This window comes from Ananas comosus, linkage group 11 (assembly GCF_001540865.1).
Source record: "Ananas comosus cultivar F153 linkage group 11, ASM154086v1, whole genome shotgun sequence".
Classification (NCBI taxonomy): domain Eukaryota; kingdom Viridiplantae; phylum Streptophyta; class Magnoliopsida; order Poales; family Bromeliaceae; genus Ananas; species Ananas comosus.
In genome coordinates, this window is record NC_033631.1 from 14381 (window position 1) to 143216 (window position 128836).

The following is a 128836-nucleotide window of genomic DNA, read 5'->3' on the forward strand; positions in this document are numbered from 1 at the left end:
GATACACATCATATGCATATAATATTTCCCTACTCTCATTTCCAAGCAAAGCACCAAAAAGGGCTACCCTTTGATCAAAAGGAAAGAGAACCATTACGTATATACGAGACCGCCCCATTCCTCTTCTCTTTCTCCATCTCGAACCCCAAGCCTAACCCTAACTCCTTCACGAAGACGAGATCGTGGCCTCTGCATGGGCGGCGGAGCTCTCTAGGGAATCGGCGGCGGCGGAGGCGAGAGTAGGGTTCGGCTCCGGCGACTACGAGGCGGCGGCGGCGGCGGAGGAGGAGGAGAGGCGGCGGACGCGGGGATCCTCGGCACCACCATGTCTGCCCTAGTTTGTGGGAAGAGGTCGTCTTCTTCTTCGTCCATCTTCGAGGAGCTCCTCCACGCCCCTCTCCCGTCCTCTAAGAGGCCGCGCCGCTCCGCCTCCGCCGTCGCCGCCGCCTCCGCCGTCGCCGCCGCCGCCGCCGGAGGCGGCGCCCCATCACCCACCGCCGCCCTCCGCCTCTCCCCGGGCCGGCCCTCCGATCGGTGCGGCGGCAATTTGGCTCATCTCAGGGCGCTCTTCCCAGAAATGGACCAGCAGGTGAATGAGTCATATATCTTTTTTTTTCTCGTCTTGTTGATGTAATTTTGTGTGTGGAATGGTAACAGTTGTGTTTTTTATGGTTCTTGATGAGGTCCGAAATCAATCTGGTGCTGGTTTGATCTGCATGTGATTAAATTATTGATACCAATGTGTAGGAATAACATGATTGTGTTATAAAAATAGTTTTGAGTAAAAAAAATCTTTTCTTGAAGGAATTACGAGCATGACCTTCTGATTATGTTTGTTTATAATCTGTATATGAACGTGGAATATTTGAAAAGGATGCTTGTGCTTTGACTGGTATACGGATTCATTTACAATGCGTAGGCAACAGAAAAGTTTAAAGTTCTTCGAATAGTTTCAAACGTGTTATATAACCTGCTGTGTAGTATCATTTCCTTTTCTCTTGTTGCCATTCGAGATGGTCGTGGGACTCTACCTATTTATCTCTCCGATATATATATCTTGCATGGAGATTACCCCATTCGAGATGGTCGTGGGACTCTACCTATTTATCTCTCCGATATATATATCTTGCATGGAGATTACCCCATTCGAGATGGTCGTGGGACTCTACCTATTTATCTCTCCGATATATATCTTGCATGGAGATTACACAACTCGCAACCCCCTGCGGGCAGAAGGTGTCATCTTCTGTCTGGACACTTTCCAGAAATTTGCTAAGTTGGGAGAGCTTCTGCTTGAGTGTACGCACTTTAAGTTATGACATTTAAATAGGATTCTTTATGAGAGAGTCTGCCATCTGGATTTCAATCTGTGCTTCCTCGTCACAGACTCACATTAGTGTACTTTGTCATGAATATATTATTCACGGGTTTAGATCGTAGCCTTTTATTACATGTGGTTGATATCCCGATATGGCCTTTCCTTCTGTGAGTTTTTGCATGTGGTAAACCCCTTTGTGTGGGTTATTTTGATCGGTGCTGCCATGTGGTTTGGATCCGGACTAATTTGTTAAGGGCTTATGCATGTTCAATCATCTCATGATTGTAAGCTGGTCGACTCTTGTCGGAGTAATTGTAATCATCAAGAATGCTGAAAGTGGCTGTTCTTTAATTTACTATAACCTCGCTAGTTGTAAACATTGCGATTAATCAGAAGAGACTTGAAATATACTGATTTGTTAGTGCCGGTGGTGATGGGGGCTCTCATTCTCGCTTGTTTGAAGGCTGCATTTTTAATTAGCTATGCCAATTAATGAAGCTGAGCGGTTGAATTAATAATATTTCAAATGGCTAAAATGATAATTCAGTTAGGATTACTGCAGGAAGGATAATATTTTTCTCTATTAATGATCTACTTCTGCATGAATAAATGGACCTAAATTTATTGTTGGCAAAAGTGTCTCTGCCAAGCCAGCTGGACATGTTAGATTTACTCCAACAATTTGCACCACCTAATATCTCAATTTGGAACATTTTGTATATTATTTTCCTCTATGCCCCTATTTGGCTTCTAATTCGGCTCTTCTAGTTGACTGGTAAAATTTAGGCCTTTGTTCATGTTTTTCTCCATTTTACTGAGTTACTTTCCATAAATTTTGAGATTGTTTGCTGTAATTTCTTACGTGGTGCATTTCTGTCCTTTTGTGCTGTCCATTGTGACGGTTTCCTCTTAAAGTAGTTCATTTTGTCGTGAAGTTACAGAAGTGTAACTCCTGGTTAGCAAGCATGTAAAGTTGTTTGGTGCGCCTTCAACAGGTGTAAGCTTGCATGGAAAGGGCAGACATGTAGCGCTTAAGTGCATTCACTTTCCTAAATGAGTCTCTGAGAGGTTTTTAGCTAATTGAAGATCCAGTTCTCTTATTTGTTGGTCTCTCCTTTGAAATATTCATCTCCTAGGTGTTTTATGATGAGCCTCAGCAGATCCATTTGAAAAGGGTGTTCTTGTGAGTAGATAGTTAGGATCGCTTCTGATTACTCTGTAGCTTTCTTTCAAGGGAAATGTTCAAGTATGAGATGCGGTAATGCAGATTGTGGAACTAGTCTATTTAGACTTTGAAATTCCTTTGAAAGTGATTCTACAAAATAACTCGCAGTTTTTTTTTTAAATAATTTTTTCAGTCCATTCATTTAATTTGTACCGATTGATTAGGGAAACATTCTTGGATTGCATGTTTTGATTTTTATATGCTTGAAGCTTCTTCTTTTTGATAGTTACATACTGGACTGTTAATATTGTATAAATCCAATAATTCTATTAGTTAAGGAAAGGTCTGATAGATAAAATTTTTCTTGTAATTCATTGGTAAAACTTTTCTTGTATGTCACATAGCTCATAATTGTTGTGGAAATGGTTTCAGTTTCTGGAAAGAGCCCTTGAAGCATCTGGAAATGATTTGGATTCTACAATAAAGAGTTTGAACAATCTGCATTTGGAGTCTGCTGAAACTAACTTATCTTCTGCTTTTATTGAATCTGGAAGTGGAATATCACCGAATATTCAGCTAGTAACTGAAGGTATGACACATTTGGATTGGTATTAACCTTCGGTCAATTTTTGTCTTGATACAGCAACATGGTAATTTTGGTTTTCTCTACTTATCCACTGTTTCCATCTTTTCGTTGGATGTGAACTTTTTTCGAGAGGTAATTTTCAAGAATGTTGCTGCCTTTTTTTAAATTGCTCATAAGTGATGATGTAAACTGTGCTCTTCTGTTCATTTGTTAATTTATAATCACCATTTCTTTATAGATGCAGTAGGACTAATCCTTCCTTTTGGTATGTTCTTTTGTTCTAGCTATGAGATGATCAGAACTTCAAGATGGATCAACTTTTTATGATGTCCTTTAATCCTTGTCTGTTCTTTTCCTTTTCCTCTTTATATGGGTATTGGAGAGGCTTAATGATATCAGATAGTTGAGTGCTTCTTTTAAATTTTGATTTTAAGCTACTTGCTAGAATTTGAATGGGAAGAGCTACTGATTTGAAGCTCCAAACTGGAGCCTCTATATATGGGCATCAAAAATTTTATTTTTGATTTTTGCCACAGTCATTTTCAGTGCTTGATCTGGGTTATCTTCTTCTGTTCATCTTGCAAACAGTAAAACTATGAGAAAACAGTATACATGGATCATTTTGATGCATTTGACTCAAATTGCTTTTTTTTTTGGGGCAACTTGCAGCAGATGGTGTGAATAATGGTGGGGCGGAGGCAGTTGCTGAGAATCCACCGGCTGTAGAAAATCTTCCAACAGATGGGTCTGGATGGGTTGAGTTGTTTGTGAGTGAAATGATGAACGCATCTAACATGGATGATGCAAGGGCTCGTGCCTCAAGAACACTGGAGGTCTTGGAGAGGTCCATTATTACGCGCGCTGGTGCTGAAGCCCTGGAGAGTTTTCATAAGGTATTTTCACAATTCTTTGTTGGCAGTAGTTGGTTGTTGAACAGTCATATAACAGGTTTTGATTTGTTAAAACTTAAAATTCCTGCCTTGAGATGACAAAACAAGAAATGTGAATTGTGATGCTTAGAAGGGGCTTGTAGTTGGTCCTTCAACTGTTTGATTGTTAGAATTTGGTCCCTAATTTTTCGATTCCACTACAATTTATGTTTTCATCAAGTTTCTCGGTTGAATTAACTGTAGATGGCCATGAAATAGTCTGGTGAGAAGTCCGTTTAAGTTGTTAGTGTGGCCGTTTCAGATGTCAATTACGTAGGTATTTTTGTTCATTCTTGTGTTGGGAACTATGCCAACCGAGCATGATAGTAACGGAATGCAAGGCTAGAGACCCAATTGTTCCTTTGAAATGGCTGATGAAGTTTTTCTTATATGTTGGATAGGAAAATTTGTTGCTGAAGGAACATGCGGAAGCCATGCTTCGAGAGAATACTGTTCTGAAAAGAGCGGTGGCGATCCAACATGAGCGCCAAAAGGAGTATGATCAGATGAATCAAGAGCTGCAGCATTTGAAGCAGTTGGTGTCTCAGTACCAGGAGCAAGTCAAAACCCTAGAGGTAACTTGATTTTTCCTTCCCCCCTTTTTAAAGCGAAAAAGCTCGGCCTAATCATCTAATGATTTTCTTTTGTAATTTTTTTGATGGACAACAGATCAACAACTATGCGCTGAGTATGCACCTCAGACAGGCTCAGCAGAGCGGCTCAATTCCCGGGCGATTCCATCCTGATGTCTTCTAGAATAATCGAGGAGAATACCTATAATCTCTCTCTCTCTCTCCTGAATTATAGTTATTTGTAGGTTTCTGTTGTTCTTCCTGTGGAGAATGATGAACTGGGACAGCTTGTTGTGCATAGTTTTGGTAAATTCAGCACCTTTAGAACAAAAGCTGCATCTTATTACTATCCTATCTATTCACAGTGTTTTAAACTTGTAAAAGTTATGTTGTGTGTTTCAATAGATTATCATAAAACGCTGGAAAATCATGTGAAAGCTATCTATGCTCGTTTTGGAATTGGTTCATTAAGGTTTATGTGAATATCTATAATATGACCTTAAATGCTCCAGATATGAATTAGCCAGTAGACTTATACTAGGAACTTGATACTACTTTTTGTTGTGTTTGATTGGAGTAATTGTTAGCCTACATTAATTTGGAAAAATGAAGAAAAAATTCCTCGTATGTGGTGTAACGCATTCGCAACTTGATGTGGTTTCAAAATGTACACCTCTATAACCTTGTGATTTGTACTTGAGCACTTTAATGGTTTATATTATATAAATTATAACAATTTGCTTGCTATCTTTTGTGGTTCTTATAATAGAAAACTAGATAGAAATCGTAGTGGGGCAAAATGTTAGACGTGGAGCTGCAAAGTAGCAGCAAGCTGCTAATGTGTCGTTGATATATATTAGCAAATTCATATAGCATCTTGAATTATACATATGATCTAATTAAAGCATAACCACTGTATATATAGTGATATATTAATAATGTATAAAAGTTTTTTATTTTTAAAAATTATTTCTTTGATAGTAATTTTTTTTTTTTTTTGCTGTATGTGATGGTACTTCTCTCTTCTTCNCCCACAAACTGAGTAAGATAAAAGGGGTCCGCCTACCTAACTCAACTCGATTAATAAGAAATGCTTGCAGCTCTCGCCGCACTATCTGTTGCCCGCTGCTTGGCTTGCTTGGCGGCTTTCTCCGCTTTCTAATACGAGAGTGAATCTGTCCTTACTTGACTTCAGGCTTAGATCGAGTTAGGAGCGAATACCAGAATTTGGTGTATTGAACCCAGATTGGGGATTGTTACTCCTAATTCCATTCAGTAATTCCGTTCAGAATCTCTCCTCCTTGCTCGGAAGCAGGAAATCTTCTTCTTCTCTTAAGGCATACTACTTATGCGCCACAAAGAGTGTGATAAAGAAGACCAAGGGTGAAAGCTATGAATGTAGAGGAAGGAGGCTTTGGGAAAGCTCCCATAAAAGGAAAAGAGTTCATCTGGACTTACTATTCAGGTACTAAGAGCATCTTTGAGCTTCTTTCCCTGCCTGTCTGCTGCTTTGTCTGACTATTAGTCCTAGTCCTACTCTCTTTCCAACCGTACCTTCCTTATTTCTTTCCCGAAAGCCGTTAAGCAATAAAGATTCTTTCTAAGTGAAGGAAAAGTAGTTCCGGTGAACAATTCAGTAAGGAAAGTACTCGATGAGGGAACATAAATTCATCCCTTCAAACAGACTTTAAAGAAAGGCCTTTTAGGGGAGTTCGCTCTTCGTGTGTGCGAAAGTTAATTCCTCTGTCCTGTGCGCGGAAGGCATAGGCTAAGGTTGAAGTACAGTAGTAAAGGTAAAGTAGTAAAGTAAGGATAAAAGTAAGGTTTATAAAGAACCTTCTCCTCGCTACTCTCTCTGGACTAAGGAGGGATCTTACAACTCGGAAATTACCAGAGATTTATTGATGAAGTACTGCCTTACCCTACCCCCTATCAACAGTAGACCGTCTTAAAGATATGCAAAAGAGTCATATTCTATAACCAACCCCGAAATCCCCGATCTACGAGTGGATATTGCCTTTTCATCGGTGGTAATTCTTCTTTCAGACTGGCCTAAGAGTTCGGTCCCTGGTACTGTGCCTATTCACTCTTCCTAAGGCTATCCAGAAGGGGTAGTAGCATTCTCTTTCTAGTCTTTCTTTCTTAGCTCTTAGGGATAGATCTTCCTCCCCCTTCTATGACCTTAGGCACAATAAGGCTCACTAAGAAGCCCAACCCTGCGTATAATGCTTTTCCAGCAAAGGAAAGGATTAGTCCCTTGAATCCGAGGAGTCTTTTTTACTTAACTAACGGGCTTGCTCTTTAAAAAAGTTTATTAACCTCTGCTTCCCCAGGGGTATGATTCCCTTGTTCAGAAGTGGTGACGATTCTCGGTGAACTGAATCAGGTGGTTTTCTCTTCCCGAGCGAAGGGCTTACTAGGAAGCCTTTCGCTCGTCCCTTCGCACGTGAATCTTGATATCCCCTTTGCCGGGCGTTAGAGCATTGATTTCTTCTTTCCCCGACCCTCACTTAATCCTACAGGGGACGTACCATAGCACCCCAGTACCCTTCATGCGGACGTCACTTTGGATTCAATCAAGCCTCGCATGCCCAGAAGCTCATAGCCAGATCGTCTATCATACTAAGGGTCGAGACTGAAAAACAATCCCCGTAGGATAGGCAATCGCTTATTAAAGGGAACGGTTGGCGAGGCCCTTTGGATAGGTTCGGCTATCCCCTCCTCTTGGCCCGATTACGGAATTCGACGCTCTCGATACCCTGAAAAAGTTCTCAATCTCGACTAGAATCGTAGTTTTCAGTCTCTATATTTTAGGTAGTAAGCAAGGCTATGCTATGAAGATGCCATGATCTAAACGCGTTTGTGGCCTAGTCGTGACGGAAGACTTTTTTCTCTTTCTCTACGTTAGGAATCCCGGTTTAATTGAATAAGAATTTGCCGAATAAGGTAAGGTAAGGTAAGGTAAGGTAAGGTAAGGTAAGGTAAAGGAAGGTAAGGTAAGGTAGTAAGGTAAGGTAAGGTAAGGTAAGGTAAGGTCAGGGCGCAGCTTTTAAGTCTGAAAGCCCATTTTCCTATAGAAAGGTAGCCCACTACAGCTAGAGCTTGAAGTGCACACTCAAATGGACCATCACCAAAGAAGCAACAAGACCTCTTTATTCCGAATCAGATATGAGCCAAGGATATTGTAAGGGGTTGGCTTGGAAGGTAGAAGTAGTTGAGAGGGAGAGCGCTTTACTCTTACCTTTTCTTGCTCTACCCACAGCCCGGCATCAGGAAGTAGCCGGCTGAGGTTTTCATCTTACTCTCAACTCATACTAAATAGGATGGTATTCTCAGTCGGCGAAGCCTAGCCTCACTCAATTGAAATAACACAGGAATAAAACCAAAGGGAGGGCTGTGAGTGGGGAAGGTTTAAGCAACCACCCGGTTTGTACATCTACAATATCCTAATCACGTATGCTAAGTCAGTTTTGTACGGATTAAAGCTCTCAGAGCCCAGTTTAAGAAATTCCATAAAACTCTTATAGAGTTAGAGTTTGGCCTAAGATTACATAAGTCCGACTCATCACTTACTACTCGTCATCATGGGTCCATTTGATAAGATCGAGTGACATTGCTTCTTCGGATGCAAGGAAGGAGATAGAGATGGAAAAAAGAGATTCACCACATGCAAGGGGCTTTTCCGGAAACACATCAGACCTCAGTTCAAAAGAAGTGCGATGATCGGTCTACTCGTCCAAGAAAGGATCTCCCTCAATGGAAGAGGGGAAGAGGAAAAAGCGAAAAAGCCTATCGTCCCAATGCTTCCTTCATTGGAGAGGTGAACCTCTGAAGTCCGTAGAAAGATCGTTTCTTTTGGACCACAAGAAAGCAAACACCAGTCTCTGGTCAATAGTAGGAGAAAGAGGTCTTTTGAACCCCTCCTTCGTGGTTTTGATAGAGCTCTATCCCTCATTGTCGAACAGAGCTCGCACTTCCCTTATTGCATTGCCCTGAGTGGGCTACTCTTCTTATCCGGCTCAACGGGGGGAACTCGCTTAGAAAGCAAACTTTCTGGATGCCGGGAAAGATGGATTCTCAGTCAATAGCTCCCACACAGTGAACAATAGAGGAAAAGGTTTGATGCCTTATGCTCTAAAAAAGATTGGGTTCCCGACAAATATGGAATGGAATAGGATGTCTTGCTTTCGGGAAAGGGGGATCGTCGACAAAAGCGTGTTCCCAGCTCTGTAAACCTTTCAGATCTATGGAATCAGTACCAGACAGAGAGAAGAAAGTTGACCAATGACTGAGCCTAGGCGGATCATCGAATCTATCCTACGATAGGATAGCCTTTTCCCACTCGATTAGCAGTCTTCGAACTTTTTTCTAGTCTCTTGTAGCAAGCAGCATCTTCTTTCTCTTCCTTGGCATGTGCACGTGAAGGAGGAAATCGAAGAGTAAAGGTAAAGGGCTGATTCGCCCAAGCAAGAGCCCGTGGTCCTGCGGCATTCTATGTTAATAATAGTGCCGGAGCAAGTGCCGGGGTATGCCAAGGTTGTAATCAAATCAAACCACAGAACGAGCTCTCCAATGGATCAGGTACCCGGTACCCAACCGCCAAACACTAATCCTAAGGATTTCGGCAGCAAGAATCTTCAGTCAGTTTGACCAAATGTTCAAAACCGCACTTTTGAGACTTTTCCGAAATGCTTCGTCATGCTTGAAGTGGGCACTTACGTCACGTACGAATTCTAACGTACGTTAAGTACGTTACGTTTCAAAGATCAGGACATCGTCTATATAAGCTATAGCGAAAAAGTCATAGGGTTTTACTATCTCGTCCATAATTCTTTACCTAGCTCTTACCTGTCGCATGCCGATACCGCTCGCAACGGGAAGAGCTCGATTACTACGCTTGCCAATCATGACGATTCCAATGAATTCCCTGGTTGATTTGACGCTTGCCTCCTTGCTATTTGAAATAGTGTTTTTGCCTTGGCAAAGACTCCTTACCTGCTGAATGGATCTTGCCACATAAAGTAAATCAATATTCAGCCCTGAACATGGATTCCCGATAACTAGCTTGCCCTGGAAAAGAAACTCCAATGGAATATAAGAAAACTTGGATGGCAGGGAAGATTCTTTCAAAAAGTGCCGGGTTGCCTACTCAAAAAAGGGGAACTAGCACTTGCTGTCTGGAAGGGCTGCTTACGATTGGTTGGGTTGAATACTAGAAAGATAAATGTAACTGGCTTGCTCATATGATTGATAACCTTTCTTGCACTTACTTCGAATACTAAGGCTGAAAATGAAAAAAGGATTGCTTACTCCGGTCCGGCATATAAAATATCAATTCACTAGCTTCCTTACTGCTTATCTAACTAGCTTTAGAGGACGGACTACTAATGACTTCACTCATCAAACGGAAGAAAGATGATTTTATGTGCAAAGGATAGGATGCCCACTTGCCCTAGAATCTGGTGCTTGAGAATCGGCAAGAACCTGACACTCATTACTAGTAAGATGCAAATATGGGTAAAGGGAACTCCCCATGGCTCGAATAGGGAAGGACAAGATTAGGATGAATGGAAGCTAGCCCTTCAAGGATATGGGTGGCAACTAGCCTTTCAAATATATATATATATATGGGTAAGCAAAGACTGGATCTCGCTCGACCTATGATATCAGAGAATAGGCTAGTTTAAGATATGGCCAGGGACTATATCTATGAACTATAAAAAAATCCTACTTTCCTAATAAGGGTACTGGCTCGCGAGGAGAAAAGAATGGCCCTAGAAAATGACTCTCCTAAAATCAATGTCTGGAAGTCCTAAAAGGATAGGTGAAAATAGATATGCTTAACACTTAGGCTTAGCAAGAGGGACTGGCACGTAGGACCGAGATCGCCATAGATTGATTGTGCAGGCAGGTAATACTCATTTTAACTGGAAAGAGGATATTCTACATGAGTACGGTTATAGTCACACTCCCAAACTCCCGAGAAGTCTTTTTTACTTAACTAACGGGCTTGCTATAAGGATGGATTGCTTTTACCCGCAAACCCTCTATCCCGATCCCGTTAGCTGGCTTTCAATTGAAACAACTCCGCAGTACTATTCAACTGCTTAACTAGCAATATGTTATGCTTTTACATAAAATAGTACTTTATAAGTCTTTTAAGATATTATAGAGAGAGCATAGGCTATCGCTTTTTCTTCTCGATAATCATCCGCATTCTTACCTCTTCTGGCATGATCAAAGAAGCTATGGGATTCCTTCAGTGTTCGTTGGATTACGTTCAGGAAATCAAAGAGGGCAGGGAGAAGAGTCTCTCGGCTAACGAACTGGAACCAGGGAAGTTAGCCTTTCTTCTTTCTTTGCCGAAGCAGGGCCCACCGTTATCATGTTGCATGATGACACCTCTTGGTCTTCATCTGAGGAGTGGTTTTGTTGCTCCTTGGATTGAAGTGCAATGAACTCCGCAAGGGTGACCGGAACCTTCATTTTGCTTTGGGGAGTCCTCGGGCACTTTTTCCTTCTTTTCTTCTAGGCTGCTTCTTCCTTCTCTTTTTATTTCACTTTTATTACGTCCGGCACATTTGAGTTTCGGCTTATGGGTTTTCTTTCTTGTTGTTGGTAACCACTTCCAATCGTCATCCTCATTGAGATCTGGGTCTACCCACTCCATCTGGGCTATTGACGGCTTCCAATCCCCGCTGTATCTCTTTTGAGTAATCAGGGATGACCCGCACTTCGGTGTCCAGAGGATCCATCTCTTCTACGGGTATAGAGACTGGTTGCAGTGTCAAAACTTATAGACAGAAGGTAGTCGCTTTCTTTTCTGCCTCTCCAAGTGTGAATGCCTTTGTCCGGAGGCCTTCTTGCACCAGCTCTTTAAAGTATGAGTGTATGTCCACGACCTGTGGTACCGGCAGTAGTTGGAATCATCCACTTTTCGGGTCGCTTACACGGAGGTAGAGTCAGCTGACCGTTAGCGATCAACATGTCAAAGATGGCGTCTACCATGCTTTCATCGAAATATCCGAATAGAGTCGTTCTTTAAAAGAGATTTTCTTTGCCTGCTTCTTCTCATCCCCGTTTTCGTTCTTTTTCGCAGGGGCGTGGCTTTTCCTGTACAGCGACTTGTATCGTCATTGATTCTTTCTTTTATTATCCCTTTAAAATAAAGGTAGGAGCTCTCGTAGGAGTCCACTTTATACTGTGTAGCGGGCAACTTTTCTAGTTCCGAGTCATTCATTTCTAAGCGAGCGATTGGGCTAGACATCGAGTAAGCCAGTTCAATCCGTTTTCTTTTCTCCAGTCTAATAGGAGGAGGGAGGGCTATATAGGTAGATTGATTCACCTGGGAGTTCTATTCCAACCAGTAAGCCAGCCATTTTGAGTGCCTTTGTAAACTCAAAAAATTGCATTTCTAGGCCTTAAACAAGCTCATCGCCTTCCATCCTACTTGCATCTATTAGGATAAAAGCTTACTTAATCGAGTGGGATTTCATCCCGTGAGAGTTTCCTGCCAGCGAGTTAAGTTCTATTAAATAGTAAGTTCAAGCAAAGTTAAGAGAGTTATCCTTCTGTTGAAAGCATTATAGGGCAATCCATCTTGTCAGCCTGTGATAACACCTGTGAGATATGTATTGACAGTTCAAAAAGATCCGGTTGGAGTTGTCTTTCCTGGGTCAGAACCCTTTATTTAGCTTTAGCTATTGAGTATTGAGTTCCCTTTCCCTGGTCACTCCCTTTGAGCTGGGTATATTAGACAAGAGTAAAAAGCGCTTAGCCCTCGTCAGAGGTACGGAGTTACTCTTCTTAATGAAGAGGGACTAGGTTCCATCTCGAAAATAGGTTGTTGTATTTTTATCCAGGTCTCTTTCCTTCCAGCCAAAAAGCCAGCTGGATCATAAGAAATCTCCTGCATTTCGAGTGCTAAACCATTTTAGGCGGTATTACTGAAGCCCTGCTAAACTGAAACCAGTTATCCTTCCCCCCTTTCTAAAGAGAGAATCCCTTTAGGAATTGAATGCCTTCCTAAGCCCTTCCATTTCAATTCCTTTCATTTTCCTTCTCGTTACCAGTGCGCTAATCCTTGCTTGTGTAATCTAATCTCTTTGTTCAGGACTCTTCCTTATTTGAAGTTCTCTTCCGATGTCGGTCCAGTGGCAGTTGCCAGTCATATAGTTGGAGTCCTCTTCCTGCGAGACAATTTCAAAGCAAAGGCCAATTGAAGTGCTTCTGTCTTCTAGGCATTCTCATTCCATTCTCTTCGTTCTCTCCCCCTGCCGAGCTTGTTGGAGTGCCATTGCCAAGATCTAGTGTAATTCCTTTTCCCTGGAGCCTGCCCCAGTCCCACTAGTGCTAGTATAATAGGAACACTTTCTTGCTTAGGATAATTGATTCCCTGTAGTGTAAAAGTATTTGGCATAAAGAGCCCTCAATAACTGGCTTGTCCTGGACGCAATAACTGAGGATATAGGGAGTTATCAACTCCCGGGCCTTCCACTAAGAGTGTTGCAAATTCCTTTCTTATCCTTTCTAGTTGAAGCCTTTCCTGCCTATGGTAGGATGCCCCTTCTTTCGTGCTAAGCCTAATCTAAATGCTTCCATGTCGATATCCTCCAGCGAGGGATGACAGAAAGAAAAGCAAAAACTAAACCGGGATTGACTGACTTCTATTTAGTCGATGGTTGCTGTTTCCATGTGAGAGATTTCTCCTTTGGATTACGCATATTGGGATCCCCCTTCCTTCTCTAGAATCAATGTTTCCATTTATTCTTAAGCCGATCCAATTGCAGTCTTAAGGCCAGTTGCCCACCATGTCCATGTCGGTTCAGGCGAGTTTGCTTCCATTCACCTTCGGTTCGGCATTCTTATCCTACTGTAGCTGCTACAATTCAATTGCTTTAGCGCGAGCAGCAGTTAGAAAGTGAGTGTGGAACTTGAGTCTTTTCTTTTATGTTAGGCCTCCATCCCAATTCAAATGGTACTTTGCTAGTAAGACTTGAAATACCAGCCTTAGGGAGTGGGATAGATTCAATTCACTATTCATATGCCTCTCGAAATATCCATTCTTAATGGACATCTTCAATGAGAAGGAATTGGCCGCCTTTAAGGTCAGTTTCATTTCATTTTTTGGTCTTTCATAAGAAAAAGTAGCTTCACATTCATGCCCAGAGTAGGCAGCTATTGAATCAGATATTCTCCTAGCTGGTCTTTCTGGTCTTGTTTTTTTGGTGTGATCGTCTCCAGTGCTTGATGCAATGCAATAGAATCTGCTCTCGTAACCGCTCTTTCCTGTTGATGCGACGGTAACTCGAGATAGAATATCTTAATATAATAAAGCTCTTTGCCTAGTTTCGGATCGTAAAAGCACTCCTTCCGACTTGAATCATCTAGAAAGTCTACTTCTCTTTATCAACTTCGAATATCGAGATCTTGATAGAAATCTACAATCATTAGCTTTTCAATCAAAGAATTAGTTCTGGTTCACTTTCTTTCTGAAAAAGGAATTGTCGGTTCGGCGCCCAAAGGAGCTTGTTCAAACCTTCCTATCCCCCTTTTGCCTAAATTCAAATCCTTGAAAGAAAATGAAGCAAGACAGAATTCCTACATTGGATAGAGAGAATGAGTTTCACTATAATCACTCCTAGTGGAAGTAGGCAGAGGAGCAGTCTCGGATGCGAAACGAAAGACCTAGCTCTCTCTTTTCTTTAGTCTTTAGTGAGTGGGGAGAGCTAAGCGAGTTATACCGTCAATGACTAGAAGCAGAAGAATAAGAGAAGAAAGTGGCTGAGCCATTGCACTCTTTTAAGGTGCATCGAGAACGAACTCTTACTTTGACTTTTGCTTACAAGACAAAAGACGCTCTTAACAGGATTCAGTAACTGTTAAAGAATCTAATCTTAGCTCATAAACATGCCTCTATATTATGCCTGAGTCCATTCTGAATCCCTCTAGAAAGCAGATTGAAGAGTAGCTTTGAACCGGCAAATAGATAGATTCTTTCCTTAGGAATAGCAAATCCTACTTCTTAGAAAAAGAAGGTCAGCTAACCCTTTTCCTGGCGCTATCGCATTAGTTATTCAATAGAGTGAATCAGCTATGTTCTATCTACGCAATTATGAAAGAATCTTTACCCTGCCACAAATGCAGGAAATTGGGACGGCCGATTTATTTCACCTTAAATATCTAGTTGAATTGTGCCAAAATATATGATTTATGTCACCGCAATTATGTAGTTGAATTGGCACAATACAACAAACTGTGACCGCTTCGCACTCCAAAGCATAGGTGTTATGGCTTGAATTAGACCACAGGCTAAATCTAGACTTGATTCAAAAAAAGATTCAAGTTGCTTATAAAATATATAGAAAGTGAGACCTAAGTCAACTTAGGTTAGGTTCAGTGAAAATTTCTCACCAAACAAAGGCAAAATTAGTATATGTTATTACCATTTTGTTGTCATATGCAATTAATAAAATTAAGGCAAACCCACTAACCTAAACCTTAGTTGAGAGAATTAGTTAAGAGGGAGAATCTAAAAATCTGAGCCAATCTATACCTCCAGTTGAGAAAAGAGAAGAGCCAATCTATATCTCCAGTTGAGAGAAGAAAAGAGGGAAGAAAAGTACGAAATAAGAAAGCGATCCACAATCGGTTTCAAAATTTTATATCTATTGTGTTTATGGCAAAAATATCATAAATCAACTTCTATTGTTTAAGTTATTGTAGTTTCATTTTAATAGTGCCAATTACATTCAACCAAGTATACAATATGTAGGAGAACAAACTCTTCTTTTTCCCAAAAAATCCTTTTTCCCAAAAAATATAAAATATATTTTTGTACCAAAACTTTTTTCTTGAAAAAACTTACATATTCTAACTTTTAAGAAGAGCACACNTGTTATTACCATTTTGTTGTCATATGCAATTAATAAAATTAAGGCAAACCCACTAACCTAAACCTTAGTTGAGAGAATTAGTTAAGAGGGAGAATCTAAAAATCTGAGCCAATCTATACCTCCAGTTGAGAAAAGAGAAGAGCCAATCTATATCTCCAGTTGAGAGAAGAAAAGAGGGAAGAAAAGTACGAAATAAGAAAGCGATCCACAATCGGTTTCAAAATTTTATATCTATTGTGTTTATGGCAAAAATATCATAAATCAACTTCTATTGTTTAAGTTATTGTAGTTTCATTTTAATAGTGCCAATTACATTCAACCAAGTATAGAATATGTAGGAGAACAAACTCTTCTTTTTCCCAAAAAATCCTTTTTCCCAAAAAATATAAAATATATTTTTGTACCAAAACTTTTTTCTTGAAAAAACTTACATATTCTAACTTTTAAGAAGAGCACACGAAAAAGATTAAAAGATGCACAATGTTAATTTAATTCCAATTCTAATCCAATATAGTTTACATTTCAATGACAAATAGGCATTGTGCATTATATTTGAGTAGTTGTGCTCCTGCTGTAATTTTCTAAGAAGACCCGGCAGCTGTCCTATCAACTCATTTGGTGATCAATTAATCTAAATTTTTTCATAATTGTATGCTGAGCAGATATGTCATGAAGAGACATGTGAAGTTAGTGAAAAAGAAATCAGATTACGCCACCTGAAGTAATTAGGCTCAGATCTCAGGGTCACCTATCTAACTTTTGACAAGACAATCTCATCACCGATCTTAGATCCTTGCTAGCGTTGGACCTTACATTCATCTGATCTAGTTGAGCAATTGATGTGAATCTGAAATCGTGGTCTCTTAGAGAAAGCAGTGGTATCTGACTTTACGGTTCATAATCTCTAAAAGAAATTACTAAAAAAGGTGCACACGAAAACCCAGAAAACATGGATTCATCATTAAATCACAAGAAATTATATCAAATCATGAAATGGACAAACAAATAATGAAACTAAGAGCTGAATTGAGGAATTTCACAATCAATGAACAAGAAAAGATTGATTTACTCTTCCCACAAGAAACCCAACGAGAACCTTTCTCAGCCTCCAATCGAGAGAGTTTCCGCATACATGATAAAGCAATCTAAGTAGAATACACCCTAGCACAGAAAATAAAACTAAAAGCTGAAATAAAGAGATTTCAACATGGACAAACACGGGTAGATTGATTACCTCTTCAGTTCAGAATCTTAGCTCCAGCAAGAAACTTTCTCAGCCTCCAATCGAGTCAGTTTCCACAAGCAGGATCGAGCAATCTAACTGAAGTACACCCAATGGTTTCTCGATTGGAGGAATCGGGCGAGATCGGAGGGAACGGAGGGGTTCATTCTAGGGTTCGTGGATTGGAGGAATCGGGCGATCCAAGGGGAGAGGAGAGGATTGCTCTAGGGTTTCTCGATTGAAGGAATCGAGCGATCGAAGGGGGGGTTTCTCGATTGGAAAAATCGAGCGATCGGAGGGCGCAAGGAGACGGAGGATTGAGGAAACTAGAGCATTTTGAACGAGAGATTTGGGGTGGCCTTGGCTTCCCGCCTAAAGGAACAAATGGAAGGCGCAAGACCCAAGCCCATCCGAATGATTTAACGGCAGGGAATGGCTAGGCCCACTGCGATAACAAGTTTGCGAAACCCAGACCAACAAGAGAAAAACAAAGTCGGGGCTAACCAGGCCAGCCCAAAGTTGGAAAAAAAAAATCATATGGGCATATATTTCTATATTTTTTATGAGATCGTAAAAAATATATTATAATCGGACTCACTCCGATATGTATGCCGCAACAAACATATTTTTCTACCGCACGTAATGCAATTTTTTCCCAAGAAACCTATATATATAAATAATGGTGTACATATTAGTTTTAAACAATAATCAAGTAACGTATAACAGATAGGTGAGAGGTAAACGGCCCACACATGGATTGCCGAATGGATTTGGTAAATCTAGATTTTATTTGTAGTTTATAGAGTCATTCATCATATTTTTTAAAGCTTGTTCAATTTCTCATGTCGTTGTGTATTAGGCCTCATGAGTAATAAAACTTTTAATTTTGATATATTTCAGAGAGTTTTAATTCTGTGATTAACTAGAAATATTACGATCATATGATTTTAGTGCTTGCCTGTCTCTGCTTCCCTTCGCCCGGGGTTGGCATATGTTAGCTCTAGCCCCATGGCCCATGGGAAAGGAGCTTTGACGGTGCCTCCCAAATGAGTTCGGTGAATTATGGGCCTTGGCGAATCTTGCATAAGGCCTAACAAGGTCTGAAAAATGCTTTGGGCTAATCATTCGCCCGGCTAATGAATTTGCCACTGAGACAAACCAGTTTTAAAAAGTATGTTTTATACATGACATAGAAAGAAAATAAGGTAGTCTTGCAATATTACTAATTAAAAAGCAATCTATCAACTAATAAATCGAACTATGTAAATAAGGTCTAATCTGTCTGTATCATTTATTGCAACTTCACCTCATCTCTTTCATCTCCCATGTATACTTATTACCGTGATAATTTGATGAGTTAAAAGACTCTGAATGGATAAACTGATTAACACAGATATTAAGCTGTAGAGTAAAGACATTTTGATATTCGAAAATTAGGTCCATATTTGGTGATCAGGTTTGAAATGATTTTTACAAAATGCAAACAAGCAATAGAGGATTAATCACAATTTGTATTATCTATATTATAGCCTCTTAACTCATAAAAAGAAAAAAGAATTTTTTTTTTTAAATGGTGAGTGTTCTCCACTTTTTTTTTTTTTGATTACGAAAAAAAATAGTGAGATTTCTCCAAATTTATCTATTTTTTATTGGTCAAAAGAAAAAGAGCCTTAAACAAAGAATAACTAAGCCACCCAAAAAAAAAAAAAAAAAAAAACACACAGAAGCCAGTTACTGCATAATATTAAGCTACGAAAGTGAAACTTTAGGCTATTAACGAGGCTTACTATTTCCGACTTTACCTAAAATGGAAATTCCGGCAACAAACCAGAAAAAGGGCTCAGTACTGGGCCTCACCAGATCCATTAAGCCCAAATGATACTGTCGAAGCCCAGCTCCCTCCATGCATGGGCCATTCCTACGGCCGTTTACAGTACGCTGTACCTCGAGTGGTTTTGGTCAAAAAATTTAAATGTATCAAAATCTAATATTTAAAGAAGAAAAAAGAAGTGGAGAGGTCTCACTGAAAATAAAAATAATTAAATGGTCTATTTAAAAAATGGTCAATAGTTGAGGGGGGGCCCTCATGCAGGTTGTGTGCTAAAATGGGTCATTGGACCGAAAGGTTGTTTGGTTATAGGCCATTACACCTCCTCTTAGATGGAAGGAGAACCGGAGTTAACTAATAAATGTGCCTTCACGTTTAACCCAGTAACAAATGGGGACCCAAGTACACTTTCCATTAATGGGCCAGATCTGGTCTAGCTCCGATTCGTCTACCACTTCCAGACCCAATTGACTCTGGCCTTGGTGCGTTGCCCATTTAGTGAAATTAGACCGTTTGCATCAAGTCAGCCCGTGAAATTTGGGTGGCGGGCTAAACCAGATGCTAGTTATTACGGCCCTACATTTTAATAGTTGGGCTTTGTGGTGAAGCTTTGCCATACTATTTTACTACCATGGACAGGATGACAACTCTATTAGCTATTACCTATTAATTAGTTTTGTTTTCATAATTTTTAGAAATAATTACAGTTATTAAATTTAATATAAATACTTATAATTTAGTGGAGTTAAAATTTACTGACGAAATCACTCAGTTCTAAAAAAATAATCAAAATTGGAAAGGCCCATTTGAAAATGACCTACTCTTGAGGGGTCTCTATTTATTTCAATTTTTTATTTTCCATGTAAAAATTTTAAATAATGAGAAAACAATAAAATGAAAATAGAGATGAGCACATCGACGGCCCACGCATGATCAATTGCGAGGTGGGCATTGTGGAAAGCGATACGGGCTTCTTAGGGATTTGGTCCGGGGCCTGATTCTGACGGCCTATTCAGTTGTATTAGGCCGCTGCAAGCCCGGATCGTACAGAGTCCGCGTGTATAATTAAATGACATGGGCTAGATTTCATAGACCGTGTCTCTGTCTGAAGCCTGGCCCTTCTTTCATAAGTCAATTTTGAAAATATACGCTCATACCACTTCGACTATGGGCCATTAGTAAAGAGGACCTTTTTGTTTTGACGCCCTTTTAAATTTTTAAGTTTTTATTTAAATTTTACTAGTTAAGCTAAGAATTTAGTTAAATTCAATATATACGTCTATTGGCTATTAACTAATACTTCAATTTGCTAAAAAATTTGTTTAAATCTCTAGATGGAAGGATGTTAGATGTGCATCCATTTTTTTTCTGTGTACACATATCATGGGCCATTACAAATATTCGTTTGTACCCAAAAAAAAAAAGAAGTTTGCCTAATTGGCTCATAGGCCATGACAACGTCTCTTTCTAATAGAAAGAGTGACATTAAAATTTGTTTGCTTTGATTTAGAGAAACAATGATATATGTTGTATTTGTTTACTCACCCTTCTTTTTTTTTNGCGGGCTTCACAATGCATTTAGGAAAGAGATTTCCATAAAAGATAAATATCCAAAATTTTTAGCTACAGAATTGAAAAATAGAAGGATCCACAGACTGGATTGTCTAACCCAATGTCTGTAGGCCTATAATTGAAGTATTGACAGGTCGTGTGCTCAAATTGTGTTTACCGGTCGTAAAATTTTTCAACATAATGCCTAAAGGCCTATGAAAAGATATATGGGCAGGCTTCTAGGTCCGATTCAAATAACAAACTTAACTTCTTGCTATGGCACTCAGAACTTGCCTATAGTCCACAATATCTGACTGAAGAAATGTGATTATTTAAAAATTTGTCCCAACCTAGCTTCATCAGGTTTAGATTTTTTTTTTTTTTTTAATAGAAGGCTCCTAGGCTCATAAAATACCAACTTAGTGCCAATACATAGTATATTGCCCAAGCCAACAAAGGACTTTTCTGAATATTCATGTCATCTGCGTAATTTTTCATGCCTCACAAATGGCCAATTGCATTATTAGTCGGCATTATGCAAATCCACACCTTACATTTTGTCCAGATAAGTTTTGTATCTCATCGTCTTTGAAAAGTAAAACCAAATTGCCTTACACTATGCTAGACTATACGTGAGGATCAAATGCCAGTGAATATGATAAATATGTTCAAATCTAATAAGAAATTATGACTATGTCCAAAGCAAGTCCAAAAGGACAAATTGGGGGGTAGGGGTATGCGGTATTTCATATTACGTGTTAGCAAAATTATTTCCTGCATTTGATATGTGGAGCATGGTATTTTTGTGTTTGATTACCTTATTACATATTATTATTACTAGTTGTTATCATTATACACGGTAAACATAATTTAATTAGTCTTGACCGTGCTTTCTCTTTCTCAACTGTATCTTTAGGCCGAAGCTAGACCACAATTGTTGTAAAGCGTGCTTGAACTGAGTAATTAGTATTGAATGTAAGTTTTATTTTGTAAGAATGATCCTGGGGACACTCGAGTTTTCAAAAAGAGGCCCAAATTGCTTCGACCGTGCTTGGGCTTCTTTTATTGACAAAAGGCCCAAAGACCTCGTCGGCCCCTCGAAGAGAGATCGATTTGACTGCTCGGAAGCCATCTAATAGACGATCAAGTCCACCGCGAGGGAGCAGGACTAGAGACGGAAGGAAAAGGGGGAGGGAGATCCGAGAAGACGCAAATCTCGCATATGCTGTAGGCCCGCTTTTAGGAGAGTGACTTGTTATTCCTGTCCTTCCAACTCGATCGAGGTGTAATGTGGGCGGACCGAAACGGGCCGGACGCCGCCCCACACGGCAGATCCTGAATCCTACCAGGCCGGACTTTCCGGGCCAGCAGCCTAGCAGGATCCCCCGAGAGNGGGGGGGGGGGACTGGGGCGGCCTGCCTGTTTTTAATTTTTTTAAAAAATATTCTAAATTTTAAAATAAATTAAAAACAAAGCGTATAAAATTTTATAGACTTTTAAAATTATAAATTTAAAATTTAAATTTTTCTGGACTAGAATACTTCGTCATGTCCAGTCACGTAGACTAAATTGAGCAAGCTCAATCTTTTATCTTTAGCAGCTTTGTTGAGCTCACATCTGTAGAATACTCAAATAAATATATTTTATAAATACCTAATCAAGTCCAGACAATAATCAAAATTGCTTGAATTTTAGATAGAAGTATCAAATATCTAAAACTATAATATTTACAACTCTGATTGTTAATTCAAAATTTCCATCCCCTATTTTTTAGAATGTTAATTAATTTTGACAGCTCGTTTCTGACGATTTGATCCTAACAAACATTACAAAATCCTATCAGATTTTATGAATATGTATTTTTTTTAAAAAAAAGCATATGAAAAAAAAAATCACATTTTGTTTATATTTTTAACGAATAAGCCAGCTCCGACTCAACTGCTGCAGTTGGTACTGCAGCCAATTTGGCTATAGTACCAACTGCTGCAATTGGACTTTCTCGTGCAAATACAACTGCAGCAGTTGGGTCTAACTATATCTAACCAAATAAAAAATTAATAGATATATGCGTTTCCAACTGCAATACAGTTAGAAATGTACGTAACCAAACAGTCCCTTAGCGGTGTCGACCCTATTATGAAAAACGATTTGTACCTGGGGTTGGGCCTAGCCTGAGGTATGGATTTCCGGTCTGAGGGCCGGATCCGAACAATGAAGAATGTATCTGTCGCAGCTCGGGCCTACATTATGTCCGAGATCTTTTAACCGGGCCGAAATCTGGGACTTCAGTGTCAAAACAGGCCTGAGCCTGAGATAAATAATCTGGTTGTCCAATCCGTAAAGCCCAAGCATGCAAGCGTTGGTCCTATATTGAGGCCCGGATTTCAAACGGGCCATGTTGGGGTCAAGTACTTACTTCGGGCCTGTAGCTTCCTGGGTGTAGGTCTATATTGAGGCCTGGTTTGAAGGGTCAATCCGGATCCAGGAGTTAAATAGTACAACTGGCCTATAAACAGGTCATCCAACATGGAAGAATTAGATTATTTCTTATTATATGATTTGACCCGTAAAACGCCAAACCTGACTTCAAGAGCCCAACCACTATTCACGGACATGTACTTAGTTAGGTCTATACATGGTCACTAATAAAGGGCCCAGCCCGTCCCATTCTATACTGTGCGTACTACCTGAGAAGCAAATATTAGATTTCGAAACCATAGAGGCGGAGAGGAAGCTTTTGAATTGAGCACAGAGAGAAACTGCGGAGAGAATGCACCTCACTAAACTTTTCATATGGCGACGATCCGTTAGAAAGCATGGTTTGTAATTGGACTAAATAGGTTTTAAGATAATTTTGAAAAGGGCGCACATGTAGATGCAAAAGTACATGTCGGAGGATTAAATGTAAGAAAATTTTTTAGATGTTGATTTTTTCCCCCTAACGTTTTAACAATCGCCATTTTAAATTGTTTATTTCTACCCAAAGGCAATCCTCCTATTAGTGCCCAGGAGCTTATGAACAACTTAGCAAACTAAATAAATATATGAAAATCTCAAGTCTCTTTTGGCATTTTATTTATTCTACTTTTTAAATAAAACTCTGTATATTAAAAAGTGTATTAATGAAAAGTGAATTGGTTGCAATCTTTTTATTTAAGATCTTTACTCAACAGTATAAGTAAAAAAATTTAAAAATTTTTTTTCTTTTAATTTTGTTTAAAAAATAAATTATGATCTATCATTTAGCCAAATGCATAGTGAGCTAATCAATTATAATAACAAAAAAAAAAAATCCTCCAATATATCAAATTACATATAATTGTTTGTGTTTAAGAAAGTGCAAAAAAAGGTATAAAACTGGTGGGAATGGATTTGGGCTTGGCCCAGCAAGAAGCCGCTACTGGGGCATCCATTTCGTTCCTTTCCAACGTGAATTCGAAACCTTCGCTTCAAACATTTTCTTCTCCATCCTTGCGATCGCCCGATTCCTCCAACGGTGAAACCCTAGGCGAGCTCCCTCTTTTCCCTGTTGTCGCCCGATTCCTCCAATTGAGCTCCTAGGACCTACACCAGGAGTGCGAGATAAGTTCTTGTTGGAGCAAAGGTTCCTGATCGGAAGAGGTAGTCGATCTACTCGTGATCATCAACCTGCAAATTCCTTTAATTCACTTTTACCTGCTGTTTCTGTCTTTCTATGTTTCACGCGGAGTAGCCAGGATGCAATCGAGTTTCTATAACGCGATCGCAGGGATTTGGTTCCCATGATATTCTGTTACTATCTTTCATAATTGGCTTTTATTTTTCCCTCGTACATACACAAGGTATTCTTCTTTAGAAGTGGTTATCCTATTTCCTTTACCTTTAGTTGTTGGTTTAGTTCTTATAAAATCTCTCTTGTTTTTTATTTCGTTCGATGATTCTTAATGTGCAACATATATACTTATTATTACTTAGTTATGTGTATTATCAAGCAGAGATTTTTTATGTCAGTTCAATAGATTACTCTTCTTGACTTCGTTTATGCAACTATTCCAAATCTGTCAATTCTTTTCGTCTCTATTTCCTTTTATGTTGTTAGATATTTGACGATCTATTTCTCGTTTTTCCTTTTTTAACTTTATTTTTCTGAAATTTTTTTCTAGTATTGTATTTTTCTGCTTACATATAAATAACACAAACTAGCTTTCTAGCAGTTCAATTGTTTTTAAGAGCAAGATCCAAAATGTCATAACCTAATCATTGTTGAGAAACAACTATATAGTCTACCGGCTGTTACCCTGGTTGCTGATCTAAGAAGTTGGTCTTTTGATCCCCCACTATTTCGTTTATTAAATATGGTGCTCCAGTCCCCCTTCTCTTGGCGAAAAATCCAGTGATTGCATCTAAGAGGGTTCTTGGACGGAGCCTGCGAGCAAGATAAAAATATAAAATTAAATAATTATTGTTTAGCCAATGATGGCTTTTGCACCTCTGTTTCTTTGCTTTGGGCGGTTCAAAAGCCATCGTTGACTGCATTATGCAGTTCAATCGTGCTCAACAGGGCTATGGCGAGCATTCTTGCCCGTCTCAATCACTTCTTCTACACAAGTCGCCTTTCTCCAACCAATTTTGTGTTCATCCTGTAATCTTCTTCCTACTCGTTGATGAAGAAGATATTATCGATTGCGCAGGTGAGGCAAAAAGGAAGAAATAGCTGTTGTGTCGATATAAAGGATGGAGAAGCAACCAGAAGTAATCAGGGACAAGGCCTGCATGCGTGCTTGGTCGAGACGACTTCGATTTGAGGAAGGCAAGGAGAAGAGGAGTCTGGCCTTGGTGCCGACTATGGGCTTCCTCCACGAGGGCCATCTCTCCCTTATTCGAGAAGCCAGGGCCTATGCTGACCTCACTGTCGTGTCGATCTACGTCAATCCTGGCCAGTTCTCGCCATCGGAGGACCTCGCCTCCTATCCTTCCGACCTTCGAGGGGACCTCCGCAAGCTCTCTGAGGTTGGTGGCGTTGATGCCGTCTTCTGCCCCGGGAATCTCTACGACTACGGAAGCAGCGATGGCGTTGTCAATGAAGGTGTCTTTGCTGCCCCTACTGTCCCTGCTGAGGAGGCAAAAGCAAGTTCGTGCCTTGAGGATGGAGGGTCGGGACACGAGAGTTGGATAAGGGTTGAATCGCTGGAGAGAGGTTTGTGTGGGAAGAGTAGGCCTGTTTTCTTCAGAGGGGTTGCCACTGTTGTGGCCAAGCTTTTCAACATTGTCGAACCCGATGTCGCGATATTCGGAAAGAAGGATTACCAACAGTGGCGCCTTATATGCCGAATGGTATGCCCCAAGACTGCATTTTACTTCCGTCTTTTGTTTTTTTCTTTCTTATGGCTGGATGAAATTTGCGAAATTTAGAGGGTCAATCTTAGTGAATGAAGTGGGATGTCTCTTCTTCTTAGATTCTTCTATTGATTTCTAGAAAAACTCATTGATAACATCCATGCTCATAGTTCTGTTGTCTGTACTTTTTTTTTTTTTTAAATACATTTAAGCGTATCGAACCATCTGGAGTAAGGTGTATATTTGGCACTGGAGCACCTGAGGAGAACAAGAAATCTAGAGGTCAACAACCAGCCATCACATATTTGTCATGATTTGGGATTTCAAATCCTTCAGTTGGGACACATTATAGGAATTCCTTCACTTGATTTATGCTTCTTCTCCTATGATCTCATAAGTTTGAAGTCTTGTCCTTTGCTAAGGTTTCTTCGTAATTTTAATATCTTATTCAACCACCTTTCTAGTATATTCCTTCATTGTAACAAAAAGTCTTATGTGATATATAAGATATGAACAAGTACTACTCATGTGAGAGAACATCTGAATGCTGTTTTTGAATGTAATGATAATAGTTTTCTTCATACCTGTTTTGTAAAAGGGAAATTTCGATCACTTCCTGTGAACCTAAGATAATCTGGTTTTGATTTGGGTTCTTTTCTGCTAATCTAGACTGTTCCTATGTTTAGAGAAATTAAAAAGGATTTGCTTCCAGGTTGCACAAACTCAAAATTGCAATAGAAGAATCTAGGAAGATTGCGGAAGCTCCACAATAGTATAAGCTAACTGCTATAACTTTTACCAACAATCTAAGAAGATGATTGTTATAGATTGTCTCTTTCGGTCTCTCCTAATTTGCAGTTAACTACCAATTAATAGTTCTGCTTCCAGTTAGCTCTTAGCAGCATGGAAAGTGGACAATCTAGCAGTTTTGACTGGCAATCTAGTTTCGAGTCTTGAGGATTGTTGCAGATTAATAGCTAAGATCTGCGTTTTCAGCGGTGCCTCTTAATCTGGGAATCCTGTTTTAGACTAACCTTAATGTCAGAAGTGATAGTGCTGATGTTGTCTATGTTATTTTAAATAAGGTAATACATAACATAATTTAGAATCTTGAATTCGTCTTTTCTTGCTGCATTTATCCTGTTACTTTCTCCCACAAAGCCTGTCACATGCATGACTTGCCCATGCTTTGCGGTTAAAACAATATTCACATTGTTGTTTTCTCTACTTGATTCTCACAGAAAGTATTCCTATTAGCTTTGGTTGTCAAAATAATTTCCATATTCTAGACATCAAGAACGAACCCAAATATCAGTAATGTACACTAATTTTGTTTTGTCGGCTGTGAATATCTTTACTTGTAATGTTTGACAATCATTTTTTTCAGGTTCGTGACCTTGATTTTGCAGTAAAAATAATAGGCTCTGAAATAGTGCGTGAAGTTGATGGACTTGCGATGAGCTCACGCAATGTGCGCCTCTTGCATGGAGAGAGAGACAAGGTGAGTGTTCAAGTGAACACATACATTTCTTATTTCAACCTTTTTGAATTCAAACAATACAATGGGTTGTTTGCACACAATGTGCCCTCCTTTCCATTTGTTATCATTCAGTATTCATGTGGCAAAAATACTCGACATGTGTCAAAAAGTTAAACCTGGGACTTGTAAGAATTTAGAAGTATTTGCTTTTTACTGATTTTGTTCATCTTGGTTTTGTTCAAGAGAATTAGAACTCATTTATCTTGCACTCCTATACATAGGCATTTCGGAAACGTGCTAACTCAATCTTCTACTTTTGTTAATTTTTCTTTTTTGACATGATGCAGATCTTCCTAAATTTCAATGTAGGATTTGACTTTCCTTCTAGGGCTTTTATTTAACTTATTTTTTGGGGATTCATTAAATGGCCTTGAGAGAGAGAATTTTAGTTTGGTGCCATTTTAAGTTAGTGAAACGACTTTTGTGCTGGGGCGTTGTTTGTTTTTTTTGCTTTTTATGTTTTTTCTTTTTTTTGTTGGGGGGGTAGGGGAGGGAGGGATGCGAGCTGGATTTTAGATTGGTACCATTCTAAGTTGGCAAAAGACTTAGCGAGGCACGAGAGAGAGAGAAAGAGAGAGGATTCTAGAATGTATAAATATAAAGATTGGCGCTTGAGGCAGCTGATTGTTGGAGTTAGCAAGCAGACTGTTAGAGAGAGAGAGAGAGAGTTTGGACCACTGGTAGCAAGAATGTCTTGGTTTAATGGACACAGGAGCATATAAAGGCCCATGGGTAGGCTATTGGAAAGGGGAAAAAAAGGATAAAAAGTTATAGGAAAAGTAGTTTGTTTTTCGTGACAAATGCTCAAAAGCAAGGATTAAAGTGCCTATCAGCACGGGTCATATCCACTGTGCCGTATCGTGCCAGCAAGATATCGGCATGATACAACCCGCATGCCGATGGCATAACTCAAAACCCTCTATTCTTGAAATTACTATGTTTCTTGATAAAGTTCAAAAGATTTGATAAAAATACATAATAAATAATTGGTATATTTTGTTGCTAAAGAAAATAAATATTTCATGCCATTACGTATCGACACACATATATTAGTTGTGACCGGCACTCATTGGCACGGCCCGGCACGCATCGTGCCGGCAAGTTTCCTGCACGATCCCGTGCCACGGCACATAAATCCTTGTTTAAAAGGATGAGATGACACCTTAGGCTTCGTTTGGTTTGGGTATAAGGAAGAACTGCCTATTTCAGGGACAAGTACAAGTTTAGGTTTAAGCAAGAATTAGACCAATTTTGCGTTTAGATAAAAATTGAGTTGTTTTCAGGAATAAGAAAAATAACGTTTGGATAGATAATGATGGAATAAGCAGAATAGTGGATAGTTATAAATAGAAAATAATGATATTGCCCATTATATTATATTTGAATTTAAATTTTACGTTTTATATTTAAATTTTTAAATTTAAATATATAACTTTTAAATTTCAAAAATTCAAAATTTAAATTTAAATTTTTAAATCTCAAACTCAAAAATTCGAAGTTCTAAATTTTAAATTTTAAATTAAATCTAAATTTAAAAATATAAATATCAAATTTTAAATTTAATAATTTTAAATATCAATTTAAAATTTAGAATTTAGAATTTAGAATTTAGAATTTAGAATTTAAAATTATAAATTTTAAGATTACAAATTATAAATTTTTAAAATTTAAATTTTAAAAATTGAATAGGTTCCCACCGCTATTCCGACAAGAGGTGGGAACAACTATCCCAACCCTTAACAGGTTATCCTAGGATAATCCGTTAAGGGGTGGGCCAGGATAACCCGTTAAGGGGTGGGATAGTTGTTCCCACCTCTTTTTTTTTGTGTTTGGATATGAAAGGGGGTATAACCCCTTATCCCCCCCCTTATCCCTGTTACCAAACAGAGGCTGTGTGATGGTGCACATTGCATGTAAGACATTTGTGCATCAAGATGCTTTTCAACTACATGTGTGCCATGCATGATATATGGTTGGGTTTGCAGTGAATGTGTGAGTAATGAGCTTACTACTAGTGTTGACAGAAAATTTAATTTTTGTTCTCTGCGTGCGCGTGTGCGCACATGCGCACGCGTGTTTGCGTGCGTGTGTGCATGCGTGCGTGCTTGCTTGCTTTACAAATTGTGGGGTTGTAGTGTAAGATAACATAGATAGGTTTACATGTGCTCACATTTTGATATAATATTGTAGATCTCTAGCATCAATGAAATTTGGCTTTCTATTCTATCTTATGTGTTCTATACTTTTCCAAGGCACGCTATTTTTTCATCCATTTGTTCTGTTCCTCTTTTATAGGGAATAAATATTAGATGCCTTGTGAAACCAAAGCTTGCAATTTGATATAAGTTGTCATCTAGGGCTTAGATTGGATATGCATGTATATTGAACTTCTTTCTTCTGTAGGCTTTGTCTATCTATAAAGCGCTGTCCGAAGCTAAATCTGCTGGTTTAAATGGGCAGAGCACATGCCAGGAAATAAAAGATTTAGTTGTCCAAACAGTGTCTAAAGCAGGTGGCAAGATTGACTACGCAGAGGTAACCTGATTACTTATTGCCTTTTTACTACATGAGCTCTCCTCAAGCTGTGGATAATAAATAAAAGCGCATACATAAACCAGCCTTATTAATATATGCTATTTCATGTTAATTTCCTTATATCTATCATGGTCAGTTAATTTACTCTTGAAGTGTGATGATATAAAGCTATGGAAAACAGCCACTCCTTAATTGTTGCCCTGTTCGTGTTAGTGCCATGTCGGCAAGATTTCAGCTTGAACTCTTTATGGAAGCATATCCATCATGTGTCCAAATAGAATATACATAAAGAAATTCAAAATTTATTTGCATTTAATAGGAACTAAGATTAATCTTTCCTGTTTCAGAACTTGATCAACCTTTTAGAAGTCACCTAGCCATTATCCCAAACAAGTACAGAATGATTACTTGAACTAAGTGCATTTGTACATCTGTGCATCCCAGTGCCATCTGCTCCCTGCTATCTCCTTCTTTAATTGAGCTATCCAAATGTTAAATAGTGAAAATCTGCAATATGGTGAGTTGTATTGAAACATCAAATAAGGATAGATGGCAAAGTTGTGCACGGATGCAGGCAACAATTGTTGCAGCTGTTGGGACAATAATGAGGCACTGGAATCAAAATCTTTTATTAACGCTAGATGAACATAGATGTTTGAAAATTCGTAACCTTTGTCATTTTTACCATTTTCAACATGACGATTTGTTTAACTGCAACAATCTCTACTTTTATGCACTTTATTCTGCAAAGTCTTTAATGGTGTGCTGTGCAGCTGTATAGGCACTTTCTTATGTTGCAGTAAAAAAAAAAAATTTCTCTAGGCTGATGGTTCATTTCTGATGGCGTAATCAGCAAGCAGGTTCTGCATATCGAAGTGGCTAAAACAGACCTGCTAATCAGTCAGACTAGGCATTTGGTTTAGCAGCACATGTCAGTTGGAATAAAAACCTCATTTTCTTTCCTACCTCTCCTAGTGTTGTTATATAAGGTCTTATGTATCTGTTCTCATTTATATTTACGAAACGCCCATCAGAATTTCAACTTCTATTGTCTAGAGGCATAGATCATGAAATCTAGATACCAGGTTAGCCAACCTAGACAAATCAATCTGAGAACATCTCTGCTTCCATCTTTCTGAACAACACTTGTCCCTCATACTGAGCATTCTTCTCCATCACGAGCTCACTTTTCTTCAACGTTAGATACCGTAGTTTCACTCCAAGGAATGGTACTTGTTCCTCCAACATATTAAAATTCCTAGTACTTGAAACTTTTCTGTTATCTTTGATCCAAACTTTGGGTTGTTTTTACCTCCATTGGCAACTGAAGAAATTCATTTGCTTCACAAGGTATTAGATAAATAAGAAAAGCTAAGGCCTTTATTTGGCATTGTTGCTGTTTTTGTAATATAATTATATTAAGGCATGCAGTAGTGGATGATAGATTGCTTGCAATTCTTGCTTCACATTGTTTGTTTGATAGCGAAATACAGAATCTCGGAAATAACTACTTTTTGCCTTTTTCTTTTCTTGCTGAAGTTGTTTTCTCTCATCTGTCCAGGGTGCATTGCTTGCAATGAACCTTACCTCTGGAGTAAACTGTTTATACATGTATAGATTGGACAACCATGAATGCTTATAGCTGTTTCTATTAGTACTTGTCTTGAAAAGTTAGTGCAATGATACTTTATTTGGCAAATGCAGATTGTGGAGCAGGAAAGTTTGACTCCAGTAGACCAGATCAACTGCCCTGTTGTGATTTGTATTGCTGCTTGGTTTGGAAATGTTAGGTTGATCGATAATATAGAAATCAATGCATGAGGGAGGAAAAAGCATCCAGATGGCCTACATTATACCGATGAGATGCTTATATTGTGTTATCTCAATATAGCTATTTCCCTGACGTATTTACTGAATGACATTCAAGAGTTATACACAAACTACAAAATTTAGGGCAAATTGGAACTCCTGCCGTATAGCAGAGGACTTTTTTCTCACCTTTTTTTTTTCTTCCTGAAAATATCACGTGTCTATTTAGCGAGTGAGCAGTGGACCTATTTTTGGTAGCTATATTATTCCATCTCTAAAGGGTCCTCTTATTTCCCTTAATTTTGCTTTCTTACAGTGTTTCACATTATTAAAAATATTTGTACCAAGTACAATAATGTAAACATATAGTTCATGCTTCTCATGGCATTGAATGTACTAATATTAATAACATTTTTGTTTTAATGTAATATTGATTACACCTACTGGTTCGACAATGTTGCATTTATGGGTATTTCTTGTCAGCGATGTGGGCTGTATTAAGAGCACATCAGGTAAGTCTATGACAAACTGAATCTGAACAGTGGTTATTTTTTGTTCTATTGTTATATCATAATAGTCCCTGTTCAGAGTTATTCAAAGGGTTGTAGAGGTCGCATCAGCTTAGTCAACTGGGGCAGCTGGATGCCGGCATGCTTTGACTCAGGTATGGAACTAAGAGGATGATAGTAATGCTATGACATTTCATCTTTAAAACAAGTAGCGAATCCTCCCTTAATTAATATCAATTAAATTGTCAGAGAAGCGGCATCCTCAAGAGCCTCAGCTGTCAGCCAAACCCAAGAACTGACATGTCTTACCTGGAATAGCTAGCAAGAATAGCGTCGTCCCATCATGTTTGGCCCATTACATTTCATCAGTTTGCCCAAGCAACTGACGCAACATCCAACACTTGATCGACTGAGTAGATTGTTCTGCCAAATTGGTTCGTTGAACGGTGCTGACAGGTATATCTCAATATACAGTTGATGAATAACTGAGTATCAAATTTGAAAGACTAAATCACTATTAATTACCTTGTTGCAAAGCTATCTTGTCAGAGCGTTAGCTCAATGTATGGAACACGCCAAACTGGCTTCACTCTAGTGATTTAAGATTGTCAATTTGAAATGGAGGTCCACACTAGAGTAATTTTAAATGCATACCTTCGTGCCCCAGTTTTTGGGTGTGAGTCTCGGGGATGACTATGGGTGTGCCAGGCAAGTATGAAAAACAATGAGTAACAGGTAGAAGTAAATATAAGACCTGGTCACATCACTACTTCAATGACAATTTGTGATCCCTCATCCTGTAGGAGAGTAATGTCATTGGTATTCTCGGTCCATTTTTCATCATATTGCTTTTCATCATATTGATGAACATGGTATCTGAGAAATCTAAGTTATCCCCGTTGCAAGAGGCGTTGATTCAATTTTCACATCTATCGAGTTATATACTATATATCAAGGTTTAAAGTGCCGTGGCACGGGGGCGTGCCATTATGTCCCTGGCATGGTACGGCACAGGCACGCTTGCGTGCCGACACGTGGCACGCTTGCGTGCTGATAGATACGCATGACCTCCTACTGGCACGCTTTGGCACGGATTTACTTTAGTTTTTTTGGTTCTAATAAACTCTTATAATGTTATTTTGAAATATTTAAATAAATAATAATGAATATTTACTATATATACCTTACTATACTCATTAATTAACATGCATGTAAGCTTTTTGTAAGTAAAATACAACTATACCTGATGTAGAATAGAAATTAAAATACAATAATAAAATTGACAAGTATAATAATTATTTAAATTTACATCTTTATATAGAGATGACTGCTTAATTCGACATAGATCGTCGTGTTTGATTATATGGCATATTGTCATATGAAGATACAAGATTTATTTGACAATATTGATATAAATATTGTTAGTATTGTGAGAAAGTCATATATTCCCGATATTACATCCATATTTTTTGTTCTTTTTAAAAATATCTTATCAAAATTTGTTTAGGAGATCGATTTTTGTTCTCTTGATTCACTGAAAGCTTCGCGGTGCGACAAATTTTGAAAAAATATTTTGCGAAGAAAAAATGGATGTCTGTGGTGGAAACGGAGGGCTCGGGCCGACAGGCCCGAGCGGGGGGCTTTGCCCCCCGCGGTATGGATTGAATATGTCAATTAAAAAGACAATATAAGTGGCCCGAGGGGTACTCGATACCCCAGAGAACAAAAGAAAAAAGAAAAGGCCAAAAAAAAAAGCCAAAAAGGAAAAAAAAAAATGAAAAAAAGAAAAAAAAAGCGGCACGCACGGTACATGCCGCCGGCACGCACCTGCGTGCTGCTTTGTCTCGAGCGGCACGCATGTGCGTGCCGCGAGACAGAGGGGAGGTCCGAGACCCCTTCTGTACCGTGCCCCCTTCTTGGGGGCACGGTACGGCACGCCCCCGTGCCACCCAGCACGGGCGGCACTTAAAACCTTGGAACTAGTAAGATTGATAATGCACTCAAGTCGAATATAATGAACACGAGTTAACCCCTCAGCAGAGTTTACCAGCACATAGAAAATATATTACTGCACAAAACAGATGATACACTGTACACTGCAGGAGCAGCTGAGAAATGTATGTGCTTTCTTAAAGTTGATTTGGCCTATTTTTAGATTCGTGGGTGCAAGTTACTTTTCTGGTTCCTTTCCTTATGTTTGATATATTCCTTGCTTCTTGCTAATGGCTTGCCTTCCGCTTCATGCTTTATTGCGTTGTCCCTTTCTTGTCCTTGTTGGTTGGTTATCCTTTGCTTACCTTCATCAGTTTCTTCGCTGGGAAGGTAAAAGCTCTTCCTACTTAAAGTTTTTTTTTTTTTTTTTTTGTTCTCCATATTATTTTGTTCTCCATATTATTGAAGGGCATTACTTCTCCAAAAAAAAAAGAAGAAAAAAGAAAAAAAAAAAAAGAGAAAGAAATAAAAGAAGTATTTGGAGTTGCTGCTGTTGCTGCCTGCGTGAGTGGTCCAGATCTGCCGAGTTGTTGGCCTTTACTGATCATCTGCAGAGTTGATCCCAAAGCTCGTATATGAAATTGCCAACTTCCGGCTGCTTTGTAGGGTGGTTATTCTTATTAACCATCACACACTTTTCTATTCAGGTATATACAACCAAGTTGACGGGCGATACACACTTATAGTGTTGTCAAGGTAATGGCACAAAGGTTGCTCCATGGAATCCTCCATGCCACAATTTTTGAGGCAGACTGCATGTCGATGACAACTAGCATTCCATCAAGACCAATTCAAAAGGTACTTCAACAAATATTTTATCATTCAGCTTTGAGGTATTCACTGTGGAATTTTAAAAAGTGTATAACTTTTATATAAGTTTATTCTAATCTATTCATATTTAGTGTTGAACTTGGGCTCTAATGATAGTATTAGACTCGCACTGTAAACTCATTTTCAATAATTCAGTAACCACAGCGTAGGTCCATATTTGCAAACATAAAGCAGAATAGTTAAAATATCTAGAAACCCAATTTTTTGATGATGAAGCTTCAAGTTTGCCAATTTATGACCACTGGACATGATCTACTATATATGAAGTCTCCATGTACCAAATTTCATTTTTTAAAAAAAAATCAATTCTTGGTTTTCAAGCGATCACAACATGAACGGTTGAAACTAAACAATCTTGAAAAATTAGTTAATAAGATTCCTCAATTTAAGATTAAGGTTTAAACTTATTTTTTAAGTAGTGTTTATTTAAGCAGGTTACTTTTAGGTAGATAACCTCGAGAAATCATGAAATTTATTTCAAGTTCAACATTATGTTCAACTGTGTTGATTCGTCGATTTGAGTGCGACAAAACGAAACCTAATTTTCTTGTCGAATGATGTGAACTAACCGTCTTTCTATTTATTCATCGATTTAAATTGAAAATTTGGAGACACCGACCACATCAAAGAGAAGAGTTTGCAGAATATTTTCATGGATCAAGAGAGTGTCCTTTTGCCCACCCAAGGTTATTGCTCAACTTTCTCCTGTAAGCTATATATGTGAAAATGGTAGAAGGTTTGCAATTACATGTTAGATGAGCATTTCCAGGTAGTTGAGGAAATTGAGGATTCCATTGGCTGGGGTGAAGGATCTGGCAAGCTCTACGCAACAGTCGACGTGGAGAAGGCCAGGGTTGGTCGAACCAGGGTGATATCTGACGAACTAACGAATCCCAAGTGGAATGAGTCCTTTCGCATATATTGCGCGCATTGGGCCGCTGACATCATCTTTACCATCAAGTCTGAGAACCCCATTGGAGCATCGCTAATTGGGAGGGCATTTCTACCGGTGGAGGATATCATAAACGGTGAGCAAGTGGATCGATGGCTCGCAATTTGCGATGAGGATCGTAAGCCATCGGAGGGAGGAGCTAAGATACATGTGAGAATGCAATACTTGAGTGTGTCCAAGGACTTGACAGCAAACTGGGGCAAGGGAATCAGCAGTCCAAGGTACCCTGGGGTTCCCCACACATTCTTCCCCCAGAGGCGCGACTGCAGAGTGACACTGTATCAGGATGCTCATGTCCCCAACAACTTCTCCCCACGGATCCCTTTAGGCGGCGGTAGGTACTATGAGCCCCACAGATGCTGGGAGGACATCTTCGATGCTATCACCAATGCGCGCCAGCTTGTCTACATCACGGGTTGGTCGGTATACACAAATATCACACTGGTTAGGGATCCGCAGAGGCCCAAGCCGGGAGGGAATGCAACTCTCGGTGAGCTGCTAAAAAAAAAGGCTGCAGAAGGCGTTCGGGTGCTGATGCTTGTTTGGGATGACAGGACCTCGCAAGGACTAGGCCCTCTAAGGAAGGATGGACTGATGGCAACACATGACCAAGACACTGAGAGATACTTTTACGGGACAGATGTGCACTGCATATTGTGCCCACGAAACCCAGACAGAGGAGAAAGCTACGTCCAAGGTCTTGAGGTCGCAACTATGTTCACACACCATCAAAAGACCGTGATTGTCGACTACGAAGTGCCTGCAGCTGGAAATAAAAAGTATCTTACTACGACTACGAGGACTAAGGCCACAAGGAGTATCTTGAGCTTCGTCGGTGGAATTGACCTTTGTGATGGACGATATGATACACAAGAGCATCCTCTATTTCGAACCTTGGGCACGGCTCACCGTACTGATTTCCATCAACCCAACTTTGCAGGCGCTTCCATTCGAAAAGGGGGGCCAAGAGAGCCATGGCATGACATACACTGCCGGCTGGAAGGACCGGCTGTTAGGGATGTGTTGCACAATTTTGAACAGAGATGGAAAAAGCAAGGAGGAGGTGAGGGCTTGTTGGTGCCCCTCGACTACTCAACCCTAGAAGCTGGGCCCCCTGCAGCCATAAGGGAGGACGGAGAAGCATGGAATGTCCAGGTCTTTAGATCCATCGATGGGGGTGCTGTCGTCGGATTCCCTGAGGTGCCTGAAGATGCAGCAGCTCGCGGGCTCGTCACAGGGAAGGATCATGTAATAGAGCGTAGCATCCAAGATGCCTATATACAGGCCATCCGTAGGGCCAAGAATTTCATCTATATAGAGAACCAATACTTCCTTGGTAGTTCGTACAGCTGGAGACCCCAAGGTATAAAAGTCGAAGACATCGGCGCACTGCATCTCATCCCAAAAGAACTCTCACTGAAGATCATCAGCAAAATTGAGGCAGGTGAGCGATTCGTAGTGTATGTCGTCATTCCAATGTGGCCAGAGGGTATCCCCGAGAGTGCATCAGTTCAAGCCATCTTGGACTGGCAGCGGAGGACGATGGAGATGATGTACGCAGACATTGCACAGGCTATTCGTGCTAACGGCCTCCAAGCAGACCCCAAAGACTACCTCAGCTTCTTCTGCTTAGGGAATCGAGAGGTACGCACGAGTGGTGAATATAAACCTGAGGAGCGGCCGAACCCTGACACGGATTACGAGCGAGCTCAGCAAGCTAGACGCTTTATGATCTACGTCCATGCCAAGATGATGATCGGTAGGTGCTTGTTGACATCTGATATTAGTTAGTATCTCATGCTGATTATGAAGTTGCTGTTTACTGATGGGACATGCTTTTAATTTGGTTTGATTTTTTTTTGTAACTAGTTGATGATGAGTACATCATAATTGGGTCGGCCAACATCAATCAGAGGTCCATGGACGGTGGCAGAGACTCGGAGATTGCCATGGGTGCATACCAACCGGACTATCTGATGACCACCAAGCAGCCAGCCAAGGGCCAAATCCATGGCTTCCGACTAGCACTTTGGTTCGAACACCTTCAGAGGCTGGACGATGACTTTCTCCTACCCCAAAGCAGAGAGTGTGTGCGCAAGGTAAACCAGATCGCAGAGCGAAACTGGAACCTGTATGTGAGCGACATGCTTTATAACGACCTCCCAGGCCATCTGCTAAGCTATCCCATGAAGATCAATGGGGATGGTGAGCTTGCAGATCTGCCAGGGATGGAGTTCTTCCCAGACACCAAGGCTCGCGTTCGTGGCACCAAGTCTGACTACCTTCCCCCCATCCTCACCACATGATCCACTTTGTTACACTTCCCTTCTCTCTCTTTGCTTGAAACTCCGTGCGGATACAGATGTGTGTAAATAAATAAAATGTGGATTCTACAAATGAGGAGTGCGGATATAGATGTGTCATGTGTGTGGTTCCAATTTCGAGATAAATAAATAAAACGTGAATTCTACAAATGGGAGGAACGTTATTTTCCCTGCGAAATGCATCTTAACATTTGTCTCCATGTAATTGTGAATGTCCGCCCCTGGTCTCTCCCTCGGTCTGGGCTTGCGCGGGCAATATTTTTCACCACACCTTCTCCGAAATAAGATGGTAGTCAGATATTCCAAATCATGAAACCAATTGATGCGCTGTGATTGTCTTACAAACTTGAATCCACGTCATTGATTATTCATGTTTTAGTACATCTATGAAATTTCAACTTAAGAATTCTGTCCATAAATTCGTCTCTCATAAAATTTAGGCACTCCCACAAGCCTAACTTTTCGGAGAGAATTCACCATTAATCTTAGAATCTAAACCTCAAAAGAACCACTATGCCTGCGAGGACTAGTGGTCATGCCGTCGTGACCTCTTCTTATAGGCATAAGACCAACAGGGCCGAATAACATAGGCACAAACTTTAGGGGCCAAGTTGTCAAATTGACATTCTGAGGACTTATAATTAAATCAATTTGAAAGTTGGTGGACTACAAACTTCTGATTACCCCTTTCTTTTAACAATTCTGGTCCTACTTTTTTTGTCTAAAAATTTCTTCTTCAGAGATTTTATTTTCCTTTATTAGTTGCCGATACTTTCGGCCCAACGAATGATAAATAGATCCTGTGCTTCAGGCACCGAGTTGTGGATCTTCCTTTCTTTTTAATCAACCAGATCATGATTCTTTTTATTATAATTTTAAAAAGTTCCATTTAACAGTATGCATTACAAATGCTCTCACATATTTATGTTAAGAGTTATGTATCATCTTTTCTTGAAACCGGTGGTCGCTTGTCTCGGTAACAGAGCGCGGCCATCTTCTGCACCAGCGATTGCACCTCCGCGTCACCTTTCCGGCTCATCATCTCCGCCATCTCCTTGGCCTTGCTCGCCACTCCCTGTCCTCTCTCAGTAGCGGGTAGAAGAACTTCCCGTATTCCTCGAGCGACGTCGTCTCGCTTGAATGTCGCCTCGTGCGGGCGCGGCGGGAGGCTGCAGGCCACCCCGACGCCTAGCTCGACGACTAGCCTGGCATTCATCGGCTGGTCGAGGTGCAAGGGCAGAGCTACCATGGGGACGCCGAACCGCATCCCTTCCATCACGGAGCTCCACCCGCAGTGCGTGAGGAAGGCCCCGACGCTGGGGTGCGCCAGGATGCTCCGCTGCGGGGCCCAACCCTCCAGCACCATCCCTCTCCCCCCCTCATCCTCCTCCTCCCCCCGACCTGCAGGAGCGACGACCCTCTCCACGAACCCACGCGGCAGCGCCCTTGCCGTTGCCGCCGCCGCCGCCGCCCGGGCCTCGTCTCTCTCCTCGTCCTCCCGCGGCGGGAACCGCACCACCCAGATGAAGCTGGCCCCGCTGAGCTCCAAGCCGCAGGCCAGCTCCTCCGTCTCCTCCTCGGTCATGAAGTACTCCGTGCCGAAGGAGACGAACACCACCGACCCCGCACCCCTCTTCCCGAGCCACCCCACCACGCGCTCCAACTGCCGCCGCCCCTCGGAGTCGTCGTCGTCCGCGGGATCGGCGTCCGGGACGAGAGGCCCCACGGGCACCACCTCCTTCCCCGCGAGGGAGGAGAGGTAGCCGATGTACTCGGACTCGATCTCCCGGAAGGACTTGATCGCGATGAACCCCGAGGAGCGCTCCAGGCTCCGCAGGAGGCGGTCCTTGTCGGAGAGGCCGTTGGCCTCCTTGTTGAGCATGGCCGCGTACTGCACGTCCTCGTCCGGCGACCCGAGGCGGATGGCCGGGAAGGGGAAGGCTTCGGCCGACGTCCTGCTGCCGTAGTGGCAGAAGAAGGCCGTGGAAGCGGCGCCGCTGGTCATGAAGTGGAAGGCCGGGATGCCGCGGCGCTGCGCGGCCAGGGGGGCCCACGGCTGGAGGAAGTCGTAGATGAGGAGGTCCGGGCGGAGGGCGTCGAGGAGGCGGCAGAAGGAGGGCTCGGCCAGGTCGAGGGCGTGCTTCAGGGCCGGCATCAGGGCCGGGGGAAGGTGCTTCGTGGTGTGCAGGTGAGGCTGCTCCAGGCCGGGCAGCGCGGGCGGCAGGTGCAGCTCCACCGGCCTTATTTTGTCTCCGCGGTAGGATAATATTGTCGACGACGGGAAGGCCGCCTTCAGCTTGCTCAGGTGGTCCCTGACGGGACCCAGATTGACCGGCGTGGAGCAGAAGTGGACCAGGCCGATGCGGTCGTCCTGCGAGAGCCTCTTGGCCAGCTCCAGGAACGGGGATACATGCCCGTGAGCTAGCCATGGTAGCATCATCACGCGCAACGTTCCCCTACCCAACGTCGACGACTCCTCATCCGATCTTCTATTCAAATCCTCCATTAATTAATTCGATCGACTCTCCTCGACCTGCTCAGAGTATCAGACTCCTCCCCCCGCTAGCCTGCGTTCCTGCGTTCAGCATATTATGTATAGTTATACACACACACACACGCAACTAACTAAGTTAATTAATAACTAATTAAATGAGTAAAATAATTGCTGTCCGAAATTACGTGTTGGAATTTGGAAGACACGAGAACTGCGAGGTGGACGCTAATAAAGACGTGAGGCCGGAGTGTCTGGACGGTCAAAAACGCCTGTACTCAAGTCCGTTTTTGGTATTTTCAAAATCGTGGCGCTGTCATCAATCTCAGCTGCGCAGGAGATTGAGCAGAGGGCTGTTGCCGTCTTGCCGATGCTCTTGCTTCTAACTGCGGTGACGGGTTTTTGGAATTTCGGCTGGCGCGCGACCTCTGAAATCCCTTCCCAATCGGGTTAGAATTTTGTCTGCGGCTTCTCCACGTGTCGCCACACGCACTCTGCATGCGTGCTTCGTGGCTTCCGAAACCTGCCTAGGACGCCTACGTGTAAAGCTCCCATTGTTTTTAATTTCTTTCTTCTTCTTTTTTTTTTTTCCTCCTCCAGCCGTAGCTTACTATAAAATAAATCATTCATTAATCATCTTCATTAATTAATCATTAATTACCTATTCATTGATGGGGAAAGTACTCTTTCAAAATCGTCCTGAGATGACACGTCACGCTCACCGCATGCTTACTCTGACTTCGGTCAGATTACAAGGATGTTATTCATCAACACACTTTTTAAAATATTACATTTTTTAAACAAATTGTTGTAGTTATAAAATATGGATAGAGTTTGATTATAAATTATCTAATTCGGCAGAAAAAAATAGAAAAATTATAATAGATTTAATTTAGGCCATTTTATTATTAAAGTTAATTCGCGTAAGTAAAAATATACTGAAGGTAAATTTAATTAAAAATATAAAGTATGTTTTAAGAATAGAGAGATGTTATAAAAAATAATAAAATAATTTTTTTTTCACTTTCATATATATCCAGTACAGAAATAAGCAACATCTATCATTTGAAACTTGGATTTTCGAAATCATTGTCGATCCACTTCATTGGTATATAGTGAACTTAGCTGGGTGTTGCGACATTCAATTCGCACCTTATATTGGTAATGCTGTGCAAAAGACTCGGGCCATTTATGCGGTCCTTTCATTATGCGGCCTGTTATGAGAAAATATGCAATTTAGCCTTACCAAGTTGATTTATGGACTGGGTTTTATATATGGGCTTTGGATTTGGGCCAAGATTTTACAGTAAAAAATTAAGTGAATTTCTCTGATATCAAATGTTATACTTTTTTTGCATGTGAGCCCATCCGTGTGTGTGGTTTCGTTTCAGAACTATAGGCCATTTTGAAATGGGCCCGCAACCGTCAACATTCAATCATTACCTACAAAAGTAATAAAGTTTTACAAATTTTATTACCTACAAAAGTAATAAAGTTTTACAAATTTTATGAAGTTCGACCTCTAATAGTTTCAAAGCAACGAAAAAGAATTTAATTTACATGCATTTTTATTGCTTTAATTTATGAGAAATGCTAGCCTACAACTAAAAAGAATTTACGCATCGAAAATTATTAATTGTATATAACAATTCAATCATTTTTCTAAATACACTTAAACAAAGTGCTCTGTAATGAATTTTTTATTTTCAATAATCACTATATGGACTAAGTTTACTCTATTAATTTTTTTGTTGTTGTTGTGTATGTGATTTGTCCATTTTTTGTAGACAAAAAAAGCACTAAACACTTATCTTAAATCGTTCTTAATTATTTAGCCGCTATGTAAATAGTTATTTTTTTTATTCTTTTCACTAATTTTTTATTCTTTTTAATAAAAATGTTAGCTTCGTTAAAAATAATAATAAATTAATTAATAGTGATGCAATAATTTAGAAAAAAAATAATAATTTAATAATATCTTGGCAAGAGATACATATATTATAATAAATAACCAAATTTAAAATACAGTACTATATAAAAATAAAATACAATTAAAGAAATCAAGTATCAACAGAAATGAACCCTTTTCACTTGTTAGCTCCGACACGGCGGTGGCTCCCGTGCGGCAGAGGAAATGGGGAAGCGACGGTTCACCCATGTCTCTACGAGCGACGAAGAAGACGAACGTGAGCCGAAGCGATCGCAGCGAGAGCACGACGACGACGACGACGACGAGGGCGAAGCGACCAAGAGGAAAGGGAAAAGTAAGAAGCAGCTTCGCGTGGACGACGACGAAGAAGCGGAGAGGGCGAGGGCGAGGGAGAGGGAGAGGGATCGCTCGCGCTCCAAGAAGCGAAGAGGAGGAGGACGAAGAAGACGGTTCGCAGGAGGACGCGAAGCCGATCGGCGAGGTCGTTAGGGTTTCGGGAAAGGGACGCAAGAAGAAGAAGCACTACGCTTCCTTCGAGTACGACGGAAACGTTTTCGAGCTTGTAAGAGTTCGCGTTGCTTTCCCCTCCCTCTTTATTCTCGACCTCTTTAAGAGTTAATTGGTTAGGGTTCTGATTCGTTGCTGCGTCGCAGGAAGATCCTGTGCTCCTGACTCCGGAGGATAAGAAGCAGAAGCCATATGTTGCTATCATTAAGGTGAAGGACTTTTTCTTCCTTTTAATCATTAATCTCGGGCTTGTGTTTGATTCTTCTTCTTTCTTCTTCGAGTTGTTCTCAGTCTGTAAGATCAGTTTAGGCCTAGAGTTGTTTCATTGCGTAGATTTGATGATATATTGGATGTGAATGGGTCTACAATCTGAAACGACCTGTAAGCATTTGTTGGACAATCTGGAGATTAACACTTCCCTTGGCACGTAGCACGAATTGAAAGAAGATGCTAATTGCTTGATAGATAGTGAGAATTCTATATACTCTAGTTCTTCGAATCTTCATAATCCGTAGATTTCTTGGAATTTCTATCTTTACAATCTCTATTTGTTTTTTTTTTTTTTATCCTTTTCTGCCATATACACTGCATGCAAGTAATAGAGATGTAGAAGATTCCCTTGTTATTTCACTCTCCTATATTCAGGTAGTGGCATGATTTTACTGAATGTTACATTGATGAAGTCGAGTTCTCTAAGGTTCTTATATAGTCTGAAACAACTATGCTGATCTTTTGGCCTCCAAACTTGCAAGATGTTTCTAATCTTGTTTAGTTTACTTCAATATTAAAGTTCTATGCCATAGGCTTTTGTTTCGAAATATAATTTTCAGTTTTTTATTGCTCATTTTCCGATAGTGGTTTACTACCATCCACGAAACTAGAAGTTGCCTAATTGACTTTCAAATTTTCTTGGAGACTTCATGTGCTAGCGTTACGTTGTAGTTTCATTTACAAGCTGATGAGGTTTGTGAGTCAATTCCATTGTTTTGACTTGATGGATTTTGAGAAGCCAAAAAAAAAAAGTTGGAAAGTCAGTCGGTGAAAACAAATATTGATTACTTGTTTTCTATTTCATTGTTGGAAGAGAAAGATGAACATGATTTACCTTGTTATACAAAAGATACCTTTCAGCATTTCGATGTACAGATATAGCCATATAGATTCTTCTTGGATTCAGGTGGTTCATGATCATTATTTCCACCAGACAGGAGTTTCAAATTACAGTCCTTTGCAACAATTCTCACCTTTTTTTATAGGCTTTTATTATTGCTCCAACCTATTATGTCTTTACCTTAGCGTTTAAAGCATGCATAGCTAGCAAGTCTTATATGCTTGAAACCACCTTTGAGGGACCAAAGAATACCTTCCGAATTTGTTGGAACCTACCAAGTACCAAGCAAATAAGAGGCCATCAAACCACTTCCTGGAAATAGAACTAGTGTTGCATAACCACATTTTAGGTTTCCTCTTGCAACAAAATATTCTTGGAACTGATGGCGTTTGTTGTGGTCTTTTAGTAAATAAATCAGATTGGAAGAACCTATAAACATTTGTTATACTACATTTTTAATCTTGTTATACTACGTTTTTAATCTTGTAATGAACTGAGAGAACTCAGTTTTGTTGTTTGTTAAAGGAGAATTGTCCTACTCTTTTTCACAGGTGTTATCGTGAGTGACAATGTTGTCAGAAAGGAGGTGTTGTCAAGTCAACATCATTAATGGATTTTCCAGCGAAGATCAAATTAAAAAGTAGTTCTTTTTCTCTTAAATTAGGGTAATCTTGAGCCTGCAACTGATGTTGAGTTGAGAGTCTTAAGGGTTTCAAATTTTGTTTTGCATCAACAATAAAGAGGTCAACTTAATTTAGAAGCGGTTACGTCAGCCTTCATTTTGAAGAACATCAACTTCTACCAAAAGGAGGATTAGGGATATCCTATTGATTGCTGCTTTATTTTGATTGAAAATATGATAACAAAGATCGGACAAAGATGAACCCAATCCACCAGAATNATCAGCTTAACTAGACTATATAGTCTGTCAAGTCAGGGAGAGAGAGAGAGAGAGAGAGAGAAAGATGAGCTCTGTTGCACCATGATGAGAGAGGGATGAGAATCACGTTATTCATTTTGTTGTTTTTGAGTCTTTAATCATTCACCGGATGAGACACCAATGATTTGAGGTTGTGACGTAGTGGACATTGAATCTAGATGTTCTATTGCTTGATAAATACCTTTAGTAGCTAATCCTCTTGACTGTCTGATAATATGCACGAATGTAGTGGTGGGAGAAAGGTTGATTAAGTTGTTCACATCCGTGTGTAACTGAGAAAGATGGGATCCGATCAACAAAGAAAATTAGAAGATGTTTGACGGTTAGTAGAAATGGCCATACGAATTCAATTAACAATGGATGGACATGATTCCTCATAATTTTAAGTAGCACTTTTTTTACTTCCTTTTGTCTTATTTCAATATCTGTCCCTTATTCTGGCGCTTGATCTGATGTTTAATCTTTTCACCCATTAACTTGCCTTTTCTGCCTTCCTGTAGCTTATGCTCATACCTTGGTATGTGTTGTACTATCTTAGTTAGAGATTGACCATTTTCTTTTTGTTTTGAGAAGTAGCCGTCAATCTTTTGCCCTGAAAAGAAGCAGGCATAAATCGGTTTGGCAATTGTCAAGTAAAGAGATTTTTTTCACAAGCGGAGCAGATTTGCATGTGAAGAATTTTGGGAAGTCGGCTTATGCTTTGACACTCTTTAAATGGGTGAAAGGATTTAGAGTTGGATTAGCTAGATGTTCATCATGTAGTGGTTGCATCTATCCCATTATTGGCAGGAATTAGTGGTTAGCGTTGGAAAGAAAATCAACTGCGTAGCTTGATAATCTTTAATGCAGCCGTACCGTGGACATATGTGAACCATATGAATCGGTGAATATTTGAAAGAACTATAGCTGTATTATAATGACTGAGATTGTGCACTTTCCAACTTATGCAGTTTTTAGCCTCTTCTCTTTATGCTTGCATATTTCCTATGATTGAGATTTTTGATTCATTTGGTTTTCTCCTGTCTTCTAGTTTTTTATGTTATGTTTTTATGCTGCATTAGGACATAACACAGGACATTGAGGGCAATTTGATGGTTACTGGCCAGTGGTTTTACCGACCTGAAGAAGCAGAAAAAAGAGGTGGTGGGAGCTGGCAAGCACGTGATACCAGGGAGCTCTTTTACAGCTTCCATCTTGATGATGTCCCTGCTGAATCTGTGATGCATAAGTGTGTGGTGCATTTCGTACCTCTAAACAAGAAGTTACCACTTCGATCAGAACATCCTGGATTCATTGTGCAGAAGGTTTATGACACAGTTGAAAGGAAACTTTGGAAGTTAACTGACAAGGATTATGAGGATAACAAGCAACATGAGATTGACCTACTTGTTCAAAAAACACGACGGCGCTTAGGTGAACTTCCTGATGTTGAGCCTGAAGAAAATGCTTCTGAGACTGTTGAGCAATTGGCAAGTAAACGAACCATAAGGAGGAAGCTGATGAATCCTATCGATGTTTCAAGAGCTGATGATTCAACCACAAGATCTGACCATTTAATGAAAGCAGACACACCTGGAAGCTGCACAAGTGACACTTTAAAGTACAATGCTATTTTGTCGAAGTTTAAAGCATTGACTGGTGATTCTTACCGTGATAAGTGGCTGGATAAACTTCTACAAGGAATCAGGGTAGCATGCAGTCCAAAGGAAGATGCTTCATCCGACGATAAAATGTCAGGTAGTGCAGATGATAGTACAAAGGGTAATACCAGCTCAGCAACTATCCAATCTGGGTCAAATGTAAGTGGTTTTTTTCTTAAGATTGATGGACCTATCTCTAGAGATATTGCCTTTTCGGAAATGATTATGTCTTCTTTTCTTTTATATATGATTGCCAGCATATGCCTTTGATTGTTTAATCATCTATAAGAATTGTTCTTTTGCTTAGCATACCTCCTTTCCGATAATACTATATGTAGTTGTTTTTCTGACGGTAGATTGCGTGATTATTATTATGTTATTTATTTTGGTAAAGCTCGAGACACCAGCCCCTTGGTGGTGTAGCCGATTCTACTATACCATCATGTGATTCATGTAAGTACCTATGGTCAAAATGCTACTAAAATTAGGTACATGACAATTACATGAGTCATCGTAAACCATTGTAACTAGAAGAATCAGTTAGTACCCTGCCTCTATGGCCTGCTATTCTGGTACTACAACCACATACCTACTATCAAGATGGTACTACAATCAGGTACAAACAATTGCATGAGTTATTTTTAACTATTGTAATAACAAGAATCAATAAGTAACCTGCCAAAGAAGAAGAAACCAATGGTAGATAGTAAGCTTGGGATTTCATAAGAAGAAGAAAGATTAGTATAAGAAGGCAGTGCTGGCTAGTAAGCTTAGGTTTTGATAAGAAGAAGAAGATTATAAGAAACTGGTGATGGCTAGTAAGTGTGGGTTTTGATAAGAAGTAGAAGATTATAAGAAACCGGTGATGGCTGGTAAGCTTGGGTTCTGATACTTGTCATCATTATGATTTTTTTTTTAAAATTCATTGCTTTTTCTTTTTTATTTTTTGTTAACTTTGTGAGCAATTTGTGGTTTCTTGTAGTTTGGTGATTGCATGATTATATCTTTCATTAATCGTATTTGTGGAGGGAAACATCATAAGGTAGATCAAGATGTAATGATGTTTAGCTCATGTTTTGCATTCACAATCAGCCTTGTTTTGCTTGCTTATTATATTTTTCTTTCTTCCCCTCCAAATTTTGCTCCTAACATTTGTTTCCCTTCTGATATTTTATCTTTCTTGGTTGCACTACTTTTGTTTATCAATTGCTACAATCTATTTTGTTTCAAAGCTTTCTACTTTTTTGGTTTGGGATTCTTGTTTACCAACACATTTATATTTTGTAGGATGGGGAGAAAAATTACTGGCCGGATGTCGCTGTTCAGGCCATAACGGCTCTTGAAAGAGCAACCCATGAAGCTCTTGGCTCTGACTTCCAGAAGTATAATCAGAAAATGAGGCAATTGGATTTCAATCTTAAGGTCTGTAAGTTGTTTCTAATTTCTTCATTTGCAACTTGTTCCTTTGATAATGGCTTTAAGAATCAAATCAGCTGCTTCACCAGTTGCAACTTGTTCCTTTGATAATGGCTTTAAGAATCAAATCAGCTACCAGTATGATTGATGACTCTGTTCTTTTTTGTTTTTTGTACTTCTGTAAATTTGAGATCAGGAATCTTGGATTTGATTATAGGAGGTGAGCTTCAAGTAATAAGTTTATAAATGATTGAAAATAAAAGGTCTTGCGAACATGTTCTTGTTTCAAGTGTTACTATTGGGTTGATGCTGGCGTAGTTGCTTCATGAAGTATACATTACTGAATCCTAAATAATGTCAAATTTAGAAGGATAAAGGCCATTTAAATTGAAGATTTACATTGTTGATCATGTTAAATCTCATTTAGATATCTGGAAACAAAATGCTGTTTGTAACTTATATGGAAGACAAAATTGTTACCATCTCTTCTCCTCAAAAAAGGAAAAAACAAAAGGAAAAAAAAAGAATGTTTCCATCACCTCAAAAAACAAAAAAGAATGTTTCCACCTCTTTGATTAAAAAATGGCATCACATTTAAATTTTTTTGAAGTATCTGGATCTAATAGTTTCAGTTTGAGACATGTTAAAGATGTCTGTTCATAATCACCACATCATTATCATCAGCCCTAATAGATCCCTTCTATATTATCTGTTAGTTGAAGCATTTGATGAGGAATAGCTGTATTTTGCATGAAATCTATGAGGATACTACTAATTGGTAGAGATTTATTGAACCATCTTAAATCATGTACAAGGTAATTGATAACCACACTTCTCTTATTCTTATGGTCAGTAGAGATGATGCCACTGGCTGCCTGTATGCTTGTGTTAATTTTGTTAGAGGCGCTTTTTTACTTGGATACTTCTGATGTGCGCAAATGGTGGGATCTAAATCCTAGCTTTCTCTGATTCTATTGATGTTATGCTATTCTCTTTCTCAGATCTACACTTTTTCCTCAATCTTCTTATGTCATAATTGCTTGCTGTTTGATTTCATTTCATCTCTCTCTCTCTCTGTCTACTTAACTTCTTTGTTCTTTTAAATTTGTTAAACTTGTCCGATAGTTCCCTTCTGGGATTCTGATTATTGAAATACCAAGAATCTATCTTCACTTTATTCTTGCAGAATAATGCTATGTTAGCTAGACGCTTGCTAAATAAAGAGCTGGACCCAGTTGTTATCTTAACCATGTCTCCAAATGAGCTAAAGGTATGCTCTGGTTTCCAGTTACTTTTTCAAAATTCTTTTAACTGCATCAGTCAATAGTCAATAGAGATTACATATTTGGTAGCTTGTTAGGAATATCCAGTAGATATTTGACATTAATCATCGAAGAAGAAAGAATGTTTAGTTTATAATCCTTTGCTTGAATTTATGGCCCGAAGTTAGTACTTTGTTGGGATTCTTTTTAGTTGTTAATGGTAAGACTCTTTCGTATACTTTCTTTCAGTATGAAGGACTAGAAGGCCATGAAAGATCATCAGTACATATGAGAGAGGCTGTTTTATCGACATAGTCTTAGGAAACATCTGAGTAGGAACCTTGACTATTGCTATGTAGCTTGCAATTTTTTGTTGCCACATTGAGAAAAGTTTATCTAAGGGAAAGGATTCCTGTATCTCCAATTTTTTCAAAAATATGGCATAACATGTATACGTAGAATTTCTCATGCAATCCATGCACATCTATAATAGTTTAGACTTTGAATTCAACTATTGATTGCCATCTTATGAAAGTACGAACACTTATTTATCCATTTAGCCTTTTGTCTTGCATAAAATACTTTTTCCAATCCAAGACCTGTCATGATTTTCCGTACCTCCTCTAGTATTTTTGTGCTTCCCTCCTGCTAAAAGTGCCTTCTTTTTTATATTTCTACTTCTGGTGGTGCATGTATCTAAGTGTTTCTGGGTTTTCTCTCCTTTGAGCATATCAGGATGGGTTGACTGCAGAGGAGAAAGCAACAAAGGAACCTGAAGAATCAAAACAGTTGCAGGTAAATAAGCTTATACCTATATCTTTATGATATCAGCTGAAATTTTCATTTCATATCTGCAACTTTTTGTATACTGCAATACAATTTTGCATCTGCTTTTCTAAGTAATGACGAAGCTGAATATGAAATTCTTTTGAGCTGTTAACTTGTAGCATTTCTATGGATGTTTCTCGTGGCTTATGTGTCCAGATGACTGATGCACGATGTTCAAGATGTGCGGAAAAGAAAGTGGGAATCTCTGAGATTATTCACGCCGGTGGTCATGGGGATCGATATCAGGTATCCAACATTTTGCAACTACTTTTGTCAGTTTTGGTGCATTTGTCTCGCAGTTCTCTTTCCATGATTTTAATAAAGCTAGTAGTTTAAGGAGATATCCTATTTTTGTGCACAATCGACACTAACTTATCCGTTGTGATGAATTTTCTCAGCTCGAGTGCATAGCATGTGGTCATACATGGTACGCTCCTCGAGACGCCATCTCATCACTAACCATCGACACTCCGAACGTTGTCGGAAATGTGGGCACGGCGCCATGGGCCACCGCCAAATTCGAGGATGTTGAGAAGAAGCTGGTTAGTCCCCGAGAAGCAGAGAAGCCTGCTGTTGACATCTTTCACAAGTCAACTGCAGCTTATATGCCTGTTCTGGAAACCCAAAAATCGTTCAACAGATCAAAGACGGAAGATACTTCTAACATACCTGCAACAAAACGCGAGTAGCTTATCAATGGTCGTCTTTTTGGGGCCACCCTTTTTCTGGGCCACTACAGGGAAATCGTAGGTTTTAGTTGAGCAATCTATAGAATTAGCATCTGTACAGCACTCGATCAAATTTTCTGTTTTATCTACCATCTTATGCCATCATTGTGATGGTTTTCTTTGATGTATACCTTCTAAAATATAACGTTGCTTCTTTGTGTATGTAGCCCTGGAAGATGAAAATTGCTTGCATGACTTTCATCGGGAATTTGACATCCCAAGATGAGTATTTGTAATATAGGAATGAATATACTCCTCAATAGAGTTAAAGGTATAATGAACAAGATTGTAATTTAGACTTTAATAAAATTTAAATGTTTTATATTTTATAAAAAAATATTTACTTTATTTTAAATAAAGACTTAATAGTTTTGATTTCAAAATCGAATAATTTAATTATCCATTTTTAAAAGGTCATTGGAATTTGGTTATATATTTTATTTTGTATTTAGAGTTAAGAATAATTTTTAAAAATTATGAAATTCTATTTTTAAAATATTTTAAATGTTCTAAATCATCGTTAGCAGTTGTCTAAAGGTTTTAAATCAACAAATTTATAGGCCGGTATATGGCATCTGCAAGATTAATGATATAATGATCTAAATCAAATAAAATTTTAATAGGAAAAGCCTTTTATTGTTTAGACCAAATCAGTACACTTGGTTTGAAATTCAAAGAATCGTATGATTGATTTTTATGAAATTCTTTTTTTCAGTTATTTATTTTGAGGCGACTGGTTTATAAAATAGATGGATGGTGAAACTTAATAAATTTGAATTCTGAAGGCTTTTTAAATATTTTAGATCAAGTTTGATAGCGTCGAGTATAAATTCATATGTTTCATTATTGAAATTAAAAATGAAACAATAGAGGTCTTTCGGTTTTTGCAAGTATTGTGGAGCTAAATTCATGATCAAGTTTAAGTGAGGGATCAAAATATATTGATTTTTTCTTTTTGCAGTCTATTCATGTAATTCACGTAAAACTTGTTGAAATATGAATGAGAAGAGGAACAGTTTTCTAATTAAAAAACGCTCGCCGTGCATTAAAAAAAAAGTAAATTTTATTCTGTATTCTAAAATTCATAATTTTTTTAAAAAATTATTAGCACTTATTAAACAAATAATNTGTCGGAATGAATGAAGCGATAGCGTGTTATTTTTTTCTAAAAAAAAAAAAAAATTTACACCCTCTGGGGTGGACCCCTTTCTAATTTAACTAAATCATCCGAAATGTTTTGTTTCTCACGTAAAAGCAAACATGATCTGACGCTTCTGGCATGACGGGAAGGTGGGGCCAACGCGGCACGCAAGATTACGGTTTAACTTGGTTAAAATAGAAAAAAGAGTCGAAAATTCGCGCCGGTAGAGTGCGTTGCGTTCTGCTCTTATCAGATCCTTCGTGTTTAAGTAACTAGTACTAGAAATACTAAAAACAAACAGAGAAGAGAAGAGAGAGAGAGAGAGACCCGCGCCTGTCCACCCAGCCCAGTCCCACTTTCCACTGACCGAATCCTTCCGTTGTCTTACGTCCTTCCTTGCCTCGTCTGCTTCTTCCCTCCCCCCTCTCTCTGCTCCCTTCCCCCGGCTCAAAATTCTCTGTTTCCTGCGGGGGCGTGTGTCTGCGACTCGCATTCCAAGATCGAGATCGGGCCTCCCAATTTTGATGGACACTATCATCACTTGAGGTTTAGGGTTTAAACTGAAGCGAAAAGCTGCACCAGCGCCGCCCAATTCCCTCCTCCTCCTCCTCCTCCTCCTCCTCCTGCGCTTCCTAGGGAGGTAAGTAACGCACACAATTTTGTTCCATTCCATTCTTGTTGCTCTCACTATTCCGCTATCATCCTCATGAACCACCTCACCCAATTTCATCATCATTATTATTCTTATTGTTAACAAGAAGAGAAGAAAGAGGAGGAGGAGCAGCAGCAGCAGCAGCAGAAGTGAAGTGAGATCGGTCGGAGGGCAGAGAGAGAGAGAGGGGCTTTTATAGGGGATGGGATCGGTTGGGTCGCAGAAGGAGACGGCGGTGGTGGTGAGCCAGGTGTCCTTCGGCGGCTTCGACGAGGGCGTCTCCGCCAGGGAGCTCACCGACTTCTTGCAGCAGCAAGTGGGCCTCATCTGGCGCTGCCGCGTCAAGACCTCCTGGACCCCGCCCGACTCCTACCCCGACTTCTTCTCCTCCTCCAATGCCGATGCCGATGCCGATGCCGATGCCTTCTCCGTAGCAGCCTCTTCTTCTTCTTCTTCTTCTTCATCATCATTGACTACTAGTACTACTGCTACTACGATCAGGGACAAGGATGACTACCCCAAGGTGGTCCCCCACGCCTTCGTCCACTTCGCCTCCCCCGACGCCGCCAAGCGCGCCATGAACGCCGCCGGCCGCTGCGACCTCGTGCTCAGGGGCCGCCCCCTGCGCGCCCACTGCGCCGCCGAGAGCTCCTTCCGCGCCAGCCGCCGCCGCACCACCGACCCCTTCAAGTTCTCCGACGTCCGCCTCGACATCGGCTCCCTCGTCGCCCGCGACGACTTCTGCGCCAGCTGGACCTGCCCCTCCGGCTCCGGAGCCGCCGATTTCGTCGTCGACCCCTTCGACGGGCTGTGCAAGATCCTCTTCGCCAGGGAGACCGCCTTCGCCTTCAAGGGCACGCGCGACGCGGCGACGATCCGCTGCGATTTCAAGATCGAATTCCTTGCGAGGGACATTGCCGACGTCAGGCTGTACACGGACCGAGCGCCGCTCGCGATGCTCCTGCAGCTAACCTCCGCGCCTTTCGTATCCTACCGGACCGCCGACGACGACATCTATACCTCCGTGCCCTTCAACCTGCTCGACGATGAGGACCCGTGGATCCGCACCACCGACTTCACTCCTACCGGTGCCGTCGGCCGATGCAGCTCGTACAAGATCTCACTCTCCCCTCGTTTCGGTGCGAAGCTGGAGAGAGCGCTTGATTATCTGAGGAAGCGCAGAATTCCGGATTACCGGCCCAACCGTCCTCTAGCGGTTCGGCCGGAGCCCGACTTTGGCTTCTCGCCGGCGACCGATCACTTCTTCTCCATCCATCACGCGGAGGGGGTCGGCTTTCCAATACTGTTCCTGGTAAATGCGTTGGTTCACAAGGGTATCGTCAACCAGCACCAGCTCTCCGATCAGTTCTTCGGCTTGTTGAGGGGCCAGAGCGGTGTGGTGAATGAGACAGCGCTGAGGCATATATGGTCTTACAAGCGCCCTATATTTGATGCTTATCGAAGACTGAAGCTTGTCCAGGAGTGGCTTTTGAACAACCCCAAACTCCTCAGAAGCTCCAAGCTAGCCGACGACAATGCGGAGGTGAGAAGGCTTGTTATAACTCCCACTAAAGCATACTGTATTCCTCCGGCAATTGAACTCTCCAACAGGGTGTTGAGAAGGTATAAGGAGGTTGCTGATAGATTCCTGAGGGTTACGTTTACCGATGAAGGAATGCAGCAGCTTAATAACAGCGTTCTCAACTACTACGTCGCGCCCATCGTCAGGGACATCACGTCAAACTCGTATCAGCAGAAAACTACTGTGTTTAAGAGGGTGAAGAGTATTCTAATGGATGGTTTCTACCTGTGCGGGCGCAGGTACTCCTTTCTTGCGTTCTCATCCAATCAGTTACGAGACCGCTCCGCCTGGTTCTTCGCAGAGGATAGCAAGACGACAGTTGCAGCCATAACCAAATGGATGGGCAGGTTTAGTAACAGGAATGTGGCAAAGTGTGCGGCTCGAATGGGGCAGTGCTTCTCGTCCACATACGCAACTGTAGAAGTGCCGTTGAGGGAGGTGAATCCAGTGCTGCCCGATATTGAAGGAAACGGATATATCTTTTCTGACGGGATCGGGAAGATCACTCCTGATCTGGCAATGGAAGTAGCTGAAAAGTTGAAGCTGACGGATAACCCCCCCTCTGCATACCAGATAAGGTATGCCGGCTGTAAAGGTGTTGTCGCTGTTTGGCCGGGAGATGTAGACGGAATCCGGCTTTCTCTAAGACCGAGCATGAACAAGTTCGAGTCCAACCATACTGTATTGGAGGTTGTCTCATGGTCGAGGTTCCAACCTGGTTTCTTAAACCGGCAGATCATAACGCTGCTCTCATCCTTGAGTGTTCCCGACTCTGTGTTTGCCCGAATGCAGGAGTCGATGATCTGCAAGCTAAATGAGATGCTTGTGGATACCGACGTTGCATTTGAGGTCCTGACTACTTCCTGTGCGGAGCAAGGGAACACGGCAGCGATGATGCTGAGTGCCGGTTTCAAGCCTCAGACTGAGCCGCACTTAAAGGCAATGCTCTCTTGTATAAGGTCCGCACAGCTTGGGGACCTGTTGGCTAAAACCAGAATCTTCGTTCCCAAAGGAAGGTGGTTGATGGGTTGCCTCGATGAGCTTGGAGTGCTCGAGCACGGACAGTGCTTTATTCAAATGTCGAGTCCCTCACTGCAGAACTGTTTTATTAAGCACGGCACTAGATTTTCTGGGACAAAAATGAATAGGCAAGTCATTGTAGGTGCAGTGGTCATAGCCAAGAACCCCTGTCTTCATCCGGGTGATGTTCGGATCCTTGAAGCTGTCGATGTCCCTGGTTTGCATCAGCTGGTGGATTGCCTTGTTTTCCCTCAGAAGGGAGATAGGCCCCACGCGAATGAGGCATCAGGCAGTGATCTTGATGGCGATCTGTATTTTGTCACATGGGACGGTGATCTTATTCCTCCAGGGAAGAAAAGCTGGGTGCCGATGGACTACACTGCGGCTGAAGCCAAACAACTACCACGGACAGTCTCTCCGCAGGTCAGTCTTCGCATAGGCTTCTTGCTGATCTTTTCGCCTTAGCACATATTAAAAATTCTCTCTCTCTTAGACGGATTAAGCAAGTTGTGTTGCATTGTGTTGCTTGCGATGTTGCTAGCATTGTTCTGTTGAAATGTGAGTACTTTATGCCTAATTTACAAGAAATAGCTCCTAATTACGTTTCAGGCACTTGATTAAAGTCGATTGGTATATTTGATGAAAGTAGTCGGAAACACTTTTCCCTATGAAGATTGCAGTGGCCTACAAATTTGGGTCTTTTGATTGAGGGTGCTCGTAATGTTAGTTGCATTAGATAGTGGAGAGATTTGACCGACAGCTGGAGTGCTGGGTACTAAATATTCTTCATTATTTTGCGCAGCATCTGATTGTTGTTATTTTGGTTGTAGTGCACTAATTCTTATCAGAATTATTTATTCATGTTGATCCATTGGGCCGTAGAATATATCATTGTATGTTGGTTTCCATGTGTCTCACCTTCTGTGAATGGATGCTTATTTCCTTTTCAGCCAGGAACAATTCATTGGCTTCATGTCTCTATATATTTTGCACATACAAATCTGTATAAGCAAAAATGATTTCAGTAACAGAAATTCTATGTTGTGGCTAACAGGATATTATTGACTTCTTCCTGAAGAATATGGTCAATGAAAATCTCGGTGTTATTTGCAATGCTCATGTTGTCCATGCCGATCTAAGCGAATATGGAGCTATGGATGAGAAGTGCCTCCAGCTTGCTGAACTGGCGGCTACTGCAGTGGACTTCCCCAAAACAGGCAAGCTTGTTACTATGCCGCCGAATCTCAGACCCAAGCTCTACCCCGACTTCATGGGGAAGGACGATCACATGTCCTACAAATCAGAAAAGATATTAGGACAGCTGTATCGTGAGATCAGAGATGCCTCTTGTGACGATCCATCGTCATCATCATCTGCTGCACAAGCTTGCTCATGGGAGGACGTATCGTATGATACGGATCTCGAGGTTCCTGGGGCATCGGATTACCTGTTTGACGCCTGGAATTGCAAGTGTGCCTACGATGGGCAGCTAAACGCATTGTTGGGCCAGTACAAAGTTTGCTCAGAAGGGGAGGTTGTTACGGGGCATATATGGTCGATGCCTAAAAATAATAGTAGGAAGCAGGGAGAGCTCAAGGAGCGCCTCAAGAATGCCTACACTGCGCTGCGCAAAGAATTCCGTAATGTATTTGAGACGGCGGGACCAGATTTTAACGAACTGTCGGATGACGAAAAGAGTGTGTGGTATGAACAGAAGGCGTCTGCGTGGTACCAAGTCACTTACCACCCCAAATGGCTTAGAAAATCGTGCGAAATGAGAGAGCTGGAGGGGGAAGTGGTCCCTACAAGGCTGTCGTTTGCCTGGATCGCTGCGGATTATTTGGTGCGCATCAAAGTAAGATGCCAAGACAAAAGCAAATTGAATCAGCAAAGACCAGTCGATGCGCTTGCAGTTTATCTCTCTGACAGGATTTGAGGAGCTGTTTATGTTTTTGACCGGTTCCGGTTCCTCCTTCCTTGGTACAGCAAGACCACTCAGCGGCCATTTTTTGGGTCCATTACATTTGCTGTGGTATTTTGGATAAACTTGAACATCCTTTTTGTATGTTGGTCAACAGTAACAAGTAGATATTTCTGTTCTGTTGTGTATCAGCTATTCTATCACTGATTATAGACAATAATTGAGCCTATATGTGGCTGATGTAATCTGTTGAGTGCTCTGTGTGCTTTAAATTATAGTAAATGTTATCGATGAATGTTTTTGTGTTCTGTGAGTGGACGACTTGTTTTGAGTTCTCCTGTTTTGAGAATTGAGAGTGGTGGAATTTGTTTTTTCTTTTATTTTTGAGAGAAAAATAGTATGATGTGCGCTTAGGTTTTTTTTTTTTTTAATTATAATGAAACCTCCAACCGGTGGTGGGGCTGGGCAGGCTTTAATTTCCCCCTCAGCAGGAGTGTGAACATTGGGTTAATTCACATTATTAGCACATGCAGCAATTAAAATTGTTGTTTCCTGGGGAGTTCTGAAGCCCGCACCCCATCCGTACAAGGAGTTGTCGTCGTCGATGCATCTCGTCCGTTCATTGACGAAACTTTTGACGGGATCCGACGGTCCATCATGCATCTAGCTCTCTGGTCAGCACTCCGCGCCCACCAGGGCTTTTCTACATATTTTCGCAACCCCATCTTTCCAGGGTCGCCCGCGCCCCTTTTCCTCCGTCTCCCCTTCTCTCTCCGTGTTGCTTGCGCCTGCTGCTCTTCTTTCAGTAATAACAATCCACCTCATTCCCCCTCCCTCTTTCAATCCTTTTGTGCGACCATTTCCGTGAAGTAATTCGAGATTTATCCAGATTCTAGGGTTTCCCGATCCCCGATCCCAAACCCTAAGTCCCAACGTATTTCCGGGTTTCCGGATCTGCTGGTGGGGGGAGTAGAGAGAGGTTAAGAGGAGGAATGGGGGGCGGGGCGGCGCCGCGATACGCGCCGGAGGATCCGACGCTGCCGAAGCCGTGGAGGGGGTTGGTGGACGGGAGCACGGGGTACCTCTACTACTGGAACCCCGAGACCACCATCACCCCGATCGCGACCACGACCGCCACCGCCACTCCTCCCACTCCAGATCCAATCAGGTCTTCCCCTACTCTTCGCATCTTTTTTTTCCTTCTCTAATTGAAAATTCTAATCTAGTTGAAAGCCCGAAAGCTATTCTGGTAAGATAGATAGATAGATAAATAAATAAGTAAAATAAATGCTGTTTCAGGCTGGAGGAGGCAGCAGAGGCGGCAGCGCGAGTGCAGACAATCACGGGCACGGCGCGAAGGATTCGCGCGATGCGAAACCGGCATCTTCTGCAGAAGCTTATCGACGCCAGCATGAGATAATCGTCACCGTACGTCTTCTCCTGCAGCTTCCTCATTGCCTGCCCCTATAGTAGTATTTCACTTTCACTAACCGCGATCAGTTTGTTGTTGTGTATGTATCGCACTACAGGCGTATGCTTGACGCATCGATTTGTTTGGCAGTTAGTTTGTTAAAATTATTTAATGTGTAGGTTGCTGATAGTAGGAATGTCTTTAGAAGAACAAATTTCTGATTCCTTTATCTCGGTGCTCTTTTATGCTGTACCATTCCGGTTATAAAACATGTCTCCTTTTTTTCTTTAATTGTGATCTGTTCCGTGTTCTCTGCCTTTTGAATATGCTCTCTTTCCGTGTTATAATAATCCTTTTCGTTGCTCTCGTTGGCTATTGATTTGATGCAGGGAGACAACGTGCCGGCGCCGTTCACAACATTTGAGTCGACAAATTTCTCGTCGGAAATTCTTAAAGAGGTAGATTTTTTCAATTAATTCTCCTCGGTTAGGTGTACTGACTTCTGACGTTTTGTGTATCATTTGCTCCGAAGCATTTTATGCGACTGTTTTTTTGAATGTGCCACTTTTCTAGTTGCTCGAGATTTGATTGTAAATTTCGGTCTCTCTCTCCGCATCTTTGTCACAGGTGCGATATTTGCTCCAGGGCGGAGCTAAATGTCGTACGCTGCGTTCAATTGTGCCACCCTCTTCTTTTGGGAGGATGGCATATCCCTGGTGGAGCGCCCATAACGGTGGGCCCGTACTAGGAAGGGCTCCCTGGGCACCAGCTGGTGGCTGACGCTGCCTTCGGTGACATTGGTTCGGGCTACTACCGAGGCCCAAAATGTAAGAAGGCCCTTTTAGTGCAGTCCAGCTTGCTTAGATCAGCAAGCGGCGGCAGGAAGGGCTTTCTGAGTTGACCAGCTCGTGGCTGAGGCTGCCTTCGAAGATTAGGATTTGAGCTGCCACGCGGGCCGACACAAAAGAAAGAAGGGCCCTTCTCCTTCTTCGGCTTGCGTCTGCAAGTAGCTGCTCCGACAATTTGTGGGATGAACTAACTCCTGGCATTAGCTTTATTCTTTGTATAATTCCAAAGAGGACGGGAAACACACAAAAAAAAACCGTCATAACAAGTTGGGACCGGTATTCATCGTTGGAATGCGGATTTTTCTTTTTCCTTTCCCAGGTACATCATGCTGGCTTCTCATCTCCCACTCCGATCCAGGCTCAGGCGTGGCCTATTGTATTACAGAGTCGCGATATTGTAGCCATTGCAAAGACAGGTTCAGGCAAGACACTGGGTTATCTTATTCCAGGATTTATACACCTGAAGCGCCTGCGTAACAACTCCAAAGTGGGTCCAACCGTGCTGGTTTTGGCACCAACAAGAGAGCTGGCAACCCAGATTCAAGAGGAAGCCGTGAAGTTCGGGAGATCTTCGAGGATTTCGTGCACGGTTTGTCCCTTCTTCATTCGTCAATTCATTTAAGATGTATTCAAGTTGCTTATTCTGCTATCTAAAATATATTTCTCTTTCCTGAAATAGCATGATGACGTGCCATTTTTCTGAGAGACTTATAATTTGTCCGTTTAATCACATTTCCATTGAATATCTGATCTGCTTCAGATCATTGATGCCTAGGGCGTTTGGCTTCTTGTAAATACTGAAACATATCAAGAGTCTGTGAACATTTTCTTTTTTTCGACTCTCATCCTTCCTATTTTCTTATAGTGTCTATATGGAGGTGCACCAAAAGGCCCACAGTTGAGAGATTTAGATCGTGGAGTTGATGTCGTGGTTGCGACCCCAGGAAGATTGAATGACATTCTAGAAATGAGAAGGATAAGTCTTCGTCAGGTATCATATCTTGTTCTTGATGAGGCTGACCGTATGTTGGACATGGGTTTTGAACCACAAATACGTAAAATTGTGAAAGAGGTACCACATCGCCGTCAAACTCTTATGTTCACTGCTACATGGCCAAAGGAAGTACGGAAAATTGCTGCAGATCTACTTGTTCATCCTGTTCAGGTGAACATTGGGAGCATCGACGAGCTCGTTGCCAACAATGCTATCACTCAGGTTTTGACCTAACTAGTTTATAACTTTCTGATAGGTTCTACTAGTTTCTTTGGCGACCAGCATAAATGTTTTGGGATTTGAAAGGCCATAAACATTTTCACATATCTTGATCTTATTCCTGTGTATATAGTGTTAATACTTTCGTACGCTAAACTTTAACGGACAACAATTAAAAGATCATATGTTGAGATAAAAGTTCACAATTTTTATACATGCTTGCTTTTATTCTTGGCATGGTAGTTTATGTTAAGCCTTCTGAAGTGAGGAAAATATTTGCAATATATGTGCTTATTCTAGAATGTATTGCATGTCTTTATTGTGAAGTTTGACTGTGCGACAAAAATCTTGGTTTAACTGTAAGGTTGTTAAAATTGGAAAACCAACTAGGGTTTCTCACCGTTGATCTCATGTCATTTTCCACAGTATGTGGAGGTGATTACGCCTGCGGAGAAACTCAGACGGTTGGAGCAGATCCTGCGCTCACAAGATCCTGGCTCCAAGATTTTAGTGTTTTGCTCTACTAAGAGAATGTGCGACCAGCTTTCTAGGACCCTTAGTCGGCAGTTTGGTGCAGTTGCCATTCATGGCGACAAGTCCCAAAGTGAAAGAGATAGGGTTTTAAGCCAATTTCGATCAGGAAGATCCCCCATTTTAGTCGCAACGGATGTTGCTGCACGAGGGTTGGACATCAAAGATATCAGGTTTAAGTTCGATCCTTTTCTTTTATAATTATTTATTTGGTTACTTTTTCGCCTATGTAACGGAGTGTAACAGTGTAACTTGAACAGTTTTACAGTGTATAATCATTACCATCATTGTAGTGAAAGTAGAAAAAGTTTTACTGTGATCTTCGTAGTGAATTCGACATCCAAGTCTGCCAGTAATGGTAACTCATTGGTTGCAATTTTTTGCTTTTCCATTGCCTTGCAATTTTGTCTCCCAAAACTCTTATGTTCTGATTTAGTAGCTTGAGGGTTTTTTTTGACATTAATTATCAGATTATTATCGTTGCATTGTACTGTGGCAGCATTTTGTTTATCCATTTATGGTTCCGATGAAGTTGCCGCTTGGAAGGAATTCAGTGACAAACCTAATTTTCTGATTTTTAATTGAATATCCTTTTAGGATTCAAACCTGCAGCCATGAGGTTGCATGGCTAAGACTTTATTGTTGCACCAACAAGTGACACGTATTGCATTAGATACGCATAATATGTTTTTTTTGTTGTTTTTGTCCATTAAAACGGCACATGCATATAAATGCGTTGGTGTAGAAATTACTTGATTGAAATTATTTTTGCTATTCTATGCTACTGTGACATTTTTGTTGTGCTATTGAAATATATAGAGATGTCACGGTGCGCATTACTACATGTATATAGTTTATGACATACATAGTTTATGACATGCATATGACCACTCCTCTATTTGATGTATGACTAGATTGTTGCATCATTGCTTTGTATATATAGGAAACCCATGATAATTCGAAGCATTTCAAGAAAGGATGTTACTAATATTAGTGCAAACTATTATAATGTTGCACTGAATTGATATCAGTTATAAGTTTTGGTTGATTTAGTCCTGAAATGGCTGGAGTCAATCAGTAGTTGCAAATGCACTACTTCCAACTGAACATCTGAGTGGACTGTTTCAGGCCATTTCATTCTGTATTTGGTCAAAATTAGAGACCGTCAAATTGGCACGTCAGGTGTAAAGCGAGAATAATCTGGGGGGAGCGTCCTTAAATTGATACATTATACTCTTAAGAAGCTGTTTCTTTTTTTCCTTTGTTACAGGGTCTAGGGATTAACAACGTCTACAGTTTGCATGTCAGGATTTTCTATGATATAAATCTTCTTATTCTCTTTGGTGTAGGGTTGTGATTAATTACGACTTCCCCACGGGTGTCGAAGACTACGTTCACAGGATAGGAAGGACCGGCAGGGCAGGTGCAACTGGTGTGTCTTACACATTTTTCTGTGAGAATGATTCCAAATACGCGGCAGATCTCGTGAAGGTTCTTGAAGGGGCTGACCAGCGCGTTCCACGGGAGCTGAGGGACATGGTATCACGTGGTGGATATGGCGGTAAGTCTCGCCGTTGGGGCTCCCGCTCTGGCGGCAGTCGTGATGAAGGCCGTTCACGTGCACGGGGTGATTCTGGCCGCAGTGGAAGAGCTGCGCGTGAACCGCTGCCTTTTTCAGAGAGAAAATCAGATAGTGGCCGAGGTGGCCGCAGTCGGGATGATCATGACCCGTATGGCAGGTATTTATGGCCATATTGTTTTGGTGACAATGACATTGAGCTTTAGCAAGCAAAATAATGTGGTCTGCAGCACTAGCACCACTAAGAACCAAAGTTTATGATTCTATCTAAAATCCATAACTTGGTTATATTTCTATGCCTGAGCATTTAGTTATGCATCTTTTTCTTTTCTTGCTATCAAATCTGAAAAGCTTTTGTGTGTCTTGGAGAATGAAAAGGAACTACACGGAATCTTTCTTGGAGAATTGGTTGTATCGTGATATAGGTTAATAATTTATGATAAAAAAAATTGTCTAAAGAGCTTATGAATTTTGTGATGATATGTATCTAGGAACAGTCGCAATTATCAGGATGATCATGATACAGACGCACATGACCACAAATCTGGAGGACGAGGCCGTAGCAGCAGAAGTCGCAGCCGTGGGTATAGCCCAAGTCCTAAGAGGGGACGCGTCGGTGGATGGCAAAATGGCCGCAGCCGCAGCCGCAGCCGCAGTCGCAGTGGGAGTCAAAACCATTACTACAGCCACAGCCGTAGCCGCAGCCGGAGCGTAAGCCGTGACTTTGACNAAATAGCCGCAGCCGCAGCCGCAGCCGCAGTCGCAGTGGGAGTCAAAACCATTACTACAGCCACAGCCGTAGCCGCAGCCGGAGCGTAAGCCGTGACTTTGACAAGCTCGGTGCTGAGAGGAGGACGGTCTCACCAGCCGCTCATCATCGCCCTGATGATGATATTAAGCATTCGCCAAGCCCACGCTACAATGAGAAGCAAAGATCCCCACCGCCGCCACAGCTGAATGATAATGACAACATGATGAAAGATGTTCGACATGATGGCTCACCTAGTCCAAGCCCGAAAAAGGAGAGATCTCCATATAATAGCAATACGAACAATGGCGCTGGATCACCTTCTCAAGGTGGAAATGGTGGTGGCGCTAGATCACCTTCACCTCTGCCTACAAATGTGCGCTACAACAAGGACAGGGATGGAGAGGAAGAAGAGGAAGGCATGATACCTGCAGATGAGGATGATGGTGAAATACTCCCGGAGGAGGACGGAGGTGGAACTTCGCCTCCTGGGCCTATGGAAGAGACTCACCGACCTGATTCAGATAGGTAATTGATTTATGCTTCAGAGAACTAGAAATGCCCCCAGTTAATAGATGCTCTTACTTTCCAGAGTGTTAGTAACTATGGTACCATTTACATTGTGATATTCTGATGGTCGATTTGTTGTAATCTGCCGTAGATGTTGCCATGCTATACTGGTCTGACCAAGGGTCGTGTATGAACCTTGTTATTGTTTTTTTTATCAGAACGCTCCGAGTTATCAACTTTGTTTGCATGAAAAATGTTCCTTCCGTCTGCTGTTTTTATTTGTTAGTGCGGAATTCTGATCTATACAAATTCGGAGTCGTTTGCCATGTCGCAGTGGCGGCTCTGCTGCATTTCTTATTAGTTTACCATGACACCAGCTCCTGCTGAAATTGATGTACGGAGAGCCAGGGACGCTGAGGGGAAACACTACTGTCAGACCTGTCTGATAGAAAAATCTATGCGACAGGTCCGGATTTACGGCATCTGGTGCAAATGCTGCCGATTCACATTCTCACTGTCTGATAGTAGTTTCTCGAAGGGTAAAGGTTTGGCCTGTGTGTGTGGCGGGATCCTGCAGGGAGTATGTAAAAAGGCCAAATTTGCACCGCAAGCTGCAAATGCAGAACAATCTGGTAGATTTCTCTATCAGACAGGTCTAGATAGTAGTACTCCAGTGGTTGGTGCCTATGGTTAGGAAGGAAAACCGGAGAACCACTACTATGAACCCCCCGATGGGGAGACAAAGTACTTAGTGGGGCTCTGGAAATGGCAGCATAACACAATGGTCGGGGTGCGCGAGGTTTCAGAGGAGGGCCAAGTATATGTCGATTTGCAGCGTTGATTCGCGGGGTTGTAGCGGAGAAGCGGCTGTGTTGGAGCATGGTATTCTTGAAACGGGTGATGACTGCGGGGCAGTCTGCCTCCAATCCATTATCAGTGCAGCAGTCTGCTGCTTCCATTTTCACTGTAATTTCCAACTTCTAAGTTCTTTTTTTTCTTTTCGGTTGGTCCTTGGGCAAGTATCATACTCGGTGTTTATCTTTTCATTCTCCTTACTTTACCTTTTTCTGGTTTCCAGTGCTTCTTTCTCTCTTTTTTCACCTATCACCTTAGAGAAAACCGAAGTAGGTACGACTCAGTTAAGTCTCCCAGTTGGTTCATAAGGTTTTATTTTTGGATAGGTGGGGTGTCTATAGCTCGTGCACATTCCAAAGCAAAGAATAAAGGTTCAATTAGTTTGTACTGTGATTCTTAATTCGGTTCCTGGTGCTACAACAAGTTAAAAGAGTTTCCAGCCATAATGTTTTTGTATCAAATGCTTTTACATTTGATTCGCTGGGTTGATTTCAGTTTAGGCTCAAACCAGGTTTGATGCCAATGCAAACCAATTCAAATTGGAATAGTTGCTGATGGTTTCAGTATATCTTTTTAATTTACACATCATGTGTTTAAATTATTTTTTAAAATACATTTATAAAACTAAAATTTTTACATCCAATTATAAATTATCATTGTCTGGCCTCTAGTGAGAAATATATTGGATGGCCGACCGGCTCTAATACAAATGACAATATATATATATATATATATATATATATATATATATATATTTTCATATTTAGTAAATTGTAAATATATTTCTACAAAGTTTAACTTTTATATGTTGTCCATATAAAAGTTCTGATATTTTCAAATATATTCCTATTATTAAGATCAGTCAAAAAAAACTAGCTATGAAATTAACTCAACCAAAAAAAAAAACCAGAGATTCTGACAGTTTCATGTGAAAGCTTTTTCTTCTTTAAAAAAAAGCAATCATTCGTTGGCGAAATGTAGAGAATGTTCAAGGGTCGGGATTCGGGGCGGATTTTTGAACAAACCGGACCCGAACCGACCTCCACAACCCGAAGACCCGAACCGAATCCGAACATGCCGCGACGATTTTAAAAAAATCACATCATCCAAACCCGAAGACCACCGGACCAAAAATCCCGAAACCGACCAACTGGAAGGGGAGCCGGTTGCAGGCGGGCCCGAGACCCGAACCCCGACAAATTTGAAGCCCGAAACAATTATTATCTTTTTTTCAATATTCTCAAAAATAATATTAATATTAAATTCCTAAAATTTTAAAATACGAATTCAAATATAACTCAATTTTTAATATAGTATTCATATATACCATGGACACAAAATAAATTCGGAGCGGGTTCGCGTCGGGTTTCGGTTCCGGGCGGTTACAATCATCAAAATCCAATATCCGAATCCGCATATGCCGCGGATTTTTTATTTTTATATCCATATCCAAAGTCCATATCTGCCATATCCATTCATATATCTCGTTTTCATTCTCGGTTATCGGGTTCGGATAAAATTTCGGGTATCCATACCCATTGACATCCCTAGTTGGATGGGCCTCACATGTCGTGAAAGTGATATATAACCGTTACATTGAAGAAGGTGCATTTGGATGGGGCCCACATGTCAGTGACAAATCAGAAGTGATGTATAACCGTTACACTGAATACGGCCTCCTTGTGCGTGAAAGAGTAGCACCGCTCGAATATATATATAAACTAGCATCGATCGAAGTAGAACTGTAGCAGCAGCAGCAGCAGCAGCAGCTTCGTGAGAGCGCGAGGGGGAGAGGGAGAGAGAGAGAGAGAGAGAGAGATCGATCGCGATGACGCTGGGGAGTTCGGGTGGATCGAGCGTCGTCGGTGCGAAATCTCCCTTTCCTTTCTTTTTCTTTTTATTATTTTAGTAGAAATGGTGTGAATTATTATTATTTATCCGTCGATCGATCATCGATCGATCGATCGACTCCATGAATTTTTCTTGTTTAAATTTGGATGAGAAATCTCCCTTTCTCTCCTTAGACCCCGATTCTCCTTTTTCTTTTTCTTATTATTATTTTAGTTGTAATTGTGCTCTTTTTCTTATTATTAGGGTTCCCATCCATCGATCGACTCTATGGATTTTTCTTTATTATAATTTCTTTAAATTCGGAACTCTTCGGGATTGATTTTTCGACCATAGATCTTTCTATATTGGTTGGGTGCCTTACCTCCTTCGTTGATCCTAACTTTTTTTTTTTAAAAAAATCAAGTCCATTTTATTTGGTTAAATTATATATATATATTTCACTTTTACTGTCATGCAACACATATTAGGGCATAGATTATTCTTATTTAAACTACCATTACAATGAAGGAGTGTTGCTGCTTAAGTTTGTTTAGATAATATATCATTATATGTTTTCTTGTAGTTTGGCATATGCTGTCGACATTTATTAAAAGTTTGTTCGGTCCTTTAGTTAGAGTCTGATGGATTGCTTAGGAATTTGTTAGTTGGTAGATTGATTTGCTTGTCTCCTCCGCTGATACAGTGATGGTTCAATTTCTCGTGGAGTAAAATTCTCATCAGTACGAGTCAAGGGAATGGCCCCTTTACCTAATTAGCCTATCTTCATAAACTAGAAGATCAAGGATACAAATCCAACACACCTTTCATGGAATAGAAGGAAATGTCACATCTGGAGTCAGTCGAACATGTGATAAGTCTAAAAAGAAACAATATAATAGGCTCAATCAGATACGACTCCCTCGGTTAGAATCTCAGATCCATCTTGTTATCTTTATATGCCTTTTTGACGACTAGCTTTTTTTGGAAGACTTGCTATTCGTGTCTCAACTAATTTTGCATGAAGGCTTTCATGTCATGCAATTCTGACTTAATGAGAATCGTAGCATAATCACATTGCGAATTGGTGGCTACATTTGTGATAAGATCTGTATAGTCCTCAATTACCCTACCTCTAAAACCTTATTGCCTGATACTTCAAGTCTGAAACATATGTTGGTAATTGTCTTATAGGGTCAACTTAACTGTAATATGGATCTGAGACAGCCTACGGCAAAACTTCTTTTGCTTGACTGCTTCAAACCATTTGTAACCTGGAAAACCCAAGAAGAAATTTGCACTGTTCATGATTTGCAGGCCATCAGTTTTTTTCAACTTTGTAGTTTCACTTTTGGTGGTGTGTTAACTTTTGGAGAATTACCTCATTACAAAGTGTAATGCAGCAGACATGGTCTTTGGTGAATACTCTTTTATATTTGCTGATATTTATTAGAATAATATATAAATTATAGAGGCCATTTGGTTGGATGTATACGAGATATTATGTAATTACATAATCTTGCAGCTGTACATGACAGTTACAATTTCACCAGCAATGTTGGCTATATGCAGTTGAATGTATTATACCATAATTTCCTGTTGGGTGGCATGAAGCTGGATGTTGCACTCGCAGATCTTCTCTTTTTGTATATAGGGTGTATGGAAGCTGTGTCTGTTAGTGAAATTTCTTTGGAAGCTGTGTCTGTTAGTAAAATTTCTTTGGAAGCTGTGTCTGTAGTGAGGTTCCAGTATGGAATTACTCTCTCTAGTTGCTACATTTCCATCTATGTTCAATATATTGTAATAGGTCAAGATGCAGTTGCTAGGCCTTCATGTGCAGGTCCAATTGTTGAATCTCGATGCATCTCTATCTGCTAAAGAGTTTTGGGTTTTGGGCCTCATATAATTGAGTCTGCAATATAATTGGAAATCTAGCGTTCCTAATGGCCCTGCATTTTGGACCATATAATATGCGGTGTTGCCTAAGTTAATGCACTCCATGAAAAATGTTAGTTCAATGCAATTGGCATATTCGTTGCTCTTCTTTTGCAGTTCCTCGGAACTTTAGGCTGCTAGAAGAACTTGAGCGTGGAGAAAAGGGGATTGGAGATGGGACTGTTAGCTATGGAATGGATGATGCAGATGACATCTTAATGCGTTCTTGGACAGGCACAATAATTGGCCCACACAATGTGAGATAACCTTGGACCATGTGTTCAAATCTACATGCTGTGTTATCTGTTCTCTAGTGTCTTCCTCACATTGTATTCTGGTAGGGTTGCCATCTGATCTCTCAGATTTCATTATCTGTTACTCGCTTGGGCAGACTGTTCATGAGGGCCGCATTTATCAGCTGAAGCTGTTCTGTGACAAGGACTATCCTGACAAACCACCAAGCGTTCGGTTTCACTCTCGAATCAATATGACTTGCGTCACCCCTGATACAGGAGTGGTACTCTCCCTCAACCCCCCCCATATGTGTGCGTGTGTGTGTTGATATGTCTTCCTAATTGACTTTGATCGAGAAAATATATGTAGGTTGACCCAAAGAAGTTTGGCTTATTGGCAAATTGGCAACGTTCGTACACAATGGAGGAAATTCTGACACAGCTTAAGAAAGAAATGGCAGCTCCACACAACCGGAAATTAGTCCAGCCTCCGGAAGGAACATTCTTCTAGATCGTTGATTCTTGATCTTTTGCATCTCAAGATGTGGGGCGTACTTGTGTAAGGGCTTACAAAACTCAAATGCTTGTTATTACATTTTGCATGGTATATTTGGCTGATAGAAGTCTACATATGCACTGATTGTAACTGCCCATGACTGGTTACAGTGTCATTATGAAGAGTGAAAAGGTATATCATCCTTAAATTTGAAATTTTGATCATGGTTAGGTTCTCCATTGTTGAATTCACTATTGTAGCTTGATATATCCTATGGTTGATTTTCTTTATGTGAGAACCTTTATGTGATTTTCTTACATTACACTGACATTCTCACAGAAACAGAGAGGGGGAGGTGTAGAGTTTGAGGAGAGACATTTTTGTGTTAGATCATGAACCATCCCCCCTCCCCCCCTTTTTTCCTATAATTATTATAATTATTATTATGAATCATTATGGCATTGTAGGGTTGCAGTTTCTCGAGTTACAAGGTATAACAATGGACTTTCATTGTTGAATAGGGTTCTCAGGATTACTCTTAGAAACCAAGATCATAAATGCGAACCTATAGATGGGGCTTATCAAAGAATATGAGGACATTAGAGGCATCAAACTTTTGCCACAGAGGATGTAGTTATACAAGGGGCTTCAATCAGGGTTTTGTTATGGAGCTCAAGATAACTTTTCCATATTAGCCAAATTTGTATCTAGTTAGCCTATAAATTGTCGAGTGAAGTTCCTATGTTCTAGGTGTTATTTGGTTACACACTGCAAGCTGTACCCTGGACTGATACGACTATGTAGTGCAACTGATTGGTGCACTGCACCTAAGGCTTTCTTAGCCTCGCCATATAGTATCCGAGACATATCTTACATTTACATAGTGAAGGTTATTATTTTGCAGTTCTTGCTTTTAATTTGTTACTTCGTTCTTACTTGAAGCCCTTCTGCGCCTTTGCAATGTTTCTCTTCTGAGATATCCATAGTTTGTATTCAGTCCTATCTTTTATATTCCCATGTTAAGGATCTCTTTGCACATCTTTCATATCCTTCTCCTTGCCTTTTAATGCATAAATTACTATTGTAGTTACTCATCGTAAAGGTATCAAATCTCCTCCACAGTTATATACTAGTGTTCTTCAAATCATAAAATAGTTAAAATCATAAAATATAGATCTTTTGATTGCAACATAAGGTACTCCCTAGTTGCTTTCATGAATCTTTCTGGTTTCTCCATGGGTCCGTCTCCTTGTTTAGCACTCCACTGAAAAAGTCATCTCCCTCAAGATCTAATTTCAGATCATGTAACTCACCAAGGCTAACATGGCACTGCAGGAGGAATACTTCTCCATTGAAGAACTAAATATTTACCTCCTGATTCACTCTCTTCGGACCAAATTAGTGCCGTGCAAACTGCAAACTGCTCTAGTTCGCCTCGAGTTCAATAGAAATTTTTCCTAGGTTAATATTTTCGCCACTAATCTCCTGGTCTTATCTTCAAGTTTTTGCCTTTTATTATTTCAGGTGTTAATTTTGTTATCTGAAATTCCAATTGGAAGCTAACCGCCTTTTGATTTTCGGGCCCTTCACCACCATGTGTTGTGTTATCTTGTACTATCCATTTTATCTCATCTGCCGTGTTTATCGTCCACTGATCACATAAAACTCATGAAATATATGGGGATCACAATAACCAACTATTTGTGCAAAAGCAGCTGCAGAGATGATTGAGAGAGTTCTTGTTCGTCTCCACATTTGTTATCAGCCTGTTTGTACCTATTGTTCCTGATGTGGAGGTGTGGTAGTCCTTTAAGTACCCTCTATTATAGTTCAGCACCGGTTTGTCCGAATTATCTTTAATATGCCTTCAACTGTGATATCATATAATCTCAGATTCGACTTGTGATCTTCATTGCAAACCATATCTTTGTTCATGATCTTTTCCTGCTGCCAGATATCAAGGCTGGTATCTCTTCGTGGCTGATAAATTATGCAATGTTTTGACTTTGGATCATAAATTGTTTTTTTGTCTCAGCACATGAAATTTGGTTCGATAATCAAATTGATTTTCTTATGCTGAGATAACTAGCCAGTTTATCCTTCAGATCTCTAGAGGCAATTTAATAATGTTTACTATTAGCTGTTTCTCAAATTTTTGGACCCGATCCAGTTCATGTTGCAGATCGACAAAAATGTTGAATTTGTCTAGTGGTCTTTGGCGGACTCAGAAAACTTTGGTGAGTTTTCATTAGAGCCACCACAACATTCCTACAAGGACCACTTTTGGAGTTGGAAAATGCTTTTTTAACTCCCTGATCCTCACGGAACTCGAGAAATTTTGCATTCTTCGTATTATTCCATTTTTCTAATCTTGCACACTTTGTTAGCTTCTATATATATGTTTATATATATCGAGTTTTTCTTTTCTTGGAACTTTGGAAACGTGTCTGTTCGGCTCAGCTTGTTTGGCTCAGCTTCTATTTCCAGACCCTCACGCCGCTCCACTGGAGTAGCAGGGAATCCCGAGCAACTGGGGGCTGATTTATTTCTTCTTTCCCCTATTATGGGCCGTGCCGTAGCATGGCCACAAAGCTGGGCCAACTGAGCCCTTTGACTTTTTACTGCACGGCATCTTTGCTCACATTGTAGGTTGTTTTCTAACATCAGGTCATTGTCATAAATAACCCTTTTTTCTTCTTTCTCATTTAAATATTGAGAGAGGCAACTTCAGTTCTAAGTTTTGAATTTTACTGTTGGAAAAAGTTGCGGCGAAAATATGTATGTTCTATTGCTTCTTCTAACTGTACTGCTCAAATAATATTTTATTGAATAATACTATATTCTGTAGCAGTTTCAAATAGGCCCTTATGTTTCTATGGCTCTGCTCTGCATGTGCTTTCCAACAAGCCCTTGATTATTGGTATACTTCATTATTTGTTGGATATATTGTAAGTCTCTTATCCAAGTCAATCTAGGGTTAACAGTGTATATATCCATGCTATATATATAAAATAAAAGCAGATAAAAATTGACAGACAGAATCTTAGATGAAATATGTAATCTAGGGTTAACAGTGTATATATCCATGCTATATATATAAAATAAAAGCAGATAAAAATTGACAGACAGAATCTTAGATGAAATATACATATATATATATATATAGAGCTAGGCTCCTATACTTTCGAAAGTACGGGAGCCTCCGTACTTGTAAGTTGTTTTCGATAATAGTCCGGCTACTATACTCTTATGAGTATGATCGTCTTCGTACTCATAAGTTGTTTTCGATGATAGAGCTTTCAAATCGACGATCCATACCGTTAAATATGATTTAGAGTATTTGAAACTTCTACAAAATAAATTTCGTAATTTTTCTAAAAGTTAAATATGATCCATACCAGCTGTTAAAAATTGTCAATTTTGTGACCTTTCGATCGTACGGTAAGTGATGTTAAAAAATTACGAAATTTATTTTCTAGAAATTTCAAATACTTTAGATCATATTTAACGGAGTGGATCGTCGATTCGGAAGATCCATCATTGAAAATAATTTATGAGTACGAAAGATTCTATACTCATAAGAGTATAGTAACCTTACTCTCTCTCTCTCTCTCTCTCTCTCTCTCTCTCTCTATATATATATATATATAGAACTAGACTGAAATACTATCAATAGCACCGAGCTATTAGTGCTATTAATTTTTTAACTTTTGAATTGAAAAATGTACGGTTAGAATGATATGGGCTCTTTAGGGTTGAGTGGGTGGTTGGTTGAATAATATAATCTAACGGATAAAAATAATTAAATGGTTAAATCTAACGATGGAAAACTCGATAGCACAAGCTTTTTGTACTATTGATAGTATTCCAGCCTACTTCTTGACATTGATTTGTCTAAAAGATTATTTTGCATTTTTCCAATATAGTTTTCTGCCTTTTCTGGTGTAAGATGTCGTATCATTCAAAGGGTTCTTTCTTTTCCATTTAATTTTTCCCCCGAATGTTTACATATCCAATTAATCTCCATTAATTAATCAAAGTTAGGGGGGAGTATCTTTCTGGACGCGTACCTTGTGATGTGTAGTGATGCCAAGTTTGTTATATAAATATTATTGCCCAGGTAATGGTGAAAGGACTAGTAATGAATAAAATTAATTTAGACACGTTATTATTTTTTAAAAAATAGGGCATTTATCATGCCATCTCTTAAATGTTAAACAACTTAAAGGTTTGTAATTAAACTGTAATATGATAAATAAACAACAGTACCCAGTATATACTTTTAAACTTGTAGCATCACGCTCACTGGTGAAATTAATTGTTTGCTAAGGCTAAGGCATTGACATCTTTAATTAAGGATGAGAACAAATTATAGCAGCAAAAAACATGTTTAGTTTCTAGCTATATTGTACAACACCATACTAATTAATATCATCTGCATCTAAGAGATCAATTACAATTCGAAGCAAAATTCAAATGTTGGAAGCTACCTTAGATTGATCTCTTAGATGCAGATTCACAAAATTGACAATTTCGTAATTTTTTGACATCATTTACCTTACGATCGAAAGGTCACAAAATTGGCAATTTTATCGTCATTTTTTATGAGATTTTTATTTTCATAAAACTTTAATTTCTTGTTTAGTCGTTATCTGATCTACATGCATCCACCGACCTTTTAGATCTACACTTAATTAAGACAAGGGACCTGCTTAAAAAAGATTAGGCCATTTTATTATTACTAAAGCATAACAAAGCGCTAATTGCGCAAGACGCCAAGTGTGTTTAAATCTTAAACATCATGATTCAGATATGACCAGAATATTTTAAATCATAATAGGTGGGTGGGACCGGAGAATATCCCTTTCTTACTAATTATTAGGTAAAAACGTACAGAGCTTATATGAACTATGGACCATTTTGAATTCACCATCCAACTTTTCAAAATTTGAATTTTACTATACAACTTTATTAATTTGTTTGATTTGAATAAGTAAATGGTACTTTGACTTTAAAATTTAATTAATTAATTACTTTAATAAATTTATATTTACGAGAATTGTATAAAATAAACTGACTAAATTTGTAAAAATAAATGACACATTTAAATTTTGAAATGGAACAAATTGAAAGGTTGGACGGTAAAATTCAAATTTTGAAAGATTAGATAGTCAATTCAAATTGATCCATAGTTTTGATAACTTTTATACGTCTTTACCTTTTAATTATTATGCATGGCCTTCTTTTGATACAAATATAATAAAAAATATTGGTCCTAACCATTCAACCCACTAGCACTAATAATTAGTTTATTTAAATCACCATTCTAAAATACTTAAATTTAATTATTAAAATTAAAATCGCTTTTCCATTCGATATAGGAATATTGGGATGTCACACTGACTCTGCAGACCACATCATCATAAAATTGTTGAACTTCTCTTCAATCAATAGACAACCAAAATTCTGCAGTCTTATAACCAAACATAATCTTCTCTGCTGCAGCATGTCTTCTTATTTCTGCAATTTTTTTCCCTTCCCTTTTTTAGATGAATGCCTGTATATAAGCTTCTGATGTTTCTCCGTAAAATTCAGAAATTTGGTACAAAATGTTCTGCATTTGATGTTAGAGTTCCCTATTCAGCATCCTCTGGATCTGCAAATTAACCAAATTCTACAGCCTCAATGAACTCGGATCTGATGCCGGGTGCACTACCAAAATAGAAGTTCCAGACTCAATTCTCAAATCGGGCAGTGCATGCTACATTTTATTAAACTTTACTTCTCAGATTGAGTCTAATAAATTCTTATTTTGTCAGTGCACTTTCAATACCGCACTAGCTTGAGTTGTATCAACCAAAGCTCAATCCACAGAAGCGGCAAATAAGAAGGCATTACATAATGACATTCCATTTCAGAATTTCCGGTAAATTCAGCACAAAATTCAACACAAATCATCGTTCGAATCGGTAAAAACCAATTAGAGCCAAATACAAGGACTAACAACAAGACCAATTAGAACCACCTCTATCGAAAAGAGAAAAATATGCACATACTAGAATCGCGAAAAATCTTCGAGCTTACAGATATCAATTGATTACTCGACTAAAACACTTCCTTTGCTCGGGCAATCTTTAATCACTATTTACCTTCAAAAGCTAGTTTGGAACTGATGAATATAAGCAAACACATTAACTACCCAGTAGGGTAGCCAACCTCACTTGGAGGAGGAGAAAATAGCCTCCAAGTCTTTGTACAACCCCCTTGATTTTCCTTTTACATCTCCCTTTGCCTTGAAGTCCGACGACGATGGCACAGAGGAGCTTCTGCTCCTCTTGCCGCTCCAGAAGCCGAAGCCGCTTCTTCTCGGCTGGTTGCTAGTCGAAGGATCATCAACAGAGACACCTCCGTCATCTCTGGAGAAGCTGGCCTTCGCTAACTCCCTCAGTTGCCTTATCCACGACCTCTCGCTCGTACCGGAGCTCCTTCTCATTTGACCATCACTTGGAGAATTAACAGAAAGTCCGCCATCTCCTTCGCGAGAAGTAGAAGATAATTGCTGGCTCAGCAGCTCGCTCGACAGTTTTGCAGGTACTGCGATCATTACAAGCCCATAGAGAATTGCCTTCAATCCCTTAGAGAATGAGTTCTTGTCGGGACTCAGTAGAATAACCTGTCGGTACAATGCGTACCACTCATTGATAATTTGAGCAGTATATCCCAAGACAAATGCCGCCAACATGAAGAACCCGACTCTTCTCTCTCCGGAATCAGAGAAATCTTTTTCTAAGAGAATAAGACATGAACCGAAAACACCCACCTCGCTAGCTACTGATATGATCTCAACAAACTGCACCCTTTTCTTGATGAATGGCTTTTTCAGTATAAGAAAGAAAAGTTGGAAAGAAGTGATAGATAGAATAATGAGCGTCGGGACCTTTGAAGAGCTGTCCGGTGAGCGGGCCCCAGCCATGACCCCAAGAGCAACTCGTTTAATAGATTGGAGGAATGTGTAGTATATCCTGAGGATGCCAAAGAGCTTTTGGATAAAAGGGGCCTCCGCGTCCTCCGTCTCATCCTCGGAGGCGATGATCCGATCCTCCCTTTTCCCTCGACTACTCTCGCCGGAAAACTGCGACAGCATATACTTCGGCGGGCCCCGAAGGTCCTCGAACAATGGGCCGAATTTTGTTAGGCAGGTCGGGTCGTGTTCGGCTTTCCAAGTCCATTGGCCTCTTTTACCGGGGCCCAAAATCATTCGGATGATCTCTTGATACCAATGGAATTCCTGCCCCTCCCGATGGACTTCTTTGTACTGAAGAAGCTTGGCCATCGTGATGCCGAGTGAGAGGAACAAGAGTAAGGATATAAGAAGAGATGTTATGATACCGAGCAGTATGACTCCAACTATGATGCCTGCAGCACTTCTCCCTTGAATTTTGGGAGGGTAAGGAATGATAGTAATATCAATAGAGAGACCAAGAAAAGTAGGTAGTTTCTGCTCTTGTATATGAATTTGCCAGGATATTATCAACGATAGAGTTTATCCATGCACTATCCCCATAAGGCAATTTAGGGCCTGTTTGGCCTCGCTGTAGGATGCAAAGTGCTCCGTGAGCATGCGTTTAGAAGCACTATAGTAGGATACGTCCAACAGCTTTTTCTCCATAGCCAAAGCTAAAATACCAAATTGGAGCTTTTGCTGTCAGGACTCAATGACTCATCAATAGCTTCATTCTTTTCTGTTTGCCAAACACTCTACTAGATATTAAGTACAGCTACCAACAAAAGCAAGCGAGGACAAACAGGCAATTGGTCCCTAGACTTAAACACTTGGTTCCCGGACTTTTCCATATATTGCAATTCCATCCCTAGTCTAAAAAAATATTCAGATAAAACGTGACATTTTCATATTAAATGATCATTTTGACTCTGTTTCAAACTCACTGAACAGGTAAAATGCTCCCTTAACAGGAAATCTAAGATTTTCTTGATGATCGGTGTGGAGTTGCAATATATTAGAAAGTTTAGGGATTAAAGTGTTAAGTGAGAAAGTGCAGAGACTAAGATGCATGATATTATTTTGAGAAAACAATCTTTTATTTTTATTGCTTTTAACTGCCACGTAAAATTATAGACATATATTTCATCTTTTCCGGGATTACCTCTAATTAAAGCTGCAGATGCTTGACAGACACACGGCAACGCAAGTATGATCAGAAACACTTCAAATCTTGGGAAGACGAGTGCCCCAAAGTCTCTTTGTTTCTCCGAGTCATTCTTCCTTAATCTGAGAACAAAAAGAATAGTAGCATGCAGCAAAACCAAGCCGCCGCCAATTACAGCTAACCAGAACATGTTCCTACCAAAGTGACTCCACCTGCAGCCATAGCAAAGGTCCAAAGATTTACAGTAGTTCTTTATTGCTAGTGCATGCCATCGGAAAAAGCCCACGCAGTTATGCAAATTAACATATCGGAACTATAACCGACAAAACCAATTCAAAAACAAGAGCTCTTTATTGTTGCTAGTGCATGCCACAGTATTTCCTCTCAGATATGGATAATTAGGTTGTTAATCAGATGCACCAAATAGTTTCATAGTAAAATCAGGAGGCGTAGTGCAATGAGCAGTGCAATGCTTTTCAAAAAGATCATCATTATCAATGTTGCAAGTAAAAAAATGGTCAAAATGGCCAGAAACCAATGCTTAACGTACCCATTCAAATTCTGTGAAGCCATGATAACGGGTTCAGGCTTCATATTCTGATTCTGCAACAAAAGAAAAAAAAAAGGAATTTGTATTACTGCTATGGTATGACAGATTGAATAACTCTTCAAGTCATTGTGAATCTCTGACCTCAAGGAATGACCTGTATTCCATTGGAGTTAGCGGCGCATCATATAAAGATGCATCCGTGTGCAACTCTTTTTTTGCTATTTCCAAGGGTTTAGTGGTCTTCAACTTTGTACTCTCAAGTAGTTCTGAGAATGCTACAATAGGAAAGGTCGGATACCCCGTTAATGAATCAGCCGTATCAGATTCCCATGGAAGACGGAAGTAAGGAATGGTCCACTCCACACCTCTTGCAAACTCATAGTATTCAATTGGCAAGTTAGCTACTAACCATCTAGACAGTGCAAAGACCTGGATGAAGCATGCAATTCTCTGTAGAATGTTCAAACACGTTAGATATTTGTCATTGTTTCAGCAATCCTATGATATATTCAAACATTGCAAAGAGATTCTGCTTCTTTCTGATAGAAGTGATTGAACATGATAAAATTTATTAATGTAGTTTTAATAAAGAAAAGTATCATGATACAGACCCAGTCTGTTAGCACTAAAAGCTTATTGGGCCCAAACCACCGGTCCAAGATGCTTAAGACCCGGTTACTAATACTATAGCCTTTAGTCCTTGTATACCTAATCACAATCCCTTTTCTATTTGATATGAGACTCTTGGGTTGTCACATACTCCTTCCGTTTAGGTCTTGATGTCCTTGTTAGTCCAATCGCACATAGCTAAGATTATCAGTCGATGTGGACTCATATCACACTTTTGGCTGTTAATCGCCTTGATACCAAATGTAATGGCCCAACCTGCTGGCACTAATAACTCGTTGGGCCTAAACCAGTAGTTCAAAATACTTGATTCCAGTTATTAATACTTTTGTCCTTATACTTAAGTACAGTTATTATTGCTTTGACACGATTTGGGACTATCCGATGTGGAACTATTGGAGTGTTATATACTCATTCCATTTAGGTCTTGACATTCTTGCCAGGCTGAATTATACATATGACCTAAGATTACCGCTGATTTGCGGTCTATCTCACACTTTAGGCTAATAATTAGCTCTATTACTAAATGTAATAACTTAGCTCGCTAGCACTAATAACTCACTGGGCCAAAAACACAAGCCCAAAAATATTTGATCCTGATTATTAATATTAGACTATTTGGTCCTTATACATTCAATTACAATTTCTTTTTTATCTGATGTGGGACTATTGAGGTGTCACATGGCTAGTAATTTAATTGTTCTGACTGATTTTATATTACTTGATAAATAGTGAATAAAACTAAACAAACTATTTCATCTGTCAATTCCACTATATAATAACTGCAGCATGCTTCTAATGTCTTACCATTTGTAAAGGTTAAAAATTTCTTCACAGCATACATACATAAATACAAAAGAAATTGATATCACAACTTTATTGTATTTTTTGGGATCCTTTTTTTTGTTTTTTGGCTTACAGCTAAGGTTTCCAAATGCTAAAGACAAGTTCAATAATGAACAATGTATATGGCATAATAACTATTGTTTGCATCAGTATTTATTCATTAAGATCACAAAGTAGATCAAATTCTCCACAAACGTATGATTAAGTCGATAGGTTGCATTACAGATAATAGATCTTTACATGGTATATGATTTGTGCCAAGTAGAAATGAAAATATTAGCTCCAGTAACTAAGAATTTCACAAATCTCATTAGAAGTAACTAAAGCCAGCAAACTCATAAATAGTTAGAAGCTGTACCACAAGACTTCTTGATGGTTCGGATACCCTATAAGTGGCTGGTCTTGAGTGTACTCCAGATGATATAAGGGATGAAGTTGAAACAGTAAATACTGCTGATATAATTGCTGTTGCTAGAAATACGACAGTCGTAATAACAGAAACCACCAAAGATAAAGCAGGCATAGTATCTGTACATGATCCGAAGAAATAATTATATTCGAGGACAGCACCACTAAGATATTATAAGTGGAAATGAAGGACATGCTAGTTCAAACTCATAACGGATCACCAAAAAAAAGGAATTCAAATGTTCATTAAGCTTCAATTATTTGGAAACTAGATTGAAGATAAGGATGCTTGAATGGAAAGGAGTTGCTACTGCACAAAAGATTACCACATAATGCAGCAAATGACAACAAAAAACTTCAGAGTTTAAGATCATACAATGCCTCACTTGCAGAAGATTTGATGCTAGATTCTTGTTTCCAGCAACATCCTGAGTTGCATTTTCAGCAACCTCTACTGAAATGAGTTTATCACGGGCATGTATTTGTACTGCATATATGCTCTTACTTGCTTCATGAAAACTGAGAAAAGAAAGATTCATCAGAAGTTGTTGCAACTCTAGCCAAGTTTTACTTTGAACATATAGATTGTGCGCATGAAATATGATTAATGAGATTAAAAATCTTGCCTCAACAGTTGTCCGCCAGAAATCGATATTGCTGAGGAATTGAAGTCAAAAACAGGTTTAACGAACTTGACCAACACCGGTATACTGTGTTCTCTGGTCCTCAATTGAGAGGTTGTAAGCTTGACTGAAGGCCTCTGAGCATCTAGCTTTCAGTATCAGAAAAGAAAAAAAAAGGAAGAAATGGGTGAAGTCAAACATACATAATGACGAGAAAATGTACTACAGGATGGTATGACAGTTTGACAATAAATCAACTAATTAATCTAAGAAAAAGAAACATCCCAAGTAATAAGACACTCCACTAGATTACAGAGTACTCGATCAAATATGTTACAAATACTGTAAGATTAGGTAGTAGAATCAAAACTTTCAAACTTTTGGATTTACTTTGAAAACATTATTAAGTTTAGGTGGTGAAATCATTACAGTTCGAGTAACTACATCAACATGCATTATATTTCTAGTCAAGCTTACCAATCCGAAATAGTTTCGACCTACCACCAATTGAGAAGATTGATATGTTTATATCATCTCAATTTTCATATAATTATGACTACTACAAAAACTTCCGAAAAACAACCTCTTCTTTTGTGGTAAGTCTAATGTTCCTAAAATCTCTTGCTTAATGTTAACAACAAGAATTGAACTGAGCTAGATCCTGCAGTGGGTTGGTACACAAGGAAACAAGAACATTTTGTTTTTTTTTTTTTACAAGAAAAATTGTCCCCGTGAAGTTATTGCAAATATCATTTCGACAATATTTCTCCGTCAGTGAGGAGCATAACTCTGTTTCTTTTGTACAATATGAAGGATTTATAAGATTGATTAAGAAGATAGAGTATAACCATAAAGAAATGTGAAAGGATCTGGCGAAGAAACCGGAGTCCCCTGTCTGCTGATTATAGAACTTGTATCACAGCTTATAGTCACAATAGCCATGCTCGAAATGTTCTCCACCTAAAACAAAGAAAAGTACATCAGGAAAAGAAAACAGAGTAAATAGGTTGATAAGCAAATCTGTCAGTAAGTTAAAGAATAACTCACTATGTAACCAAATCGGTGGTTCCCAAGACTGTTTCTATAAGTTGGAGAAAGTGAACCACTACTCGTACGGAGAACTCTCAAAATTTCTGTAGATGAATTGAGGACTGGCGCTGAGAAAGACAAATAAATCCTTAGGTTGTTTTCGTTGTTGGTCGCTTCAACTGTTCTCATCATGCCATTAAGTTGAAGGAGTTTTGGAGGGATGCCAGTTGTTATATTCATAAGGACATTTCTTCGATCTAAAGTTTCAACATAAGACGAGATACATGGTCAGAGAGAATTATCACATTGTAGCGGAGAAAGAATTCACCACGGACAATAAAAGTCTCGAGAACTAACTTTTAAGGATATAAAGTTCTCATAGAAAATGTATAAAGTGAATTCATCATACATCATGGTAAATACTCAAGATAAATATCAAGAAATGTTCCGGTGTCGATAAGACTAGAGTGAGATAGATAGCATTCAGCGGCAACAAATACCCATAGAATCTAAAATAAAGAAAGATTAGAAATTTCACAAATGCATGGCTTAGAAAGTACTTGCTAGAATATGCACAACCATCAATAGGAAAACGTATGTATAACCCTGTTTATAAAACTAAAACATGTATGTTGCAGTTACAAATTTCCTAGCTTCATACAAGCCCCACTGGAAATGCATAACTTTTCACACCTGCAACAGTTTTGATTGTGTGGTTGAAAAGGAGAGGAGTATATGTGTTCACATGTCAATTTTCTCCTGCAATATTTTTCCAGTAGTTAACTTTTTGATTTGCCGCTTGGTGAAAAATTCATCTAATATCTTGTTATTCCTCATGGAGTTTGTCATATGCCCCTCAAAATTGTTTATCATTGCATTTCTCTACAAAAACTAGCAATGGACATTTCAGCATGAATTATTAGAATAACCAGCTGTTAGCATGACGGAGCTAAAAGAAAAAGGAATAGAAGATAGACAAAAAAAAAAAAAAAAAAATCCTTAGAGAGGTACAATACTTATATACAATTTCTACATTTCTAAGGAAAAGCTAGTAACTAAGATTTGGAGATAAAAAAGGTAGCATAGTGCATGAGGTTCCAAGCTACACTACTTGTGATTAGGGTCAAAAACTCAAATATAAGTACCCCTACCAGCATATTGCAAAAGTTATTTAAACGGCCCAATTCGGCAATGTTCCGATTGTACAGAGCGACATTGTACCGCATCAAATTTTTACCATCTTAACAGGTATATATAGAAAATCTGAAAAGTATGTAAGCTAAAACCGAGCATAATTTTTTTTACTTTTACAAGCAAAATACATGTCACTCACATAAGTTTCAGCTTTCATTTTCTCATGTAATACAAAGTTGATGCATATTGCATACCAAAATGTAAAGTGAAACTTGAGTTTGGTGTTCTTGTAAACCTGTTTCCCGCTGCATCTGTACAAAAGTTCTTATCCATCACAAGTACTAATCGTCCATACTCAACAGTGTTAGAGAAACCCACAACAAGAGAATATTCCAGGCCGGGCTGTAAAATCTCGAGGGTAGATGGTATAACATGACCAGCTCCGTAGACAAGAAGCTACAAAGACAAATCAAAGTAGGTAATGCTAACAAATTCGCTTAGTAGTAGAGACTATAGTCCACCTTGATTACATGTTAATATGAAAAAACTAAGTTTAGGCTCAAATAAGTGAAAAACACAAAGTATTGAGTATCACTAATTTGACTCTTGTAAAATTGCCGGATTAACAAGATGGTAGGCTGGCATACTCACATCGCAGTCACTTTCAGAACATCTAAAACCACCTCCACCAGAACAAGGTTCGCTGAAGGTAATATATACTGACGCATTTGACGCATTTGTAAATGATGATGAAGTACTAACATATGCCGTCGGAGGAACCGTGTCTGAAAGGGAAAGCATTAGATCAGACAATGGTTCATGAAGTCTACACACGAAAAGTTGATTGCCTTTTAACACCTAAACTTCTCATTGGTTAATGTTCATGCTCATCGCGGCACTTTTTATTGAATCGTGAAAAGGTGTATTGCTGCACTATCAGTCTTGTTATACACAATAAATGCAAGTCTAAATTGAAATCATTCCATTTTAAAGAGTAGATAGCATCCGATAAAGAAGCTTTCATAATTTCCATGACAAATTATTACAGAAAATCAAAATTTCAAGGATAGCAGAGAGAGCACCCTAAGATCCACTCATGCGGACCCCGGATGTTCGAGCTTGTGTAGCATGTAAAATTTGTTACAGAAGCACCACAATTCAATAGTGTAGAAGGAAAGTCACTTAACCAATAACCCAATTATGTGCAGCACAAACAGCTCCTCGAGATCCATTCATGCAGACCTCGAATGTGTGGTTTCCATCGTGCAATCCTGTGTACGTAACTTCTGTAGAGTTGCAGCTTGATGAACTGTAGTTGTCTAACTGCAACAATTTGCATGTGAAAATAATTAGACAAAAAAGAAGAAGAAGAAGATTGAACATGCTTTAACACAATTACCGAAAGATATCTACGGCAAAAATTGCTAATTTAGAATATTTGAGATTTATGCTAACAAGAACTGACTTGGAATTCTACAACTAGAGCTCACAATTTTCTCATGATAAATCCAAATTTTACTACAGAGATTAATGTATCATCACAATCTAGTGCCAAAAGATCAGTCCTACTAATTATATTATTATCAATCTAGTGCTAAATTTCCCCAGATATTAAACATAGCCACACTTTGGACATCACTTTCTTTTGACTCTTAACTTTGGTCATCAGCTACTAAACATTTGAGCAATTGTAACCGGAGCTAATTCTTAAGCATGCACAAACATTTTGGCAATAACAATTTGATACTTAAAAGTATCAATGAGTACCAAAGAAACAAATGTCGCGGCAGCACACTTAATAAACCAACCTTGCAGCTGAAATAGCAGTTGCTGCAAAACCCCCCATTCCCACCCTCCCTACCCTCGAAGGCAAATGCGGCCGACGGCGAAGCCGAGAGCGGCGGCGGAGCTCTCGAGAACTTCACCATGGCAGCATCAGAACCACCACCATCTCGCTGGGGCAGCAGGGAAGCCCCACAGAGTATAACAGCCACCCAGGTGAGCAGAGTCATCTCTAACTCCACTCCACTCACAAGATGGATGAGACCCCCCCCTCCCTCTCCTGGATATATAACAGGACAATAGTATAAATGTTGTGGTCCCTCTATATAATACTAGTCTCTCTCTCTCTACACACACACTCTCTCTCTCTTTCTCTACCCTTATCTTTGATTCTTGGGTGGTGAAAATTGAATGGTATTGTTGGTAAAATGGAGTTAAGGAAGGGAACAGAGGAGGGGTCTCCCTGCTCTCAATGTAGAGAGAGAGAAAGAGGCATCCTCATTGCAATCAATGAATGCCTCTGCCTCTAAACTCTAAACTCTAAACTCTCTAGAGAGAGAGAGAGAGAGAGAGAGAGAGAGAGAGAGAGAGAGAGAGAAGGAGAGGTGATGATGAGCAATGGTGGGAAATGGTGTTAGGGGGATAATACTAGCAAACAAATGGTGATAATAATAATGATGTGGGCATGTGAGTAACGTGAGGGTGAGGAGTGAGAGATGTGTATTATATTTATATAAAAGATGGGGGAGGGAGGGGGGTGGTTGGCTGAGAGGAGTTTGCTGGAGATAAATCGCACATGAGGTCGGACAGACGCCAGCCTCTAATGTCTCTGCTCTGCCCTGCCTTTTTCTTGGGGAGGACTGCTACCCGTCCTGCTGCTGCTGCTGCTGCTGCTGTGGTTAAATAATTGCGTGGTTAAATAATTGCGTGAACCCAGGTGCTGCACCTGCATTTTGTATTACTTGCCTACTTAATTCAAAGTCTAATATGTCGAGCGCTAACTATTAATTTCAAAAGTTTGAGCCGTTAGAAATACGCAATCAATTTATTTAAACCGTACAGATATAGTGCCTATGGGTCTTGATTGTTATTCGGCCCAACTAGCCTTATGCCACTTCGAACATGACTCGGCTCACCCAGCCTCACGCCCTTTTGAATATGACTCAGCCCAACATATCCTTCCGTCACATGACAGGATATTGGCCCATTTAAGCCAACATAATCTTCTTGCCAAGTATATTCCCAAGCATGTTTTTTATTAGACTGTATTTTTTTAGTAGCATGAAGCCCTGGCATACCTAATATAGTTAGCTAAAAGCTTGATGGTTGGTAACATGGATTTCAAGTTCGAAGCCTGTTTGTTCTATATTTCTAGCTGAGTATATTTCTAAAAAAAATAATAATAAACAAAAGGGATAAGATTGATATCTTTCTTTTTGTAAACAAAAAAAGAGTAGCATGGTATTGAGTGCACAGATGAGCTTCGTCGGCCTGGTGCTGGATTAAGGTTGGAAGTCGAGAACTTTAGAGGAGTATTTTGGTGATAGTTTTGCTCACGATTTTTATTATTATCTTTGTCTAAGCTTCATCGAGTATGAAAGTATCAAAAAGAATCAAGAAAGGAAAAAAAAAAATTACATAAAATTTATCTAGTTCGGCTACTCTCAACCATATATTTATGTGAATGATTAAATTCCGGTAAGATTAGAAGTAAAATCTAATAAAATTACAAACAATTCTAATTTAACTAATTGAGTCGACCAAATCCTGAGATTTATTCCAACTTAAAATATGAAGTAACTAAACTTTGAACTTGGAACTAAGGTATCAACCATCAAACACTTAACCAACAGCCAATTCTCTAATAGAAATTAAATTCTCGTTAATTATATCACCAGTTAATTTCACGTATTAGTTAATTTGATAAGTCAGAATATAAGAAAATTTTGATAACTCAGAATTAAAAAAAAATAATAATTAAATATTAGATAATCTGTTATAAATATACCATATAAAGAGTTGCATGATCCAAAGGACTAACCTCATCAAAGTTAAGTAGTTGCAAATCTCAACAACTAAATACATATTGTTCAATTTTTAAAATTTGAAATTTTGATGGAGTAAATCCTAGTTTTGAGATATATAATTTATGGTTGGATTTTTAATAGTATGTTGCACGATGCACCGGGTCCATGCAACAGTTCCCCTCTGCTGTAAGGGTAAAATATGAGGTGGCTGTTTAAAGAATCAGAAGCTGTGATCTCTGTGTTTTGCTCACCTCCTCCGTAACCTTCTCCTGTGCTATGCATGTATTTTTTTTTTTTTAAACTGACCCTAAAATATTTTATAATTCGCTTAATAAGTTTATCAAAATTTTAATTTACAAAGTAATCTTATTTTTTATAATTCAACACCCTAGTGAAAAGAGAAATAATTAATTTTGTCCAACTCAGCACCACAGTGGAAGAATAAATCAGGTTGGTGGAATTTTTATTTAGTTGTTTTTGTTGGAATAATAATTCAAATTTAATTAAAATATAGTTAGAGATAAGTTTAAGTCTTTTACTTGACTATGGCTAGGATTTGTAATTATCCAAAGTAAAAGTCGAATTTATCATCTGGTATAACTTGATAGCTATATATATTTAGGCATGGGTTAATTTTAGATGAATAAGCCACTGTGGATATGGCTGCATGGGTGTTACCCAAAATATAATTAAATACTTTTTATTAATAAAGTATTTGTTTAGTTATTTTCTTACTCTTTCAATATCTTTTCTCCATATTATTTTGTTCGATTTTAGATCTTAGGTTATATTATTGGTATCAGAGCAAATCACGTTTTCAACAATTATGATCAAAATGTCTCAAAAATAATTATTTTAACGGTTGATATGGCATATTTTTAGGTTCAACGGTGTAAGACAATCCAAATAATATGATCAATACTTCTGATTTAAAATTTGAATGTTTTATCACTATTTTTTATGAGATTTTTATTTTTAACCATTTATTTTAAGGCTACTCGTTTACTAGGCAAATAAAGTCAAAAAATTATGAAATTTGATTTTTATATAGTTACAACAGCGTAGATCATGTTTAGGGTATGTTTGTTTCACCGAAACTTGACTTTGGTTGAAGTGGACTTTGGGTTGAGGTGGAGTTCGATGAAAACTATTTTTTTTTAGCTGTTTGTTTCGTAGTTATGAAAGTGGAGTTTCAATAGTTCTGCTGTTTGTTTGGTAGAAAATGTATGATGTAAAACTATAATTTATGTATAAATAATAAATAATTTAATAAATAAAAATAATATAATTATATTTAATATAATTAAAATTTAATTTAAAACAATTAAATTATTTTTTTTTATACCTAAATTATAATAATACAACAATAAAACTATGAAGTAAAAAAAATTAATACTTGATTAATCAATTTTTATCATATTTTAGATATGTCAACCGAATAAAAAAATAATTAATACCATAATTAAATATAATTATCTTTATTTAGTATATTATTTTATTATTTTTTCTTCTCCCTCCTTCACCGTAATTGACTTTGGCCCACGATAGGCCGAAGTCAATTACGCCATATCGGGGTAACTCGAGTTTCAGCCGTAACTATTTTACGGCGAACCAAACAGCAGAAGTGATAGATTACGGCGTAAACGACTTCCCTCCTCTCCACTTTCCCTCACTTCCACCCAAACAAACACACAACGAAACTGATTACTGAATCGAATGTTCTATTATCGAAAACAACTTACAAGCAAAAGTACAGGAGAGCCTAGTTCATAATTGTATTGTCGGTTTGTAGATTTTTTGTGAATTTTAAAATTATATATTTGTTATTAGAAATTTTGTATGGTTATTAAAATTAAGTGAGAAAAATATAAGAAGAAACTGTAGAATCATTTTCTTTTTAATTTTTTTTTAAGTTTTATTAAACAGTAAATTATTCATCGTTTTTTAACTGAGTTGGATAAAATAGAATTATTTAGCCAAATTATGTTAAATATTTCCTATGCCTCTTCCTCATAGGAAACCCATGTTTTGTTTGATCATTGTTGAGCGAGGGTGGTGACCGTACTTTTTGGCCCAATGATTTCACTCGGCTTCTAGTAAAAGCCACTCTGGCATTTGCCTCTCAAACTCTCGTGACCGTGGTGCATTTAACACCGGTTGGTTTTTTAGGCTTAATTTTGTAGTGAGATCCATCTAATGTTATTAAATAAAATAAAGTTGAGATAAAAATATATAAAGATATATTTTTGCGTTATCGTAACTGACTCATCGCGATATACGAAACACAACACGTACGTAACGTAATTCTCAAACGAAGTCTGTTTAGTTTGATGCCTATCTAACGCTATTAGATAAAATAGAGTTAGGATAAAAGTATATGGAAATATACTTTTGCGTTTCTCCGGTGGGACCGGAGAAAATATATCGTAACTGACTAATCGCGAATGTAATATTACGTATGAAACCAATAGTGTATTTTTCTATCGTATTTTTTCACCACATGTAAAACAATCTTCCGCAATCCAAAACGAAACCAAACGAAACCAAAGATGATGTGAGAAAAAAAGTTTTTCAAGAAAATATTTTTATAATTTTTTTTCAACTTTTTGCCGATTTAATTCAAAGAAAAACTAATTTCTTCAAAAGTTTTTTTTTTTCAGAATTTATGAAAAAGTAGTATTTTTGTGTTCCTAATAAAAGGGCAAACGAAATACTATTTTCCATGAAATTTAGACAAAAAAAACTTTACAAAAAAATTAGTTTTTTTTTTTAACCAAAAAGACGAAAAAATGAAAAAGAAAAACTTTATCATGAAAAACTTTTTTCTTCGAAATTTTTTTCTCCACATTTTTTCAAGAAACAAATCAGCCTTTTAATTTTCAAACTTTAAATTATTATTATTAAATTTTATAATCTAATTTATTAACTAAATTACCGTGTCGCCGATACGAAAGTGATAAGAAATCTTAATATTGCTGCACCATCAACCACACTTCCATACTAGCAGAATATCAATATTTATCTACTAAATTAGATTCTGGGGCTTAATTATAATAATTTTAAAAGTTTAAATTAGTAATTTTGTTCATGATCTAATATGTAAATAACTTTTTTGTCTAATTAAGTTTATTTTATTTCAATATTATATGGGTCTTACGTTGATCTTAATTAACAATTAATTAAACTTACATATATTTGTGAATTTATTTTCTACTTTGTCTAAATTATTATAATTTTTTGTTTGCTATTTGTGTAGTTTAGTTTGTTCCAATTAAATAGTTTTAATTTGTTCTCAAGCAAAAATATTTAAGTTAATTAAAAAAAGTATAGATAATAGATGATGGATAAAATAAAGATTTTATTTAGTTTTTAGATAAACTATTATCAATATAGATATTTGGGCCGTTTGGTCTAGATTCTAGAAAAGTGATTTCTATAGAATTTATTTTGGTTAAAAGGTACTGAGCGTTTGACTGAGTTTAAATAAAAGTGATTTTTCTGAAATAATTTTGTAAAGATGGTTTGGCAAAAAAAATTTGATATTTGCATACAATAATATTTTTTACTAAATTCTATTTCAAAATAATTTAAAATTTGAATTAAATTTAAAATCTATACTTTAATATTTGTACAAAATTTAAAAATTAAAATTTTAAATATAAATTTAAAATTTTGAAGTTTGAGTCCAAAATTAGAATTAGATTTCAAGAAGTAGGTTTTTAACTGTTTCTAATTTTGAGTCTCGAAAATTAGAAAACTGATTTTAAAAATTAGAATCAGATTTTGAACAAGAAGTTACTAACGCTCTATTGAGTTAAAAATTACTTGTAAACCCAAAATCATTTTTCAAACACTAGATTAAACACCCACTTATGATTGTTTCTCTAAATTAGTGGGATATTTTTAGATATTGAGATTTTTTTATAATTTAGGTTTGAAGGAAAGGAGCATAAGAAATCATTTGAATTAAATATTATTTTCTAAAATTAGATCAAATTTGTACAACAAATATAGCACAACTTATAGTTGCACTAGAATGCTATTAATTATTGCAACCAAGTTACTACTATCAAGTATTCGGCCCTTGGATCAAGCGACACGGATGGTGGGTCTCCAATTGCGCAGAGATCTAAGGGTCAAAATGTTGATTATACCAATAGTTTTGTTACTCTTAACTTTACTTTTATATCCATAAAGTTAATAAGTAAACAAATAATTAACTAATGCATAATCTAATAAAGTAGTTATTATTATCTACAACTAATACTTATCTTTATGTTTCAAAATCTAATAAATTAATACATATAATTAATATCTAATACTTTCTTTTTGTATTTCTTATTCACAACCAAAACCCCCTCGCTCTTTTATCCCCCCTCTAGCTCTCTCCATATATTCATAACCAAAGCAACAGCTCTTCCAAAAAAAAAAAGGAAAAGGTACTCTCTCTTTCTCCTTTCTCCCTCTCTCTCTCAAAAAAAAAGCTTGTAAGTAAGAGGGAAAAAAAAGGAGTTTCCTTTTGCCTTTTTGTCTTAGGTAGAAATTTTTTCTCTCTTTAGCATTATTTTATTTTCTAAGTTTCAATCAAATATGCTATTGCATTTTTTTTTTTCCTTTTGAGAGAAAAATAACAAGTTATTGTCTATTATATTTGTTTCTGATTTGTATTTATGTTAAATCTCTTGAAACTCTTTCTATATTCAAAATTTATTAATTTTTTCCATATAAAATTTTCAAATGTCATAGAACACATTCATTGAGTTAGGATTTTGAGATCTCTATTACAGAGTTTTTTGGATACCATGTATATAATAATGTACTTATACATTTGGTGCATGCAATAATCTAAAATATGTATTTTACCTATATTATAATATATGAAAACTGAGAGAAAAAAGGAAAAATAATTTAAAATTATATCAATCAATAGTCTTAAATTTTAAGTTGACATACAAAAGAGATATGGAAAGAAATATAAATATAGGCAGAAAACAAATCTAAGGAAATTTATTAGGATCATCTTCTATTTTATATTTATCTATATTATCTATCAATACTATATATAAAAGCAGATATTTTGAATTTAGATTTTTCAACAAACTCACCATTTAGAGAAAAGAGTTTGATTCTTTCTTTTTCTTATGCAAAAGAAATAACGTAACAACAAACTTTTAATCTTTTTTCTCTAATGGATAACCTTTCATCTTTTTTCTATACAATATTTCTATATTATTTTATATCTTTTTGTTTGGATGAATATTTTTTAGGTTCTTCAACACTATCTACTAATATTTATTTGTTATATTGACTTTTTATTAATTGCAATCTACAATAAAATTGAATTTAATTTCAAATATATATTTAAATTTTAATCTAATATAATTTAAATTTCTAAATTTCTAAAGCAAAAGTAAAATTTGAATTTAAATTGTGAATTAAAATTTATTTTGGATATCAAATTTGAATTAACAATTAAAGAATTTTAATTAAAGTGGATCAAAAAACATGTAGAAATATGGATTTATCAGAAATAAAAAAAATATGCAGAAATATTTAGTACATATTAGAAAAAAGTAGAATTATATAATTTATCACCTACATCAACTATATAAATTGAGTTAAGATATGACAGATATTTTTTAATAAAATATAGTGGATAATTTTATTTTTTAAAAATTTAAATTTTTATTGTAAATTTTTGGATAACAATTACATATANTGATTTATAAAGACGTATAAAAAAAATAAAGACTATTTAGGTATAAAGACATATTAGAAAAAAGTAGAATTATATAATTTATCACCTACATCAACTATATAAATTGAGTTAAGATATGACAGATATTTTTTAATAAAATATAGTGGATAATTTTATTTTTTAAAAATTTAAATTTTTATTGTAAATTTTTGGATAACAATTACATATAAATTTTTTATATTGATTTGAGATAATTATTAAAATAATTATGTCTATATATAGAGCTAGGCTGGTATACTATTGGTAGTACGGAGACCTTCGTGCTACCAAGTTGTTTTCAATATTGTGGCTTCCAAATCGACGATCGGCTCCGTTAGACTTGATCTACACTATTAAAAGTATTTGAAAACTAAATTTCATAATTTTTCGGCATCATTTACCTATCAAACGAATAGTATAAAAATGAACGGCTGAAAATAAAAATCTCATAAAAAATGATAAAAAAAGACTTGAATTTAAGATCAGATGTACTGATCTTACTCTAAATAGTGAAAAAAAATTTCTATAAAAATTTCATCAGATTTGGATTGTTTTACACCGTTAAATTCACAAATGCATCACATCAACAATGCATCATATCAACCATTAAAATTGTCAATTTTGAGACCTTTTGATCACTAGCCAAATGATATCAAAAAATTATGAAATTTAGTTTCCAAATACTTCTAATAGTGTAGATCAAGTTTAACGGAGCCGGTCATCAATTTGGAAACCGAATCATTGAAAACAACTTGGTAGCACAGAGACCTCCGTGCTACTGAATAGTATACTAGCCTAGCTCCTATATATATATATATAGAGAGAGAGAGAGAGAGAGAGAGAGAGTAGTTCTTTTGTGCTATTAGCATAATGGAGACCTTCGTGTTCCTAAGCCGTTTTCAATAATGGAACTTCTGAGTCGATGATTGACTCCGTTAAACTTGATCTAACATATTTGAAGTATTTACAAAATAAATTTTTTGATTGTTCGATATCATTTACCTTGTGTCGAAATGACTAAAAATCAATGGTTGAAAATAAAAATCTCACAAAAGATTTTACATAGTACTAAAATTTTCGATCACAGATATTAATCTTGTTGTAAATAGTATAAAGAATTTTCTATCAAAATTTTATTTGATTTAAATACTTTTACACTGTAAAACTTGCAAACGACACACATCAATCATTAAAATTTTTTGCTTTTAACTCTTTTGATCATTAGATAAATGATATCGAAAAATCGCAAAATTTTTTCTAAATACTTTAAGTACACTAAATCAAGTCTAATGAAGATGGTCGTCGATTCGGAAGTTTAATTATAACAAACAACTAGACGGAGCCCATGTACTCCCGGTAGCACACAAGTCCTATTAAAGTTTAGCTGCAATACTATCTGTAGCACGGAGATCTCCATGGTACCAAGTTATTTTCAATGGTGCGGCTTCCAAATCAACGATCGGTGCTGTTAGACTTGATCTACACTATTGTAAGTATTGGAAAACTAAAATTCATAGTTTTTTGAAATTATTTACCTATTAAACGAGTAGTCTAAAAATGAATGGCTGAAAATAAAAATCTCATAAAAAATGATGATAAAAGACTTGAATTTAAGATCAGAGATACTGATCTTACTCTAAATAGTGAAAAAAAATTATAAAAATTTTATCAGATTTGAATTATTTTACACTGTTAAATTCGCAAATACATCATATCGATTATTAAAATTATCAATTTTGAGACTTTTTAATCACTAGCCAAATAATGTCGAGAAATTATGAAATTTAGTTTTCAAATACTTTCAATAGTGTAGATCAAATCTAATGGAACTGATTATTGATTTGGGAACCGCTTCATTGAAAACAACTTAGAAGCACGAAGGCCTCCATGATACAAATAGTATAGTATTCTATCTCTCTCTCTCTCTCTTTCTATATATATATATTCTACATTATTGAAAGTATTTAAAAACTAAATTTTATAATTTTTTGACATTATTTGGCTAGTGATCAAAATGTCTCAAAATTGATAATTTTAATGATCGATGTGATACATTTGTGAAAATGTGATAAAATTTTTATAAATTTTTCTTTTCACTAGTTAGAGTAAGATTAGTATCTTTGATCTTAAATTCAAATCTTTTCTCATCATGTTTTATAAAATTTTTATTTTCAGCCGTTTATTTTTAGACTACTATATTCTGATAGGTAAATGATGTCCAAAAATTATAAAATTTAGTTTTCAAATACTTTCAATAGTATAGATCATATTATTTTATCTTATTTTTAAAATAAAAAAATAATAATGGACCCTCGTAACCCTATGAAATTTTCCACAGCTCACATACAATTCTAAAATCTCATAAAAATTCACATATAATCAAAATAAAATTAGTTTATCAAAATAGACTAGGGCTATTATATTCTTATAAATATAAACTCCTTTGTACTCGTAAGTTTTCGGCTATTTACTAAAGGAATGTATAGTTCTCCGATTAGGATGATAGTGGTCCTATGATCTAACTGGTAAAAATAGTCAAAGAAATAATTCTGATGATAAAAAATTTAAAAAATGTAAACTCATAAAAATATAAATAGTTGAACTCTATCAAATAAATATGTGTTTGTAAAATTATTATGAATTATAAATAAGAGTCCGCATAAATATATAGTTTCTGTGCAAACTGACCGTTCTGACGAGATGCTTTATGAGAGACGAATGCGAAGCTAGATTTTGTTTTTTTTCCTCTTCTTAGTTTTTTTTTATTTAATAATAATCTCACCGCGCGCCCGTTCCCCTCCCCCATTTCTCTCTCTCATCTCTCTCTCTCTCTCTCTCTCTTTCTGTCCCAACCTCCATTTACACGCTCTCTCTTTGTCTCTCTCTCTAGGGTTTCTCGTTCCCCTCGTCGTTGGCGCGGGATGAGCTCTCCCCACGTGATCGACCTGTCGAGCGACGACGAGGACGACGAAGACGGGGCGCTCGACCTCGAATCCCGCTTCAAAGACGCCAAATTTGTGCTTCCGCTGAGCACCAATGGCGTGGGGGGGAGCTTTTGCGGTGGGGGGGCGGCGGCCTGTAGAGAGCTCGTGGTGAAGCAGGAGATCGAAGAGAGCAGGAGCTCCAACAGCGGCTCCTGCTTGTCGGAGCAGGCGACGTCGTCGGCCGCTGCTGAAGCTGCGGCTGCGGCTGCGGCTGCGGCCGCGGCCGCGGCCGCGGCGCCCAATTTGGCCTCTGCGCCGCGGCTGTGCCGGCAATTTTGGAAATCCGGGGATTACGAAGTGTTAGGCCACGATGCGGCGCCGCAACCACGCGGTTCGATTCAAAATTTGGTTAATTTTTTTTGCTTCTTTTGGATGTTTATGAGAAGTGTTTGATTTGTTCTTGTGATTTCTTGGTGTTTTCAGGTGGGAGGAACCGGTTGCGGATTAATCCCAAGTTTCTGCATTCAAATGCGACTTCGCACAAGTGGGCTTTTGGTGGTATAATTCTTGCCCCCTTGTTGTTGTTTTTTTTTTTTTTTCGTGAACAGAGATCAAATGTTGCAAAAGTTTGATTTTTTTTTTTCTGTGTTTTGATCTCTTTATTTTGCAGCAATAGCAGAGCTTCTTGATAATGCAGTTGATGAGGTAGGTGTGGAAGGTCAAGTCCTTTGATGTTTCAATTCTTGGATTTTGTATATGTTGAGTCCAACTCAATAAAGTTTCAATAAGTTGGTCCTAGTTAGATAGCTCCAAGTATTTTTGAATAATGTCCACATAAAAGGTTTTCAGAGTTGAATTTTAAACTGCAAAATCTCATTTTTGATGCTAATTAGCATGTTGTTCTTATGTAAACAGGTGCATAATGGTGCCAGCTTTGTCAACGTTGATAAATTTGTTAATCCGCGGGATCATAGTGCTGCATTACTGATTCAAGGTACCTCAGAACATGCAAAACACTTTTTTTGTTTTGTTTTTGTTTATTACTCTCTGACCCAGTGATTGTTTTGTGAATAAGATGACGGAGGAGGAATGGACCCAGAATCCTTGCGCCGTTGCATGAGCTTCGGATTTTCTGATAAGCAATCGGAATCTTTCATTGGACAATGTATGAAATTTTTGCTATTTAATCTGCATGCTTTTCAATCTTATTTTCTTTTTCTTTTGCTCTTTCTTTGTTTTCCTAGTAATTTGTTGTGTTGGAACATAGATGGAAATGGTTTCAAGACCAGCACTATGAGGCTTGGAGCAGATGTGATTGTTTTCAGTCGCTGCAGGAAGAACATGTACCTTCTCATGTCTAACTGTCTCTGTACTTCGTGTTTACTTACCATACTCTGTTATGATCAGATACTTATTTGAAAGGTTGTTATTAAATAATATCATATTACCCACATATTATAAGTATGGAACTATGAATATTCAGGGTAACATGTAATCGAAACCAGCAAAAGGATATTGGATTCTCTATTGTAGCCGGAGGCATTTAAATGTGTAATATATAGTAGAATACTGAGTACAAGGTTTTAAGTGCCCGTCGGCACGAGCTGTATTTATCGTGCCGTACCGTGCCAACAAGATACCGGCACGATACAGACCTCGTGTCGATGGCACAGCTCAAAACTCTCTATTCTTTAAATTAGTAAGTAATTTTCTCAATAAAGTTCAAAAGATGTGATAAAAAGACATAATAAATAGTTATAATATTTTGTTGCTAAAGAAAATAAATATTTCATGCTACTATGTGTCGGCATACAAGAATTTTTTTTACCAGCACGCATCGGCATGGCTTGGCACGCACCGTGCCGTACCGTGTCGGCAAGTTTCTGGCACGACCCTGTGCCACGACACTTAAATCTTTGACCGAGCATAATGAGTTTTAGCTTGGATTACATGTAGGTTGTAGGTTCCTAAAAGGGATAATGCCTGTAAACGCCTAGGCAGTCACCGACAACAACACTACATATTATTACTTGCATTCTTACCTCTGTTGTAATTTGCATCAGTAACTTCGTTCATAGGAATATGTAACTTTGGGCCATAAACCTGTTACGCAGTTTTTGATACTTATACTTTAGACATTTACTTTATAACACGCATGCTATGTATATGCTCATTGGAAGGTGCCTTTTCATTACCTGTATTATATTTATGCATCTAGTCTATATATTATTACTATTACTCAGTAGTTTACTGTTGTTCTTTTGTTTTTTCAAAATATGCTCATATTCTTCACATGTGCAATCTTCTTGACTACCTTTTTTCTCTTTTTGCATGTAGGGCATTAACTCAAAGTGTTGGTCTCCTTTCTTATACCTTTCTAAGGCAAACACATTGTGATGATATAGTAGTGCCATCGGTGAGTTTGACGCATGTTTTTTATATTCTAATATTACTTTTTACCATTGGTTCCAATGAATAATCGTCCCTTTAATTATTTGTACATGATGGTCTTCTTGATGTGATTACGGTTACTTTTTCCAGGTAGACTATGAGTTTGATCCACTAACTGGTTCATTTGGTAGGCTGTTGCGTCATGATCAAAAGCTGTTTTCTTCTAATTTGTCAATTCTCTTAAAATGGTCCCCTTTTGCCACTGAGGCTGAATTATCAAAGGAAGTAAGTTACATATTATTCCTCAGCTAGCTGCCTAACTTGTATTATTTATGTGCATGTATGCTTTCCTTTTGCTAGTTTAGAGAAGCTTGTAAGATGACTGACACTTAACTATGTATCACATGATGAAATTTAAATAGCACAGCTGGTATGATTGTGCATCGGATGAGACACTAAGATACTATGTTGTAAAAACTTTGATGCCTGTTCTTGATGATGTAAGAAACTTATACCCATTGCGAGTGCAGCATTGGATAAAATTTATTAGAGAGGCCTGAGTGCTGGTGTGGCAGATTATTTTGATATTATAGTCAATTTTAAGCATGTGAAACTAAGCATGATGAGAAGATATTTGTTCTGCGAGTGGTGGTTAGTAAACTCTTTGGACGAAAAAAAAGGATAAGCTTTGCTTGATCTTGATAGTTGGAATTATCCCTTCTAATATTTCATGCTTGACCGAAAATGGATCTCAATTTTATGCATTGTGTTATGTTAATCAGTGAACCATTCTTATGTAAACGTAAATCACCGAATGATGATAAATTTCTTATTTTTATTATTCTTGTAAACATAGAGTGGAATGTTGCAACCAATTCATCACCCATTCTATGATCTCTTCAACTATCTGGTGTCATTCTGATAAATCTATATGTTATTGCCCTCCATTTTCAATGTTAAATCCAATCTTATTGCATATTCTATCACCCAAGTTCTCTGAAATTCTCTTTCCCTTTCTTGGATATTTTCTAAACTTGCTTTGAATTTAATGAGCAGTTTGATGAAATAGGACAATGTGGCACGAGAATAGTTGTATTCAATCTATGGCTTAATGATGATGGGGACATGGAGCTCAATTTTGACTCTGATGCTAAGGTTCTTAATTATCTTCTGTTTATTACTATAATTTTCTGTCCTTTTCATTAGTAGATGCTAAATCCTATGATTTGTAAATTCTTTTGATTTATTGATTTGAAATAGTCTTCTCCTCTTTTTTTTTTTTTTGGTTTTGAAACTGAACAAGGTACCACAGCCAATTGCATTCTGTTTGTTATTTAAAGTTATCTATATTCTATCCTGAAGCATTGTATGTCTTTCACGTATCTCTTCTTCACAATATTGCTTGGTTTCCGTCGTATTTGCATAATCATATGTTACTTTCATGTTAATTTGTCATTGCTGTACACTATCTTCTTCCTTGTCCTTCACCAATATTGACTAGAGTGGTTGCTATTTTCAGGATATATTGATCAGTGGAGCACATAATAAAGTGAAAACAAATAGTATGGAAAAGGCACTGACCAAAAATTATGTCGCAAGACGGCTTAATTTTTCTCTTCGAGTAAGTTATTAGGGAATATTCGATGATTTGCCAAAATTATTTTTCTGTTGCATTAATTAATTATTTTTTTTTTGGTTTTTTGAATTCATCCAGGCATATGCGTCTATACTGTATCTTCATCTACCGGAGAATTTCAGAATTATCTTACGTGGTGAAGTTGTTGAGCCTTACCATATTGCTAATGATTTGATATATCGTGAATGTGTCTTGTATAGACCACAAGTTGCTGGAGTCGTCGAGGTTTGTATCGTAGAAGATTCATTGTTATTACTGTATTGAGTTCATGCTTGACTTTTTGTTCTCGTGTACCAATGCATCGAATTTAGCTGCATGTAGAATTAGCTTGGAAGTTGATTAATATTTTAGTTCATTTTGTTATTGTATAAATACTGGAAAACAACTTTGAGGTTGATTGGAAAAAAAAAAAAATTGAGCAGCGCCTTCTATTTAGTTCTATTTATTTTCTACTCAATTACCCCTCCTGAGTGGTTCACATTGTGATCTTCATTCGACATATCCGACTCATCTTTTCTGCTTTCTAGATTTTAACCAATATATGATACCCCCTTATCATATGTGCCAAAATGTTTCAAAATATACAATATGTAGTATGATGGTCTACTTTATGTTGCATGCCATAGTAATCTCATTGGTAGGGTTTCTTTCTTCCATTGTTGCCTTCATTTTATAACTACTGCATATCTCTTTATTCTTTGTTCAGGCTTCTGTTGTCACTACCATTGGCTTTCTCAAAGGTGCTCCACAAATTGACATTCAAGGGTTCAATGTATATCACAAAAATCGCTTGATATTGGTGAGAAATATTCTTTGTCACCCTTGTAAAATGACTGAAGAAATTTTTTGCCGACATTCTCTTTTGCACTATTTCCTTAGTTATTTTATTTCCCTGTGATGTAAAGGAGTTTGCAGTAGTGGGACATGTGTCTGTTGCATGCTTACATGGTTAGATTCTGTGGAAGTTATTGAAACAAGTGTAGCCTCCGGTGCCAAGTTTGATGTTCTTTATTCTTGCCAACTTTTTCTGAAGCTGTATGGATCTGTCAATCTGTCATTTAACAATTTTAAGTTGTTTATGAGGATTGGTATTACTGTTGACAATTTGGTGCCATAAATTTGTACTTAGTGTCTTGTATCCAGTTTCTCTTTCATATCATATATTACTTGTATGCTGTTCTATCTTCTTCAATCAATTTCATGCACCATCAGAAATTACTTTAATTGAATTTTCTTGCAGCCCTTCTGGAGAGTTGCTAACAATTCCTATGGTAAAGGACGAGGTGTTGTTGGTAAGAAAAATTCCACCACCGGCATTTTATGGCAATTTTGTGAATAGATAAATCAGGCTTTATAGAACAAACTAATGATTATTATTTGCATCCTGTACATTCCCCATATTTTCAGGCATACTTGAGGCAAATTTTATTAAACCTACGCATGATAAGCAGGACTTTGAGAAATCAACTCTTTATCAGAAACTTGAATACCGCTTGAAAGAAATGACTTATGAATATTGGTAAAGTTTCAGTCCTTTTTTTTTTTCTTTTTGTAAGAGTTATTTTTCTCGCTCTAATTCGTATTTTCATCAATGTAATGCAGTAAAATATGGTTTGGGATTGTGAGCCACTTTTTTTTTTATGTGAAATCCGCTTTTTCAATGGTATATGGCAGAATTTGCTCTTACAACATTCTGAGAAGTCTTACGAGTGAAAGTTATTAGAATTAGTGGCTACAACTTGGTTTTTAAAATGTTTGCTGATGTACATCTGAGGTCAATGTACTCATAATTCCACAATAGTTAATCATAACATTTTGTTCATAGATTTTTTTGGAGTTTTATATGGCACAAACTGTTTTTTTTTCGTTGTCGATATACTTGTCTTTCCTACCAACTGAAGCAGCAATTAACTTGTTTTTAATTTCTTTAGGGACCTTCATTGTCATTTGGTAGGCTACAATAATCCGAAAAAGCGCAAGGCTTCATTTCCGAATATTGCTCCTGCTAGCGAGATAAACAATGTTGTAATACAGCCGCCTGCTGCTGATGCTTCAACAAACTGCCTAGTCCTCCCTGCTCTAGAAGCTGCCTCCGAAAACGGGACAGAACATGTTAATCACAATGGCAGTTTACAAACTAATCAGAAAGCTAGTTCACAGACTAGTAAGTCGGAGACTTATCTCAGTATGCCTATCGGAGATATTCTCATATGATTAACATGTAGCAATTCTGATGCCAACAGAACTACCAGTAAGAAGGAGGCACGATAGTCTCAATGCTGTGACAGAAGTTGCAGAACCATCAGAGGCAGGAACTGTATCTTCCATACTGGAAGCCAAAGATATTCTCAAGACTCAGGTAGGGATTCGCAAATCTGTTTTAATTGATGTTGCAAATTTGCAAATTTGGTGTAGCCTGGATAAAAGGCCTAGATGTGGAAACCCTCTCAAGTGGCTAGTTGGTGGGATGGTGGTACATACGCAACATGCCTTTGATGTAAGTTGCGTGAGCAAGATAATTTTCCTTGGGTTCCAGAGGAAACTTGAGTTGCAAATGTAGGAGCCAAATGTGAGATGTACCTAACTAGCCTCCTTGAAAGATGCACAACATTTTTCTCTCCCACCTATTCAACAACTGGATCCTGCTAGGTGAATGGCATGTCTTGTTGTAGGAAGCAGTGAAATGCGTGCCAACTTCGTCTGCAGTGTCAAAACTTGTTGGTTAACCTCCTAGAACTTCAAACTTACTAAGAGCTTAGAGTAATTTGGTATAATTTTTCTGCCATGTAATGTGAAATAATAATCTGGGCCTTGTATAGTCTTGATAGTGTTGTAGTTAGTTCTAGGACCAAAGGGAATAAAATTGTCAAAATTGCGGAAGCAGCTATAAGCTTGTAAATGATAGTAGAGAATTCTTCCACACAGGGGATGTACAGGGAGGATTAACACCAACTCTTTATATGCTTTTATTTACTTGTTAGCAAGTTTAAAGAAAGGTGAAAGACCTTAAAATGTTATATTTAACTTGTCGTTTAAATTTGCAGCTGGGGCGCGGTGCTGGACAGAAGCGAATACATGAACTTAAAACAATGATCCTAGAAAGCAAGAAGCTACGAGCGCAGTGAGTTAATAGTAATCTGTATTGTTTCTAATTGGTTTTTTGCTGCTAATACTCAAGATATATTTTTTGTACTTTGAGCTTGATGGTTGTTAGAGACTTATTGTAGTCATAATTCATTAGCCGAGGATGTGTTAGTGTGTATGACCGTGTTTCTCTCTTTATTCAGGTGTTCGGAACTTGAAAAGACGGAAAAGCAGCTTGTGCAAAAGGTAATGTCTTTTAGGTTCTCCGAGTCCTATTCTTTCTGTCTAAAATATAGAATGTTTGAGCCTTGTAATATTGGTTCTTTGAGCATACAACATTGGGCTACCTTTCTTTTCCCTCGTGTATACATTGTTCGTAAAAAACATTCTGGACCAAAAAATTGCTGTGTTAATGACTGATGCACGATCATTTCTGAGAATTCGTTTGAGGAACTTTATCATCATGTTTGCCAGGAACAAGGGCTTAGAAATCAGCTCCAAGAGGCCCGAAAGGAGTACAAGAAATTATTGATCAAACTCGAATTGGCAGAAAAGTTGCAGAAGTTGTGACCTGCGGTTCTCACTCCATGACTAACCTAACCTCGACTTCAGTGTAATTTGATTTTGCCATATCCATTCAGTCACACGATCATAACATTTGGGGCCAAGTTTATTTTGAAGAGGGGGGTGTGTTGGCAGGGTGGTATTGAAAAGGTTTCTAGTGCCGATGAGGTCTTCGATAAACGTAGCTGCTCTCTTATCCTGGGAGAAGGAAACTTTTGCACTATGGATCATGTGGTTGTCTGACACGCTAACCTTCGGCAGTTCATGTAGATTATATCTGCTCAGTTGTGTTGTAAAAATATGTGTAACAATCTTCAGTTTATGAAAAAAATATTAATCTCTTTATCTTTTATTGATCCTAAAGAATGTTGTACCCATAATTTGCCGAAAGTACACCTTGTGCCCATTTTATTATCATTTCCTGGCCATTTTATTTCTGCTCTTGAAACTCATCTGCTCGTGGAGTAGAAGCCAAACTGATTGTCACATGATATTTAGAACTTGCAATTGCTAGAGAGGAACAAAAAGGAAAAAAGTTGAAATGAGCTTTTGGGTTCTACGAACACAAGTTTTTCATGGTGTTTTGCTAGTTTTGTTTGGTACCTTCTCTTTGCATGAAATTTCCAGTTAGTAGTCAGGTGTTGGTAGCTACTTTAGATAGAGGATTTATTGAAGAGTGGAAACAAAAGCTGATAATGTTTTTGATATGTAGATTCATGGAATATGTTACAAACTGGTAATTGAATTTGATGAGATTCAATAAATTTGATCTATTATCACTTTTCTGCAAAGTTTAGCTCACTGCAAAATTTAGTTCAAGAACATGTTTGTTCTTATTGTACCTTTTCTTTATTTTGTGTGACTATGAAGATAAACTGAATTTTGGTTGGGTGAGGTATGTTTATGGTTTGGACCGCATGAGCTAAATATGCAATAACTATAAAATCTCAGATTTGTTAGCTTTTTTCTTATACAGTGTATTATGTTAAGAGTTAGAGTTTTTTTTTTTAATTTTTAAAACTTTATTTTCTATTAAATTTGTACAAGTGAAAAAGAATGCGAAAGATTATTAGGCTTGAAACTTACTGCTTTTGCTAGATTTAGAAAAGCTCTTAGGAGGTCTAAACTAAAATCAAATCTCTAGAATATTTTGACATATTGGTATAAATCATATCTATCAAATTATATTTTAATTTTAAAATTTTAAAATTTTATAATTTAAAATTTTAATCATTAAATATGCGGTACGGCGTAAGTGATGTATTTGAATTTTCTTTCCACGCGGATGATTATTATAGGCCATTATTAGTGTTTGATTAGAAGGGGTGATAACTAATAATTAACTAAATAGAGATAAGGAGTATTTTAGGAATAGGTGTATTTTAAGAGCATAGATACCTTGGAAGAATAGTTAGCATAAAAATATATGTATATTGAGATGGGTTTATTCTGGGAAGAGAGGAGGGTTTGGAAGAAACTTAATAAATCAAAAATTTTGATTCAAAAACTTTTTATTCGCTCTTTTATATATAATAATATGCGATTATAAGCCCATAAAATGACATTTACTGTTGGCTCATTTTGTGCAACTAAATAAACATAGCTCAATTTATTCAGTTAAATAAACATAAATTGTGAAAGCAATTGTCTAGTTATTCATTTAATGGCCTTGTCCAAGCCTGGTTACTCACTCTTTCTTTATGCTTGTTCAGAAATTAGATGTGTCCAAGCAGGTGACATTCATTGTGGGCTCATTTATTTCTTGTGAGAAGGTGAAGTAATTAGTACATACATACACATAATATGACTCTTTGATGCATTTAAATGCTGTAAAACTCTTGACTTTTTGGTAAATTTCAAGATATTAGCATTACTTTATACTAGTTTACGATTTGAGATACTAGAGGATTAACCAATTTTCTTGTTTTTCATATTTGAGCAAATTCCATTCTATCATAATTTTTTCTTTATGTCCAGAAAATTAAATAGCTTGGCCCTACATATGAGAGAACATGGATTCGAGAACATGAGGAAAGAAGTTGTATAGTTTTTACTGACATAGATTTAATAGTTTTCTAACCGGCTCAACTACTGTCTATTCAAACTCACACACCGGTTCTTCTTCATACAATCTTTACAACAAAATTTTTTTTTTAACCACGGTCAACTCGCCCTATTCAAAGTACACAACTAAGATTTATTGTTAGTTTGTCATATTCCTTTTTAATTTATTCTCCGTCCACCACCTATTTAATTCCAATGTTCTCAACTCACCAGCCAAATATAGAAGAAGGTAAAATGATGATTAGTTCGAGTGGTGGTAAAATGACGGATTAGAGTGAGCACTCAAGATTAGAAGCAAGTCGAGAGAAGAAAAAGAAGAGCCTATGGGAGCAAACCATCAAAGTGGAAGATATAAAAAGGAAGCAAGTCAAGAGAAATAAAAGAAGAGAAAAGTAGAGAGAGGTTAAGAGGAAAATTTGTGTTTGTATCCCAATAAAAATAGAACTAACGAGATAGAAATAGGAAAATTTGTGATTGTATCCCAATAAAAATTCCTAATACAATTTAGTGTTTGTTTAATTCATGTTCTATGCTAAGAATTTAAAAAAATTACAAAAAAACCCCTGAAAAATAGCAAAGACAATATTACTTCAGATTTTTACTATAAAAAAAGAGAATATTATAGCCTACATATATGTAAAGCTCCGATAGTTCACATCCATGTATATAATGATGTTGGACCATAGTAATAATAACCGGACTTAAGTAATTTGAGTCAGTGGTTTGGATCCAACGAATAATTATTGCTAGCGGGTCTGATTGTTATATTTGATATTAGAGTTGTTGAGAGCTAAGTCCTACGTGGGACAATTGAACCCTCAAGAGCGCCTCTAAAATCTCACATCCATGTTATTTATTATGTGCAGTGATTGGATGTGGACCAGACGAGATCGCAGGAGCCATCTCTAAAATCTCACATTGTCTAGTAATTCTGGTGTATGTGTGGTGATTAGGTTTGGATAACAGTTCCACATTGGTTAGGAAAGGGATTACAGTTGGGTATATAAGGATCAACAACCCTAATAATACCTAGTAATAATAACTAGCTTAAACATTTTGGGAAATCTTCATCCCAATTTAGTTATACGCACACAGCCTTTACTGATGATTTAAAGTTTGTCAAGTTGATTCCATTGACTCAGTGATCAAACAGAACCAAACTCTGCTGACCTTGATGAGTTACTCAGAACTCAAGCTGAGTCCAAATTAATCGAGTTTACATATGACGCTAGCATATGTAAACTATAGTCAATTCCCTCAAAACACTTAAGTAGAGTGAATGTATATAACAACTCTATACTTGCAAAAGTTCATTACTGGAATTGAGTTCTGAATAACATTTCACATCACCGAGTTTTACTGTAACTTACATACACTGCTTTGGCAGCCAAGTCAATTAAAAAACTATTGTATTGGACCAAATCTTGAGTTTGAGCTAATCAAATTTCAGACCGTAATTTTGCTTTTCTTAGATTGTATTTTTGGAAAGACAATTTAAAGAAATTTTAGAAGTTATCAGCTACTTGGAAGAATATGTTAAGATTATGCTGAAGCGTCGAGTCTTTAAGGTTATGATCATAACACAAGTTACTGGTTAGTGCACAGCATCACCTCCTTGTTCTAAAATGTTCAGAAGAGAGGAAACAAATGATACACAATGTGACAATGGATCTCTAATTAGTTAGCATGTGTTGTTATGCGACTTTGTTAATGTCTTGCTCAACCTATCGTTCCTCTGTAAGCAACCGACACTTGAGGGATCGAAAAGTCCATATGCTTTGCCATAACTTTTCCAGCAGAAAGGCTTCTGCAAAGCTTGAGAATTGTTTTCTGGTGAGAGTTTGACATTAATCAGATTGAGACCACTGCATGGAGTGCTGTCGCTGCACGCAAGATGCATTGGTTGAAAAGAATACGTCCCGCTTATCCCTTTGTATGTGATGTCGGATATCGCCACCGCGTCAGTCTTGTTCTTGCATGATTTCTTGTTGCAGTAGTACTGGTCGATCACGATCGGGATCTCGACGTTCGAGACCTTGACGTTGGAAAATGTTACATTCCTCACAGATCCTACACCTCCCTGAGATCACAAATTCATAGTAAATTAGCTGGAATACATTTCTAGAAACTCGTAATTCATTCTATCCGATTGCTTCTTTTCCCATCATATTGTGTGCAGTACTGGTATAGAAGGTAATACTTTCCTGAAAAATTACCTGCCAGGTTTTGATCCTGACTCCCGACAAAGCATTCTGCACATTGATGTTATCAACAGATACATCAGAAACACATGCCAAGCTATTACTTCTGCCGAGTCCTCCCAAGCTGTAATTATTGCACCAGGTCAAACTCGAAGTAATTTCGTAATATATATTCCTCGGTTTTGGACTTTTATCGGTTCCTTTACCTGATTCCATGGCCTGGGTTGCAGTTGACATTGTGTATGTGAATGTTTGAGCATCCGGTTTGTATCGATACACAATCGTCACCTGCAAATATTTCAGAAACAATGAGCTGCTGCAGAATTGAAGAGTTCCGAAGTATGCTCTACTGAAGTCTACTTTGAATAATCAACCAACATAAAGTTCAGATGGCCAGCAATACCACATCCGATGTTCGAGTTCTTGATTTCGACGTCTCGAGTATTCTGAAGGTGAATGCCGTCAGTGTTCGGGCTATCCTGCGAAGAAGAAATGGTGAGGCTCTTCACTTTAATCCCTCGAGAACTGTCGAACTTCAGGTGGCATTGAGGGCTGTTGACAATTCGGATGTTGCGCACGGTAATATTGTAGCTCTTGTAGAATCTTATAACCTGGAAAGACAAATTAACTGCATTGGTTCTGTCTCTTGTTTACGATACGGAAAATTAAACAGAAATTTTCAGTGAGCAGCCAGTCATACTGTCGGTCTCGTCTCTGGTTTTGCTTTCTGCAACACAAAGCGCGAGAAATTATTTTGATTACATTAGTATAAAACGAAAGAGGTCAAAATCTGATAATAACGTGAATCCGAAATGTTGGATGATACGGTAATCATTATCTTACCGGAGACTGATGGAATTGTGAGGTATTCCTTAACTGCGAACCTTGGCCGTCAAGTGTGCCACTACCTTGGATGGTGAAATCATGAAGCCACTTGAAGTTCAACCACTGGAGGAGATTGTATTTGGGCCATGCAGATGTACTTGAAGGTGCTAAGAGTGTCCCATCTATCTGAAAATTTACCATCAGTTAAACAAACTTCGACACATATTAGTTATTAGACACTACCAACAAAATCGTCTTCGAAAACCAAGATATTTGCAGCTTAACAATCAATAGTGAAAGGTTTCAAATTGTCGAAGAACATCCCAAGTCTGCGAATCTCGATCCTTTTCTTAAAAATGTATAGCTTAAAATAGAGGAAGAAAATGTTAGAGTGGCAAAGATTATGATGAGAGGACCTGGAGAATAAGATGAGGCATGCAAGGACCTTGGAGAGTGACTGGCTTGATGAGGAAATTGTATCCTGTGGGGATCTCTATGGTTGCTTTGGAAACTTTGCAAGCTGCCTTCCATGCTGATACAAGTGCCTGCCAACAATTATTTTCCAAATTAATAGGAATTCAAAGCAACACCATCTATTTGAAAACATCATAAATCGCAAATTCGTGCGTCGATCAATTGAATAACTTCATCATTATTGAATAACTTCATCATAAATCTGTATGTATGCAAAATGTGGTGCTCAAGGAATTGCAAATGCAAAGTCTACTAATGTCGTTTCTACGTAGAAAGGAAATCAAATTCTGAAAATTATGGAAGATTCAAAGAAGCAGCAGCATATCTCAAAACCAATGTAAATGCATGCACTTTTTATGTATTAACAGGTTGAGTCATGCTACATGACAACGAAACATGAATTCTTAAGCTTTCTAAATACCTTCGAATCGTCGGAGGCTCCATCTCCTGCAGCTCCAAAAGACAAGACACTGTAGATCCTCGAACCATAGCGAGGAGGTGGCGAAGAGTAATTACGCAAATAATCTTTGCGAAGTATATGTTTGAAATCTCTACTTGCACCTCCATAATCTTCATGCTTGTCTGTTCTGCCTGGCTTTTCCTGTCTCTTCACTGATGATATTGAAGGGATTATAATGTTGGAGAATGCCAACAAAATAAGTAAATGACACACAAGTGAGTAACTCTGATTTGCCATTCTAACTGTTTGATTTGTTACTTCACTTGCAGTTTGGTTCTTCTCTTGAGTTTAAACAGGTGGTGGTTACAGGTACTATAAATAAGAACAAGGTTACCACTTCAACCCTGATCTTACTAATATTTACGGAATTAGCTCCAGCTACAATTTTTTATGACTAAATAGTGTCCTTCTGACCACTGTTCATTTAGTTAATTAGCATTAGCGTTTGCGATCGGCTACGAAATACAGAAGCCAAGTATGTGTTTGGCATTTTTCATCTTTTTTTGTTCCTAGCTTTTTAAAGATTAAATGAAAGTAATTAGCATTCTTTCTATATTACGGGTTCCGTTAATTCTATTGTGTTTTAGTTGTCTTGTAAAAATATATATAATGTTGCTCGCCGACCGTGAATAGCAAATTAAAGAATTAATTTCTAGGTGTCTCTGACCTCAATGGATATGATGTTGTTGACTTAAGATTCCACATTCTTCGGCGTACGAAATGGCCAGCATGTGTTGTCATGCATTCGCAGTCTCATGTGGTGGTCACAACAGGCAAAAGGAATTAAAAGGAGAGAGAGCATGAGCAAGCCAAGAGGATCTATACTTCAGTGCAACACAATTGGCTGGACCAAGAATGTTATCTCATTTTTAAATTCCGAAAGACTCGAAAAGTGCTAAAGATGGTGTCTGATAAGATAAAAATAGGATTGAATCTCCAAAGCTCTTATCTCTAAAGCAGATAGTGTTATGATGGATATTATTATTGTAGTGAATTCAGATTTTAAACATCTTAGTTTATTGAGAGTGCCACGGAATCTTATTTCTCGCAGGAATTAAAAAAAGGATTTGTCACCAGATTCTGCACAGCAAGAGATCTGACATGAAACAATTAATAACTGAGATTGAGGAGCATAACGAAAAATTGGAACAATGTGTTCTAAGGATTACAGTTGATAACTTCTTATGAGCGCACCGTATATTCGAAACGTAAAAGCTTTATAAAATGAATAGAATGATGGGCTATCAATATAGATTGCAGGGATGTGAGGTGGATGGCAGAAACAAATTAGTACAGACTAGGGATGGTGAAAAAAAAAATTGGCTATTGATTCATTTAAATTCTTCTGAACTACTCATGTCATTTTCCCCTTCAGAATCTGCAACAGTGGTCCTTAAATTCTCCAGGCACTGCACTCAGACAATCTCCCTTTCAAGTTCCCCCTCCTTGGATTAGTGCACCAAAAAATGTCTGCTATGTTAATTCCACTACAATCCTAAAAGTCCAACAATTTGAAGCTCCATCATCCTAATGTGATCTGGACAACAATCTTAATTTTGCAGCATGTTGAAGGTGATTGGTGACCAAATAGAGTTGGGCCCAATTGGAGCCTGCAAGTGTGGATTTTGGTTTGGTGTTGGGGTGCATGTTCATGTTCAGTTCAAGGGAGGGACAAAAGGGAAGGATTGAATGCATGCTTCATTATATCTGTTACTAAATTTAGACCTTTTTTGCTTTATGAGGATGGGCAACAAACAACAAAAAAGAAAAAAAAACATGGCAGCTTTGCTCCTCTTTAGCACATGCAGATGCTGAGCTTGTGGGAATCTGCAGCATGGGATTTTCATTATCATGCTGTGACCTGATCTGTTATTTATGTTATGTAATGTGAGTTCCTAGGCATATGATAGGATCACCTTGCACACTTAAATTGACTAAGAGACACTTAAGAAGCAATCTGGTGTATCTTTGGCTATTGCAAAGTACTGTTCGAGGAGCGCTGTTCGAAGAAATCATAACTACTGTTTCTCGATTCGTAAGCCTTCGTCAGCTTCTGGCTATAGCTAAAAGCAAATTACTTCAAGTAAATTCGAACTTCTACTTTCAGGACTTGTGTAAATTTATGTTAGCGTTTTCGCAGATGACTAGTTTGCCAAAGAATCATTCGCTTTAGACGCTATTCTAGATGTTTTATATATGAAAATAATCGTCCATTCTAATACAACATGACATGAGTAGCAAGAGGAAGGATTATGGGATCTTAATGTTCTTAATTAACAAGCAAAGAAAATTGTTACAACTCAAAGATTCCTCTGCAACAGATTGTATTTGCAAAGCTAATCTTACAATGCTTAAGGTAGTCAAAGAGGCAAACCCAGTCAACAAGCTCAATGGGCTTGGCCCAACAAATTTTGGGCCCCTGCTTACGCCTTATTTGGTTTTCGAAATAAATTACTCAATAATAATTTTTTTTTTTTTTTTTCATAGAATATGATATATGAAGTAGATAATTAAATACTTACTCCAACAAAAGGTCAAATATCGTAGGTCACTCTCAACATTAACATTTGATCTCATTTCTCATCTACCAACTACTAGTACCAAACTAAATCAAAGTGCTATACCGACCAGGATGCTCATGTATATCCTAACTAATACCAAACATACTCATGTGATACAAGCTGTAACTTTAGCAGCAGATGCAGCAGAATCAACCATCTGAACTAAGATCTGGCTGGTGCTATGAAACAATTTTCTACACTTAAAAGCAAGTTTTGGATTTGAAGCTGGAATATTACTAGGAGCTAATTTATTTATGTGGATAGTCACAAAATTAGCAATTTAGCATAAGATCAGATCACAAAAACATATATGATTGCTAATATCCCTGTTATCTGAATGGTCAACTCAACTCTGTTTAATTTTGTATGGTAGCTACAACTGTAAGGGAAAAAAAAACAAAACAAAAAAGTATGATAAGTAAACAACAGATTGTGAGTGCAAAGAGAGAGTAGATTAACCAATTAATGCGAATTAACACAATGAATGAATTGTGAATTATACCACCTAATTAAACCAGTAAAAGCAAATCTAGCCATGCGTGTTGACAGCCTCCCAGACCAAGTTCTTCGGCACGGGGTTGGCCAGGTCGCGCGCCTGCAGCGCGGCGGCGCGGAGGGTGGCGAGGGTGCGGAGGTTGGCGTCCCAGAAGGAGGAGGAGGAGTACTGCAGGCCGTGCTTCTTGCAGAGGTCCTGGACCAGCGGCGCGACGCGGCGGAGGTGGCAGCGCGGCAGGCGCGGGAAGAGGTGGTGCTCGACCTGGAACTGCAGGCCGCCGTGGAACCAGTCCATCCAGGGCGAGCACGATATGTCGAGCGTCCCCGCCGTCTGCTTCTCGAACCAGTCGTTCCCCCGCGGTGGCCCGACGTAGACGCTCGACGAGAAGTGGTTCAGGCAGAACTGCACGTGCTGCACTCCGGTCGCCGCGAAGCTGACGAGCACGAACGCCAGCCGCTCGGTCCAGGACGGCAGGAACGACAGCAGCAGCGGGAACCACGTCCAGAACACCAGCAGGCCGAGCAGCTCCTGCGCGCGGTGCGGCACGCGCTTGGCGGGGGAGAGCAGCAGGACGAGGGACTGCGCGAAGAGGTTGAGCCGCGCGAGGCACATGACGGGGTAGAAAGTCCAGTGCTGGTAGCTGACGAGGAGGCGCGCGGCGCGGTCGAAGCGCATGGTGCGGCCGTAGAAGGCCGAGCGCAGCGACGCGAAGAGCTTGGCGGACACGGCGAACAGCGGCATGTGCTGCACGTCCGGGTCGAAGTCCAGGCTGTTGCACGCGATGTGGTGCGCGTTGTGGTTCTGCTTCCACCACTCGATGCTGATCCCCGCCATGCAGTTCCCCGCCACCACCTGCAATATTCATTCATTGTTAATTATCTTAATTTTTCTTTAATGCGGAAGGGGTGGCTTGGCTACTCGATCGATCGACCTGCACGAGTCGGTTCAATGCGGGGGTGGGCAGGACGTTGTAGTGGCCGGAGTCGTGGCCGAGGAAGCCGGACTGCATCCAGAGCGCGCCCATGAGGGCCGCCGAGAGCAGGTGGACGATGGCGCTGGAGGACGCGAGGACGCCGTAGACGGCGGCGGCGAGCATGAGGAGCATGGCGGCCAGCACGAGGAGCGCGCCGCGGCCCCTCTTCTCGAAGAGGCCGGCGCGCGCGAACTCGGCGACGAGGCGGCGGTAGTCGCGGGAGGCGTCGGAGACGGCGTAGTCGGCGAGGCGGGCGACGCAGAGGCGGTCGAGCAGCGCCCAGGCGGACGGCGGGTGGTAGGCGACGAAGGCGTCGGTGACGTCCTGCCCGCCCAGGCTGAGCAGCGGGAGCGCGCCGCCCGGGTGCCGCTCCGCCCACGCCGTCACGTCGTACACCTTCCCCTGGATCGATATCCACAGGTCCGACGCCTTGTTGTGCCGCCGTAGCTCCTCCGTCGTAATGTACCTCTCCGCCGCCGCATCCGACTGCGACTTCTTCGTCGTCTTCGTCTTTGCTGCCATTTTCCTTTTTTTAATATAGATAGATATTTAAAATTTTCTCCTCTTCTTCGTCTTCCTTTCTCTTGTGAGAGAGAGGAAGAGAAGAGGAGGGAAGGAGATGGAAGGAAAGAGAGAGGAAAATTGGAGAGGGGAAGGGAGGGTAATGAAAGAGGAGGATGTCTTGATTGGTGGTAACGCGTAGAAACGGTTGAGGAGGCGCGGTGGAGAGCGCACGACGCGGAGGGGCCAGAATAGAAAGCGGTAGACCATTGGTTGCATGATCTGCTAATAGCGAAACCAAAAAGAAAAACGCCGTGTCTAGTGCATATGTAGTTGGAAAAATTATAGAATACACGCATTATATTGGTGACGTGGCTTTTTCAATCAATCAAATAAATTTTTTGAATTAATCCATCGCATTATGATTATAAAAAAATATTTTTATTATACTTTTTTCTAAAAGGTGAGACGTGATTGACTGGTTATTGTTGATATGTTCTCTATATAATAAATATCTAAATAGGGCTAGGGCTACTATACTTTTATGAGTATAGAGCCTTTCGTATTCATAAGTTGTTTTCGATGATGGAACGACAATCCACTTAGTTAAATATGATCTACAGTATTTGAAACTTTTAGAAAATAAATTTCGTAATTTTTCGAAATCATAATAAAGTTCATCAAGTAGGTATAAAATGAACAGTCAAAATCAAACAACATTTTAAAAATGGATGATTGGATCCTTCAATTTAAGATCGAAGTTATTACTCTTTATCTATGCAGTGAATAGAATTTTCTATAAAAAATTCAACTGATTTCGATTCTTTTACACCGTTAAACTAGTAAATATCCTATACCGGCCGTTAAAAATTGTCAATTTTGTGACATTTTAATCGTAAGGTAAATGATGTCAAAAAATTATAAAATTTGATTTCTAGACGTTTTAAATATTCTAGATAATATTTAACGGTGTGGACAGTCAATTCGGAAGCTCTATCATCAAAAATAAATTATGAGTACGAGAACGATCGTACTCATAAGGTATCGTTTGGTTCGAAGATAAGCAAAAAGTGAGTATTCCAGGGATAGATATAAATTGAGGTATAAGCGGGGATTAGATGAATTTTGCGTTTGGATGAAAATTGAGTATTTTTGAGAATAAGAAAAATAGCGTTTGGTTAGGTAAGATGGGATAAAATTAAAGTGAGTATTTATAAATAAAAAATAATGATATTATTTTTTTCTTTATATTAGAATTTAAATTTTTATATTTTATATTTATATTTTAAAATTTAAAATATAAACTTTTAAATTTTAAAAATTAAAATTAAAATTTAAAATTTTAAAATCTCAAATTTACAATTTTAAAAAATTAATTTTTAAAATTTTGAACTTTAATTTAAGATGAAATTTTAATTTAAAATACAAAATATCATATTCTAAATATAAAAAAATTAAAATATCAAATTTTAAAATTTTAAATTAAACAATTTAAAATTTAAATTTTTAATTTTGTAATTTTAAAATTATAAATTTTAATTTTTGAATTTAGAAAATTTAAATTTTACTGGTGGAACAANTTGCCCATCTAACCCTTGTTCGATAAGGGTGGGAATTGCCCATTATTGTCCTTTAGATGGGCAATTCCCACCCTTATCGAACAAGGGTGGGAATCCACCTTATCCCCACCCTTGTTCAAGGGTGGGAATAGCTTGTTCCCACCCTTAGATATAGTATTTGGGGAACAAGGAGGGGATAACTCTTTATCCCCTTCCTTGTTCCCCAACCAAACAGGGCATAAGAGTATTGTAGTCAAACTCATCTAAATAGTTTTACGAAGTGGAAGAGTGTGATAAATTTATAAGTGATGAAATGATTTGGACGTTACGTTTGGTATCTGATGGATGGTACAGGTGCACCCGGTGCAGTCTGCTTGCAAAATCCAGCGCATACCCGGCGCCGAATCTGGCAGTGGTGATGCCAGCCAGCCAGCCAGCCAGCCATTCGTTGCTTTTCCTTTCCCGTCCCACCATATCTGCACAGTGTATTGCAATACCCTCCTTTTAAATTTTAAATTGGCCCCTTCCCTTTGCTGCTTTCAAATTTTGTATTTTGTAATGACTAATTGACTACTGCTGCATATGAAGTTAATATTTTTTTTTAGGCAAAAAATAGCACGCTATCTATTTTATTCATTTAGAAGGTGAATTAAGCTATATGAATGAGACATTATAGGCCTAGAGGATGGCGAAAACGAAACAACAAAACAATAAACACTAACGATTACAGTGATGCCTCTCTATTGAGAGAAGTTGCTTCCATTGGATCGTCAGCTGTTTAATCTTGTAGAATTTACGGATTGGGTCTGACTGGATCATCCCAAAAATCGCACCATTTCTAACATCTCAAATGACCCACAAGTAGGTTATTAATTCAATTAGCCTGATGCTCATAGATTACGTTTTCTTTTCATATATCCCAACCCAAATTCACATCATCGCTCAAATCTCCTAACTGGATATTTTCTAAGATCATCACCATAAGTGTGCTGTAAAGTTAATATTTCTGTATAGCAGCAATACTATATTATCTTTATCATAAGTCAATTAAAAACTTTTTTTGCTTGAAAAAAAAAATACAATAAAAATATTTTAAAAAATTTGTGATGATGGGTGATACAACTGTCATATTTTAGACCTTTTTTTTGGTCCAGTCAAGCACTAATTGTGTTGCTATAATATTTTCAATATTGGATATAAAAGGATAATCATATCTGAAGTATATAAGGGAAAAAAAACATTCTAGCTTCATAACTCCTATTCAAATTGAACTTGAATTTAAGTTTATTTTTTGAACTCGACAAATTACTCCTTTTTTTTTTAAGAAAAAGGTAGCATATCATTCGTCTTATTTGAAAAAAAATAAACTCAGTTTTAATTGTGAGGCAACTAGGCCTGTGGTTAAAGAGGAGCAAGAAGAAGAAGAAGAAAAAAAAGACAAAAGAAAGGGCGAAAAAAAGAATGCAAAACTATATAAGAGAATTGGGCCATAGTCCTCTACCATTCTCTCCACTCTAAAAAGGCCCAATTTTTCAGTTTGAATTGGTCTTGGGCTTTGCTTATAACAAGACTAGAGAATGTCTTCTCTAACTCTTGTATACAAAATATAGGGGTAAATGCCTTCGGGTCCATATAAACATAGTCAATTATAAATATATCTCCACAAAGTTCAACTTTTATATGTTGTCTTTACAAAAGTTCTAATATTTTCAAATATGTCATTCTGATTTGTTACTGTTAGAGAACCGATAGAGAATTGTTTATGTTTTCAATTTTGCCATATCAAATATGTCCGTTCAAAAACCACAACAGTATAATATAAGAGGGGTAAAAATATCAAATTATCTCATAAATTAATCAGGATAAACCTATGGTTAACTTAAATTTTTTAACGGATTTTAACGATAGGAATATATTTGAGAACATTAGGACTTTGTAGGGACAACATATAAAAATTTAATTTTGTAGGGATATACTTACAATTCACTATATTTTGTAAGAACATGTATGCAATTAATCCTAAAATATTTGGTTATGATCAAACTTTTTATTTGATTTCTTAGTTTTTATTTGATTCGCTATAAATTAAAATTTTTTGTAACTCTATTTTTTCAAAACACCGTAATAAACTTCACCCAAGGAGTGGCAAAATCAAACATGAAGGAAAAAAATGTTAACCCGCCAAAAAGCCGAAACTATAAATTTGCAATTGAATTTCAACTCTATCATTAAGCAAAATTATATCAAGTAAAATCTAGAATATTGAAATGTTAACAAACAAATTAAAACATATATTATGCTTTAGTAGTTTGGTTTAAAACTGTTGTCTCTTAATTGAGAACCAATCAGAACACAAGCGCCAATCCCTCCTATTAAAATTTTCTAATAAATACCGACCGTCCCTAGAGCAAGTGGCAAAAGGTTTGGTGGTTGGTACCCGAGACTCAAGTTCGAATCCTAGTTGATTTACATTTCCAGCTAAGTTTATTTTTAAATGAAATAAACGAAGCGGGTAACGTGCTACCTATCTCTCAAAAAAAAAAAAAATCTTATAAATTCTACTAATAGTTAGGTCCTGCACTGGGCCCGACTCGGGCCCAAACCTAGATTTGAAAATTTAAACGCTCAGATTAATCTATTTGAAAATGTTTTGGCTTATAAATATATTCTTCCCAAAGTTCTAGTTCGCTCATAGGTATTTCTGCTGCTTGATTCACTGTTACTTTTTTAACAATGAGTATATAAAATAACTATTTTATTCTTATAAATTTGTCCTTATAAAATATTATACTTCTTTCTCTGTCAATCTTTCTCCTCGGCTTCATGGCCTTGCTTTATAATGTCGCCGCCGTAGGTCTCACCGTCGTCATAGATAAAGAAAAAAGGATAAAAAATAACGAAACTCAATATTAGAATAAAAATTATATATATATATATATATATATATATATATATATATAATTTTATTTTTTAGCTAACTGTGATTAGATTTTTTAATTCATGGCTATCGAAACTTTAGTAACGGACGGATATATTTGCACATAAGAGGATTTTTGGAGGCATAAGTATAATAACTTAATATGTTTATAGAAATATATGCACTTATCTCTTTTATTATTATTCTTATTGAGCATGTGGGCTACCGGGTTTCTAGTAATTAAAAAAATAGAATAAATAATGCGGGTGCAGCTGTACTTTCTGACCTGATTGGGCCAGCGCACAGACTTGACTGTGACCCAATTTTTTGTTTCCAGACCATCAAATTCAAGACAAAAGTTTTAATAATTCTGCAAATAACAGCAGCAGATATCCCATCGCTTTCTCATTTGGTTAGGAAATAAGGATAGAAATAGATTTTTATTTTCTTTATATTTAAATGCTAATTTTTTTATCTGAGAATAGTAATTTTTGGTTATCCGTATCAACATCTTCATTTTCTATATAAAACTACTTAGAATTATTCTTATTCTCGAAAACAACTCAATTTTCATCCAAACACTATTTTTCTTATTCTCATACTTGTATTTATTTCTGTAATAACTAGCTTTTGCTTATACCCGAACCAAACAGTATCAAAATGATTTGATTCTCTAATAACAGATTTATTTAACTAAATGCAATGCTTTAAGAATGATTATAATTTTACATATACATTTGCTTCGAAGATAATACACGATTTTATATACATTAGTGTCAACGGATTGTTTGTGAAGACTCCTAAAATTGAAGCTCAGGATGATTCAAACTCAAAGTCACCTTTTTGATATCAAGTTAAATAATGCGAAACGATAATTAGTTCTAAAAACTTAATTATTGTTTTATATAGTTTAATATGGTATCAGAGCAGGAGGTCATAAATTTGAATCCTGTCAATCTTCCAGTGTTATTTAATTTTTTCCTATTTTGTGAACTTGACATAAATTTATCTAAAAGTAATTAATTAGATCTAAAAATGAAATAGTTCCAAACTCTTCCTGTCTAATAAGAAAACAAGTTGATGCATGGCTTCGAGTACCTCTTCCTGTCTCTACTTCAGTTTTTCCTCTGCAATCATTTTGAATAATATATTTAGAAAATAGCTCGGCATTACGGATATTGACACGGAACACAGAAGACAATTTTCAAAAAAATTAAGACACAGACATGATATGAACACCGCTAATAAAATATAATATTATTAATATAATAATACATATTTATTATAAATAAAATATTAATATTTTGTAAAATATTATTATATTTCTTATACGGAAAATTAGTAAATTTTTATTGATAGTTTATATATTTTAAGAAATAAAATTCTCTCCCAGACAAAATTTATTTACATTATTAAAAAAAATTATATGCATTCATTAAAAAATTAAAAAATTTATCATCTTACATCATATATGCATAAAAAAAGTGAAATAGAAATGTCTATATAATTTTTTTAAGGTAATTATATGTGCTATAGATTGGTATTAAATACGCGTTTTCGATATGGACACACGTGGGGCTTATAACAATGCCCGTGATATATAGGAAAATAGCCAAATCCCCATTATCTACTCCACTAATTAAAACTTTAGGAAGAAAATATTTTCTAACCCATGTTATATATATATATATCAATTCTCTATATATAGAGTCCGGCTATGATACTTGTAAAAGTACTAAGCACTTAGTGCTTGTGAATATTTTACCGTTAGATCTACGTCTTTGATCATTTTCACCCGTTAGATTATACTATTCAACCAACCACCCACTCAACCCAAGGGGGCTCACATCATCCTAACCGCACATCTATTAATCCAAGGGCTAAAAACTTACAAGCACAAATGACTTGGTACTTTTAAAAGCATAGGAGCTCAATTCTCTCTCTCTCTCTCTCTCTCTCTCTCTCTCTCTCTCTATATATATATATATATATATATATATAGTGAGAGAGAGAGTAGGTGTTGTGTGCTATTAGAAGTACGGAGGCTTTCGTGCTCCTAAGCCGTTTTCGATCATAGAGTTTCCGAATCGATGATCGGCTTCGTTAGACTTGATCTAGCATATATGAAGTATTTAGAAAATAACTTTTGCGATATTTCGATATCATTTACCTAGCGATCAAAAGGGTTCAAAATCAACGGCTGAAAATAAAAATCTCAAAAAAAGTTGTGATATAATATTAAAATTTTCGATCAGAGATATTGATCTTCCTGTAAATAGTATAAAAAATTTTCTATCAAAATTTTATCTGATTTGAATACTTTTACACTATTAAATTTGCAAATGGTATACATTAATCATTAAAAATTGTTGATTTTGAGCCCTTTTGATCGCTAGGTAAATGATATCAAAAAATCACAAAATTTATTTTATAAATATTTCAAATATGTTAGATTAAGTCTAACATGGCCGATTGTTGATTCGAAAACTCCATTATGAAAAACGGCTTAGGAGCACGGAGGCCTCCGTGCTTCTAATAGCACGCAAGACCTACTATATATATATATATATATATATATATTAATATATATATATATATATATATATATATATATAATATATATATATATTATATTATATATATATATATTATATACTATATAACTAGATGAATGTACGTGCAAATGCACGTAACAATTATTATATTTATTTCAAATCAATATAAATTTGTACATTATAATATATCCAAAATTTTACAATAAAAAATTATATTTATAAATTAATGTGTTATATTTTATTATAAAAATTTATAATATCCTACCGTGTTCTTTTATTTATATACATCGAATATTTTTATTACTTTTTGATTTTTGATGAATCAAATTTAAATATGTATTTTAAACTAAAAGCATCAAAATTAATTCACATTTAATTTAAAATTAAAATTTAATTTTGATCCACGGTAATAAAAAAATTAATATTAAATTCAAATTTGATATCAAAAATTAAATTTAATTCATAATTTAAACTCAATTTTAATTTTAATGTATAAATATATTAATAGAAATGCTTATTTTTAACAAATTGATCGCTTTGTTTTAATTGAGATATTTTTTACAAAAATTGATTATAATAGGATTGAATTTATAGATGGATGCGAATACTATTTTTTAATAGATCGATAATAACTGTTCTTTATTTGAAATATTTTTTAACAAATTGATTCATAACATTTATAGGGAATAGATTTTTTATCGTATAGTAGAAATTTAATAGATTTGATCAGTAACGTTCGTTTTTATTTGACATAATTTTAAGAAATTTAATCATAATCATTCATAGGAATGTTATTTTAATTTTAATTAGATTGATTATAACGTTAATTTTATTGAGATATTTTTTAACAAATAATCATAACCATTCATAGAGAATATTATTTATATTCATTTTTGGTATTCCGTCTGTCATTGTCGGAATTCCTATACGTTCATATATATATATATATATATATATATATATTATATATATCTATACTATTGGATTCCGTCTAGTTATTGTGGAATATTATTTTATTCTGTCGTCATGTATATATATATATATATATAACATAACATTCATAGGAATATTATTTTATTCCTTTTTTGGATTCCGTCTGTCAATTGTCGGAATTCTTATACGCTTATATATATATATATTATATAATATATATATATATATAGTCCGACTACTATTACTATCAATAGTACCAAGCCTTTGGTACTATTGAGTTTTCTACCATTAGATCTATCCTTTGATCATTTCCATCCATTAGATATACTATTAAACCAACCACCCATCAACCCTAGGGACCATTATCAATTTAAACCGGAGACCACTATCATCCTAACCACACATCTTTCATCCAAACGGCCGAAAACTCAATAGTACCAAGGGTTTTTGGTACTATTGATAGTCATGGAGCATAATTATTTATATATATATATATATATAATATATATATATATATATATATACTATATATATTATATAATATATATATATATAATATATATATATAATATATATATATAGTTCGGGCAATGGGATACTATCGATAGCACAAGGATTTGGTGCTATTAAGTTTTTCACCATTAGATTTAACCCTTTGATTTATTTTTACCGTTAGATTATACTAGTATCAACAACAACTCACTCAACTCTAGAGGGCCCGCTCATCTAACCACACACTCCTCAATCCAAGGCTAAAAAACTAATAGCACAAATACTTGGTGCTATTAATAATATTCCAGCCTAGTTATAATTGAGCTAGGTTGGTATACATATCGGTAGCACGGAAGCCTCTGTGCTACCAAGTTGTTTTCAATAATGCGCTTTTCAAATCGACGATCGACTCGTTAGACTTGATCTACACTATTGAAAGTATTTGGAAACATAAATTTTACAATTTTTTGTATCATTTACATATCAAACGAAGTAGTTAAAAATGAACGGCTAAAAAATAAAATTCTCATAAAAAATGATTATAAAAGACTTGAATTTAAGATCAGATGTACTGATCTTACTCTAAATAGTGAAAAAAATTTCTATAAAAATTTCATTAGATTTGAATTGTTTTACACCGTTAAATTTACAAACGGCATCACATCTACCGTTAAAATTGTTAATTTTTGAGACCTTTCGATCACTACTAAATGATGCCGAAAAATTATGAAATTTAATTTCCAAATATTTTTAATAGTGTAGATCAAGTTTTAAGCGAATCGATCGTCGATTTGGAAGGCACAATCATTGGAAACAACTTGATAGCCGGAGGCTCCGTGCTACCGATAGATACCAGCCTAGCTAAATATATATAGTATATATATATGTCTGGCTGGCGGGTACTATCGATAGCACCAAGAATTTGTGCTATCGAGTTTTCACTGTTAGATTTAACCCTCAATTATTTTATTCGTTAGATTATACTTATAACCATCCACTCACTCAACCTAGGGGCCCACATCATCCTAACACTCATTTCTCAATCACAAGGGTTAAAAATTAATAGCACCAATAACTTGGTATTATTGATAGTATTCCAGCCTATATATATATATATATATATATATATATATATATATATATATATATATATATATATATATATGCTATGATTTCAAGAGCACGGAGGCCTCCGTGCTCCTGAGCCGTTTTCGTGATGGAATTTTCAAATCGACGATCGGCTCGTTAAACTTGATCTAGCATATTTGAAGTTTCTAGAAAATAATTTTTACGATTTTTGATATCATTTATCTAGCAATCAAAAGGATTCAAAATCAACAATTTTTAAACGGCTGAAAATAAAAATTCCTATAAAAAGTGATGATATAGTACTAAAATTTTTGATCAGAAATATTAGTCTTGTTATAGATAGTATAAAGAATTTTGTATCAAAATTTTTATCTGATTTGATATTTTTCATACATCGTTAAACTTGAAAACGGCAGATATCAACCATTAAAAATTATGGATTTTGAATCCTTTCGATCACTAGGTAAATGATATCAAAAAATCGCAAAAATTATTTTCTAGAAACTTCAAATGCGCTAGATTAAGTCTAACGGAGCCGATCGTCGATTCGAAAATTTCATCATCGAAAACGGCTCAGGAGCACGGAGGCCTCCGTGCTCCTGAGAGCACAGCAGTCCTGCTCTATATATATATATATATATATATGGAAAGAATGTGTAAATTTTGCACCTTATCATCTAAGAGCTACTTTAGCATTCTTGTTTTTCAAATTTCTTTACTAAGAGGTTTAGTAATTTAAAGGGCGGTGAAATTCGAGTTTTCCGCATGATAGATCTCTATTGCAATGTATCTACTATTTCTAGTGGGAGAAAGAATGTACAGTTACTAAAATTAATATATATTTTTTTAAAGAGTTCTTATCACTATCTATATTATTGAAATGTTCAAGCTAAATACTGCCAAAGGAATAGTAAAGGGATCTACAAAAAAAAACCCCTACTAATATATTCCCCGAACTATATACTAAACTTTCATGAGTCTTTTTCTTTTTATATTTTTTTAGGATCTTGCATATAGAGTTCTAATGATCTAACTGTATCATGTATCAAAAGTCAAGAGTTTAGCCTTATTTTTTAAATTCCCCCTTGAAAAATCAAATTGTCAACTGTTTATAGATATTCATATAATAACTATTAAATCCATGAAACTGAACTGAAATACTTTTAATAGCATCAAATAATCAATATTTATAGATTTTTAGCCATTGAATTAAGGAATTGCGATGTTAGAATATAGTGGCCCACCTAAATTTAAGGAGTAGGTCTTGTGTGCTATTAGGAGACGGAGGTTTCTGTGCTCCTAAGCCGTTTTCGATGATGGGACTTTCAAATCGACGATCGGCTCCGTTAGACTTGATTTAATGTATTTGAAATATCTAGAAAATAAATATTACGATATTCCGATATCTTTTACCTAACGATCGAAAGGGTTCAAAACCAACAATTTCTAATAGTTGATGTATATCGTTTGTAAGTTTTACGGTGTAGAAGTATTTAAATAAGATTTTGATAAAAAATTCTTTATACTATTTACTGCAAGATTAATATCTCTAATTGAAAATTTTAGTGCTATATTACCACGTTTTGTGAGATTTTTATTTTCACTTGTTGATTTTGAACTCTTTCGATTGATAGGTAAATGATATCGAAAAACCACAAAATGTATTTTCTAGATACTTTAAATGTATTAGATCAAGTCTAACGGAGCCGATCATTGATTCGAAAGTCCCAGTATCGAAAACGACTTAGGAGCACGGAGGTCTTTGTGCTTCTAATAGCACACAAGACCTACTCCTTCAATTTAGCAGGTAGTAAAATAGTATAGCCTAAAAGATAGAAATGATTAAAAAAAAATCTATAATGGTACATAAATTTGATAGTATCAAATATAGGGATGCAAACGGGGCGGATTTGGAGGCTGGAGCCCCGCCCTGCCTCCTGCCTCGACTGCCAAAATTCCGTCCCGAATCCGTAACGGGTTAAAAAATATATCTCATAATCCATCTCGCCTCATAACCCACCTTCCGTCGGTGCTCCGAATTTACTCGACCAATTAATACATATTTAAAAAAATAATATTATTAATATTTTATGAAATATAAATTAATAAATTTTTAATAATAATGAATAATATAACTAAGTTATATAAAAAATTAACAACCTCAATTATAAAAATAAAAAATATTAATTACAATTCGAAGCAAAATTCAAAAGTTTACATAAAAAATGAGAGTACCAACTTATTTGTATTTTAGACTTTTTTATAAATATATTATTTTTTTAAGGATATTTTCTTACAATATAAACAATTTTTAAGGCGAATTCGGAGCGGGTCAAAATTTTTTCCGTTTCCTGTCCTGAATTCGTCTCGGATCATAAAAGCTATTCTGTTTTCTGTCTCGAATATATTTATTTCTTCTCGTTTACTGCCCTATTCGGAGTGGATTGGTGCGGGAGCTCCACCAATCTGGATCCGATTGCATCTCTAATCAAATACTTAGATGATACTAAAAGTAGAGTAGAGCTACTATACTATAATGCTTCCGATTTTTTGGCCCTTAGATCAACTCCTTTGATCATTTCTAATCTTTGGATTAATACTATTACCCTGTGGGGACCACTCAACCCTAGAAGTACTACTCAACCTTGGGGGGATCGCAAAGCATCATATGCTCTATACTTCTGATAGCATAGTAGCTCTACACCTAATAAAAGTATATTAACAAGACTTGTGTAAACTATTTGAGTAAACTAATAATTTACAGAATTGTATTGTATTCTCCAATGAAATATTATGATACCGTGGATTGCACGGCCGGGAGACGACTCATCCGCATCTCTTTTTGTTTCTATTTTTGCCCCTTTCTCTTGTCATCCAAATCCCTTATTTATAGCCAGTCGCAATCATGATCAACGACTCTCTGCTCCCTCCATTTATTAGCCGGACAAACTGACCGGCACAGCCCGGCAAATCTCGAGAAGAAGAAGAAGAAGAAAAACAAATAAAGAAAAGGACTACACAAGACGGGAATTGAATTCCCAAGACAAGAAGAAAATAAAAAAAAAATCAAATTAGGACATGTTTGTCTTACTGAAACTGAACTTTGGATTGAAGCAGACTTTGTGTTAAAGTGACGTTCAGTGAAAATTACTTCTTTTCCGCTGTTTGTTTCGTAGTTGTAGAAGCGAAGTTTCATTAATTCTGCTGTTTGTTTGGTAGAAAGTGTATGATATAAAACTATAATTTATATATAAATAATAAATAATTTAATAAATAAAATTAATATAATTATTTTTTTAATACATAAATGATAATAATACAACAATAAAATTATGAAAGTAAAAAAATTATTAATATTTAATTAATCAATTTCTATCATATTTTAATTGTGCAAACTAAATAAAGGAAATATCAAAACTTAATTAATCAATTTTTATTATATTTTCAATATACCAACTGAATAAAAGAGTAATTAGTATCATAATTAAATATATTTAAATATAATTATTTTATTATTTTTTTTCACCTTTTTTTACCGTAATTGACTTCGGCTCATGATGAGCTGAAATCAATTACGCCGTTTCAAGCTAACTCGAGTTTCAATCATAATTTTTTTACGGCGAACTAAACAACAGAAGTGATCGTTTATGACGAAAACGACTCCTCCCCTCTCCACTTCCACCTCACTTCCACCCAAACAAACATTAACTATAGATTATTTTTAAGTGATTATTCAAAGTTTTTAAATTTTAATTTTATTATCTAATTTTTTAATTTATTTGATTTGGATCAATTAATATTATTTTAATTTCAAATTTGAGTTAATTACTTATTGTAATAAATTATAATTGTAAGAATTGTATGGAATATATTGGCTATGATATTCAAAATTCAAAGTTAAAATGTTGTTAACTAACTTAAAGCAAATAAATTGAAAAGATTGAGTACTAAAATTAAAATTTTGAAAGATTAGATAGTGAAATTAAAGTGGTCTATATTTTAGATAAGTTTTATATTTTTTTTTACCAATTTAATCTAGAAGCTCTATCCTGGGAGATATCTTGAAAGCGAAGAATCAAACCAAACATTTGCATATTTACGAGATATCTAGTAGAAGATTATTTGAGGTGGAGTTTGGGATGTAGCGCAGTTACTCACTTTAGTACCCTGTGGTTTAAAGTGTATCAAGTTAATTAGTATCCTGTGGTATATTTTTCTCTTTTTATTATTCATTTTACTAATCCTTTTTCGTTAAATTAGTGAGAAAGTTAAAATTAAAAGATACTAAAGTGAATATCGATAAGCCTAGGTGGGGCATATAATTTAACGAAATATTAACGGAGGAACTGACGGAAAAAAAAAATCATAGAATACTAACTTAATACACTTTAAACCATAGGGTACTAAAGTAAGAAAATGCAAAACCACATGGGTGGTATTTGAAGTTTATCTTTTTTTTTAATATATACTGGCATATTAAATATCTACAAGGACAGTATTTTAAATACTTGTCGCAGTAGGGGTTTTTTTATAAAATGACTCTCCAAAAAATTGAAATTGGCAAAATGACACTGTGAAAATTTTATTTGTAAAACCAACCCTTCTTTCGCCACGTGGGTGCCATGTCAGGGTTTGCTTACAAAGATGGTGAATCGTTCGCCGTTTGCTCTTATTTCTTTTAAAGGCAGTGAATCGTTTCCCGCTTTTACCCATTCCTTTTAAAAGCGGTGAATCGTTCCCCGCTATGTCCCATTTCTTTTAAATGCGGCAAATCGTTCACCGCATTCATTAAAATTGTGTGTGAATTATATAGGAAATAGAAAAAAGTGAGGTTGTTATAATTATATGTGGATCATTAAAATTTTTATTTGATTATTAGGATTGTATGGATAGATTATTAGGATTTTCAGACTGTTAAGATTATATGAAATTATATGAATAAATTATTAGGATTTAAAGGTTGTTAAGATTATATACGATTTGTTAGAATTTTTATGTGGTTGTTAGGATTATATATGAGATATAGCTGGAAAGAAACAGTGAATAAGTGAAAGGCGGTGAATGATTCACCGTCTTTAAAAGAAATAGAAAAAAGCGGTGAACAATTCACCCCTTTAAAAGAAATGGAAGGAAGCGGTGAACGATTCATCGCCTTTAAAAGAAATTCTTACGTGGCGCCGACGTGGCGAAAGAAGGATTAGTTTTTCAAATAAAATTTTTAGAGGGTTATTTCGCAAATTTTAAAATTTTAGAGGGTTGTTTTATAAAAAAGTTCTCGCAGTAGTGTGCAACATTAAAAAGTTTAGAACACCGTACCATACGGTGCCGACATAAATTATTGATGTATTAATAATGAGAATTTAAACTGCGTCTGCAAAGTAATTACTAAGTAACATATAAAAATTCCATGTCAAACTAAGAGAGAGGTAAAGGAAAATAAAAAAAAAAAGGGAAAACTTCGAATACCACTCCTATAGTTTAAAATATATCAATTTAGTATCCAATGATTTCGTACTTTTTCACTTTAATATCCTGTGATTTAAAGCGCATCAATTTAGTACCATATGGTTTCATTTTTCTCTTTTCGGCGGCTCTTCTGTTAATATTTCGTTAAATTATATACAAAAAACTTTAGATATTCTATCCAGGTTTATCGAATATTTACTTTAGTACCTTTTATTTTTAACTTTATCACTGATTTTTTTTTCCTCCATTAATATTTTGTTAAATTATATACACAAAATTTCAGATATCCTACCTAGGTTTATCGAATATTTATTTTAGTACCCTTTAATTTTAACTTTGTCACTGATTTAAAGAAAAAAATTAGTGAAATAAATAATAAAAAGTGAAAAATGAAACAACATAGTACTAACATAATACACTTTAAATCACAGAGTACTAAAGTAAGAAAGTGCGAAACTATAGGGACTAACTTGATACACTTTGAACTAAAGGGTACTGGAGTAAGAAAGTC

The 128836-nt window shown here is 37.5% G+C and overlaps 11 protein-coding genes and 1 pseudogene across 20 annotated transcripts; 8 read left to right on the forward strand and 4 right to left on the reverse strand.

Annotated features, from left to right (window-relative positions):
* Positions 34 to 5037, forward strand: LOC109717800. Of its 2 annotated transcripts, none has more exons than XM_020243723.1 (5): positions 34 to 589; positions 2916 to 3072; positions 3742 to 3962; positions 4400 to 4573; positions 4668 to 5037. In XM_020243723.1, the coding sequence occupies exons 1-5, from the start codon at positions 326 to 328 to the stop codon at positions 4752 to 4754; spliced, it is 903 nt and encodes a 300-aa protein (XP_020099312.1). In that variant the 5' UTR covers positions 34 to 325; the 3' UTR covers positions 4755 to 5037. The 2 variants fall into 2 exon arrangements, with proteins under 2 accessions (XP_020099312.1, XP_020099311.1); XM_020243722.1 differs by having other exon boundaries at positions 36 to 589; positions 3739 to 3962.
* LOC109717771 (pantoate--beta-alanine ligase) lies at positions 23419 to 31689 on the forward strand. 3 transcript variants are annotated; one of them, XM_020243673.1, is made up of 6 exons: positions 23419 to 23687; positions 24737 to 25379; positions 26770 to 26883; positions 29326 to 29457; positions 30311 to 30388; positions 31162 to 31253. In XM_020243673.1, exons 2-5 carry the CDS (start codon positions 24780 to 24782, stop codon positions 30338 to 30340), a joined length of 876 nt encoding a protein of 291 aa, XP_020099262.1. In that variant the 5' UTR covers positions 23419 to 23687; positions 24737 to 24779; the 3' UTR covers positions 30341 to 30388; positions 31162 to 31253. The 3 variants fall into 3 exon arrangements, with proteins under 3 accessions (XP_020099262.1, XP_020099260.1, XP_020099261.1); XM_020243671.1 differs by lacking the exon at positions 30311 to 30388 and having other exon boundaries at positions 23425 to 23687; positions 31162 to 31689; XM_020243672.1 differs by lacking the exons at positions 23419 to 23687; positions 30311 to 30388 and adding an exon at positions 23746 to 23887 and having other exon boundaries at positions 31162 to 31689.
* LOC109717770 (phospholipase D alpha 1-like) lies at positions 31651 to 38052 on the forward strand. Of its 4 annotated transcripts, XM_020243666.1 has the most exons (7): positions 31651 to 31778; positions 31855 to 31930; positions 32025 to 32231; positions 34415 to 34565; positions 35210 to 35284; positions 35368 to 37309; positions 37420 to 38052. In XM_020243666.1, the coding sequence occupies exons 4-7, from the start codon at positions 34467 to 34469 to the stop codon at positions 37854 to 37856; spliced, it is 2553 nt and encodes an 850-aa protein (XP_020099255.1). In that variant the 5' UTR covers positions 31651 to 31778; positions 31855 to 31930; positions 32025 to 32231; positions 34415 to 34466; the 3' UTR covers positions 37857 to 38052. The 4 variants fall into 4 exon arrangements, with proteins under 4 accessions (XP_020099255.1, XP_020099259.1, XP_020099258.1 ...); XM_020243670.1 differs by lacking the exons at positions 31651 to 31778; positions 31855 to 31930; positions 32025 to 32231 and adding an exon at positions 33088 to 34097; XM_020243669.1 differs by lacking the exons at positions 31651 to 31778; positions 31855 to 31930; positions 32025 to 32231 and adding an exon at positions 34154 to 34338.
* LOC109717777 (beta-D-glucosyl crocetin beta-1,6-glucosyltransferase-like) lies at positions 38787 to 40426 on the reverse strand. Its single transcript, XM_020243678.1, has one exon. The coding sequence runs from the start codon at positions 40378 to 40380 to the stop codon at positions 38809 to 38811; it is 1572 nt and encodes a 523-aa protein (XP_020099267.1). The 5' UTR covers positions 40381 to 40426; the 3' UTR covers positions 38787 to 38808.
* LOC109717605 lies at positions 42431 to 51001 on the forward strand (annotated as a pseudogene).
* Positions 52162 to 57361, forward strand: LOC109717497 (probable RNA-dependent RNA polymerase SHL2). 2 transcript variants are annotated; one of them, XM_020243318.1, is made up of 3 exons: positions 52162 to 52508; positions 52627 to 55545; positions 56177 to 57361. In XM_020243318.1, the coding sequence occupies exons 2-3, from the start codon at positions 52723 to 52725 to the stop codon at positions 57056 to 57058; spliced, it is 3705 nt and encodes a 1234-aa protein (XP_020098907.1). In that variant the 5' UTR covers positions 52162 to 52508; positions 52627 to 52722; the 3' UTR covers positions 57059 to 57361. The 2 variants fall into 2 exon arrangements, with proteins under 2 accessions (XP_020098907.1, XP_020098906.1); XM_020243317.1 differs by having other exon boundaries at positions 52630 to 55545.
* LOC109717262 (DEAD-box ATP-dependent RNA helicase 14-like) lies at positions 58148 to 64159 on the forward strand (the record flags this gene model as incomplete). The annotated part of the gene is given in 9 exon segments (XM_020242940.1): positions 58148 to 58211; positions 58343 to 58471; positions 58844 to 58912; positions 59622 to 59891; positions 60168 to 60518; positions 60942 to 61219; positions 62396 to 62785; positions 63117 to 63266; positions 63359 to 64159. Coding segments are annotated over 9 exon segments (2248 nt in total), but the record flags the coding sequence as incomplete, so codon positions are not given.
* On the forward strand, positions 66461 to 69476 carry LOC109717022 (ubiquitin-conjugating enzyme E2 variant 1C-like). 2 transcript variants are annotated; one of them, XM_020242666.1, is made up of 4 exons: positions 66461 to 66603; positions 68618 to 68757; positions 68892 to 69017; positions 69104 to 69476. In XM_020242666.1, exons 1-4 carry the CDS (start codon positions 66567 to 66569, stop codon positions 69242 to 69244), a joined length of 444 nt encoding a protein of 147 aa, XP_020098255.1. In that variant the 5' UTR covers positions 66461 to 66566; the 3' UTR covers positions 69245 to 69476. The 2 variants fall into 2 exon arrangements, with proteins under 2 accessions (XP_020098255.1, XP_020098256.1); XM_020242667.1 differs by having other exon boundaries at positions 68892 to 69014.
* LOC109717023 lies at positions 75124 to 85166 on the reverse strand. The gene is made up of 13 exons (XM_020242668.1): positions 84423 to 85166; positions 83802 to 83937; positions 83266 to 83399; positions 82869 to 83070; positions 81499 to 81737; positions 81300 to 81411; positions 80455 to 80596; positions 80205 to 80347; positions 79779 to 79948; positions 78089 to 78397; positions 77948 to 78000; positions 77395 to 77609; positions 75124 to 76660 (listed from the first exon to the last, which is right to left on the reverse strand). The coding sequence occupies exons 1-13, from the start codon at positions 84624 to 84626 to the stop codon at positions 75447 to 75449; spliced, it is 3273 nt and encodes a 1090-aa protein (XP_020098257.1). The 5' UTR covers positions 84627 to 85166; the 3' UTR covers positions 75124 to 75446.
* On the forward strand, positions 94902 to 103176 carry LOC109717594 (protein MICRORCHIDIA 6-like). Its single transcript, XM_020243441.1, has 19 exons — positions 94902 to 95475; positions 95568 to 95642; positions 95755 to 95789; positions 96000 to 96078; positions 96160 to 96249; positions 96352 to 96427; positions 97422 to 97500; positions 97626 to 97760; positions 98532 to 98630; positions 98995 to 99096; positions 99190 to 99336; positions 99818 to 99910; positions 100352 to 100403; positions 100519 to 100630; positions 101043 to 101275; positions 101355 to 101470; positions 102156 to 102232; positions 102399 to 102441; positions 102670 to 103176. Exons 1-19 carry the CDS (start codon positions 95082 to 95084, stop codon positions 102763 to 102765), a joined length of 2133 nt encoding a protein of 710 aa, XP_020099030.1. The 5' UTR covers positions 94902 to 95081; the 3' UTR covers positions 102766 to 103176.
* LOC109717703 (polygalacturonase At1g48100-like) lies at positions 106344 to 109280 on the reverse strand. 2 transcript variants are annotated; one of them, XM_020243579.1, is made up of 8 exons: positions 108745 to 109280; positions 108266 to 108394; positions 107868 to 108035; positions 107725 to 107751; positions 107431 to 107635; positions 107231 to 107312; positions 107040 to 107148; positions 106344 to 106903 (listed from the first exon to the last, which is right to left on the reverse strand). In XM_020243579.1, the coding sequence occupies exons 1-8, from the start codon at positions 109018 to 109020 to the stop codon at positions 106505 to 106507; spliced, it is 1395 nt and encodes a 464-aa protein (XP_020099168.1). In that variant the 5' UTR covers positions 109021 to 109280; the 3' UTR covers positions 106344 to 106504. The 2 variants fall into 2 exon arrangements, with proteins under 2 accessions (XP_020099168.1, XP_020099167.1); XM_020243578.1 differs by having other exon boundaries at positions 107428 to 107635.
* On the reverse strand, positions 111672 to 113355 carry LOC109717087 (delta(8)-fatty-acid desaturase 2-like). The gene is made up of 2 exons (XM_020242757.1): positions 112772 to 113355; positions 111672 to 112692 (listed from the first exon to the last, which is right to left on the reverse strand). Exons 1-2 carry the CDS (start codon positions 113333 to 113335, stop codon positions 111874 to 111876), a joined length of 1383 nt encoding a protein of 460 aa, XP_020098346.1. The 5' UTR covers positions 113336 to 113355; the 3' UTR covers positions 111672 to 111873.

Bases quoted from the DNA above. Each gene is read 5' to 3' on its own strand.
- LOC109717800 (XM_020243722.1), top strand. From the start codon at position 326: ATGTCTGCCCTAGTTTGTGGGAAGAGGTCGTCTTCTTCTTCGTCCATC. The intron at 590-2,915 runs GTGAATGAGTCA...AAATGGTTTCAG, and splicing joins TCCCAGAAATGGACCAGCAG to TTTCTGGAAAGAGCCCTTGA. The intron at 3,963-4,399 runs GTATTTTCACAA...TATGTTGGATAG, and splicing joins CCCTGGAGAGTTTTCATAAG to GAAAATTTGTTGCTGAAGGA.
- LOC109717771 (XM_020243671.1), top strand. From the start codon at position 24,780: ATGGAGAAGCAACCAGAAGTAATCAGGGACAAGGCCTGCATGCGTGCT. The intron at 26,884-29,325 runs GTGAGTGTTCAA...TTTCTTCTGTAG, and splicing joins TGCATGGAGAGAGAGACAAG to GCTTTGTCTATCTATAAAGC. The intron at 29,458-31,161 runs GTAACCTGATTA...TGGCAAATGCAG, and splicing joins GCAAGATTGACTACGCAGAG to ATTGTGGAGCAGGAAAGTTT.
- LOC109717770 (XM_020243666.1), top strand. From the start codon at position 34,467: ATGGCACAAAGGTTGCTCCATGGAATCCTCCATGCCACAATTTTTGAG. The intron at 34,566-35,209 runs GTACTTCAACAA...GAAAATTTGGAG, and splicing joins CATCAAGACCAATTCAAAAG to ACACCGACCACATCAAAGAG. The intron at 35,285-35,367 runs GTTATTGCTCAA...GAGCATTTCCAG, and splicing joins TGTCCTTTTGCCCACCCAAG to GTAGTTGAGGAAATTGAGGA.
- LOC109717777 (XM_020243678.1), bottom strand. From the start codon at position 40,380: ATGGAGGATTTGAATAGAAGATCGGATGAGGAGTCGTCGACGTTGGGT.
- LOC109717497 (XM_020243318.1), top strand. From the start codon at position 52,723: ATGGGATCGGTTGGGTCGCAGAAGGAGACGGCGGTGGTGGTGAGCCAG. The intron at 55,546-56,176 runs GTCAGTCTTCGC...TGTGGCTAACAG, and splicing joins CACGGACAGTCTCTCCGCAG to GATATTATTGACTTCTTCCT.
- LOC109717022 (XM_020242666.1), top strand. From the start codon at position 66,567: ATGACGCTGGGGAGTTCGGGTGGATCGAGCGTCGTCG. The intron at 66,604-68,617 runs GTGCGAAATCTC...CTTCTTTTGCAG, and splicing joins GGGTGGATCGAGCGTCGTCG to TTCCTCGGAACTTTAGGCTG. The intron at 68,758-68,891 runs GTGAGATAACCT...TCGCTTGGGCAG, and splicing joins CAATAATTGGCCCACACAAT to ACTGTTCATGAGGGCCGCAT.
- LOC109717023 (XM_020242668.1), bottom strand. From the start codon at position 84,626: ATGACTCTGCTCACCTGGGTGGCTGTTATACTCTGTGGGGCTTCCCTG. The intron at 80,597-81,299 runs GTTATACTCTAT...ACTGAAAGCTAG, and splicing joins TCCTTTCACATTTCTTTATG to ATGCTCAGAGGCCTTCAGTC. The intron at 78,398-79,778 runs GTACAGCTTCTA...AACATTCTACAG, and splicing joins AACCATCAAGAAGTCTTGTG to AGAATTGCATGCTTCATCCA.
- LOC109717594 (XM_020243441.1), top strand. From the start codon at position 95,082: ATGAGCTCTCCCCACGTGATCGACCTGTCGAGCGACGACGAGGACGAC. The intron at 96,250-96,351 runs GTATGAAATTTT...GTTGGAACATAG, and splicing joins GGAATCTTTCATTGGACAAT to ATGGAAATGGTTTCAAGACC. The intron at 101,276-101,354 runs GTAAGTCGGAGA...TGATGCCAACAG, and splicing joins GAAAGCTAGTTCACAGACTA to AACTACCAGTAAGAAGGAGG.
- LOC109717703 (XM_020243578.1), bottom strand. From the start codon at position 109,020: ATGGCAAATCAGAGTTACTCACTTGTGTGTCATTTACTTATTTTGTTG. The intron at 107,636-107,724 runs GTATGACTGGCT...TTGTCTTTCCAG, and splicing joins AACCAGAGACGAGACCGACA to GTTATAAGATTCTACAAGAG. The intron at 106,904-107,039 runs GTAATTTTTCAG...TTGTGATCTCAG, and splicing joins TCAGGATCAAAACCTGGCAG to GGAGGTGTAGGATCTGTGAG.
- LOC109717087 (XM_020242757.1), bottom strand. From the start codon at position 113,335: ATGGCAGCAAAGACGAAGACGACGAAGAAGTCGCAGTCGGATGCGGCG. The intron at 112,693-112,771 runs GTCGATCGATCG...TGAATATTGCAG, and splicing joins CATTGAACCGACTCGTGCAG to GTGGTGGCGGGGAACTGCAT.